Here is a 144,179-nt window from a genome sequence, read left to right on the forward strand (position 1 = left end):
AATTTATGAAACAAACCACAAGAGGTAGGATAGGTTTCTGGGAGTTTGGCTCATAGCGTCTCCGCAAAACCCATCAAGCACCTTGCAGGTAAGAGCACCAAGCCATACAGGTAAGAGTGACTTGATTCACCTGACACAATTCTTATGACAACTGATGAATGCTTGCTTAACGTGCACCATTTTTCTCATTACAGAAAGAAGATTCCATTGCCTTTCTGCCAGACAAATCACCAACTACTAGTAAGTCATCACCAGCGTTACTTTAAAGAAGGTGGGGGCTCCTGCACAGTTATTCTAATAATTTCATGTGTCTGTTAACTATAATTAAGTTTGAGTCACAGTAATTTAATTCATGGGAATGTTGTTTAAACTTTAACGTCGTCTTCATCCATCAACATTGCTCGCTCCGAATACTACGCTATTAAAAATAAAGAAATAATGTTTTCATTTCTTAATTGAAAATAAAACTTTAAAACTAACAAGTGAGTGAGCAGAAGGGTTTGAACTACTGCACTTGGCAGTCATGTTTCAGTGACTCAGATAGGTCGGGACTCGGCAGTAGTCTTCTTCTGTTCTTCGGGGTCGTAAAATCATTGGTCAGACACACTAGATAGTCGGTCAGGGGATTGGGGGTTCAACTTCTGTTCGGACTGAGCTATGTCGGAAGTCGAACTGCACCGATCATCAACAATGTCCAATTTCTCTTGTCCATACTTCTTTGTGTGTAGAATAGTCTCTGAAACACTAGCGGTATGGGATGTGCTCCTCTCAAATCAAAAAGGCAACTGCTACTTTTTACTTGGTGTAAACAATGACATTTTGTTGTTGGAAATTGTCAAAGCACTTACATTAAAAAGACTGGAATAGACAGCAAGGGCAAGCCAGAGGACTGCACTCAGTGCCTAGAGCTATTGCTGGATAAAAGTTTTGATTCACACCGTTTGCCGACTGGGGAAGCTTAGCTACCTACACAGACCGACTCATAATCATAAATAGTAGTAGCACAGACAGTGATGGTAGAGGCAGGATAAGAATGAAGAAAGTAGTCTACATTAGAAGAAGATCAAAGACTATTTTGTAAAGCATAGAATTATTAGGAAACAGTTTGTAATGAATAGGAGCTGTGAACGTTAGGGAAGTATAAGTATAAATATAACAATAGAACAACTTACTGGGGCCAGCAGAAGAGCCTGCAAGGGACTGATCCTGTCCACCTTCTTCACCCGGAGTCTCAGTCGCCGTCGCTGGCTTGCCTCTGGGAGCTTCTGGTGAACATGAAATAATGAAACACAACATGGATGATTGTTTTTTGGGAAATATTTGATTTCTTTAAACACAATCTAAAATTATGTCGGGGAAACAAATTAACAATTGCATCTGATCTGGTCAACTAGGAGGATAGTAGTACAGTATTGCAGGATTTGCAGACCATCTAATAGGAAAGTTATGTAATTCACTAACTACACCAACAACAAAAAGGTTCTAGTACGACTGCCATCACTCAGCAGCATGAGACGTCGTGTGACAGACACATTCCGACATCATGATTGCAGACCACTAACAAATGTCCTATAACAAGAAATAAATAATATACTCAACGTATCAATCCACCACTATCTCTTCAAAGTGGCAGCAGCAGGAGTACAAAGAAGGACTAGACTTGAGTGTACTGTCTCAACCATTACGCAGTAATGCTCTCAAATGAGTAAAAAGTTGCAAACAAGTAAGCATAGTAGCAACGCCAATAACCAGGCGAGCACCTGCAATGACAGAAGCTATTTAAAGATTAATTTACCTGGAATGTAATCGAATCAGCAGCATTCGTACTCTTCAGGAAAGAAATAGATTAGCAATATAACAGAGCAAAAGAAAAAAAAGTAGGTATTAAATAGGTACTGACCAAGGCCAGGGATCTCCAATCCCAGCAGGTCGAGCATATTATGCTCCCGGTCCAGGATGTCAGTCTACCGGTGCGTCGCTTGCTGGTAGGTGCGCTGGACCCAAGACTCCTTCCACATGCGCCGGCAGACCTTCTCCCACAGCTGGCGACTCTCCCGAAGGCTGTAACCGGAAGCAATCAGCGCACCTGCTGCCACGGCCTTAGGGAGGTGGACTTGCACAAACACCATAAAGGCGGCCACCTCCACCGCAGAGAAGATCTCCCTGGCCTGGACTAGCTCCACCCTTAAACGCCCGCAAGGGAGCCGGGTACGGGGTGCTGGGCCCTTCCCCTTGCCTTTGTCAGCTCCCTTTGCCATGGTCCTGGGCACAAGAAAAAGGAAAAAAGAATAGGTGTGAAAAAAAGTAAGAGAGAGAGCGAAAGAAATAAAGTAGGTAATAAAGTAACAAAAAGTTTTTAAAAAAACAAAATATAGATGTAGGAAATTGTAGAGATAGAAAAAAAGCAAAAAAAGTTCAGAAAAACATAGGATTACAAAGATGTAAGATGGATAGAAAGGTAGCATGCCCAAAAACCATAGCAATGAATAAAAAACAAGATGGCCGTGCCCATAGAGGACCGCATGGGTAAGTTTGCGCGATATTTTCCCCGAGAGCAGGCAAAAACACAGGTGAACTCGTAATAGCACGCCACACACAACGTGAGATTTCCAATTGCTCCAGGAACCGGAAATACGCAACGCGCACATGATGGCCGCGCCCATGTACGACCGCATGGGTAACTTTGCGATCGGTGCGCTGCAAGCGGCTTGCGAAGACGCAAAAACCCCCACAAACACGCAAAAAAACCAACAATCCGCTAATTTGCACAAAGTCGCGGATTGCGAGTTCGATTTAGCACAAATTCGCGCCCCACGAATCTCTCGAAATTGCACAAAAACGAATTTTGCAAAACTGAAAACATATGCAGGTGCAAAAGTTCAAGCTAATTTGTAACCATTCCCTGTAGTGCTTCCTGAGGGGCCCCTCCAAAGTTCAGTTGCCTACTTTCTGACCCTGCTCTGAACCTCAAAGCAGGGTCAGAGAATAGTTACAAGTATGGCAAAATGATCCTGTAAAAACAAATAAACTGCAACAGGAAGCATTTACAGCTAAGGAAGCAGGTGCCAGACTTGAAGCTCAAATTCAGTGACACATTAACCAGCCCCAAATTAATTCATCTCAAATGAGGCCGGGCAGGTGTGCTTTCCCCCCATAATCTACAGTGGTGAACCAGAGGGTGGCAGTGATGAACCAGAGGATGGCAGTGATGAACCAGAGGATGGCAGTGATGAACCAGAGAGTGGCAGGGATGATCCAGAGGGTGGCAGGGATGATCCAGAGGGTGGCAGGGATGATCCAGAGGTTGGCAGGGATGATCCAGAGGTTGGCAGGGATCAACCAGAGGGTGGCAGGGATTAACCAGAGGGTGGCACTGGTGAACCAGAGGGTGGCACTGGTGAACCAGAGGGTGGCACTGGTGAACCAGAGGGTGGCAGTGCGGAATCAGAGGGTGGCAGTGGCGAACCAGAGGGTGGCACTGGTGAGCCAGAGGTTGGCAGTAATGAACCAGAGGGTGGCAGTGGCGAACCAGAGGGTGGCAGTGGCAAACCAGAGGGTGGCAGTGGCAAACCAGAGGGTGGCAGTGGCAAACCAGAGGGTGGCAGTGATGAACCAGAGGGTGGCAGTGATGGTCCAGAGGGTGGCAGTGGCAAACCAGAGGATGGCAGTGATGATCCAGAGGTTGGCAGTGGCAAACCAGAGGGTGGCAGTAATGATCCAGAGGGTGGCAGTGATGATCCAGAGGGTGGCAGTGATGATCAAGAGGGTGGCAGTGGCGAACCAGAGGGTGGAATTAATGAACCAGAGGATGGCAGTGATCAACCAGAGGGTGGCAGCCTTGACCCAGAGGGTGGCAGTGATGATCCAGAGGGTGGCAGTGATGATCCAGAGGGTGGCAGTGGCGAACCAGAGGGTAGCAGTAATGAACCAGAGGGTGGCAGTAATGAACCAGAGGGTGGCAATGATGATCCAGAGGGTGGCAATGATGATCCAGAGGGTGGGACTGGTAAAACCGAGGGTGGCAGTGGCAAACCAGAGGGTGGCAGCCTTGAACCAGAGGGTGGCAACCTTGAACCAGAGGGTGGCAGTGATGAACCAGAGGGTGGCACTGGTGAACTAGAGGGTGGCACTGGGGAACTAGAGGGTGGCACTGGCGAACTAGAAGGTGGCAGTGATGAACCAGAGGGTGGCAGTGATGAACCAGAGGGTGGCACTGGTGAACCAGAGGTGGTAGTGATGATCCAGAGGGTGGCAGTGATGATCCAGAGGGTGGCAGTCATGATCCGGCGAACCAGAGGGTGGCAGTGGCGAACCAGAGGGTGGCAGTGGCGAACCAGAGGGTGGCAGCGGCGAACCAGAGGGTGGCAGCGGCAAACCAGAGGGTGGCAGCGGCAAACCAGAGGGTGGCAGCGGCAAACCAGAGGGTGGCAGTGGCAAACCAGAGGGTGGCAGTGGCAAACCAGAGGGTGCTTTGATGAACCAGAGGGTGGCAGTGATGAACCAGAGGGTGGCAGTGGCAAACCAGAGGGTGGCAGTGGCAAACCAGAGGGTGGCAGTGGCAAACCAGAGGGTGGCAGTGGCAAACCAGAGGGTGGCAGTGGCAAACCAGAGGGTGCTTTGATGAACCAGAGGGTGGCAGTGATGAACCAGAGGGTGGCAGTGATGAACCAGAGGGTGGCAGTGGCGAACCAGAGGGTGGCAGTAATGAACCAGAGGGTGGCAGTAATGAACCAGAGAGTGGCAGTAATGAACCAGAGGGTGGCAGTAATGAACCAGCGGGTGGCAGTAATGAACCAGCGGGTGGCAGTAATGAACCAGAGAGTGGCAGTGATTAACCAGAGAGTGGCAGTGATTAACCAGAGGGTGGCACTGGTGAACCAGAGGGTGGCACTGGTGAACCAGAGGGTGGCACTGGTGAACCAGAGGGTGGCAGTGCGGAATCAGAGGGTGGCAGTGGCGAACCAGAGGGTGGCACTGGTGAGCCAGAGGTTGGCAGTAATGAACCAGAGGGTGGCAGTGGCGAACCAGAGGGTGGCAGTGGCAAACCAGAGGGTGGCAGTGGCAAACCAGAGGGTGGCAGTGGCAAACCAGAGGGTGGCAGTGATGAACCAGAGGGTGGCAGTGATGGTCCAGAGGGTGGCAGTGGCAAACCAGAGGATGGCAGTGATGATCCAGAGGTTGGCAGTGGCAAACCAGAGGGTGGCAGTAATGATCCAGAGGGTGGCAGTGATGATCCAGAGGGTGGCAGTGATGATCAAGAGGGTGGCAGTGGCGAACCAGAGGGTGGAATTAATGAACCAGAGGATGGCAGTGATCAACCAGAGGGTGGCAGCCTTGACCCAGAGGGTGGCAGTGATGATCCAGAGGGTGGCAGTGATGATCCAGAGGGTGGCAGTGGCGAACCAGAGGGTAGCAGTAATGAACCAGAGGGTGGCAGTAATGAACCAGAGGGTGGCAATGATGATCCAGAGGGTGGCAATGATGATCCAGAGGGTGGGACTGGTAAAACCGAGGGTGGCAGTGGCAAACCAGAGGGTGGCAGCCTTGAACCAGAGGGTGGCAACCTTGAACCAGAGGGTGGCAGTGATGAACCAGAGGGTGGCACTGGTGAACTAGAGGGTGGCACTGGGGAACTAGAGGGTGGCACTGGCGAACTAGAAGGTGGCAGTGATGAACCAGAGGGTGGCAGTGATGAACCAGAGGGTGGCACTGGTGAACCAGAGGTGGTAGTGATGATCCAGAGGGTGGCAGTGATGATCCAGAGGGTGGCAGTCATGATCCGGCGAACCAGAGGGTGGCAGTGGCGAACCAGAGGGTGGCAGTGGCGAACCAGAGGGTGGCAGCGGCGAACCAGAGGGTGGCAGCGGCAAACCAGAGGGTGGCAGCGGCAAACCAGAGGGTGGCAGCGGCAAACCAGAGGGTGGCAGTGGCAAACCAGAGGGTGGCAGTGGCAAACCAGAGGGTGCTTTGATGAACCAGAGGGTGGCAGTGATGAACCAGAGGGTGGCAGTGGCAAACCAGAGGGTGGCAGTGGCAAACCAGAGGGTGGCAGTGGCAAACCAGAGGGTGGCAGTGGCAAACCAGAGGGTGGCAGTGGCAAACCAGAGGGTGCTTTGATGAACCAGAGGGTGGCAGTGATGAACCAGAGGGTGGCAGTGATGAACCAGAGGGTGGCAGTGGCGAACCAGAGGGTGGCAGTAATGAACCAGAGGGTGGCAGTAATGAACCAGAGAGTGGCAGTAATGAACCAGAGGGTGGCAGTAATGAACCAGCGGGTGGCAGTAATGAACCAGCGGGTGGCAGTAATGAACCAGAGAGTGGCAGTGATTAACCAGAGAGTGGCAGTGATTAACCAGAGGGTGGCAGTGGTGAACTAGAGGGTGGCACTGGCCAACTAGAGGGTGGCAGCCTTGAACCAGAGGGTGGTAGCCTTGAACCAGAGGGTGGCAGTGATGAACCAGAGGGTGGCAGTGATGAACCAGAGGGTGGCAGTGGTGAACTAGAGGGTGGCACTGGTGAACTAGAGGGTGGCACTGGCGAACTAGAGGGTGGCACTGGCGAACTAGAGGGTGGCACTGGCGAACTAGAGGGTGGCAGTGATGAACCAGAGGGTGGCAGTGATGAACCAGAGGGTGGCACTGGTGAACCAGAGGTGGTAGTGATGATCCAGAGGGTGGCAGTGATGATCCAGAGGGTGGCAGTCATGATCCGGCTTACCAGAGGTTGGCAGTGGCGAACCAGAGGGTGGCAGTAGCGAACCAGAGGGTAGCAGCGGCGAACCAGAGGGTGGCAGCAGCGAACCAGAGGGTGGCATTGGCGAACCAGAGGGTGGCAGTGGCGAACCAGAGGGTGGCAGTGGCGAACCAGAGGGTGCTTTGTTGAACCAGAGGGTGGCAGTGATGAACCAGAGGGTGGCAGTGGCGAACCAGAGGGTGGCAGTGGCGAACCAGAGGGTGGCAGTGGCGAACCAGAGGGTGGCAGTAATGAACCAGAGGGTGGCAGTGATGATCCAGAGGGTGGCAGTGATGATCAAGAGGGTGGCAGTGATGATCAAGAGGGTGGCAGTGGCGAACCAGAGGGTGGCAGTAATGAACTAGAGGGTGGCATGGATGAACCAGAGGATGGCGGTGTTCAACCAGAGGATGGCAGTGATCAACCAGAGGGTGGCAGCCTTTAACCAGAGGGTGGCAGCCTTTAACCAGAGGGTGGCAGTGATGATCCAGAGGGTAGCAGTGATGATCCAGAGGGTGGCAGTCATGATCCGGCGAACCAGAGGGTGGCAGTGGTGAACCAGAGGGTGGCAGTGGCGAACCAGAGGGTGGCAGCGGCGAACCAGAGGGTGGCAGCGGCAAACCAGAGGGTGGCAGCGGCGAACCAGAGGGTGGCAGTGACGAACCAGAGGGTGGCAGCGGCGAACCAGAGGGTGGCAGCGACGAACCAGAGGGTGGCAGCGGCGAACCAGAGGGTGGCAGCGGCGAACCAGAGGGTGGCAGCGGCGAACCAGAGGGTGGCAGTGGCGAACCAGAGGGTGGCAGTGGCGAACCAGAGGGTGGCAGTGACGAACCAGAGGGTGGCAGCGGCGAACCAGAGGGTGGCAGTGACGAACCAGAGGGTGGCAGCGGCGAACCAGAGGGTGGCAGCGGCGAACCAGAGGGTGGCAGTGGCGAACCAGAGGGTGGCAGTGACGAACCAAAGGGTGGCAGTGACGAACCAGAGGGTGCTTTGATGAACCAGAGGTTGGCAGTGATGAACCAGAGGGTGGCAGTGATGAACCAGAGGGTGGCAGTGGCGAACCAGAGGGTGGCAGTAATGAACCAGTGGCTGGCAGTAATGAACCAGCGGCTGGCAGTAATGAAACAGAGAGTGGCAGTGATCAACCAGAGGGTGGCAGTGGTGAACTAGAGGGTGGCACTGGTGAACTAGAGGGTGGCACTGGCGAACTAGAGGGTGGCAGTGATGAACCAGAGGGTGGCAGCCTTGAACCAGAGGGTGGCAACCTTGAACCAGAGGGTGGCAGTGATGAACCAGAGGGTGGCACTGGTGAACTAGAGGGTGGCACTGGGGAACTAGAGGGTGGCACTGGCGAACTAGAGGGTGGCAGTGATAAACCAGAGGGTGGCAGTGATGAACCAGAGGGTGGCACTGGTGAACCAGAGGTGGTAGTGATGATCCAGAGGGTGGCAGTGATGATCCAGAGGGTGGCAGTCATGATCCGGCGAACCAGAGGGTGGCAGTGGCGAACCAGAGGGTGGCAGTGGCGAACCAGAGGGTGGCAGCGGCGAACCAGAGGGTGGCAGTGGCGAACCAGAGGGTGGCAGTGGCAAACCAGAGGGTGGCAGTGGCAAACCAGAGGGTGCTTTGATGAACCAGAGGGTGGCAGTGATGAACCAGAGGGTGGCAGTGATGAACCAGAGGGTGGCAGTGGCGAACCAGAGGGTGGCAGTGGCGAACCAGAGGGTGGCAGTAATGAACCAGAGGGTGGCAGTAATGAACCAGAGGGTGGCAGTAATGAACCAGCGGGTGGCAGTAATGAACCAGAGAGTGGCAGTGATTAACCAGAGGGTGGCAGTGGTGAACTAGAGGGTGGCACTGGCGAACTAGAGGGTGGCAGCCTTGAACCAGAGGGTGGTAGCCTTGAACCAGAGGGTGGCAGTGATGAACCAGAGGGTGGCAGTGGTGAACTAGAGGTTGGCACTGGTGAACTAGAGGGTGGCACTGGTGAACTAGAGGGTGGCAGTGATGAACCAGAGGGTGGCAGTGATGAACCAGAGGGTGGCAGTGATGAACCAGAGGGTGGCACTGGTGAACCAGAGGTGGTAGTGATGATCCAGAGGGTGGCAGTGATGAATTTCGCCTGAAGCAGTCCTGAATTCCTCCAGAAGCGTTCGTTCCCCACGCAGCTCCCCGCCCGCAGTGGTATCGTTGCACCTCACAATTGAACCTGCCTTTCCTCGCATTGCTATCTTTATCTCATTGCTGCCAAATTAATATTTAAATAATTTAGCCTCGCAGCGCGCAGTCAGTGGTATCGCATTGTGCCTGTAATTTAAATCAGTTCACTGTATTATCAAGCGCGCAGTCAGTGGAATCGCATTGTGCCTTTAATTTAAACCATTTCACTGTATTATTATTGCATAGCGTGGTTTTCGAGGTATTGCCCCCAATCCAGTTTCGTTTCTGGCCTGCTGCCATCTTGTAGTTTGTTGTTGTGCCTCCCTGCCCGGACCTCCACCCCGCCCTCCGCCTCCCAGCTGACCCTCCCCCCTCCACCATCCATTAATGACAGATGCATTTGAGCACAGCGTTCACACGCAGCGGTCGCGCCCCATGCGCGCAGAAGGTGCGCCAAAGGTAAGCCCGTCTACGCCCGTCCGCGCCTGGACCGCGCCCAGCGCCAGACCCCCTGCCCCCCGCAAACAACACCCCTCCCGCTTAACGTATGCCGCCGCCACCCTCCTAGCCCTTAACCCCAGACGCACACTACAATGCTACGAGGCTGCCCCAGGACGTACCCACCGCCCCTTTGCCTGTATCAGGACCCACACCAAATCCACCAACTCCAAAGACTACTCTGACCACAACCACCTGAAGTGCATCCTGTTGAACACCCGCTCGGTCCACAGACACGCCACGGAACTCTGGGACCTACTCGACACTGCTTCACCGGACATCGCCTTCCTTACAGAAACCTGGATGAACGCCTCTTCTGCACCCGACATCACCATAGCCACCCCGGACAACTACAAGATCATCCGAAAAGACCACACCAACCAAACAGGAGGAGGCATAGCCATCGTCCATTAGAACACCATCAGAATCACGACCAGCCTCGACGATAACCTTGTAACCGCCGAACACCTCCACTTTCAGATCCACACCGACACCAGGTCCACACTTAGAGGCACCCTCATCTACAGACCTCCAGGAACCCGTAAACAATTCAGCGAAGACATCACTGAATTCATCAGCCCACATGCCCTCGCCTCCGAGAACTACATTCTACTGGGAGACCTCAACTTCCACCTGGAAAAGAATAACGACAGCAACACCACCGCCCTCCTGGACAACCTTGCCAATCTCGGACTCAAACAACTTGTTGACACCCCCACCCACTTAGCCGGACACACGCTCGACCCTATCTTCACCTCCAGCAAATACATCTCCTTCGATCACACCACAGCTCTCCATTGGATGGACCACAGCTGCGTCCACTTCAGTTACAAAAAGACCACGACCCACGTCCCACCACAACCCATTCCATGAAGAAACTGGACCAAAATCACCTCCGACCAACTCTTCACATCGCTTAACCAAAACCCTCCTGCCACATCATCGGACCCAAACCAAGACGCCACCAAACTCACACAATGGATCACCCACAGCGCTGACGAATTAGCACCCCTGAAAAACCACCAGATCAAACAAGGTAGCAAAAAGGCCCCCTGGTTCAACGAGGACCTTAATAAATCCAAGAAACTATGCCGTACTCTCGAGAAAACATGGAGAAAAAAAAACAACCACTGACAACCTGACCACCTTCAAGACAGCCACCCGCAAACACCACCAACTGATCAGATCCACCAAGAAATCAGAATTCAAGGATCGACTTGACAACAACGCCCAAAACAGCAAAGAACTATTCAACATCGTTAAAGAATTTACCAACCCCACCGCAGCCTCAAACGACATTACTCCCTCCCAAGACCTCTGCGACTCGTTATCCTCTTTCTTCTACAACAAAATCGCCGACATACATAACAGCTTTGAGAACATTTCCAATGAACAATCCACTCCACCCACCTCCGAACCTAAACCACACTCTAACATCCTTAATGCCTGGAACACAATCACCACTGAAGACACCATCCGCCTAATGAACTCCATCCATTCAGGTTCGCCAACCGACCCCTGCCCCCACCATATCTTCAACAAAGCAGACTCCATCATCGCACCCCATCTCCGTGACGTCATCAACTGCTCCTTCAACTCCGCTACCTTCCCGGAAAGCTGGAAACACGCCGAACTCAGCGCCCTCCTGAAGAAACCCACAGCAGACCCCTCTGAACTTAAGAACTACCGCCCCATCTCCCTCCTCCCATTCCCTGCCAAAGCCATTGAGAAAGCCGTCAACAGACAGCTCGCCGCCTTCCTTGAATCCAACAACTCCCTCGACTCCTCACAGTCCGGCTTTCAAGCCAAACAACGCACCGAAACCGCCCTTATTGCAGCGACAGACGACATCCGAACACTACTGGACAGTGGAGAAACAGTTGCCCTCGTCCTACTCGACCTCTCCGCCGCCTTCGACAGTCTGTCATAACAAGTCAAGTCAAGTCAGAGAATTTATATAGCGCACTACATACCCAGAGGGTCTCAAGGCGCTTAGAAAGGGGAGGAGGACTATTTGTCAAATATCCACGTTTTAAGTTGCTTTCTGAATGCTAGGTGGTTCTGGGTAAGGCGAAGGTAAGCGGGGAGTGAGTTCCATGATTTAGCAGCCAGGTATGAGAAGGATCTGCCTCCCATGGTGGTCTTGTTGATGCGAGGTACAGTGGCGAGGGCTTGGCTGGAAGAACGTAGTTGGCGGGAGGGGGTGTAGAAGGATAGTCGTGAGTTGAGGCATTCTGGACCGATGTTGTAGAGTGATTTGTGTGTGTGGGTTAGCAGTCGGAAAGAGATCCTCTTATTGACGGGTAGCCAGTGGAGGTCTTTAAGGTGACCAGAGATGTGTTCGTTGCGTGGGATGTCTAATATGATCCTGGCTGAGGCGTTTTGGATTTGTTGGAGTTTCTTCTGGAGTTTAGCGGTAGTGCCTGCGTAGAGGGTGTTTCCGTAGTCCAGGCGGCTCGTGACCAGAGCATGGGTGACAGTTTTCCTTGTTTCGGTGGGGATCCAGCGAAATGTTTTTCTGAGCATGCGAAGAATGTTGAAGCAGGAAGAGGATACGGCGCTGACTTGTTTGTTCATTGAGAGTGAAGAATCAAGGATGACGCCTAGGTTCCGTGCGTGGTCTGTCGGGATGGGTGCTTTTCCGAGGGCTTCCGGCCACCAGGAGTCGTCCCATGCAGAGGGGGATGTACCTAAGATGAGGACTTCTGTTTTGTCTGAGTTCAGTTTCAGACGGCTTTGTTTCATCCATTCGGCAACTTCTTTCATTCCTTCGTGTAGGTTAGTTTTGGCGGTGCTGGGGTCATTGGTGAGGGAGAGGATTAGTTGAGTGTCCTCCGCGTAAGAGATGATGTTGAGGTTGTGTTGGCGTGCGATGGCCGCGAGGGGGCTCATGTATACGTTGAAGAGGGTGGGGCTGAGTGAGGATCCTTGTGGTACGCCACAAATGACTTCAGTGGCCTCGGACTTGAATGGTGGGAGGCGGACTCTCTGAGTTCTTCCGGTGAGGAATGAGGTGATCCAATCAAGTGCTTTTCCTTGGATTCCGATGTTATTGAGGCGTTGTAAAAGGGTGCTGTGGCAGACTGTGTCGAAAGCTGCAGAGAGGTCGAGGAGGATGAGGGCGACTGTGTCTCCATTGTCCAATAGAGTTCGAATGTCGTCTGTTGCTGCGATGAGGGCGGTCTCAGTGCTGTGTTTTGCTCGGAAGCCAGATTGTGAGGAGTCGAGGGATTTGTTGGCTTCGAGGAAGGCGGCGAGTTGGTTGTTGACAGCTTTCTCGATGACTTTGGCCGGGAATGGAAGGAGTGAGATGGGGCGGTAATTCTTGAGTTCGGTGGGGTCCGCTGTGGGTTTTTTCAGGAGGGCGGTGAGTTCAGCGTGTTTCCAGTCTTCCGGGAAGGTGGCGGAGTTGAAGGAGCAGTTGATGACGTCTCGGAGGTGCGGTGCTATGACGGAGTCTGCTTTGTTGAAGATGTGGTGAGGACATGGGTCTGTGGGGGATCCTGAGTGGATGGAATTCATCAGGCGGATTGTGTCCTCAATGGAGATTGGGTTCCACTCGTTAAGGATGTTCCCGGGGGGAGAATGTTCAGCAAATGGTAGGGTGGGTTGGTTTCCGGGTTGGTTGTCGAAGCTGTTGTGGATGTCTGCAATCTTGTTGTGGAAGAATGAGGCTAGGGAGTCGCAGAGGGCTTGAGAGGGGGTGATGTCGTTGGAGTTGGCTGAGGGATTGGAAAATTCCTTGACGATGTTGAAAAGTTCCTTGCTGTTGTGGGCGTTGTTGTCAAGTCGATCCTTGAATGCTGTTTTCTTGGCCTTTCGGATTAGTTGGTGGTGAGTGCGGGTGGCGTTTTTGAAGGCGTCCTTGGTGCTGGTGGTTGGGTCTTTTTTCCAGGCCTTTTCAAGGGAGCGGCAGAGTTTCTTGGACTTCTTAAGATCATCGTTGAACCATGAGGCCTTTTTGCTGCCAGGTTTGCTTTGACGTTTTTTCAGTGGTGCTAAGGTGTCGGCGGTGTTGGATAACCATAGGGTCAGGTTGGTGGCGGCTTCGTTTACGTTAGAGGAGTGGGCTGGGGTGTTAAGAAGGAGCGATGCGGAGATCTGGTCCGTGGTGATTTTGTTCCAGTTTCTTTGCAGAGTTGGTTGGAGGTGGTTGGTGGGTTTTGGCTTGTTGTAGGTGAAGTGAACGCAGCTGTGGTCAGTCCAGAGGAGATCCGTAGTGTGGCTGAAGGAGATATGATTGCTGGAGGTGAAGATGGGGTCGAGTGTGTGACCTGCGATGTGGGTGGGGGAAGTGACCAGTTGTTTAAGTCCGAGGTTGGCGAGGTTGTCCAAGAGGGTGGTGGTGTTGCGGTCGTTGATCTTTTCAAGGTGAAAGTTGAGGTCTCCCAGAAGGATGTAGTCTTTGGAGGGGAGCGCGTGAGGAGTGATGAAGTCCGTGATGTCTTCACTGAATTTTGCGCGGGGTCCTGGTGGTCTGTAGAGGAGGGTGCCTCTGAGTGTGGTCTTGGGGTCAATGTGGATCTGGAAGTGAAGGTGTTCGGAGTTGGCGAGGTTGGCGTCAGAGCTGGTTGAGATGCGGATTGATTTCTTATGGACGATAGCGATTCCTCCTCCTGTGTGGCTGGTACGGTCTTTGCGAGTGATCTTATAGTCTTCAGGGATGCCAATGGTGATGTCCGGTGCGGAGGAAGCATTCATCCATGTTTCCGTTAGGAAGGCGACGTCTGGAGAGGTGGTGTCTAGAAGATTCCAAAGGTCAATGGCGTGTCTGTGGACCGATCGAGTGTTGAGAAGGATGCACTGTAGGTGGTTGGGGTCGGGAAGCTGTGTTGTGGTCGTAGCGGAGATGTTGTTGGTGCCGATGAATTTGCAGGAGTAGCAAGAGAAAGGTCCATGGGTGTGTCCAGGGGCGGCTTGGACGCAATTGGGGGCGCGACCGGGGTTAAGGGCTAGGAGGGTGGTGGCATCGTAGGTAATGCGGGAGGGCTGGGCAGCGCGAGGGGCAGGGGGTCTGGCGCTGGGCGCGGTCCAGGCGGGGACGGGCGTAGACGGGCTTACCTTTGGCGCACCTTCGGCGCGAATGGGGCGCGGTGGCTGCGCGTAAACGCTGCGTGCGGGAGTAACTGTCATATATGGATGGTGGAGGGGGAGGGGCGAGGGCGTCTCAGCTGGGAGGCGTGGCGGGCTCAAGGGACGGAGCACAACAACAACAACAAGCTCAAAATGGAGGGGAGGGCAGAGCAGGGCGCCGGGGGATCTCACAAACAATGCGCAGGTCGGGTTAAAATAAGCAAGAAATGAAAACGGAATGCACACGCTCTTAAATCGCCAAACTTGGTCACAGTGCAGCTTTGAGATAAGCAAGTAATGAAAACTAAATGCACACGCTCTTAAATCGCCAAACTTGGACACAGTGCAGCTTAGAAATAAGCAAGTAATGAAAACTAAATGCACACGCTCTTAAATCGCCAAACTTAGTCACAGTGCAGCTTAGAAATAACGATACCACGTTTTAGAGGGAGCGCAGGCAGGGGAGCGATCACTCAAGGCAGAAGCGAGGAGTGAACACCCTCATACAACGCCTCAACAACATCGGCATACAAGGAAAGGCCTTGAACTGGATCATTTCGTTCCTTGCCGGGAGAACACAGAGAGTCCGACTCCCCCCTTTCAAATCAGAGGCCACCGAAGTCATCTGCGGAGTACCACAAGGATCATCACTCAGTCCCACCCTCTTCAACGTTTACATGAGCCCCCTCGCATCCATCGCGCGACAACACAACCTTAAAATCATCTCTTACGCTGACGACACCCAGCTGATCCTTTCCCTTACCAAAGACCCTAACACCGCCAAAACCAATCTTCATGAAGGCATGAAAGAAGTAGCCGAATGGATGAAAAACAGCTGCCTAAAACTGAACTCAGACAAAACGGAAGTCCTCATCCTAGGATCCTCCCCCTCTGCCTGGGACGACTCATGGTGGCCATCAGCCCTGGGCACGGCACCCATACCCACAGACCACGCACGTAACCTAGGCTTCATCCTAGACTCCTCCCTCTCGATGACCAGACAAGTAAACGCCGTCTCATCCTCTTGCTTCAACGTACTTCGTATGCTCAAAAAAATCTTGCGCTGGGTCCCCACCGAAACAAGAAAGACTGTCACCCACGCACTGGTCAAAAGCCCACTGGACTATGGAAACACCCTCTATGCCGGAACCACAGCCAAATTACAGAAAAAACTCCAACGCATCCAAAATGCATCAGCCAGACTCATCTTGGACATCCCGCGCCAAGCTCACATCACCGGCCACCTGAAAGACCTCCACTGGCTTCCCGTCAACAAGAGAACAACGTTTCGTCTCCTCACCCACGCACACAAGGCCCTCTACAAACTAGGACCCGAATGCCTCAACACACGACTGTCCTTCTACACACCCACCCGCCAACTAAGATCCTCCAATCAAGTCCTCGCCGCAGTTCCGCGCATCCATAGATCCACCATGGGAGGTAGATCTTTCTCCTACTTGGCGGCCAAAACCTGGAACTCTCTCCCCACTCACCTTCGCCTTACCCAGAACCACATCTCCTTCAGGAAATAACTTAAAACCTGGCTATTCGATAAATAATGCAGCCCCTCCCCCAAGCGCCTTGAGACCCTCTGGGTGAGTAGTGCGCTATACAAATCCCTGAACTTGAATTTGAACTATGATCCAGAGGGTGGCAGTGATGATCCAGAGGTTGGCAGTGGCGAACCAGAGGGTGGCAGTGGCGAACCAGAGGGTGGCAGTAATGAACCAGAGGGTGGCAGTAATGAACCAGAGGGTGGCAGTAATGAACCAGAGGGTGGCAGTGGTGAACCAGAGGGTGGCAGTAATGATCCAGAGGGTGGCAGTAATGAACCAGAGGCTGGCAGTAATGAACCAGAGGGTGGCAGTGGCGAACCCGAGGGTGGCAGTGGCGAACCAGAGGGTGGCAGTGGCGAACCAGAGGGTGGCAGTAATGAACCAGAGGGTGGAAGTAATGAACCAGAGGGTGGAAGTAATGAACCAGAGGGTGGCAGTAATGAACCAGAGGGTGGCAGTGGTGATCCAGAGGGTGGCACTGGTGATCCAGAGGGTGGCAGTGATGATCCAGAGGGTGGCAGTGGCGAACCAGAGGGTGGCAGTGGCGAACCAGAGGGTGGCAGTGATGCACCAGAGGGTGGCAGTGATGATCCAGAGGGTGGCAGTGGCGATCCAGAGGGTGGCAGTGGTTGCCCAGAGGGTGGCAGTGGCGAACCAGAGGGTGGAAGTAATGAACCAGAGGGTGTCAGTGATCAACCAGAGGGTGGCAGTGCTCAACCAGAGGGTGGCAGTGATCAACCAGAGGGTGGCACTGGTGAACCAGAGGGTGGCACTGGTGAACCAGAGGGTGTCACTGGTGAACCAGAGGGTGTCACTGGTGAACCAGAGGGTGGCAGTGTGGAACCAGAGGGTGGCAGTGTGGAACCAGAGGGTGGCAGGGATGAACCAGAGGATGGCAGTGATCAACCAAAGGGCGGCAGCCTTGAACCAGAGGGTGGCAGTGATCAATAAGAGGGTGGCTGTGATGAACCAGAGGGTGGCACTGGTGAACCAGAGGGTGTCACTGGTGAACCAGAGGGTGGCACTGGTGAACCAGAGGGTGGCAGTGATGAACCAGAGGGTGGCAGTGATGAACCAGAGGGTGGCAGTGTTGAATCAGAGGGTGGCAGTGATGATCCAGAGGGTGGCAGTGATGATCCAGAGGGTGGCAGTGGCGAACCAGAGGGTGCTGTGATGATCCAGAGGGTGGCAGTGATGATCCAGAGGGTGGCAGTGGCGAACCAGAGGGTGGCAGTGATGATCCAGAGGGTGGCAGTGGTGAACCAGAGGGTGGCAGTGGTGAACCAGAGGGTGGCAGTGGTGAACCAGAGGGTGGCAGTGATCAGAGGGTGGCAGTGGTGAACCAGAGGGTGGTAGTGGTGAACCAGAGGGTGACAGTGGTGAACCAAAGGGTGACAGTGGTGAACCAGAGGGTGACAGTGGTGAACCAGAGAGTGGCAGTGGTGAACCAGAGAGTGACAGTGGTGAACCAGAGAGTGACAGTGGTGAACCAGAGTATTGCCTTGGTGAACCAGAGGGTGGCAGTGATGAACCGGAGGGTGGCCGCGATGAACCACAGGGTCGCAAACAGGCTGGACACGTAGAAACAACATGGTCGTGACCGTTGCGACCTCACAAGTAAGTTTGCGTTCCCGAACTTGTAAAAAAACCCTCGCCAACTGGCAAAAAACCTTGCGAACGCGCAAAAAAACCCAAATTCGCGTATTTTGCGTATTGCGAGTTTGCTTTCCCACGAATTTGCGGACCGCGTATTCGCAAATTTTACCCATACTTATCCATGTGACATTTGGGGATAAAGCCCACGTGGTCGGGGTGAATCAGACATTGCATGTATGGTTGCAGTCGTGCCGCCATGATCCCACTAAGGACCTTCATGTCAATATTCAGCAGGGATATGGGCCTATATGACTCCGGAAGCTGAGCGTCCCTATCCGCCTTAAGGAGCATAACCTCTGTCGCAGGGATTCTGCTCCTACACAGAACTGCACAGAGACCCACGACCTTAGTGAATTGTGGTGTACAAGAGCGATCCCCCTCAGTGGGTCTGGCGCTCATGGGAGAACCACGCCTCCGAGTAGCCAGGTGATGCATCACTCCGCCCTTTAGCAATAACATGCATCGGTCTGTAACTGACGGCGTTCCCCTACCTCTGCTAATGACGTGTCGATGATTTCTGGCGTCTGCTATGCCTTTGTTTCAACGGGCCGGATGAGCAGCGCTTTCTCCCGCTTGATGTTTGCCGCTTGTTGCAAATGGAATCCTGGCAGCTGGAACGTTTTAAGCAATAGTGCATGAAGGCTCCAACGGGGGCTGGTGTTGGAGGTAAGGCACTGCGGAGTGTCACGAAGCTTTGCTGAGTCTAGCAAAGTTTTTTTTTCAAAGCATAGCTAAGCACAGCAACGCTGATTGCAGTGCTTTGTTTTCAGCAAGTTATTGCATTTCAGAGCCCAGATTCCACGGAAATAGAAGTGAGGAGGTGAGATTGAGGCTGTCAGCAATACAATGTGGATGGTGGGTTGGCATTGACCAGTGCCGATCATTGTGAGCAGTAGGCATTGGAAATTCGAGTGGCGCTTGCAGGCCTGAGGAGTAAATCTGCCCACGGCGTAATAGGCGAAAGTGGTTGAACATCAACACCCTCATTGTTAGTAGTTTATTCCTAAGCTTCCAGAGATTGGGAAACTTTTAAATACTCGTCTTGCTAAGGTTAAACCTACTAGCAAAAGAAGCAAGAGAGGCTAAGAAAGCGAGATTGGAAAGCACCTCTCCCCCATATACCCTGGATTCCACAGTTAAAAGTTCGGAGGGGGAGATAGAGGAGGGGAGTCCAGCTGCAGCCACCCAACAGCCCATACTACAAGGGGAGAAACCTAGTGAGGATCCACTTACCGCAACTACAGCGGTCACCATGAGCCCCCAAAGAAATACGCAAGAAGGTGAATTGGACTTGCAGAGCAAAGTGAGGGCAAAGAAGGGGGTTAAGCAATTCTCACTATTTCTGAAAAAACCTAACCGCAGTTCTCCTCTCCTAGTTGTTATAGTTCCAAACTGACTGCCCAGAATATAAAGATTAATGAGGTCGGGACTAAGGCATTGAGACCAGAAAGTCCAAGAAGTGTTCGAGTGCCTCAAGTGTCCCGAGGGTCATTAATTAATGCAAATTGTACGGTTATTTCTGTTGTCAACACAGCTTCTCCTGACATGCAGGCCTCCGGTAACCTCGATAACTGCGACAAAGAAACCGCGATTCAGAGCGGAACACCTTTGGTCAATCTGTCTAACTCAGGTGAAGAGCAAGGTGGCATTCAACAGCCTGACTCTGAGGAATCCTAGGTCAGTTTCGACAATTTTGGCACAGTCACTGCCACATCAGCAGGGGGGGGGGGGGTGGAATCAATATCCTCACCCTCGGTCACAGTCTCCCCGATGGCTTCGCCTATTCCCCCAGACTGATTTGGGCCTTGAGGCTAATGTTAATCCACTTGTAGACCCAACCAGTGAATTCCAAATGAGCATTAAGGATATGTTGAATCTGATCCTAAATGAGGTCCGGGACTTAAAAAAGGCTCAGAAAGCGAACTAGCCTTCCTTAATCTGCGGTTGGAAAAGGTAGAGAATACTATGGGGAGTCTTCCTATTAGGCTCCAGGAGGCAGAGGAAAGATTCTCTGCTTTAGAGGATTAGCTGTCTTCTGTCATGAAGGAGGTCAAAGTTGCGGCTAAGGGTAAACAGGCATTGGAAATTAAAGTGGACGAGTTGGAGAACCACTCTCGAAGATTAAATCTCTGCCTGGTGGGTGTGCCTGAGGGAGTGGAAGGGTCTCAAGTTCCGAGCTGGGTCAATACCTTCATTATGCCGGATTTTCAAGGGGATTTTACGATCACAAGAGCTCATTGTGTCCCGGCCCATCCATTTCCCAATTCGACACTGCCACGCACAAACCTCATTAAATTTGCAGACTTTCGTATAAAGGAGGCAATCTTAATGAAAGCCATTCAACAAAGGCAATTTGTAGTTAATGAGACTACCAAATGTCGATCTGCAGCTCGCCGTAGGAAAGAATTCACATGCTTTTTAATCTTAATTTGTTGTTGAGTCTGAAATATTACAAGTTGTCTTTTAAATCTCTTCTTTTGGTTTCAGGCAAAACACTCAACTTGTGATCATTTCCTTGAAGCCGACATTGCACGCAGCAGAAAAGACTGTCAGATTAGTGATATTTAGGTTTTCAAGCTATCATATGATAAATTAATGCCCCTTACTCCACCTACTCCACCAGGGTGGTAGGATTACATGTGACTATACAAGTGAACACGATGCAAACTAACAGTTACAGGTAAGTAACATTTTGTGTTTACAGCACAAACGCACCGCAGATTAACAAGTTTTGCATAGACTGTGAAAAATCCCTCACCTTATATAAAACAGGGGGTAGGTGGCCAAGGAGAAGTAGTAAAACAAAAGTCTCACCAGCGGCCTGTCTTCCAGTTTGTACATCACAAAGTAATGCAATATGTATATCGCAGTTTTGATAGCTCCCTCTGAAATGTCTGTTCAAGGAATGATTGTGGCCTTTCTTGAAGAGTACAAATGGCTTGCCCGTAGCACACTTGCATTTCCTTAACAGTCGCACTTAGGAGTCTCCTGGTGGACCGTGCTGAGAAGATCTGCAAATTCATTATCACGTGCTAGTGTCTGCTTTCGTTGAGTGTCAACTTTATTGTCAAATTGCCAGCATCTATGGAATACACACGCCTTTTTCTTTCATATGTAGTTCAAGATTGCCACGTTATCTCCGCATATTAAAATCACTTGTGTGGGAAAAAATGTGAAAAGCTTTGAGTACCAATAAAGTCAGTTTCAGCAAATTGATGTAGCTAAGCTTCTTTCAGGGTCCGCTTATGCTGTTTTACCCTCGATTTTGTGCCCCTTTTCCTTCTGTTACCTTTGTTGTCCCTCAGCACTGCGTCCCCTGCAGCCCCGACCCCCTGACTGCCCACTGCCCATTCGCTGCCCCCGCCTTTCAGCTGCTCCTCCCTCCCACCTCCCCATATATCCAAGCCACTGCGCAGTCATGCGGCTGGCGCGCCTAAGGCAAGCCAGTCTGCGCCCGGCCGCGGCAAGCGCCAGAACCCCTGGACCAAGCAACCGCCACGACGACCGCCGCCACTACGACGCCAGCACTCTGCATGCTCACTCCCCAATCACATTCACCCCACACCATGTTTGCACAGAAGAATCCAAAGTTCACAAAAGAGGAGATGGAGATCCTTTTAGATGAAGTTATCAGAGTCGAGCCACAGCTGTTTTGTGCATTGTTCAGACGGACCAGCATAGCTGAGAAAACATGCCAGTGGGAGGGGATCGTCAATAAGGTGAATGCTGTTGCACCCATCAGACGCACCAGGAGGGATTGCCAGGCCAGGTGGTACGATCAGCGGAGGATGGTGAAGAGGAAGATGGACGAGGACTACCTCCAGAGCCAAGTCACTGGAGGTGGTGGTCCCCGCAGACCAGTACAGTTCCATCCCTGGGAGGAGAAGTTATGGCCCAGCTACCAACGGTGGGAGTACATGGCATTGTGAGTCGTAGAGCCTGGTGAGTATACAAACAACTCATGTAACATGGGGGTAATGGCATCTACACTCCAAGTACAAAAAATGCCCGTAACAAGCGCCAACTGCCCATAACCACAGGCAAAAACAACACTAATGCCACTAACATGTGTATGCCCCATTGACAAACCAAGCCATGCTATGTCCCATGCTACAGGAAGCACAGACCCAAGAATAGACTTCCAGTATTCTGGTAGGGTGGGTGTCACGAAATGCATTGTGGAACCCCAAATCAGACTCAATTGCATGTGCGTCCGCAGGGGGTATAAGGGGGGCTCCTTGTCCCCCTGGATCACCAGTGTTTTTGGTGTTGGCCTAATTAGGGCCAGCCCCAGTCCAAGGCAGAGGGCCAGACCTGCTTCAAGGCTGCCCTGAAATGTACACACGGCCCCTTCACCTGCCGGAACTGCAGCTACACCAGCCTCAGAGCCAAGGAACCACCCGCCAAGAAAGACCCCAACCACCTCCGATGCATACTACTGAACACACGCTCCGTATGCAAGCATGCCGTCGAGCTCTGGTACCTGCTCGACATAACATCCCCGGGCGTCGCCTTCCTGACAGAGACCTGGTTTAACAACTCCTCCGCACCTGACATGCCATAGCCATCCCAGACGGCTATAAGATAACCCGCAGAGACCGCACCAACGGAGTCGGAGGAGGAATCGCCATTGTACACAAGAACAGCATCAGGTGAAGGACTGGGCTATTCTAAGGCCCAGCGGTGCCAGGGAACAACACCTGAAACCTTCGTGGGTTACCTGTTCCGGCGTACAAATTACAGAGACACGGGATACTTCCTTCGGCGTCAAAGATCGAGATTTATTTACTGCAGGGAACACAGAAGTCACAAGAAGTACAACGTGTGTAGGTTCTAGGAGACTGCTTCAAATTGCAACAGTGGATCGCTCCTTTTATACATATTTCCGTCATAGCACAACATGGCGAACAAAAGGTTACAACTCAGTTCCCACAGTAAACTTCAAAAAGGGTCGCTTTCATGTATTCAAGAGCCCGGAACATAATTACAGTAGCATCACCGGTTCCCAACTGTAAAAGTACATTATCCCACCATTTAGTACATTCCATTCCGGCTGTAAACAAATTTAAGGAAGAGTCCGAAACAGGTGCAAGGGAAGACAAAGATAGAAAACAGATTGAAAAGGGTGTAGGGGTGATATCGGAAACATGATTGCAGGATCAAAGGAGTCGTGCCTAATGAATGCACGGCTGAAACAATAAACCGGCACGGCAAGATGAGCCTCGAGCGGGGCCATCTGCCTTTGCAGTATCATCCCCCTCGTCATAAAGACACCCTCAAAGGAACACGTGTCTTCTGCAAGAGTTTGGGAATCCCAGGGTCACGAAGCGGACAGTGTCCGTTTGCTGGCTACTTGAGGGCAAGAGACAAAATGGATGCCGTATCTAAAATGTAACCCGTGGGTTCAGATGGAGAAACCCACGAATAAGACGAATGATGTAACGTAGAATAGCGAAAACGCGTACACCCACTAAACTCGCCATTTGCGGTTCATAGATACCAAACTCGTCCATATTCGAACGAAAAGAAAACATTACTTATAATTGTCACAGAACCTCACAGGGTCTCGACTAGCACCGAGGACGCGCTCAGCACTGCCAACACATGCATTTCCAGATCCACACAGACCCTGACTCCACCCTCAGAGACACCCTCGTCTACCGACCCCCCGGACCCCGCCCCCAGTTCATACTTGATCAGCAAGCACACCCTGACCTTCACTGACTACATCCTCCTCGGAGACCTGAACTTTCACCTTGAGAACAACAACTCCACAACCCTGATCGATAAACTCGCCAACCTCGGACTGAAGCAACTTGTCACAACGCCCACCCACTCCACCGGCCACACGCTCGACCGTCTTCTCCGCAAGCCCGTACGTCTCCATCAGACACACCACCGCACTCCTCTGGACCGACCACCGCTGCATCTATTTCGCCTTACAGAAACCCACCACACCACCGCACCCAACAGATCCCACGCCGCTGCTGGAGCAAAATCACCAAAGTCCAATTACACGCAAACCTCGCTCTCAGCCCACCTACCGAACCCTCCAACACCGGCGAAGATGCCCACAGCCTCAGACGCTGGATCGAAGACTGCACCAACACCCTCGCCCAGCTGAAAAAAAACCCACAGAGACACCAGCAAGAGGGCCAGCTGGTTCACCCCAGAACTCCTAGCCTCCAAGCAAGCCTGCCGGAAACTAGAGAAGAAATGGTACAGTGAACAAACTCTGGACAGCCATGCAGCACACACGGACGCCATCCGCAACCACCACCACCTCATCAGGGCGGCCAAGAGGACCTCTTTCAAAGACCGCCTCGACAACAACGCACACAATACCAAGGAGCTCTTCAACATCGTGAAGAAACTCTCCAACACCAACGACATGCCACCGTCGCAAGCCCTGTGCGACTCCCTCGCCACCTTCTTCCACAAGATAGCAGACATCCATGACAGCTTCAACACCCAGACAGCCCCAACAGAGAGCAACAAAACAGACCCTCCGTACACCACCCACCACGACCCCTTGCTAGCCTGGGCCAGCGTGAGCATAGATCACACCATCAAGACCATGCGCTCAATCCACTCCGGCTCTCAGTCAGACTCATTCCCGCACCACGTCTTGAACAGAGCAAGCAGCTCCATCGCACCCCACTTGCACAACGTCATCAATCTCTCCCTCGAGACCGCGACCTTCCCAGAGATCTGGAAACACGCCGAGATCAACGCCCTACTCAAAAAACCTAAGGCAGACCCAAGAGACCTCAAGAACTTCAGGCCCATCTCTCCGCTTCCCTTCCCGGCCAAGGCCATCAAGAAAACCGTCAACAGACAGCTAACCCGATACCTCAAAGAAAACAGAATCCTGGACCCTTCCCAGTCAGGGTTCTGCAGCAACCACAACATCGAGACTGCCCTTATCGCCGCCACCGACGACATCAGGACCCTGCTGGACAACGGCGAGACCGCAGCACTCATCCTCCTAGACCGCTCTGCCGCCTACGACATCCTCTGCCACTGCACACTACATGCACGCCTCCACGCCGCAGGGATTCGAGACAAGGCTCTGGATTGGATCACCTCCTTCCTCTTCGGCAGAACCCAAAGCGTCTGCCTCCCCACATTCCGTTCCAAAGCCTCCGCGATCACCTGCGGCGTACCCCAGGGATCCTCCCTCAGCCCGACGCTGTTCAACATTTACATGGCCCCGCTCGCAGATGTAGCCCGACAGCACGACCTCAACGTAATCTCCTACGCCGACGACACTCAGCTGATCCTCTCCCTCACCAAGGACCCATCACCGCGAAAGCCAACCTCCACGAAGGAATGAAGGCCGTCTCCGACTGGATGAAGATCAGCCGTCTGAAGCTGAACTCTGACAAGACGGTGGTCCTCATCCTCGCCTCCAACCCTTCAACCTGGGACGACTCCTGGTGGCCGACGGCACTGGGAGCAGCCCCGACACCTACCGACCACGCACGCAACCTGGGAATCATACTCGACTCACCGCTCTCAATGACCAAGAAGGTCAACGCCGTCTCCTCCTCCTGCTTCAATTCCCTCCACATGCTTCGCAAGATCTACAGATGGATCCCGACAGATACAAGAAAGACGGTCACCTAGGCCCTCGTCAGCAGCAGACTCGACTACGGAAACGCCCTCTACGCGGGAGCCCCGACCAAGCTCATCAAATGGCTACAACGCATCCAAAACGCCTCGGCACGACTGATCCTCGACGTAGCACACCACGGCCACATCACCCCCCACCTGAGAAACCTGCACTGGCTCTCCGTCAACAAGAAGATATCCTTCAAGCTTCTAGCCCACGCACACAAGGCACTCTACAAGACTGGCCCAGCCTACCTCAACAGATGGCTCTCCTTCTACAACCCCAACCGCCAGCTACGCTCCGCCGACCTCTCACTTGCCACCGTCCCACGCATCCGTAGAACAACCACCAGTGGAAGATCCTTCTCCCACTTTGCCGCCAGGACATGGAACACCCTTCCACTGAGCCTACGACAGACCCAAGACCTGCTGACCTCCAGGAAGATACTCAAGACCTGGCTGTTCTATCAGTACCCCCCCACCCCCACACCACCCCAGCAGCTTGGGACCCTCACGGGTATGTAGTGCGCTTTACAAATGATGGATTGATTGATTGTACGAAGTACCCCTAATAAGTGCACCCAGTCCTGCCTGGAATGCATGGTCAGTCACCTGCTGGTATTATGGAGAGGACTAAAGGTTCTTCTAGTGATGGGTTATGCTTTCTACATAAGTGAAGTTTCTGCTGAACCCTGGTATCATCAGCACTAAACCCACCCAGGCCTTGGTCCTTTGAGACCAGGGTCTCACCAAACACTCTTGGAGCAGTTATATGTGCCACCTTACACTGCGAACCATGATTATCATGAAGTAATCATGCTCAATAATCAATTACCACAATAATCACTGGGAGAGATTGTGATAGCTGATAAAGGGGCACGATCTTCAGAAATACATTTTCTTTTGGGTTAGGCTATGGCAGTTATAACAAGCATTTTCAATGCAATCAGTTTTGCATTTGAGAAACTTAGAGTCTTAGTGTTGAAAATGATATGTTTTTTACTTCTGTTTTTTGTATGCAGTGGAGCGATTATATTTGCATAGTGCTATTGCCACTTGTATGACCTTGCGGTGCTGGAGAACCAGAAAATGGGAAATAGGTTATGAGAGAGTTGAGAGGAGACTAATAATATGCTGGCTGGAAAAACAAGCATTTGCAATGCAATAGGTCTCGCAATTGTAAGAGTTAAAGCTACTGGGGTTATAAATTATAATATTGGTTTATATTTTTTGGTTTGCAGAGTATTTAACAAAAAAAAAAACCTGCACTGATGTGAGAATAATGTTACTTATCCAGTAAGCATCTGTTCTTGGCATGTAGAGCATTTGGTGAATACTCTGGGAGCAGTGGTGATTTCGAATGAAGCACTTCGAACTGGTAGTGTTCTCTCGCTACCACAAACCTGAGATATTTGCAATGAGCAGGATGTATCAGAAGATGGAAGTATGCGTCTATTAGGTCTAGAGTAGACATAAGTCACCTTGCTGTAGGAGAGTGGGAGTACTTGTTGAAGTGTCACCATGTGAAAGTGATCCGAGTGAATATATTGAATTAAGTCTCCGAGGTTCAGTATAGACCTGAGAGAGACATCCTGCTGGATCCTTGATACTGTAAAGTACGGGCTCTACAGCTCTCTTTTGCAGAAGAGAGTGAACCTCCTGCTTGAGGAGGTGTAGATGCTCTGGTGAAATTTTTTCGTGAACGTGGAGAAATGTTTGGGGGGTTTGTTGGTAAGCTCCATGCAATAACCAGACTGGACAATTCGTAGGACCCATCTGTCTGAAGTTATTTTATGCCAGACGGGGAGGAATTGAAAGAGATATCCCCCAACAGGTGTCAAATGATCAAGGGGAAGAGGAGGCAAGTCACTGTTTGTTGAGGGGGAGTTGCGGGGTGTGGAACCTTTACCATTTCCCTTGCCATTATTGCCTCTAAATCCGCCACAAGAGTAACTTCTCAAAAAGGGGGACTGACTGTTGCCTCTATATAATGTTGAGGTGTTGTCGGTCGATATGCTTTTGGAGCCCGCCCCTGCAACAGGAGCGCTGAAAATCACCATAATTGGATAGAGACTGTAGGGCTCCCATATATTTTACAACGTATGTGTCCTTCATCTTCTCAAAGAGATACTCTTTATAAAAAGGTAGCTTTAAGATAGGAGCCTGGACTTTGGATTTAAACCCTAAAATTCTAATCCAGGCATGTCTTCTTAGCAAGACACTGGTGTTGATTGCACAAGCGGCAGTGTCAGCCGCATCTAATAGAAGTGTTTGAAATTAGTTCCCTTCCTGAATTAGGTTGTGCGCCTGGGTATTGGAAATTATCTACCTGGCTTAAAAGATTTCCGGAGCTCTCTTCATATGGAGATGGCCAACCAAGGATTAAATAAATTAGATCTTGTGGTACCTTTTTTTCCCATTGTGGAGTGACGGATCACATTTTTTAAGGAAAAAGTCCTTTGTCTAATGTCTTTAACATTGAGAAATGCTGGTTTGTTTTCTCTATCCAAACACATATCTAATATTAAAGTCTTCATTCTCTTACTCGGTCTACTTTATGCCAATATGATGAAATACCAAGCATTGCAGAGCAGCATGATAAGCTAAAAACCTGGCTTTTATGTAATTGTCCATCCTTGGTATGCAGGAAACCTTATCTCTAGCGCCAGGACACTCCTTCGAGTATGGATGCGCTCTACAAATGCCTTTTCATTTCAATTCACATAAGATCTTCAAGAGATAAGCCTAAAAAGGCTACAATCCAGCCCTTTCCATGGGTTGTTAGGTGGGGGTGGCTGGGTGGGAGAGAGAAAGGAAAGCTGTAGGTAGTTGTTATTTTCCTCGCCTTCACAGGTAGTTTGCTCTTGCTCTATTTTCTTTGCCTCAGAATCGGTCTGCACTCAGTCCCCAGGCAACTGTGGGGTTAAGTCTGTATCGGGGTTGTATCTCTGGTGACAGGGTAGAAATCGTCCAATCTTCATGGTTATCAGATAATTTCCAGAGATGAATATCTGGTTTAATAGGAAATATGTTACATAAAAGGTAAAAATCCAGATACGGGAGTTATAGATTTCAAGGATTTGAGGCACAAAAACAATCACCCTAACAACACAGATACCCTTACACCATGGCCAAGGGAGTCCTTGTTGGTGCATGGCAGCTCATTGTGCGCAAACACAGAGGAAAAGGATAGGAATGAGCCATATCACATAGATACAGCGCATTCTTGCCCATTTCTTTTGACGCAGGGCAGTGCAGCAAGACTCCTTGCTGTGCTGCCCTGCGCCAAAACCTCATAAATGAGGCTCTCAATATGGTTTGGAATCATGCCAGATTTTCAGAATATTCAAAAATCTAATATATACACAATACATCTTAAAGAGAAATCGCATATAGTATGTTTAATTTTTAAACCTGGCTTCGGTCCATGCCTGGTGGCTCAACAGTGGACAAAACTTTAGAAGATCACCCTTGAATTCACAGACAAATCCACACATTTGGAGCATGAAATCACACTACAAGTGTCCACTGAACCCTAGCTTTCTACGCAGACTTTAAACTCTGGATGCAACAATACACAGATGTTAGAAACTATAGAGCACTACAACTGTCTTTATTTTCCTCTACAACTGTCTTTATTTTCCTCTTTTTGACAGAAATTTCTGTGAAGTCTCTTCTGCCTTTTTTGTCCTCCATTCACAAATTTCTGAGAAGCAGCATGTCCTGCATTTCCAAGCATCTTCTATGTCAACACCTTTCAGCTCCCTCTGTCCTTTCCAGTAAGAAATGTAGTATTGAAGTTGCTCTCGTACACTTTCTTCCCTGAAGTCCACAATCTCCACTCCAAGTGGACTGCTGTTCTCCTGGTGGCAGTATTCAATTTTTAAACTGTCAATAGCAGGGAGGTCAGAAAATGTCAAGTTGAGGCATGTTAGCTCCAAGAGATCGCCAAAGGTACTCACAGAAAAGCCAGCTTTCTGAGCATGAGTCTGAACCTGTGGTCCCAGTGACTGGTTTGATCGCAAACAAAGGTGATTAAGAAGGTTTTCTGAATTTATCTTCCCTCTCACCATGGCATCAAACATCAGCTTATACATAGAAACCTAAGTGGGAAGAAGATAGAAATTAGTTACTAACCAAGTCTGAAATGCCCTTTTCTTAGAAACATTACGAACTGAGAGGACAAACATTTATTTCTATGTAGAACTGCTATTTCCAGGCACAAATTCATACTTCACAGGAGATTTGCAACTCCGCTGAAGGGACAATTTTTTAGACTTCGTGATAAGTTAAATGTGCACAGGAAAGGTGCCAATTACAAGGAATTCAAGCTTTTTACAAACATGCAAAGCCCTTTTATAGCCCTCCTACCTGCTCTGGCATTTTCCATATGCAGTCAATCAACAGCATCTTTTGTAGTGCATAATCAGGGGCACCACATTTCATAAACATTTTCATGAAACTTTGAACAATAGTTTTATTTTCAATCTAGAACAAACATGTAGTGAGGAATCCATTATTACTGTAATTCAAAATAGGATATCCCTGAAATTAAAGACGCATAGTTGACCTAGACGGTAGCTGGGCTAGGCCTATCCAATGCCTCACATATTTACTTGCATCTATGGAATCATGTAATTTGAGTGCTCTGTAATTGCTATCGAACCCTCTCTTTTTTTATGGTATTTGCGACTGCTGAACAAAATATGTCCGATATGAACTGCCCTAATTTTTTAGTTTTTTTAATACATCTGGTTATATAATTATCCATAGTGTTATAAGCACGAAGGGTTATACATGCAACATTTTCATACCTTTGGAGGAAGAATAACGGCACTGTTCTCTGAGCACCGCCAACAGCGGCTCTACCGCCAATGCAAACAACAACAGGAATAGGGGGCACCCCTGCCGATTGACACAATTTACCAGAAGGGGCTCAGATATAAACCAGCCTGTCAGCCTAGTGTACAGTAGCCAGGTCAAACGAAGGTAACAGCCTGTGATACCAAATTTAGGAAGGATCACAAAGAGTTAATCCCACTCCAGGGAACTAAATGCTTTTTTTCAGGTCGAGGACCAGACAGCCCGATTGTGGCCAATGCCGGGGAGAGTAGGCAAAGAACGTGAAGAAATGACGGAGATTCAGTGAGGTGTTGCGTGCTGGTACAAATCCATTCTGGTCAGATCCCACCAACGACGGGACTAGAGGGCCAGCCGGTCCGCTAGCACTTTAGCCATTATTTTAAAATCGGTGTTTAGCAAGGCCAGTGGGTGATATGACCCAGGATCAGACAGGTCTTTGCCCCATTTGGGCAGGGGGACAAGCAGCGCCTCCTGCATAGAAGGGGGCAGTGTTTCAAGCACTGTGTTAAATACCAGCTACAAGTGTGGTGTCACTATGTGGGCATAGGTTTTATAGTAATCAGATGGAAGACCATCCCTGCCTGGCAACTTGCCTGTGGCTAGGGCCTTTATCACTGCACCAATCTCTATAGAGTGATAGGCTCTTCCAAATCTATCAGCTGAGCCTGGTCTAAGACCGGTTGTGTGATTTAGGAGATAAAGGCATTTTGTTGTGAATCACTAAATGCACTTCTCAATGTATATAGGGCCCTGTAGTAGAGGGCCAGTTCAGCATGTATAGCATCTTGCATATTAAGTATCAGACCAGCTTCGTCACGGAAGACTTGTATAGGGTGCAACATCTGCTCCTGTTGAATGAGCCATGCTAATAGGCTCGGTCCGATTTTGTGTCGTAATTTATGCACGCAAGTCGTTCCAGCAACTCTGCCAGCTCGCCTTGCCTTGCCTCTAGGTCCACCGCCACAACTGGTAACTATGCAAACGCCAGCCCAACACCACCTCCACTCCAGTTAGCAAAGTGCCAGTGTTGCAGGGATTTCTGTTCCTATACAGAACTGTGCACAGAGACTTAGGACCTCAGCGAATTAGGGTGTACCAAAACTCACGTTAGTACCCAAAATCCCCTACCAGGCTAGCATCAGTGACTCAATGGTTCCTTGTCCTATAGCAAATACACCAATGATTAGTTAACCCAGAACATGCGACTTAGGATACCTCAGGTAAGGTGTAAACAGGAACACTCTTTCGTTATACTATCATACCAGTGCAAAACAGGGAGTAATTAGAGACACAAGCTAGTTTGAAATATTTATTTCTAACGCCGTGATCTCAGGCGCAGTACCTTAGCTAATTCAAACAGACATATTATGAGAAACAAGATTGCCAGCATAATTCGTATTCCATAGAATACAAAGGGAGAAAGCATGTTATAATGCTAAATGGAAACAGGTTTTACATATACCTAGATTTCACCCTCCCTTGCTAATAGGTTATTTTGTAACTAATAGAAGGTCTCATAGGCTTAGACAGGTGGCCCCATACCACTGGTACTCAGCAGAAGTGGATCACATTGAGTTCTGCATGAGCTCTCAGCATACGAATGTTCTCCAAGTGTCCGTGTTCATGCATACGCAGTGCATTATTAAACGTTGCAATATCAGAGGTGGCCACAGCTGCATATGTGTAATGGCTAGAACGTGCACTGATCAGTTAGAACAACAACCACTGTGTCTAAGATAACCTTGACGGTCTCGGCTCACACTGTACAGACTAAACTATCGAAGCAGCTTAGAAATGCAGCAAAATCAGTTATACTCGTGTGAAGCAAAATACTTAGTGTTCTCTAAACACCAGCGCAAATGCGGGTCATGTGCAAAGCAGAGTAGGAAAGTCAAATGGCGCTTAAACTTCTAATAAGCTCATGCCAACTTAACACTGTGTAAATGTACAGAGCATCCTCACGACAACAGACAGCTGCACATGCACTGTATTAGTGAGTCACTTGCATGGGCCTTGCCTGTCTCCCGCTCCCAGCAGCTCTACGCGGAGCAGGCCCAGGTCCGACCCCGGACTGATTGCCGCTGGTCCATTTACCTAGCTCCTTTGGTCCCAGGTAGTCAGCAGGGCATTCTAGAGCACTTTAGGCTTGCAGCATACTCCAGGTTGGCATTATCGAGCAACTGCAGACTAGGATATCTGCTGGATAATGGGTCAGGGAGTGGGAGCCTCAAGCATAAGCGTCCCCCATCTTAGCCCGTTGCCAACACCCCCCCTTTGAACTTCCCTCATGCACTAAGAATGAATGAAATAAGTTACTCATCAGCATTAGTGATGACAAAATAAATATCAGTTGGGGGCTTGGTCTCGCTGAGCAGCAAGATGGCTGCTCTGTGAGGGGGCTCTGTCGGCCCAGACAGGAATACAGTACAATCCTTGTGTATTGAGGGTTCCCGCTTGTGCGACTACACCAGTGCAATACGCGGTAGTACGCTGGCCCATGTTCGTAATACTCCAGAGCCGGCTACCCCCATCCACCTGGCTGTGAGCACACAGGACTGAGTGCCAGTCTTGATGCCTTTTTCCCATGCTGGGGGTGTCGGAACTATGGCCCGTCGACGGAACTCAGAGCTGGGACGGGCTCACCATATGATGGGTCTGCGACTTATGCTGCCGGTTATGCCTCATTAATGGAAGTGACCGGCATATTACCCTTTCGTTGGGCGAAGCAGACCAAGTGATGAAACAAGAAGTGTGTGCTCGGTCTTCTATTATTTGAGGCAGCACGGTGTGTCGCATTTGATCAGCATGAACCCCAGCCTAGGCTTTGGACATAGCTCTTCCTCAACCTGGGTTACTCTATCAGTCTGCAAGAGTTAAAGATGGGTACGCCTGCCCAGGACAGAGGCCTTCTCATGCCCCTCCTGCGAGGCCTGATCTGGGAGGTGTGGCGGGGCCTGGGCTCAACAAGATAGCAGTCTCGGAACATCTGTGATGCATTCCGTGGCAAGTAGATAGACTGCTCACCCACCGGTGCCCTATCAGTTGTGAAAACTACATCTACTTACCAAGATACCATTGGACTTCTTACTTGCAACTGGCCACAAAAATGGGCAAACAATGTAAACCAGACTAAGCTTTCCTTTGAGAAAAGATGCCCTACTCGTAAGATTGAAAATACCTCGTATCAAGATGCAGACACAGCACAGATGGAGGAGACAGGCATGAAGGATACAGATCTCCAGGAGATATTCATGGATGTGAAGATGAGCTTAAAAATAATAGACTCCAAGCTAGACCTGCTCACTTCTTGCCTTGTTCATGTCAAAGAGCGGGTAGATCCACACAATACGAGACTCGACCACCTTGAAACCCTGGTCTTGGCTGTGGATGATCTTCAATCGGAATCGAAGGAACACCTCCTGCGAATGGATAGAGTACAAGAGCTAATCAAGGCCAAAAATGAAGATTTTGAGGCCTGCTCAAGGTGCAATAATCTCCGCATAGTGGGCATACCTGAAACCGTAGCTATTTTTAAAACGGAGGACTAGGTTGAGACTCTGCTGCAAGACAGTTTCGGAGAGGATCTATTACCCGTCCTTATTGTGGAGAGAGCTCATTGATCCTTGAGCACCAATCCTCCAGTGGGGATCTCTGCCCGACCAATCGTAGGCCACCTGTTGAACTATCGAGATACAACCCTTAGGCTGGCCCGCGAGAGAGGACTGATCCAACATCAAGGTAATAACATCTAATTTTATCCTGACTTCACTTTGGCTGCGATGGCGGCCCGCTGGGATTTTCCACTAGCCAAAAAGGTATTGCAACAGGCGGACATGCAATATGCCCTCTCATACCCTGCTAAGCTCAGGATCTCCCACTCGAGTGAAGTACATTATTTCACAGACGATAAACCTCCTTGAAATTCGCAAAACAGATAGCGAAGACCAACTGATTCCTGGCGGCCTCGCTGCACTCCTCAGCGGAGGCGCAGCTTATTGACTACTGATATCTCCCACAAACACTTTATATAGGTGTCTCAATGTTGGGATAAGGGTATAGGATGTGTCCAGATGACAGTACATAATCATTATCAGTGTTCTTGTAATGATGTTAAAGATGGTGATGTCACCAATTGCTTCGTTACCCACATTACCATGCTCCCATATTGCATGGGACCCCATAGGCTCAACTGCTTGGCCACTCAGCCATTATTGGTAGGTTGTTTGCCCAGTGACTTCACAGCCCGAGGGATCATTTCCCATTTGTTGAGTTCATGGGGTAGATTTTCACAACCTATACGGAGTGCTGGGGTGGCTGGAGGGAGGGAGGGTGGCAGTATGTTATTTGGAGTTTGGGGAAGGCGTTGTGGGGGGATATCTATGGTTTCCGAAAGATAGTTGGATAAAATCAAGCACTGTTCCTTTGTTGTACGATGGTCTACTGTACATGGTACATAGGATACAGATGGTCTCAACATGGGGCATTTTACCATAAACACATCCAGTTATTCCCTAGCTATTACAAGATAGGATGACCAGCATGTCCTGTCTTACATGGAACGTGCGTGGGCTGAACGACGGCCGGAAGACTCAATTGGTACAGGCCTATCTAACTGGACACAAAATCGGCATCTTACATGAAACCCATCTGGCTAAGACCCCCGCTTGTGGCCTACACATGTTGGTGGGGAGCAACATATTCAACGTACTCCTAGGTCACTATCCTGTTAAAAAAGGGCCTGCCAGGGCAGACAATTATTTCAGTGACAAAGACAGACAATACATTACACTAGCATCCCTTAACACTGGCTGCAATAAATGGTTCCAACACTGAAGTCCCAGAGATCTTCACAAAGGTGTTTCACCTAATTTCTGAAATTGGTACCCGGAAAATGCAGTTTGGGGGTAGACTTTAATGTGTCACTGGAGTACTCGTGGGACAGGTCTAGTATCTCTCAGCATCCCCCACCCCCAGGCGGCCAACACCTTGAATACACTGTTCTCGGACAAACACTTGATAGATATCTGGCAACTCACACACCGTGATACGCACAAAGGTCTTGTCTCTCCTCACACCTTAATGCATGGTCCAGAATCAACTTCTGGCTGACCTCAAAGGATGTACAACAATGGGCCATATCAATCCTTCACCTGCCACATACTCTCTGTGATCATTCCCCGGTGAGGCTCGTCCTGCAGATTCTCCAAACTCTGCCCCACGCATTCACCTGGCATCTTTCATTGGGTGCCCTTACGCAATGCAGCTTTCAAAGAAGAGATCCAGATGGCTATTATGGAATATTTTGAGCTAAACTAGAGCTACCGGAAGCCTTCAAGGTAGTCATAAGGGTCGTCTGCATTGCCAAGTGAAATGATACCCTTAAGGCTATCTGTGCGCCACTCACCAGACTGGAAGCCGTTCTTCCATCATTTTGGGGTGTGTGGCTTGGACGGCAGCAGCAATGGCTGCCTGAACGCGTGGCTCGGCACACAGAAGAGCGTTCAAAGCCGTATTCAGGAGATAAACCGCAGATTTTGAAGTCAGAAAGACCAGGCTTCACCTCTCCTCGTCATGTAGCTCATTCTGGCGCTACGACTCTTGTTTTAATTGCCCAGGAAAAGCTAATTCCGGCATCGCTTCCAGAGACCCACGGACCCGAGTCGCGCAGCCTCAAGATGGCGGAGTGCCGTTAAGCGATGCTATCCTAATCCTGGCACCGTTGGCCCTCCGGCTGTCTGAATAACGGCGCTTCACCGTACTACCTCAGCGCTACAAAAGGTGGGTGATTTGCGTTGCGGCCAATACGAGAGGAGTAACACCGATCTCAGACTCCGTATTGCCCGACTTATTAACGCGTACTGGCAGTGAGGTATTACAGCACCTTCTCAGTAAATTGCATTGGTACCTGCGCTCTTAAAAAGGGATGTATGCAGCGTAGCGCAAGGAGCTCTGCTTTTAGCCCCCGCCTGACTCCTAATCTCTGCAGATAATTGTGAAAGGGCAGGTATGGGTTTGGATGCCTCATGCTTCTGCCACAAAATGGCAGCGACTGCAGACTCCTATACCCACAACCTGAATTAACCTCTAGGGAAGCAGCCGCTTCACACAAAGCACCAAGTTGGCTCCTTGTTTGGCTCCTGGTCTCCCGATGGTACATAGAAGTGTGGTTGCGAAGATAGACAACAGTAGGCGAACTCGCAGCTCTTCAGACCACAGGACCCACCTCTGATATGACGACGCCATCATACCCACTCTGGCCTTTCGCCTCACTATCAATGCCTTAGGAGGAACGCCACAGGAAGATTCCATCCGACGCCTGCAGATAAACAGCCCGCACGCACTCACTCACTCACTCACTCACTCTGATCTCTACGCGCGACGCCTGCTCCAATACCCCAGCGTGGTTTGCACCCATTAATTCACGACAGCGCAGCATGGTGAAACAAACCCCATTGCCTTGAAAGCCTACCTGAGCAACCTAAGCTAACCATCCGTGCATGAGACCTATCTGTGGACTGCTGTTGCTACTCTGATTCTCACTGCACCCACACCGGTGATTGGGGAGTCGGGATCCCTACCAGGGAGTCTGCCAGTCTCGACACCCTGTCCGCAATACTTGTTTACAACCCGCAATAAGCGCTGTTCTTCTAAGTGCTAGCCAGTACTTCATAATCCCAAGGCAAATCTGCGCACCAGGTCAAGACCCTAGCAGACTTCCCACCCGCATGTGCCACTTCTCACAATAGCGCTGGAGCAATCCTTTGCACTGTGTTCCTGCGTCCTCATCACTACTATTGGCACAAACATCCGGAACAGAGCGGTATTTAACAGATCCTGAGCTTACAGCAAGAGAGAGCAGGAGAATAAGAGAGGGCAAGTGGGAGCAATTGTGAGGGTACCGAGTTCTTCACATCAGAGCATTCCCGCATCCCGCCTCAACCCTGCCTGACAATGACGGATAGGGAAAGCAGAACCAATAACACAAAAGTACGTCCAGAACTGTCACCTTCAGAATCTCCAATCAAAGCCAGGTCAGACCTAACAAGTACGATGACCATGATCTTAAAAAAGCTAGCAGAAGTCCATGACTTAGCTAAATCGCCAAAAAGCAACACAGATACTATGCAATGAAACTGGAACTTACAGCAATCCGTGACGTGAATGACAGGACCTCCCAATCCTCCAAAATCATAAAACATCTCCAGAACACCACATATGATCTCAAAAGACAAAACGCCGAATTGGAGGATCTTAACAGGAGGAAACATACATATTTTTGGCGTTCCGGAGAATTCAGAGAAGGCTGCGGCATCATGTGTAGCCTTCCTTGAGGCCTGGATACTGATGATCACGGGGATTACATTCCAACACCGCCTGGAACTCGACAGAGCACATAGAATACCAACGTTCAATGTCCAGGGGAGAAAAGGCCCTCAACCCTTGATCTGCAAACCACTCCGGTACCATGCTGAGGTCATTTTGCAGTTCGCCAGGAAAAACCATCACGTCACCTGGGAAGGTCAACACATAATATTCACCCAGGAGACCGTTGAAACGAGGAAAGGTTTCCTTCATTTGAGAGATCAACTGAAGGCGAAAGACATCCAATTTTCCTTTGCAGGTCCGTCGAAGTTTAAAATCGAAAATGGCAGACCACATCTCTTCTCTAGCAACTCAAGACCTTGCACGCCATGTAGAAGATTCTGCCTCACAGAGCATGGACCTGACCAGGGGATCTTCCAACAAGCTGAAAACGGAGATCCAGGACTCTTCTATCCCTTGAACTGCCTGGTCAAAATGCTCCACTGGTATTGCAATTTGTTTCAGTATCTTAGCTTCCTTCTGTCCAGATGGCTTTCTATACTAGTTCCTGTTAACAAAAAGTTGCCTATTGTCAAGCTGGCTTCATGCCACTTTATGTCCCTGCCTGGGGCAGTTTGCTAGAACTCTCTGGGTTCTGTGGTTGGGTTATGTGGTAATGTTTAGAATTATAAGATGCAGTCATGATGCTGTGGAATTGCATCACGCTGAATGTTCTAATGTAAACCAGTATTTGATGGGTTTGCTGAAGGTTGCTGCATTAAACTTATACTCCATTAAAGATACTTCAAGAATTTATAAGAAGTTTCCTCTGTGGATTACTACATATAGTTATGTACTCCCATGACAATTTTCATTGTTTGCCAAGTTCGAATCTGTCCAAACCCGTATAAAGGGGTACACTGGCTCATGTGCTTATAGTCACCTATGATTCTTGATAGTTACCACGCATAAGCTGTGGTGTAGTTCTTGATCCATTATTCTCCTGAAGATTCAATGTTCCATTTAATTTTTCTGTGCTGCCTTTAGACAGGTCTTCGAATTTTTCGGGAGGGGAGGAGGTGGGTGGGGAGGGAGGGAAGGGATGGGGGAGTAGGGGAGCAGGAGGAAAGGGGAGGGGGTATACGAGGGTTGGGGTAAATGTAATTTTGGCTGTTTCACTTTTGTTTATTTGCCGTTTTTTATATTAGGTTGACAGTACCTCCTCTGTAGTATCACAAGTCATGCACTGCGTGCAGGATCCAATTCAGACATCACACGTGTCTGTATGAAAGAAATTCCACAAATAACTAGTCCCATATCTTGCTGCGGTTACCATGCAATATGTTGCACTCAAAGTCACCGTCTTCCCAATTATATTTGCCAATATGTCGTTCACTCTCCTAGCGATCACCACCCTCTAGATAGCTCAGACTAAATCCCTGTTAGAAAATCTCAACATAGGGCCTCAATGATCCAGTGAAACACAGAAAGGTCTTTGATTACTTAGCAAAATCAAAAGGGGACGTTATCCTACTTCAAGAGACCAAGCTTTCAGAGGAAGATATAGGTTTCATAAATCTTAACTGGGTCTCACAGACTCTATGCTCCTCGGCCGTTCACAAGAAAAGAAGGGTGATTACCCTAATCTCAAAGAAATCAAACATCTCCATTATCTCACACACTCATGACGCCGATGGTAGGCTATTAATTATCCACATGATGAGAGACGAGGACCCCATCCACGTGGTTAATATATACGGACCTAACTCTGACGACCCAGACTTTTGGGAATCTGTCTCAACCTCTATTGAGAGCATACCACAAGATTAACTCTTGATTATAGGTGGCGACTTCAATCTCCTATTAGACCCCTATTAGACCGTCAATCCAAATGCATATATCAACCATCCCGCTCTCACGAGTCGCTCATACGCATGTGTTCCAAATTTAATCTAAGAGACTCCTGGTGCCTCCCTGATGGGAGGGACTATACATTTTATTCGGCTCCACATAATTCTTACTCCAGAATTGATTATATTCTACCTCTAACCCTTTCACTCAAACTAGTTTCTGACCATTCATGCGTCAGTACTACACTCGCAGGCTCTCACTCTATACTACCCCCAAAGTGCTGGCGCTTCAATGAGGAAATACTTTCAAATCCTGAGAACCGGCAAATAGAGAACGCTATTCGGGATTATATCACATCAAATGATTCCCCAGATTCAAACATCTCCGTGTTTGGGATGCTCTAAAGGCTACAATTAGGGCGTCATTATAGGCATTAGAGCGCGGACTAACAAAAAACTTGAACATGGAACTGGACACTTGAAAAAGATATCAAGGCTCTGGAAATCGCCCACTCCGCTAACTTAGAAAGCAAATCTTCTCTGGACCAACTTATTAAAAAGAAATAAAAATATAACACATTTGTGAGTAGACGCGTCGGAGTATGGATCAATAGGTTTAAAGTGCTTAAATAATGTGAGGGGAATAGAGCAGGAAAGCTGCTTGCGTCTTACCTCAAACATAGACCGAAACAATTCACCATAACTTCGATTAAAGACTCCGCTAATAATATCCACACCAAACAAGACAGGCCTTCTATGAGGACCGCTACAAAAACAAGCTGACATGCTCTAAAATAATAATAATAATAATAATAATAATAAAGACATTTATAGAGCCCATGGTTAAAGTACGCCATCTCGGCGTGTCCCCGCGCTAAAAAGAGAGCGGAGAAAAAACTCATTAGGGGGGGGGGGACAGTGCGGGGCAAAGGGAAATAAGTAAGTTATAAGGAGAACAGATAATTTTTAAGTTTCCGTCGGAAAATAGTTTCTGAAGGCTCCAGGCGGAGAGAGATGGGAAGTTTATTCCATGCTGTGGCAGCCGCCACTCTGAAGGACCGACCTCCCATTTTTTCTCTCCTGTAGCGGTGGGTCACAAGCGTGCCCATACCGCTAGATCTCAGTGATCTACGTGGTTCGTACCTGGTAACCAGACCGGTCAGATAGCCGGGGGCTTTATGCCAGATGATCTGATGACATATTAGGAGTGCTTTGTACTTTATTCTTTTTTTTCACTGGGAGCCAGTGGAGGGCATCCAGGGTGGCTTTAGAGTTGGCTCTTCGTGGGCGTCTAAGCACTAGGCGGGCTGCAGCATTTTGCAATATCTGGAGTCGTCCTATGCTTTTGCTAGAAGCTCCCAGGAAAAGGACATTACCATAATCGAGGCGTGACGTAATTAGTGCCTGGGTCATAGTGCGCCGGGCCTCCAAAGGAAGGAGATCTAGGGTTTTGTTGAGAGTCTTAAGGACTCCAAAGCACTTGCCTACTAGACGGTTGATGTGTGTCTCATAGGAGAGTGTGGGATCCATCCATATCCCTAAGTTTTTGGCTTCAGTACATGGTGTAGGCATATCGCCTAAACAGTTTGGCCACCAGTCACATGTCCAGAGTCGTAGATCACCACCAACCACCAAGTCTTCCGTCTTGGATCCGTTCAATTTAAGGCAGTGCGTATCTATGCAAGTGGCCAGTGCTTGCATACAGGCTCAGCAGCCGGTGTTTGGGTGAGGTTGAGTAAGAGCTGTGTATCGTCGGCGTAGGATACAAGCTCTACGCCGAACGATTGAACTAGCTCAGTCAGGGGTGCCATATAGAAGTTAAAAAGGGTAGGAATTAGAGCAGAGCCCTGTGGCACTCCCTGTTCCAGTCCCCACTCTTCAGACTGAAATGAGCCCCGTTGAACCTGAAAGCTTCTGCCTGTCAGAAACGATTTAAGCCAACCGAGTGCTCTATCAGTCACACCTCCTCTGTTCAGACAACCACCCTAAACTCTCAGAAGATGACATTTTTGCACTAGGGTCCCTCTTCACAGACAAAGAACTTTTGTCCCATCTTATTAAAATGATTTAACTCGATTGCTATAAAAGGAAGTGTCTCCGAGTCAATGGGTGAAGCCACAATAATTGTTATCCTCTTTAAAAAAACTATCGCCCTATCTCACTTATAAACCTAGATTGCAAAATCAATGCAAAAATCTTAGCCAACAGACTGAATGCTATCCTCCTAAAACTGATCAGCAACTCTAAAGTTGGCTTTCTTAAATACCACATGTCCAATGATAACACAAGACTACTGTGCCATGTCCTAGAGAAAGCTAAACTAACATCCACCCCCTCTGTTGCCATCACCCTGGATGCAGAAAAAGCGTTCAACAGGGTGTCTTGGTCCTTCTTAAAGCAATGTATGCAAGCTTTCAATCTGGGTAAATCCTACACTGACATGGTAATGGCCCTATACTCTTCTCCATCTGCCCAGATCGCCATAAATGGCACCCTGTAGGACCCATTTCGATTAGAACAGGGTGCCAGGCAGTGCTGCCCTCTCTCGCCAGCACTGTTTCTCCTGGCCCTCGAACCCCTCATAACGGATATAAAGCGAAAAAGGCATTACGGGAGTGGGCTTCGGGGATACGCGGGTGCAACTGGCAGCATATGCGGATGACATCCTGGTGGTTACAGAGAACCCAGACACTTCCATCAAGGCTATAATGACCACCATAGAGAGATACTCTACCTACTCTGGGTACAAACTGAACCGGGACAAATCAGAGGTTAAGCCCCTAAACATCTTTGGCACCAGGGACATGCTAGGTAATTCCGGTCTCTCATGGCAGACTGGATTTATTAAGTACCTAGGTATTGAATTTGGCAGCACCCTTCTTGAGACCCTTCAATGCAATGAGTCCATCACGTTGGAAAAAATTAAATCTCAATAAGACGGCTGGTCTCCTCGCTTCTTAACTTGGTGGGGAAGGGTCGAAACCATCAAAATGATGATCTCCTCTCTAGTAAATTATCTCATTACAATGCTACCTCTCACCTTGTCCTAGGATTTTCACCACAAATTAGACAATTTACTTTCTAAATTCCTATGGAAAGGGTAAAAGGCAAAGATTAGTTTAAAAAAAACTCTGCCTAGATAAATCTTTAGGAGGGGTCAACTTAGCGGACTTCAAACTGTACCAGACGGCCTTCCTTGCCAAGCAAGGTTCTTATTAGCTATCATCCCCTGCTGACTACACCACTGTGTTGCTAGCCGTAGAGAAAGCTCTTTTTAGAAACCTCGTCCCAGCGACCGCCCTAACTGCTAATCCTTGCATGGCCACTTGCCCAAAATCCATCTTCCAGAATACGAAAATCGCCCTGATGAAAATTGAAAAAGACAAGTTTACGGCGCTCTAATTGGGAATCGTTATGGTATAATCACGCATTACTTTACAAAGGGAAGCCACTACACATTGAACTGTGGATTAAAAAATGGTATCTTCTTCCCACACCAACTGCTTGGTGACTCTTCAAGGAACTCCAATCCAAATGTGACCTAGACCCGTTGGAGTTTTACACGGCTGTGTAATTTCTTGCGACCGATTAGCAACCCATCAAATAGTGTTTTACATTCCGAAAGGTTTATAACTAGGGTAACAATTTCCTAAAATGTCATCACACCTTTTTTCGATCCCTTAATCCGCTGGGAAAGTTAGTTTGTTTAATTAAAAAATGGAGAACAGACCACCCCGCCCCTACAAACCAGGCTTAACTGCCCCTTGATAATTATTCCCGGGTCTGGCTTTAGCGGGGCATTACGGACCGCCGGAGCGTGTGAAATTCACTTTGAGTTTTCAGGCTGCATGTTTTTTTTTGCTGCTTGTTTTGTTTGGGGGGCTACTTTGAGTTTCCAATGAAGGGAGGTGAAGCGCCCCTGGACAGGGGTGAACAGCAGCTCGGCCTGGGAGGGTGCTGTGTGTGTGTTGTTTTCACCCTCTTTCCTCCCTTTGTTTGGGCCTGCGTCTGCCCAGCCGCCTCAGAGCAGCTGTTTCAGCACTTGGCGTAGGACCCCCATGGGCTGGTGCCCGCTCCAGAGCCTTTGAAGGGCTTGCCAGGCTTGTGATGGGGTGCTGCGGTCGAGAGAGGGGGAGACGTGGGGGGTTTGATTGTGAAGCTCAAGCCGCAACAAGCAGCACCAGAGAAATTAAAGGTTCTCCCTAGTGAAAGTATTCCACAGTCTTGCAGGACACTGCGATCATTTCTTTTCTAACTTTAACACTGAGAGCAGTGTCCTTTATGCAGGCGCTGCGCTGAGTGTTAAAGGGAAAAAAACAAGCAACGCGGCACCTGTGCTCCACATCCCGGCCGGGGATGAGACATGGGGGGGATAGGAGCGCGAGGGCTGCTCGCGCATGCGCTGTTCCTGGTTCTGCGTCTCGTGCGCAGTGGCTGCGATGCAAACTTTAGAGGGCTCCTGTGATCAAGACAGAGTATGCCGATGAAGACACGAGACCAGCGCAAAGTCACCACAATTGCTGGTAAGTGGGGTATATCTACATTTAAAAAGACTTACATGTTGAATGTTGTGTTGTTTACGTGTCGACTAAAAGCCTGGTGTAAGTGCAGTGTCAACACGAAAGTGAAACTGCATGCTTTTGGCTCGGGACAGGAGATGTGTGCGTGGCTGGACGTGCGCCACCACAGACCACAATATGCTCGTGCCCCGGTCTGTCTCCCTTGAGAGGCATATCAACAACAATAGGTCTCGAGAACGAGACCTAAAAATGCTATTGGTAGTGATGGTGCTATAGGAGATATTTGTTTAAGAGACATTTGTTAGCGCCTGTAAGGTTTGTGTGAGGGGCGCTAGGCCCTCATTATGCAGGTGAGAAATAACACGCAGACACACGCAGACACAGTGACTGGGGATGGGTAATGGGCCGCGAGCACGTGCGCTCAGCCCCTTTAATTGGCCAGGGTCATCTGACCTATGACGCCTGGTGGTGGGTGGGTGTTAGGTGTGCTGGTACAATGAAACTGAGACACTAGACCGTGTCTTACGTTACTACATCCCTCCCAACCTTAGTTAAGAAAATTACCCTAACTAAAGTCCATCCTGTGGGAAAGAATATGGTTCACCCAAAACTCCCATAACTCAGTCACAACGACTCCCACGTGGTCTTCTCCACTACTGATCACGCCATTTGCTGGCAATGGTGTCTCTTCTTGCCTTGGCAGACTTGCAGCTTGTTAGTGAGCTGTACAGTCTCTCTCGTTCTGTTTCACATCCTGTGAATGTGTAGAAGTAGGACTAGCAGGTCCCAAGTGTGTTGCTTTCCGCTGGACCGTCCTGGTCGAGGTGTTTGGTTCAAGCTGGTGTCTGTTTCTGACGGGATCTTCAGCTGCAGGTTATCCCTCTCACGGTGTCCTCTCTCACTGGACGACCCGGAGGCCCTTTTCTGCCGGGTTCCCACTGGACCGGAGGACATGCCGCCTTGCCGCTCCAACGTGTTGAAGGACGTCGCTATGGGTCCTCTCTCTGTAGCCGAAGCTCCACCTGAAAGGGTGTTGTTGGCACTGGTTCCGTCGTGTGCGACCTTCGGTCTTTCAGGATCTTCAACAGTCCGTCTCTCGTTGTGGGATCCTCTGCCACCGGTGTCCTTGAGGCCTCAGCCCCTGGATTTCCGCGTCCCTGTGTCCGTTCCATCCCAGAGGTGGTTTTTGCCAACAGACCGGCCTGCTCGCTTCCGTCCTTCCTGGGTGACTGTCGGGTTTGCAATTGGATGCTTGCTTCCAGTGGTGTTACATGTGTCCCGGTCGTGCGTGTGGACTGTCGTGCACCTCTCACATTCTCATCGGTGTTTCCCCTTCTGGTGTGTTGTAGTGTCTTGGTCCACACTCCTCTTTGCTCTGCTCCTTTCTCTTGCCTTCCTGTCGTCGTGCTGCTCAGACCTCTTCTCCTTTCTTCTCTTTGGTGGTGGCAGACGTGCCACTCAGACCGCTTCTCCTTTCTTTCTTTCTGTGGTGTCGTGCCACTCCTTCTCCATCGTCCTTTTCGCAACGCGGTCTGGTCACCTTGCTGTCTTCATCTTCCGGACTAGACTTCTCCAGGCAGCATGCACTCCGCCTGTTTCCCCCTGGTCTTGTCCTGGTTCTCGGACACTGTCTCCTTCTTGTCTGTGACTTGCGATCTTCTCCCTTGACTCTGGATTTTGAATTGTGGTTGTCGAAGTTCGCTTGTCCATGTTCGTGAACTGTGTCTTGGTGGTCCACTCTGCCGATACTGGCAGGCTATCTTCGGTTCTCCTGCTGGATACTTGCTATGTCACTGTTTGTTGACCCATGCTTCGGTCACCTTCTTTCCGCGACCCGCGGTGGGTCGGCTTTTGGTGCGGCCATCTGGCTGTCCGACTTCTTGGATGCGTCACGTCGTGTGACCATCCAGGTTCTTCGTGCGACCATCTGGTTGGTCGGCTTTACCTTCTACGTGAATCCTCACGCTTTGCCGTCTTCCGTGTGCTTGCTCTTTCTGGTGCGCTCACCGTTCTGGTGCTTTAGCGTTGGCGCGCTTTTGTCCGCACTCTTCCTGTGCTTCATTAGGTGCGGAGGGTTACGTTACCACTCCTTCTTGCTTCTTCGTGTTCAGGTCGCTTCCCGTTACTTCACGGGGTGTGCTTGCTTTATTTCTGAGACCCTGGAGCAGTGTCAGCGGTTGTCGCGCTTCCTCCGTGTCGCACTCGCCTGGTGGGGAGTCTTGGAACCACTGTATCTTCGGGTGGTGGTGCTGTAGTTTCCTCCCGGCAGTTGCAACGACAAACTGTGGCCATCAAGTGCTGCTCCGCCTTTGGTAGGTCTCTGTGTGGCTCAGTGTGTCCGGTGGTTTGTGCTACTGCTCTGTCGTCCTTCTCCTGGTGCATGGAGTTCCTTCACTCCTTGCACTTTCCTGCGCAGCGCAGTGCTGTGCTGTCCTGGTATGTGTGTGGAGTCCTTGCGCTCCTGGCGCACTCCTGCACTTTGTAACTTCCTCTGCAGCAGTTCCGTGGCTTGGCACCACTCTACGAGGTCAGCGTTACTGTACCATCCTACTTGCGCCTTTGTCAATCCTCATTTTCACTCTGCCACGTAGGCTCTACCTTTCTACGTGCTGCCGCTCCTTGTCCCTCAGCTATATGCAGCTGCCATCCAGCCCTATGTAGCGGCTATGGTTCGTTGGCTTGCCCATGCTTTTTTGTTTCCTCACCCTCTGCAGTGCAGGACAACGGTCACTAGATGGCAGGGTGTCCTTTGGGTCGAGAGGCTCTGGCATCGTCCCTCATATTGTAGGCCTCGTGCACCATCCCTCGGACTCTCAGCCTCGCTCTACTTTATTATCCAGGCTGCCTGTTCCAGGAATGCACACTCAGGCACGGCGCTTGTCCAGACATCATGACCGGTGTGTCTCTGCTCCCATCACTGCCTCATGCTGCACCCGCTGCACTGGGGCGGTGAGAAACCAGCGCGGCTCCCGGGGACTGCTGCCTTCATCTTGGGGAGTGTCTCTTTCCTCCCCGCCGCAGCCTTCGCACTCCACACGCAGCACGGCGGGGAGGGGTGTCGGCCTTGCCGTCTGTAGTGTTCGCAGCTGCTCCTGCCGCTTTCCTTAAAGCGCTGTCCCTGGGGTCACTGCCCTTTCTTGCTGCCCCACCTTACACACGCTGCGGGGCGCTATGTACCGATTCGGCTCGTCGCTTGCCAGACGCTTCCTTCACCCTCCTCCGCCCCACCACTGCAGCCTCACGCTTCACATGCTGCGCGGCGGTGAGGCTGCTGGCGCTGTTCTCAGGACAGAGGTGTCTCCATTACCGCGGGTGGGCTCCGCTCAGCTTCTCTTCGACGTTCTTTCACCCTTGCCGCGGCAGCCTCGCAACACACATGCTGTGAGACGGGGACAGGAGACGCTGCAGGCAGGCCACGGGTGGGCTACGCTGGCCTTGCTTTATGTTTATTGTCAGCCTTCTCGCGCCCGGCCGGGCGCCGAGACTATGAGGGTGGGCTCCGCTTGTGTAGACAGTCATAAGGGGGTCGCTTCTTGCTTGCGCGGCCCCCCCAGGCATTTCCAGCGCCCTGGCTCACCTGCGGGCCACTCGGGCTTCACTGTACTGGCAGCCGGCACGGGTGGGGTCCGGTCGGTCGGCTCTACACCGGTGGGGCATTGTGTGGAGTCACTGTGTTGCGGCCGACGCGGGTGGGCTCCGGTCGGTCCGCTCCTCTTCACCCCAGGTAGGGGGCTCAGGCTGGGCATGGGAGGTGCGGGGTAGGCTCCCGGTCACCTCCTTCTTTGTTGTGTCGGCCCGGGGCTTAGCAGACGCCCGCGGGCCTCCGCTGATTGTCACTTGCTGCAGGGGGGGGGGGTGCTCATGGCACGGGCAGCATTCTCTCCTCCTTTTCCCCCCAAATGTTCAGGCTGGTGCACGCATGGGCACCAGCTCCGCCTCGTCGCCAATGTAAGGTTTGTGTGAGGGGCGCTAAGCCCTCATTATGCAGGTGAGAAATAACACGCAGACACAGTGACTGGGGATGGGTAATGGGCCCTGAGCACGTGCGCTCAGCCCCTTTTGTTGGCCAGGGTCATCTGACCTATGACGTCTGGTGGTGGGTGGGTGTTAGGTGTGCTGGTACAATAAAACTGAGACACTACACCATATCTTACGTTACTACAGCGCATATGTCCGATAAGACAGCAATCAGTCAGATTATGACAGCATGGCCTACTTGATTGGGCTATTCTGCTTGAGATTGCAAGTCTATGTGTAGTTTAGGATCAAACTGGTGCACTATTCATCTTTTCATGTTGTTTTAAAATAATGGAATATAGCTGCTACACCATAAAGATCGAATGGAAAGGCAGGTCACGCAGATTTATTTTTTTGGCTCTTCAGTACCTATTTTCCTTAGGTGCTCCTATTCGAGAGAGGGACTAGGAGGGTACTAATTATCACCTTATCTGCATAGTTTGACTGTATCCCATAATTTTTAATTCCTTTATCCTAAAGACCTGATTACTGTATATGATACCAAAGGGGGGTCGCAACATGTCGGCAATTATAGGATTTTGTTGAGGCGTTCGCTAATAAAGTACATTTGAGTATACCTCTATGTACATTTTAATCTTCTTTCTTACCAAAAAAAACAGCACCCTAGTCATTATCCTAAAAATAAATCTATAAGAACTAGCAGGGCAATAGCATAGAAATTCTCGAGTGAGCCCGCTGGGATGGCATTGTTCCTACCCCAGTGTGAGAGGTTGTCCAATGATGAAGCATGCCTTGATAAGTTGAAGACTCTTTAGATGACCCTCTGTCCAGTTGAGACTATACTACAAATGGAACTGTTGCAACTTCAGTATATTCAAGTAGTTTATTGAGTGTATTAACACTCCGTGCCTTGTTATTTCCCACTGCTGACAACAAGGCAAGAAATGGGTAGCGCCTGTACCTTGGTGTATGTTTAACAGGAAGATACCTCTACTTTTAAAACGGTGTCTGCGGAGCTTGTTACTCACTGAAATCTGAAGGCCAAGGAGGGCATACACTCAAAATAGAGTTTTTAATATCGATTTACATTAATATCGATTAAAAAATATAGATTGGACATAATATCGAATGGACAGAATATAGACAACAAAAATATAGACTGGACAGAATATAGACTACAAAAATATCGAATTTGAGCTAAGCTAATATCAATTTTTAAAGTGTTTTTATGTTAGTATATGTTTGAAAAGTGTATATTTATTTTATTATTTATATTAATGAATTTTTTTATGTATTTAATTTTTGCGTAATATAATTCTGTAGCGGGTTGTGGGTTTATAGGGGAATAGGGTGGGAAGTAATTGAATTATAATTAAATAAATATGTTCATTTAATTTATTGTTAATTGGTAAATAATTTGTATTAGTAAGTAACTATTTTTAATATTATTTTTTTAATTGATTAATTAATATATTATATAAAAGTGTTAATTATTTTAATTAATTTGCAATTGGTATTAATATTTATTTTATTTATATATGAAGTATTTACTTTCCCTACTGTTACACTCACTGGAGTGGGAATAGTAGTTTTTACCCTCTTGCTATCCAACGCTTTCCCTACTGTTGCCCTCACTGGAGTGAGAATAGTAATTTTTAACCCTACGCTATCCAACACTTTCCCTACTGTTGCACTCTCTGGATTGGGAATAGTAATTTTTACCCTCTCGCTATCCAACGCTTTCCCTACTGTTGCACTCATCGGAGTGGGAATAGTTATTTTTACCCTCTCGCTATCCAACGCTTTCCCTACTGTTGCACTCATCGGAGTGGGAATAGTTATTTTTACTCCTACGCTATCCAACGCTTTCCCTACTGTTGCACTCACTGGAGTGGGAATAGTAATTTTTACCCCTACGCTATCCAACGCTTTCCCTACTGTTGCACTTTCTGGAGTGGGAACAGTAATTTTTACCCTCCCGCTATCCAACGCTTTCCCTACTGTTGCACTCAAAGGAGTGGGAATAGTAATTTTTACCCCTACGCTATCCAAAGCTTTCTCTACTGTTGCACTCACTGGAGTGTGAATAGTAATTTTTACCCTACCGCTATCCAACGCTTTCCTTACTGTTGCTTTCTCTGGAGTGGGAATAGTAATTTTTACCTCTACGCTATCCAACGCTTTCCCTACTGTTGCACTCTTTGGAGTGGGAATAGTAATTTTTACCTTCCCGGTATTCAATGCTTTCCCTACTGTTGCACTCACTGGAGTGGGAATAGTAAATGTTATGCCTACGCTATCCAACTCTTTCCCTACTGTTGCAATCACTGGAATGGGAATAGTAATTTTTACCCCTACGCTATCCAACGCTTTCCTTACTGTTGCACTCACTGGAGTGGGAATAGTAATTTTTACCCCAAGCTATCAAACGCTTTCCCTACTGTTGCACTCTCTGGAGTGGGAATAGTAATTTGTACCCTCCCGCTATCCAACGCTTTCCCTACTGCTGCACTCACTGGAGTGGGAATAGTCATTTTTACTACTACGCTAGCCAATGTTTTTTCTACTGCTGCACTCACTGGAGTGGTAATAGTAAATGTAACCCTTTCGCTATCCTATGGTAAATATATTGTATACTTTATAACAATACTATATATATATATATATATATATATATATATATTTTTTTTTTTTATGTTTATTTATATTATTTAATAATTTTAATGTTATTTAAGTATTTTAAGTATGTTTAAGTTAGTTATATTTATTACTTCATTAATTTTAAATTACTTTTAACTATTTAAAAAATTCGATATTTTGACTATCTATATTTTTTACAACAATATTTTTGATTCAATATTTTTGTACTTACCTGTTTGGAGATAGGAAGTCGATATTTTAGCATTCTATATTTTTTACTCGATATTTTTGTAGTTCTATATTTTTGCCATAGATATTGTTTCAGTGATCCGTCAAGGAGATAAACTTCCATGACTCAAGTGTTCTCTGATAGCATTGAATACCAAAACGATTTAATCCAGAGAAGACCTGATTGTTTTCCCTCCTTGCTTGTTCAGATACTGGATGGAGTGGTGTACTCTGTTCGAAAGAGAAAATAGTTTCTTTTGATTCTGGAGAGGTAGACTTTTAGGCTAAGATGAACTGCTCTAAATACTAACATGTTGATCATATTATTGTTCTTTCAAGACTATTTCCCTGGAGGGGTCAGCTTATCTAAGTGGGATCCCCAGCTTGCCAGTGCACAGTCTGTCATGATGGTTTGTTCCATGTGTAGGTTACCAGAAGACGACTCTGCATATATCTTCTATAGACATATTATACCTGGGACTATCAAGGCGACAGGCTATCAGAATGCGTTCTTCTCAATGAGAACGACATCTGGCACCACCGATCCGCTGAGCATCCCTGAAGACACAGCATATGTAACCTAGTAAATGGTATTCAGAAAATATAGACTATCATAAAATACAGGAGAAAGCTGCTTGTCTGAACACTGGGTGAGGCAATGACACAAGAGTTAAACAGACAACGATTGGTCCATTGAAGGAGGCACTTAAGAGTTTTTGTCTCTAGCGCTGGTCCAAAATCTTGAGCTATGAAACAGAGTGAATAGAAGATGTAGGTATTGTTCACTTTTTTCTTTTCTGAAAATACCATATGCTTTCTGAGATATACCTTTGAATGATTACACCAGATAGAACATTTTACACTACATAAGAGTTAAAGTAAGAAAAAAGTGAAGATAAGATGACGTACAATCTACCTACCTGGAAATAGTGATTTTTTTTCTGAGATTCTCCAGGCAATGAGGGATTTCCCCGAGTCTTTAACTCATTAAGTTCAAGTTCTCCTTTAGCTGTGTAATGTATTTCATCAATAACTCCCACTAAAAAAATACCTTCCATTTCTCCAAAAACTGGAAACTCACGAACTCTTCCACCTATTGTGCAAAACAGGAAATAGGACAGCCAAATCTTAACACATACGTTTCTCAACACACACATCATAAAACTCATGTTTACATTTGTGTATCACTTACACACCACATTACGATAAATAAGTGCCTCTGTGATGACACTTAAGGCCAAAAAGTAGACTGGAGCTACTTGTCTGGAGGATAACTGGTCTAGCAGTTGAAGATGGAATGTTCCTACTGTTTCCTACAGGCTGATTTGCTAAAGGTTAGTCTCTGTCTAGAGTGGCATAATGAGTCCACTGGAGTCAACTTTGTCAAAAAAGATGGGACATGCACAACCATTAGCCAATTGAAGGCTACGATTTTTAAGGTGACACATAAAAAAGCCAATCCAAAGCTTGGGAGGAGTCAGGCTCCACAAAACAGATACAACAGATCGACTAACAGCGCAAGCGCTGTATAGGCTCGACCTACAAAGATGTGGGTCCTTTGAGCGCAATGCTCTGGTCTATTGGAGAGCAGCTATTATGTATACTTACTGTGACTGATGTCAGCAAATATGCTGGTTCTATTAGAAACCTTGGAAAAAGGGAACGGTAGAACGAGCAGGCTTGATACAATAGAGAATGCCAAAACACAAAGACTACAGCTATCCGAGCTTGCCAAAGACTGTCAAGGCATACAGGAATGGAGATAAATGCTTAATACAGGTTTGGAACAATGGAATGGGTATGTGTGAAACATTAAGATCACAGGAAATACAGGAAACTTATTAACTACAGGAAACTTTTTAACTACAGGAAACTTTTCAACTAGATTTCAGATACAGAATAGAACATTAATTCTTCTGCCTACATGAGGTTGATGCTACAGAATAAATGTAGGCACTTATAGTGACATATTCTACTGATGTACTATGGGTGAGGTGGAATTAGAAATACATTTCCACAAAACGGGGATGGCTTCAAGACCAGACAAGCAATTTGTAGACATATTTACATGAAATATCCTTTGGCAGGGTTCAGTTACCTAAAGAGCAGTGAATTGTACTGCTTCTGGAGATGGATACCTCAGTTTCAGACAGTGTTGTTTAGTCCAGGTTTTAGTCCACTTTCTTGCTGGATTCTCTGGGCTGGCTGAAGGTTGCAAAGGTGACTGCTTCTGACTCAATGTTGTTACAGCAAAATACATAAATATAAAATGCAAAAGTATATCCCTTTTAGAGTTTAAAATTATTAAAGTGGTCTTTGAAACTATAAAAACCAATCCTCAGGATATAATGAAAGTGATGGAAGCACGTCCCCCACAAAGTACAGGAAAGGCTGAACAATAACACACTTGTATCTGTTTTATGTTGCGCACTGTGGGACGGTAACTGACATTATTTGGTTTCCTGTGAAGTACACGAGTGAACTGCCATGAAACCCACTCTTTTTAGTCTTACATCAATGGGGTAGATGTATTACAGAAGTGGAAGGCAAACATTCCCAATATAGGAAATTATTTCTGGTTATTTTATTCATTAACAAGTGTTCTTGATCTGAAGAACATTCAGTACCCAAACTGAAGACTGCTTTAGAGAAACACTGTTCCAGAAAGAAACTGAATACAGATGCAGTCTACTGAACAATTATGATGCATGGCCTCATGAAATATATTCCACAAAAATTTGAATTAATGGGAGTTAAGACTAACGGCCTGAATACGAGTTGGGAGGACAGGTTAATCCATCACAAACACAACAGATATCCTGGCTGCCTTATAACCAGTTCTATTATGTTCCGTTAGATATAATGGAACTCGTTATAAGGATCTTAATACTTAGGTACAGATTTGTCCAGAGTCAAAACTACTACACGGAATTCTCCAGTCACTTCAGGAACTGCCTCCAAGTGAAAATAATGCAGGAGCATAATTACAAGTTTACCAGACTAAGACCACAGTAAGTACATTATACGAGTCTGGCTAATGGGTTCCAATTAATATGTTAGTTATGATCCAAAGCACAAATAGTTTTAGAAAGACTGTATTGATATTCTCTAAGTGCACTGCAGCAGTCTTTATGCTGGGAGGTTAAGAACTTAGGAGTAGCAATGAATCTTGTTCCACTTTGTTTAACAGTAGGATAAATCCATCTAAGGCCATCTACAGGAGAATCCGTAGGGAAGCCTGGATGCTAAAGGAGGTCAAGAAACACAAAATAGCCTTGCTAGAATAAACTAAACCTTTCTTGGTCTAGATCACAATAGATGGCTGATGGGGCTTAGTCGACATACTTTGGATGTATCCTTGAATCCTTATTTACAATGTTTGTTTTGATGTGCTTAGGTAGCACTACCCTGTTTAGATATATGGAACACTGGCTTTATCCCCTTCCATTCTCTTGGTCACCATCTCTCTTACCCCCACCCATTGTGCACAGTTCCATTTCTCGAAGTATCATTTAAAATGTAATACAGTGACTCAAATGCGTTGTTGAGTTATCTGACCTGATTCACAAAGCAATTTTCAACCTCATGGTGAAAGATGGCTCAATTTACATATGTCAGGTATCCACAAACCTTGCAGGAAAAAATGCATTAATGACTCATAATTGTACTCCATAAGTACCATTGCTCAATAGTAAACTCCTTGCAAGGGATGGGCAGTGGGTAGTTCAAAGTGAGGTTTTACTTGAGAGTTTCAAACCCCTTGCCACCTGGAATTGGTGACAGATTTGCTTCAGCAAAGGGTTGGAGTAACTCCACCTCTAGGGTGGAAAGCAAAAAGGTCACACCCAACTTTGTGGGTAAGATGTTTCTCCAGAAGAAACAAAATTTCCAAACGTGCAGACAAAAAAAGTTAGCAAATATGTAATATCTGTACCTAGTGCTGAATTTTATGGCGATTACAATTCTATATGGGCGAAAAATAGAATTGTCAAAGATCTGTTTTAGCTTTCCAGGCATACTACTGCCATTGTGAATTATTTCAAAACATATTTAAACTGCTTCTATTCCAAGATTTAGTTCTGCAGGTGAAGATTTACTACTTTTTTTTTTTAGGAGACTGATCTGTTTACGTGATATTTACTTTTGTTACAACATGAAAATTCTTTAAAAAAACAAATGGTTTAAAAAAATGTCTATTGTTCATTAAAATCACACTTTGCATTGTTCACAATGACTGTCAAAATAGGATTTGAGCAGACTGATTAGATGCACTTTAAAGATAATATCTTGTAAAAGGTCAGTAAAAGCATACAACTGCATACCCATTTTAGTAAAAAATAAACCCGAGTTCATAGAAAGAAGATATATCTAACCAACATCTGCGAAAGAGTCACATGGGAGTTAGCTATGGGTTCGAACATTCTAATCAATAATTGGCTGAGAAAAGCACAAGCACTTGAGAAGTATGGTTGTTCGAATAAAGAAGAAAGGCCAGTTTACCTGTGTCCAGTAAGTGAGTCTTTGTGTAGCAGGCAAAAAAAAGCTTGGACTACTTTTAATTTGGTGAACCATAAAATTGATGTTCTTCAATTATGTACCAACAAAACAAGATTGAAAGTTCGCTTTCCTGACAGTGTTTGCAATATACCCAAAAAGAATGGGAGCTCATTGACCAGCGACATTGGCATAAAGGTTATATAAAAGTTGAGGATGTTAAAATCCAAAATAGTTCTAAGAAGACTGATGAATTCAATTGCTCTCTAATAATTGGAAATACTTTCATGTGTATGGGAAAATTCATAAGATATAATATTGGTATATGTAGGTTTTTATGAAGTTTAATGAGACTTTTTTATGGTCTTGCTACAGACATCATTAGTTATCTGGGAGAGACATTGTACACAATACTACATGGAGTTGGCTCTGGGTTGCTCCCTTTCAAATTCCTGGCTTACTTTCTTGCCAATTCAGTCCCTGCTTCTGATTTGATAGCTTTCCTTCCTACTCTGGTCTTGTTTTTACAGAATGTCATTCAGTTGGTAGCTTCCTCCACCAATGTGCACTGCTGCAGTTTGATGTCACAGTGGAAGCGCCTCTATCCCACCACTCCTTGTGTTATGCAGCATGGTGGCCATCTTGAAACTATATCAAATATTGCATCAAGAAGTAGCAGCATTTAGGTGTTAATGTGCTGTGTCACAGAAGTGTTTGGGTGGGAAAGAACCAGAAGAGATTCTAAAGGTATTGCTGGAGGTAAAATATCCTTAACAGTAATATCTGTCGTTAGATTTTGTCCTGTTGAAACATCATTCTGGACTGAATGATCCTGCTCTATGTAGCCTTGCTACATATATGTATAATCCTGTAGGCAAAATAAAAAGATTACAATCTTCTATATGATATTTAGCGGGTCAACCGTTAGCTATACTATGCTGATAATGCTGTGAAGGGCTGATCGTCTGATATGCATACGAGAACTGATGGTAAACATTTTACTGTGCCTTCCGCAGACATGACTCTTAAAAACAATTTAGGAATAAAAATGTTCTCGAGAAGGCACATTATCTTGGCAGAGAAATACAACACATGAAAAAATAAAAGTTACGGTAGCACACCAAATGCTAAGAATACTCTTATCGGTCTTGTTTACTGTACCTGCTTGCAAAACCGGAATCATGGACAGGAGATTCAGAAATTTTACTGCCCAAGAATCCTCTCGCGTGATGATGTTCACAGACACAATATCATGGACTTCCAGCTCTATAAAATATGAAATGAGTGAATAGAGACGTACCCCAAATCAAATGTTAAAATATATGTAAATATCAAATGTTTATGCACTATTATTATGCAGCGTTACTTTTTTGTATTTCAACAAGAATCTATATACCAGTAAACTGAAGCACAGGAGAGAAGAGTTTGTTCGCTTTATTCATGGGGGTGGGAGGGGCGGAGTGGAATTACACCTCCAGTCTAATGATTCCAAAATAAATAGTTTGTTAAAAACTTCACTCATGTCCAATAGTTATTTAACTATTCACAGGTGGAAGCATACTGGTGAAAATGTAAAAATACTTTACTTGAAAATATTATTTTGCCTCAGGAGCTATTATTAAAGTACATTCGTTTTTAATATTATAGGATTTCCACAAAGTAACAACACTGAGTTCCTCATATAAGACTGCTTCTGTTATTTGTGAAAAGCAGCAAGATAATGTTCTATTGTACCAAATGCAGGATTACTTCATATGTGAGGCTTTTGTAGAGAAACAGCAAAGGTTTGGAAATCTGGCACTAATGGAATGCTCGATTGCCCAAAAAGATGAATGATTTGCTTTCAATATCATACAATATATTCACATTAAGGATTCCATCTGGTGCACAATGCAGCTCAAAAGCTAAGCTGGCATCAACATCAACATTCTGGAATGCCAATTGTTGGTGATGGTTAGCAGTAAAGAGCTGGATAAATAGAACAGTTTGTCTCTATCCTTGACGTCCCCCTTAAGATTTTGTGGTTAATAGAGACCTATACAATCATTACCTGACACTAGGCTACTCAAAAATCAACAAAGTACTTGACAATCAATTATGTGTCAGAATATCCCATGGAAATGCTGCCTAATTTGTACGTAGAGTTTAGCACTATTATCAAGGGAGCTGGATCCCTTGCAAATCTTTGTGGGAAGAAAACCAATCATGATTACTCAAATCTAATTCAGGGAGACGTTATACCGAAAATACAGAATGCACAAATATTTCTAGCAAGACTAGAATTCTAGAAGAGCTTCAGGCTTAAATACAGAACTTTTGGGCCCGATTCACAGAACTAACTTAAGACAAAATCCTAAACTTACTACCATTTTGGTATTCACAGAAGGCACTTACTCATTTTGGTATTCACAGAAGGCACTTACTCATTTTGGTATTCAAAGAAGTTAGGAGTCCTAACTTTAGGACTCCTAAATGCCATCTGTGAATACCGAAAGTATTAAAGTTAGGATTTTTCTCAGTTTAGGAGTAGTAAAGTTAGGAGTCCTAACTTTACTACTCCTAAACTGAAAAAAATTGTAACTTTAAGACTGTCCGTATTCACAGAAGGCATTTAGGAGTCCTATTACTCCTAAACTGAGAAAAATCCTGAATTTAAAACTTTCGGTATTCACAGAAGGCCTTTAGGAGTCCTAAAGTTAGGGCTCCTAACTTCTGTGAATACCGAAATGAGTAAGTGCCTTCTGTGAATACCAAAATGTTTAGGATTTTGCCTTAAGTTAGTTCTGTGAATCGGGCCCATACATTTCCTGCTCGCATTGTGGATCTATTTTGCAGGAGAAGCGGTTTCAGGGTTAAAGACATACAGGAAAAGCATCATTTCAACATTTCGGAAATATTTCTTTTGTAGAGTGGTATAACTGGGCTTTAGATTAATTCAGCAATATAAATCTCAAACTCTCTTAAAGGATCCTTGAATCTTGAATGGGTGCAAACAAAAATCCCTGGCCAACACTTTCTATCACCTATCTACAAGTGCAGCACCAGCATATTTGCACTTTAAAAAAATATGGTAATGGGTTCCTCGCCACTAATTTTTGTTTACTCATTGATCTGGTTAGATTGTGTTCACAAGCAATGAATATGATTTACATAAAAAATGTTATAACCATAAAAAGTAACAAAATATTTTTTATTGCTAACTAAACCAGGGTCTTTTTTTAGGATGTCCATTATTTTATACATAATTTCTATTTGGATTATATAAAATGTAACTTATGTGGCTATACTAATATTTACTCCATGCTCCTAGACCTCCACTTCGCACCATCAAAAAATCCGCAAAGCACACCATATAGCTGCAATTTTAATTTAACAAATCAAAAGCTCTATGTGGGGGCGGAGGTGGGGAGGAAATCAAATCATAAGAATGAGCATGGGGAGAGGTAAAAAAAGATCTGGTAATTTCCCAAAAGACCACTTTTCCTTAAATAATTTTCTTTATGCTCACTGCTCCCTAAATAATTAGTATTCAGGTCAACAAAATTTCAAAAAGGAAATCTGCTGTAAGTGAAAACATGATTAATGAGTAGTAGAGAAATATCACATTATTACCTCTGGCTAGATGTATGCTAGAACCTGCAGTGATTAACGGCACTGCATCCAACTGTTGGACATCAGGTAGCTCAAATCCATAAACCATCTTCTGCTCACACCAGCTCTGTGAGCAAAGGTCAGTTACACATAAGTATTTCAGATTATATTTTTCCATGGGGGTTTGGTCTTCAGGCTTTCTCTTCCTTTGTAAATTCCCATCAAGAGCATCTCCAGTATCCCCATTCTTCTTAAGTTCATCGTTCTGAACACTGGAGGTGCTTGAGATTTAAGTAACCACAGAAAGAAAAAGATATTATCTCACACAATTTTCCACAACATCCCCCAACGTATGATATAATTGATATTGACATGGTTTTTAGTCATGGGTCACATGGCATATGTTACACACTCTGAATGATAACGTAGTCATGGGTGCCCCACGCTGTCTCACGCAGTAGTTATGCATTTGTATACGTTTACTTCAGGATGCCTCTACCAACAATGTATTCGTTATGGTATGAGCTGTACAATTTGTACCTAAAAATTACAATTGGATTTTGATGGTATGTTGTTACCCAGCCTGCCAGATTCAGCACCCTGTCCAACTAGAGAGTTCATATTCTCACAAAAGTTGGAAGCTCAGATTGACTGGATATAAGAGGTGATATTGTGATTGCTTCAGCTATCTCCTGGCAGCCTGTTTAATAAATAGAAGCTTAGAAAAAGCTAACAAGCATTTACAATGCAATGGTCTTGGCATTCTTAAAGTTAGAGCTATTGGCATTGCTCATGACATTACTTTTATTTATGTTTTTGTTTTTAAAACATAAATAAATGGCATTGTCATTTACAATGCCAATAGCAGGGCAGGAGAGCAAGCATAACCAACGAGGGGGCAGGAGAGCATGCACAACCAACGAGGTGGCGGGGGCAGGAGAGCAAGCACAACCAACGAGGGGGCGGGGCAGGAGAGCAAGCACAACCAACCAGGGGACGGGGGCAGGAGAGCAAGCACCACCAACCAGGGGCAGGAGAGCACGCACAACCAACGAGGGGGCAGGCGCAGGAGAGCACCCACAACCAACGAGGGGGCAGGGGCGCAAGCACAGCGAGGGGGCAGGGGCGCAAGCACAGCGAGGGGGCAGGGGAGCAAGCACAGCGAGGGGGCAGGGGAGCAAGCACAGCGAGGGGGCAGGGGAGCAAGCACAACCAACGAGGGGGCAGGAGAGCAAGCACAACCAACGAGGGGGCTGGGGCAGGAGAGCAAGCACAACCAACGAGGGGGCTGGGGCAGGAGAGCAAGCACAACCAACGAGGGGCAGGAGAGCAAGCACAACCAACGAAGGGGCAGGAGAGCAAGCGCAACCAACGAGGGTGCAGGGGCAGGAGCGCAAGCACAACCAATGAGGGTGCAGGGGTAAGAGAGCAAGCACAACCAACGAGGGGGCAGAGGCAGGAGATCAAGCACAACCAACGAGGGTGCAGGGGCAGGAGAGCAAGCACAACCAACGAGGGGCAGGAGAGCAAGCACAACCAACGAAGGGGCAGGAGAGCAAGCACAACCAACGAGGGGGCTGAAGGGAGACAGGCTGCCCTCCTTTAAAGAGATGCCCAGTGGGTATGTGTTGAGAAATGTTGCCCTCGTCTGAACAGATGCCCAAGGGATCTGTGGATCTAAGTCAAAAACTAATAAATATAGGCAGGTACAACATTTTCAAAAAGACTGACATAAATACTTAATAGACAAGTCCACATTGCACCAAATGCTGGCGTGCATACAATTTGATAACTTTGATACACACGCAATAAAAACGTATAAATATTATCCGTGTGACTAGAGGTGTTTTATTTTGAACGAGCATGTATGTTCAAAAGCATCAAATATAATATCTAAAAAGAAAGCAAATAGCAAAACGACAGTGCGTATCCTTACAACATACCACACACCAACGGAAACAAAAAACACCCACACAATATGAGCGTATGTAAATTGTCCGTCTTACTGACTATGTATAATTGTATAATAGTATAATTCGACTATGCCAGATAAAACAATGTATTACACTCAAGAAAGATTCAGTAAATAACCAACATCGTAACTCAGGCCATCTTCCACACACGACAGAGAGGAAGAAAGCAGCACCCGTTAAACGTGTGCATGCCTTCAGCAATACATTCATTTGCCCGTATGGTCACACATAAACAACATAGTGCCTCACATAAAAGCACAGATATGCTCAGTCACAATTAAAATTACAAATGTCACACTACATGCATGCTGGGATACTTACATCAAATGTTTCTCAAAAAGCCCCCATGTTGTGCTGGGTCTCTCGACTCGCCAGCAATTCAAGTCGAATTTCGTGCGAAAAAAGGTGCATGTCATATGGTGTTTTATAGGCCAATGATCTAACTCGTTTAAACCTGAAGGACGCACAACTTTTTTTCTTTTTAAAACACCACAATGCTTTATTAGCACACAAACGTATTCAATGTAAACACCCGATGTGCACAGATAAAAAAAGATAACCAGCGTCGCGTGTAAAAACCACATGATAAGACAATTCCAATACCACAACCAATTATTTCCATAGTGATTTTCTAAAACCAGTGCCCAAACACGTCTACAGAGTGCAGAGTCTAATAAATTCACGCACATCGCTATTAAGTTTAAGTCAAAAAACGTAATGTTATAAAAGATAAACACACTATATTTCAAAATTAAGTATTAAATTGCTGGACACGAACAAAAGATTCAGGACGAAAAAACGTATTTTAAAAACATCTCTTCAGATAGCATACTCGAACGCCCAAAGACTCGCATAGTAGGAGCAATGAGCACTATGCCTCACGCCACCACCAGGCTACCAACCACCGAGTCGGGGGCCCGAAAAGCACAAGGGAACAGACGCACAACGAGAGGGGCACGGGGGGGGCGGAAAGCAAGCACAACGAGGGGACAGACACCAAAAAAACTTACCAGCTCAGGGGGGGAGCCACATCAGATTCAATAGCCCAATAAAAAAAATATTGAAAGCAACACTTGCAGAACACAAGTGTAAATATGGTGGTCTGCCTTTTCCGTTGTATGGTTAACATGACGCTTTGAATCACGATCTTGCTACGCCTCCCCGCTCATTCCCAAAAGGACCTTACGGACCTATTCGGTGGAACCAGAGTTAAGAGGGCTGGTTCCTGCCAGTGCTCAGCACCGGCAGTTCTAAAAAGCAGGTCCTGAGACGGGTCCCTATCATGCTCTCCATTTTCACCCTCCGGGTGAAATAAAAAAAATCTTAACCCTTCACTGCTTTTGGTGTAATTTTTGAGACTGAACCATATTCTATACAACAACGCCATAGTTGTTGCTTATTTATCTTATGCAACTAATAACCATTGGCAAAGGCAATAGTTCTAGCTTGTTGTATGTATATTATAACTTGCTGCATTATATATCTGGATGTAATGACAGAAGCTGTTGGGCACCACACTATGCTAAGCATATATTTTTGGCTTACATGGTTATTAAACCACGCCTCTCCTCTCAGTTTTTTCATCCCACTTAAAGCCCTTTGTGCAACAATTAATTTGTGCACGCGACTACGTAAAAACCCCGCAAAAACGTGTAAGGCTCACGTGCAAAGGGGCTTCCCAATAAACCACGAGGACCCCCGCCCCTCACCGGAGCGAGCCTGGTTATGCAGCCGGTACCTCCATGTAAACAGTTCGCGCCCTCGTCCATCTGACATGCGGCAGGGCCCCCGCCCCAGCTCACTCACTCGTGCGGTGGTTTAGTTTTCAAAGAAAGGCCGTGACCAGTGGGCTGTGCAGCGCTGACCCAAGTGCGCTGGCTTGAAGTGTGCTTCTCAGAGGAGCCATTCTCTGTAGCGCCTTGGGCGCATGTCAAATATTTCTCAAAGCAAGGAACACGGAGGTGGCAGCGGCAAGAAATACCTTCCCAGCCACGAAGGGTTTAAGGCCAGACGCTTGTGGGCCCTGCAGCTTTCCGTACCCCCCCCCAGCGGCGTTCAAAGTTGGGTGAAAATAACCGCCCGAAAACTCTTTTCAGCATTGTCAAGTTAGGACGGGGCAACATCTCAAATCAACAAAAATGCAGTAAAAAAATAAAAATGTGTAAACGATATAGGTTTAATTGCTAGAAAAAAGAAGGCAGTTAAAAAAAACTAGATGTAATATTTACTTGGCAGACGGTCCAGGCGGCACTGCCCGTGGGGCAGCAAAACTAATCATTCTACGGCAAGAATGTGCGCTTTCTGGATCACTGTCATTAACTGCAGTCTGGGGAACGGAAGAACACGCCCATGTTTATTCACACGATTGAGGAGGGCCATCTGACATGATATTGGTGGGTCTTCAGTCTTGAACTGAAATATTAGTCACCTTAAATAATGACCATTTGTAAAGCACAATGAATGACCTGTAAGCTCTCTTTGAGGTTAGTTCTGGAAATACATACACACACGGCTCTCACGAGTCAATCAAACGTGCAGTTCATCTAATCAGGTTTCTGGTTTGTATTTGTAGCTGGCATCCAGTTATAAAACTACCACTATAAGTTCCAAAATGCAATGCAAAAACGTAAACTGAGCGAATCAAGCATCGAACTAGTGAGAACTCTACAAATACTACTCCAAGGGCTGGCTTCCAACATAATAAGGTCGCCATTTGAATGCTCCTTGAATGGTGGAGTCTGGAGTAAAAACACAGCTAAGTTTTCAGCATCTTAGCTGGCCTTTGCAACATCTCATGAGCAGGGGTTGGCTGCCTTCACTGGGTTTTGAGGGACCAGCAGTGCAAAGATTTTAGGTATTTATTGAAGAGTTATGTAAAGTTTGATTTTATTATGGGTTCTCTGGCTAGGATACGGCAAGGTTTCATTTTGTGGATGGCGAAAAGAGCTTACAGTAGTCCTCGCATCAACAGGCAGCCAGTTAAGCGCTGCAAGGGCGGGTAAAAGTGTGTCCTACTTAATAAGACAAACTAACATCATATTGTCCTCGTAAATTACTTCGACCGGGGAAGGGGGAGAAGCCGGCGGAAGGCGGGCACACACAGAGCCCAACAGCAGCGGCAGCCCAAGCCTCCGATGACTGGGTCGGCTGAAACGGGGGCGGGCACGGGAAGGGGCTGAAGCACCACCATCTTTCTCCGAGGAGAGGCAGAAATGCCTCTGAGAAAGCAGCGTCATTTTCTGATTCGGGGGCGTGGTTTTCTTGCTCTCCTCTTCCCATTGGCTGGAAGGTAAAATTCCAGCCAATGGGAAGAGGACAAAAAGAAAACAAGAAAGAAGCAAAAAAAGACGACCCCGAATTGGAAAAAGACGGGGCTTGAACGGAGTGACGCCCCTCTCCTCCAATGGCTGGCCTCCGTTTAGGAAGCCAGCCAATGTAGAAGAGGGGCGGGTTCAAGCCCCCATACTAAGAAACATTAAATCTCGGAGCGAGACTGCGCAACCACAGCCTACGGTCTGAGACTTAAAAACGAAGACAAGATTGAAAAATCCATCCAGCCCATCCACCGATCTTGTGTGGATCACCATCAATGGCATGTGCTTTTGCAAATCATTTTCTTCATCACAAAAATCAGACCATTGTCGCCCATTATATATAGCCCTCATCTAGCCTACCAAAGGTAAATGTGTTCAACAGTCCTAACTTACCCACCTTTTGTACTACATATACAAGTGAGTCGTATCTCTCTTGACAACGCCCTCAGAAAAAACCCAGACAGTTGCTTATCAAATGTTTTTTTCATCTGAATGATCCCTTCAGTGGCTATTTAGATTATTGTAATTAGATCCAATTCATGTTCGGTTCTCTCTCCTTTCAGTTGTTAACCCCCGAGACAAAAATAGATCTAGATCAGCATCTTAGTTCTCTGAACAAGTTCATAATCCTAAAAGTTCTCCTGAAAAGCGGAGAGCCTGATGCTGAAATATGATACTACTGAGAGAGCTAAAGACAAAATTTACACAGACACCAACAAAATATCTGTTTTATAGACATTCTGTCATTTGATAATAAGCAGGACCTCTTCAAAATGGTGGTCAAATCCATGGAAAGTTTCACTCTGATGCCATTACCCATTTACCACACTTTTAAACTTTGAGCTTCTGGTTCGTGGATTTCTGGTGTGCATGAGTGAATTTCACACATTGTGAGTTTCAAGTAAAACTTGAGTCGAAACCACCAGCTTTTTAAAATGAGGCCCACTGCTGCACAGAATAGGTAACACATTCTATCCTGGTAACATGCAAGTATACGCATGTACCTATGTGTGCAGATTGAAGCGAGTAGGACTACTGTCTAGCTTAGCTAGTGGCCGGATCAGGCTGCCTGTCACAGATTGTAGTACGTCTTTGCAGCCTGTGCAGGCCTTATAATTCGATTGGAAATATATTTTTAAAATCCTATTTCTATTTGGCTAGACAGAGTTTTTAGTGCTTTACTCTAAGTCTTTGGTGGTGCACTGTATTCACAGTGTAGGGTAAAATGCACCAAATAATAATTTTGGACTGTACTGCATAGAGAAATGAGCAATGTCATGTTTAAAAGGCCAGGGCTCGTATGAAATTGGCTATACCAACAGTCCATCACTAAATTAGTTTTTTCCAACATTTCCCTGAGCCATAACCTTAAACAAATTCTGGTTTTCACCTACCCCGTTGGCAGATGATAATTACTCCGCTGACCAGAAACAACAGGCCCATTTACATGGGATTAGTCTTCTCTTCACATAGCAAGAAGGTGAGGGAAAGTCTACACAGTCTGATAAAGTGGAACTTCAGATCCACCCTTCCCATGGGCACTGTAGGGAATAATGCAGAACTTTGACACCAGTAAATTGTAAATTGTAAATTGATACTTGTATAGCGCACTACTCACTAGGAAGGGTCTCAAGGCGCTTGTACGAATACCGCTGTGGAACCCATCCTGGCTTTCCCTGTGAGGCGTCCACTCCTGGGCGCCCCCAAGGTGTAGGCCAGGCATCCATAGCGTTGTGGGGGCCGTTGTGGGGGCCGTTGTGGAGATTAAGCAAGCTATTGCCCAGAGTTGCAGAGTGAGACTCCATGATTGGAATAGGCACCGAGGCGAGAATTATCAGGTCCGTGGAATTTTGAGCCCAAGACCCGCCGAGGCGGGGAATTGAACCCTGGTCCTGGGCTAGACCTCTGCATCAGGGTCTGCCGCTGTAATCATTGAGCCACACTTCTCCACCAGTCACACCACACCAAGAGCTCCCTCTGAAGTCTTGGAGTGGAGGAATCTGTTTTTCTGTGTCAGTTAGGGGTAGAAATAAGGTCATTTACCGGCCACAGATTTATGTTGACATCTTTAAAATGATGCAACATGATGTGCATGGAGAATGAAAGGAGAAGTTGCAATATTGGACTGGGCAGAGATCCCCACCATCTAGACCGCTCTACCCCCTCTTTTAAACCCATGTACAAGGGGGAACTTTTGAGCAAGGACTACACAAGAAAAGGGAAGGACCCATGAAGAAGGCGAGCTGCTGTCTGGAGTGGAATGTCACTCAGGACTTGTACTGTCTAGGACTCTGTTGGACCGTTCCCCAAGGGTTAGCGGTACTTGCATCACCACTCTTTGGGGGATATCAGAGGAGAGCCTTGCTGGAAACACTGAAAGTGAGGGCTCCCTTGGACGTCATGTGGCCCAGCTCTAGCTGGAATACCCTGGTATAGGGCGTACCAGACCACTAAAAGAAATAGAGGTGTCCTACAAGTGGGTAGAAGGTGGTATGTTCTGAGGATTGTAGTAGGCTGGTGTAGCCTGCTTGGTTGGTCACAACGTGGTGTGGTTAATCAACCCTGGGTCAGGCTACAAAGAACTCAAGGAGCAGAATGTTTGGAGTACAAGTGCCTGAGGAATATCATTCAATTTAAAGCCCAGCCAGGAAATTACTAACATCCTAGAGGCAAGGGGGCGCTAAGTAAGCAACTATGGTGGCTTGAGTACACCACCCAGAGCAAGTAGCAACAAACCGTATGAAAACAGAGAAAAAAAATGTGTTTAACCTACTATGTTGACGTCTACCCAGCTGGTTTTTGAAGCCTCCAGGGTCAGGGCAAGAAAATCGAAACCATGCTCAATAGATTATTAATTATCTCCTGGGTGGACCAGAGCCGCAGGAGACCAACCTGAGGGATACATGTGGCGCTCCCCTCTGACCTTCTTTATTTACCCTTCGGGATGGCCATTGCCTAGCAGACCAGCCAACACTGAATATGAACCACTCCAACATTTTAATTTGTGACCCAATAGCCACAGTAATAAATAATTACCGATCCCGGTGAGCTCCAGGGCCTGACCAAGGCGGCCCAGGAGGTGTGGGTTCTCCAGGCCAGAAGCCGTCAAAGCACTTGTGCCCCTCAATCTCCCCATACTGTCCAGGTGGGTAGGAGAGTAGGACAGCTAGTTTCCTCTGCCGACAATGGCCAGAGTAACACAGGAGATTGTGGAGAAGTGTGGCTCAGGGGTTAGAGGTGGCAGACCCGGAAGCTGAGATCGGTCCTGGACCAGGGTTCAATACCCCGCCTCGGCGGGTCTTGGGCAAAAAATTCCACGGACTCGATAATTCTCGCCCCGGTGCCTTCTCGACTCACGGGTTCACACTCTGCTACTCTGGGCAATAGCTTGCTTAATCTCCACAACGGCCCCTCACGGCGGGATGCCTGACTTTCACCTTGTGGATACCCTGCTATCTCACAGGGGAATACCAGGACGGGTTCCCTAAGCAAGTGCCGGGAAACCCACTGCGGGTAGCTGTGCGCTATATAAGCTCAACTACATTTACATTTACATTTCCAGCAATAGTGATGGCCGGGCAGTGAGCCGGCCAGGACTGCGTGGGCGGATGACTCGAAGCATGGGGCAGCATCTGCAAAAAGAAACACCAGCAGTGCTTAAAAGGTAAAAATAAATGAGGAAAATGAAAAACTGCGTTGGTGTGATGGGAAAAATAATGATTGGTTGGAGTGCTACCCCGAGCTTTTCCCAATGATTAGAAACATTGTAAACATTCTTTTCATCACAGTGTGTTTAAGTATTAATGATCACATGTGGTGTATCAGTGCCCCAGGAGATCCACCTGAGGGATCACATGTACGGCTCCCCCTCTGGCCCCCTATATTTCTTTTTTTACCCCTGGGGGTGGCCAGCACCCATCAGACCAGCCAACGCTGAATGTGTTGCACTCAAATACTGAAATTTGCAACCCAACTGCCACAGCTGCAAATAGCTACCGAAACCAGGTAGCTACTAGGCCTGACAAAGTTGGCCCAGGAGGCACGGGCTTCCCAGGCCAGCAGTCGCCAAACGATTGTACCCCTACTACTCCATGTATTGTCTAGGTGGGCAGGAGTGTGGCACCACCATACTCATGCCCTTGCTACTATTAATGTGCCAGAGAAATACAGGAGAGAGCCAGCTCCCCAGCTGGCACAAAGCAACAGTACCAGCTGGGCAAGGAGCTGGCCAGGAGTAAATAACAACAGCCAATAAATAGGATTTTTGCCTACTCAGCTGCAGCAGAGTTTGTGCCCTCCCACTCCAGACGTCTCTGGGGATATGGGAGTATTGGTCTCTGAGACTAGCACAACTGGACTACTCAGATTCTATTGTCAAATAAATACCCAACCAACGTTGGCGATGCCATGTAGTGTAGTTCCTATTACACTATACACTATCTGTGCATTCGGACAGCATACGCTGTAGGATTGGTGTCAGACTGATTCTGAATATCCCCACCGAGTACGTTGGCCAATTGTATCAGCTAGCTCACAGTGCCAAGGAGATAATAGTTCTTGGCAACCATTTGAACATGACCACTCCGATCCCTCAGGACTGTTGAAACAATATACTACTTTTTGCTCAGTCACTCATGTTTACTTAGTCTGTCTTAGACAGATACACAGAATAAACAGGCTGGGAGTTTTCAATAAGTGTTGGAAATGGTCCTTTTTGCAGGGTTATCCCCTAACTTTTTTCTTCTTCCTCCCTTGTTTTTCCTGACCTGTTGTTGTTGGCAATAGGACTCTGGGCACTTTACCACTGCTGATCAGTGCTTAAGTGCATATGCTCTCTGTGTAAATTGTTATTGTAATTGGTTATCCACGATTGGCATATTTGTATTACCAAGAAGTCCCTAGTAAAGTGCACTGAGTGTGCCAGGGCTGGTGATTAAAATGCTACTAGTGGGCCTACAGCACTGATTGTGCCACCCACATGAGTAGCCCAAAAATGGCGTCTCAGGCCTGCCACCACAGTGCCTGTGTGCAGTTTGTGAACTGCCATGTCAACCTGGCCAGTGTGCCCACTGACCAGGCCTAACCCTTCCCTTTCTGTACACATTGGACACCCCTATGGAAGGCCCAAGATACCCCCTTGGGCAGGGTGCAGTATATGTGAACGGTAGAGCAAGTACTAGTGCGGGTGACATGCTCTGGTAGTGAATTACAGCCATTTTCGTTTTTCACTTTTGTAAGGCTATCTTGCCTATAGGCTATCATGGGGAATGCTGGCTACAGTGGCTACCAGCATATCTTCCCATAGGAGCAATATAGGACATAAAAGTCTGGTATCCTTGAACTCAAAATGTAATAACACATCTTTTAGGAAAGGTGGTTTTTAACCCCTGTGTTTGAGAACAGCACTTTTAGAAAGTGGCTGTTCTTTTGTCTAACCTTTCTGTGCACCCTGGCCTGAGAGTGACAGGGGCTGCGGAGCCACCAGGAGGCTGGATGAGTCAGCCCTAGGCTGAATGACTGCATCTGCATCTTGAGTGGTGGGAGGAGATAGCACCTGGGCATGAATAGTGCTGTGCCTGCCTTCCACAATGCTGGCTCCACCTCCTGCTGTGCGGCTGACGACCCTGCCCCTCTCTCTGAAAGGAAAGGAGAAGCCAGGAAAACAAAGTGCTCAAGGAACACCCAGAACTGGTTCAGACCAGGCTCAGACCCCTCCTGCACAAAGGGAACAAAGACTTTTAGGGGTATAAGTATAGCACCCCAGACTACAGAAAATTAGATCATCCTGGAATCAAGAAGGAACCTCTGCCAAGGAGAAAGCTGGAAAACTGAAGAAGGAAGACTGTCCTGCTGTTGCTTTGCTGGGCTGACCTGCAGTTGCTTTGCTGCCAAGGAGAGGGGAATTACTTAGCTTTGTGCTGTGTCCCCTTGCTTGAAGGAATCTCCAAGGACCTGAAGAAGAGCTGGCTCCCTGTTAAGAAGTCCCAGGAACAAAAGGACTTCACCCCCAGCTTCCCTGAACTCTACTGAGAGATTGCTGTCCTTCCTAGAAAGCTTGGGCCAGTTGTGGTGCCTCTGGAAGTTGTACCTGTGTTGGGAAGCTGGAAACCAAGATTTAAAGACTTTCTGCAAGTTTTCATGCATCGCTCGTTTGCGGAGCGCATCCCTGTCAGTGCGAGGAAATTCACGCCGACGGAAAGGCCGAGATCGTCGCAGTGCTGTTACCGCTGCCAGAGTCGTCGCATCCTTCGCTTGCGAGACGCACCAGACCGGTGCGGGAAGATTACCATTGCTGCGAGTATTGTCGCAGAGCCTGTCGTCACTGGGAGAGATCGTCGCACCGCTTGCTTGCGGACCGCAACACGTCGCTGCGAGAGTCGTCGCAGAGCCATCGCATCGAGGGGCCGCGAGAGGATGAAGATCGACGCTGAGACGCGCATCGTCGCCGCACCGGAGATAGTCACTTCGTTCCATTTGCTAGCCGCTTCCACCATAACCTGTTCACCGAAATCAACGCAAGGTATCGCATCCCTCCCCATACAGACCGGAGTCACCGTACCACGCCCGCTGCGTCCAGCGGGATTGTCGCATCGCCTCCCCAGGGTCTCAGGAGTGACGCATCGCTTGCTTTTCAACACTACAGCTTTTACTTGGAACTTTTGTCGCATCTAAAAGGTACTGTTGGCTAAAACGTGGCGCAACTGTGGATTATTTTAACGCAACCTTAAGAACTCTTTTGAAACCATATTCTTGAACTGTGTAGTTTAGATTAAATACTTTTATTTTTCTGAACTGTTGTGGAGTCAGTTTGTGGTGTTTTCACTGTATTACTGTGAGTGTTAGTACAAATACTTTACACAGTGCCTTCGATAAGCCGGACTGCTCGTGCCAAGCTACGAAGGTGGTGAGCAGGGGTTATCTGAAGAGTGTTTCCTCCTTACCCCGACTAGAAGCAAGGGTCCCTATTTGGACAGTGGTACCTACCTCTGCCACCTAGAGACCCCCAGTTCTAACAATAAGTATTTATTGAAAAGCTTTCATTGTGGTGTAAAATAGAGGAGCTGCAACAACTGTTAGAACGTACAAGATATAAATGATTAGCAGTACTATGAAAGTAAACGGATGGTATAGCTCTACCATCTTGCAGTAATCATGAATACAAACAAGTATATAAAATACATGATAATAAAAACATGTGTACTTCTATGATGCCTCCCTAACTAGATGTACCCAAGTGTACCTAGCATGTGTGTAGTCAAGAATCCCTCTAGGAAAAAGTCAACCCTATTACCTGAAATGAGAGCCTGTGGGACCCCGTCCCGATCTCGGGTTGGACATCCCCAAAAGGAATGTTTAGACCACTAAGAGCTGGAGTGTCTGCATGAAGTAACCTCAGCGTCTCTGGTCGGGGAACATCCATTACCACGCGGTTTTTACACCGCACTACCATTACAACGCGGGCTTTACAACGCGGGCTTTAAAACGCAAGTCGTTACCACGAGTTGCGCTGGAGAGCGCTCTAGTCTAAGGAACAGTAAATTTACTATTCCAACACCTTCCCTACTGTATGTAGGCTGGTGTTGGAATAGTAAATCTTACAATTCCTAAGTCCAGCACCCTACAGCGCAAGTCATGGTAACGACTTACGTTGTAAAGCCCGCGTTGTAAGGGCACGCGGGGTAAAAGCCCGCGTTGTGTTGACATACAACCTCTCTTGTCAGTGTGTCGGTCAGGAAGTCCAAGTCTCCGCTGCTGTCTTAGCAAAATTAGATGTATTTATACCCATAGGACTCTCCAGGGGTCATACCTCGCTGTATTACTGTGTCGGCCTAAGGATGACGTCAGGCATGAACTTTATACATATATATTATACAGGAAATGGTAGTCCTGCTGTGCTTCCTTGAATCCTCATGCATAATGTATGAGATTTCGAACTAGGGAAAACACTCGTTCCGAATGGTGTCATAGCTAGGTAAAAGGTCTGTCCCTGTAAACCGTTAGAAGTGTAATGAAGGGAAGAATATAGCTGAAGGGTAATGAAGTTCCGTGGGCCTATATTATGGGACTTTCATGGAAAAGAACATCCCAGTATGCTCTGTCTAGCTGATGACCTTCTAAAAAGGACTCTGGCAGAAATAACACTTGAAGGCTGATCTGATTGGTATGAAAATTTTTAATGAATTTTGGATAAAATAAATGCTAACTGTGGAGCAATTTAAAGTGATTTGAACACTGCACTGGATGGTTACAAGCAAGTCAATTAATTGTAAAATGAGGTACTTGCCAGTTAATCATACATACCTATCGGTAATGCCCTTTAGTCTTCTTTGTCTCTGAAGGAAAGATGCAGGTGCAGCTTTGGAAAGATTAAGAAATTGGAAAAAACATTATTAAAACATCATGGTGTATTATGTTAAAATGTTTATAGGTCGCTAGTAGGTAGTTATAGTTAGGACCTAGTTTCCATAGGAAATCCACAACATTCTGTTTGGAATAACTTTGGCATTGTTGGGCGAATCTTCGCGAATTTCTCCAACAAAATGGCTTGCTCTGCTCCTTCCTTGAAAGTTTGGGGGTGATTCGTCAAGTGGGGGCCAAAAAAAAAAAAAGTGGTTGTCCCAAAACGTGTTTTCCCCATGCAATTTTCCATAAGACCTTTAGCCAGGGCTACAGCCCGAACGGCTCAACGGAATTACACCAAATTTGACAAAAAGGTAGAGTTCGGTTCGCAGATTACCTTTTTTGTTAAATGGATAATCCGTTCAGTAGTTCCTGAGAAAATCAAATGTAAAATCATAGTGATATCTAGAGACGAAGTACCGTACTCTGTACTGTACTCTGTACCTTCCCGAGCACGAGCTGCATGGTCATTGGCTGTCAACTGTCTGTCAACACTCCAAACCAGGAAGTGTTGGCAGCTATCTTGTGCCTCGGTAGAACCGAGGCACAAGAAAGCAGTGAAACAAACGTGCAAAACACGCAAAGGGGGCAGGGTAGAAACACCCTGAGCCCCTAGGCCTGCTCAGGGGTCCCACAAGGACCCCCAAGGCCCAAAATTATTATTTTTATTTTTTTAAATCGCGGGGTACGAAGTACCATACTCTGTACCTTCCCGAGCACATACTGGAGGTTCCTGGTGGGCTTTTTGGCCCCCAGGAACCTCCAGTATGCAAGGGGAATTAGTTCCCCCTCTGCAAACGCGCCAGGGGGCTGCGTTGAAGAGAGGTGTATAAAGGGGCGTGGCCTCATTACACCGCTCTGCAATGCAGCCCCCTAGCGCATACTGGAGGTTCCTGGTGGGCTAGTTGGGCCCCAGGGACCCCAGTATGCAAGGGGAATTAGTTCCCCCTCTGCAAACGCGCCAGGGGGCTGCGATGCAGAGAGGTGTACAAAGGGGCGTTCCTCATTACACCTCTCTGCAATGCAGTCCCCTGGCGCAAACTGGAGGTTCCTGGTGGGCTAGTTGGCCCCCAGGGAACCCCAGTATTCAAGGGGAATTAGTTCCCCCTCTGCAAACGTGCCAGGGAGCTGCGTTGCAGAGAGGTGTAAAAAGGGGCGTGGCAGCCCCCTGGCGCATAGTGGAGGTTCCTGGTGGGCTAGTTGGCCGCCAGGGACCTCCAGTATGAAAGGGGAATTAGTTCCCCCTCTGCAAATGCGCCAGGGGGCTGCGTTGCAGAGAGGTGTAACGAGGCCACGCATCTTTTTACACCTCTCTGCAACGCAGCCCCTGGCGCACACTGGAGGTTCCTGGTGGGCTAGTTAGCCCCCAGGGACCCCCAGTATGCAAGGGGACTTAATCCCCCAACTTAGAACACGATACAGGGCGCGTTTGCACAGTGGTGAAGGTAGGGGGCGGGGCTTGAGGTGCTATGAGTGCAAAAATGCCCTGTGGCGCGTTTTAAGTTGGGGAATTAATTCCTCTTCAATCCAGAGGTCCCCTAGGGGGCAACTAGTCCAACAGGTATCTCCAGTAAGTGCCACGGAGCTGTGTTGCAGAGTGTTGTAAAAAGGGGGCGTGCCCTCTGAACACCTCTCTGCAACACAGCTGCCTGGCGCATACTGGAGGTACCTGGTGGGCTAGTTGGCTCACAGGGGACCTCAGGATTGAAGAGGAATTAATTCCCCAATCTAAAACTCGCCAAAGGGCGTGTTTGCACACATGTTACCTCAGGCCCCGCCCCCTTCCTTCACTATTGAGCAAAATATTCCTGTAAAATCAGCCTAACTACGAATTCCGTTTTACTCGCCTGTTATCAGGAGAGACCTCAGTGCTGCATCTTTCAGCCCACTACTGATCCTGAAAAGTAATTCTAATCGTAGTTACAGTAACTTGAATTTCCCTCCATAGGCTAACATTGACTGGTTTCACTTGGAAATTTTTAAAACTTGAGATGTCATCAGTGATGTCATGAGTGATGTCACTGACCATGTCATGAGTGATGTAATATGTGACGTCATCAGCAGTGCATTGCGGGCGAGCAAGTTATAGTTAGCTGAACTAACTACAACGGGGAATTTCAAAGGTTTTGTATGAGTGAAATATCCAGCTAACTATAACATGTGTGAAACCTATGTTTTTTTCAGTGAATTTCTAAGGTTTTTTTAAATGCTAATTCACAACGATAACGTGGATGAAACCTATGGTTTTTTCAGTGAATTTCAACGGTTTTTTAAATGCTAATTCCTAACTACAACGAGTGTGAAACCTATGGTTTTTTCAGTGTATTTCAAGGGTTTTCTAAATGATCATTTTTAAAAGGTATTCATTATTATATTTCTGTCTTTCTATAGTAATTTCCTACTTTTTTATTATAATTATTTATAGATATTTTATTTATTAAGTTATATTTCATATTCTTAATGTAAAATAATAACAAAACAAGTCTAAAATGTTATTAATTTTTTTCTCCAAATTTATGAAAATTAAATTCTATATATTTCCTTTTTGTATAATCGTACTGTACGCGTACGGTGATCGCACATACCTTGTACAAGTATGTTATATCTAAGGTTTTTACCTAACATCTTCCCTGTTTCTCTGCCTCTGCTGTTCAGCCAGTGTGAGTGGAATGTTAGTGTGAGTGTGATGTCATTGGAGTGTTTGGTATTCTGTGAGTGGACTGTCAGTTGGATCCTGGGCTGAGCAGCAGAGAGGATGCTCCTGGTGGGGCTTTGATTACTTATATACTGGAAAACCTATCTAACCATCTAAGAAGAATAAACTTATCATCTGTAACCTATCTTTTCTACTTATTTCACTCTCTCATTTTTAACTCATATTTACTACGTTTTCTCTGCGTTTTAACACTATTACAATTTTACAATATGTTTATGCACTTCTTATTTTACTGTAGTACTGCCATTTTACTCTGAAGCATTTGTTAATTTCTTTTGCTTGGCATGTAGGTTTTCGACATTTTCTTCTCTGTATTTTGATGTGATGCATTTCTTTCTTTTCTTTGGTTCTGTTCATGATTTTCAACTTACAGTGCCTTTATTATATTGTGGGCAGGTTTTGTTTGTGGTCTAACTTGAGATGTGACTGGATTATTTTGATGTGTAGTTCAGTTCACGCAGATCGCAGTTTTCCTGAAGCAATTTTCTTTTACCTCTGATGTTTTCATGATTATACTTACAGTGCATTTTTCATTTAGTGCGCAGGTTTTTCATACATGGTCTAACTTGAGGCGAGACTGATATGGCTGAGATACCCGCCACCCCCTCTCAACACAATCCCCAAGGATGGGAAACCGGAAACAGTTCTGAAGTTTTTTGGAAGACGGGAGGGAGTGACCCTCCCGGCCGTATTTATTAAAATATGAAACAAAATTAAAACATTAAATAAACAGTTTCATATTAATGTACAATTTCATTACCACATTGCGATGTTTGGCTAACCTTAACATATTCTCTAATACAAAGGTTCTCCTAGCCGAACTAACATCCTACAAAACATTTACTTGAAATTTTGAAATTGTACATCCTAACGTTTAAGGGCCAACGGCAAGGTCGTAACCGGTGTCAAGATCCCTAACCCAGAAATACCCCTCCCACTTGTGAGGGGCGACAGCACAGAGGCGTACCTCAAGTGCAATTACCAATTTCCCTTGACTTGACGGGGGCCCCAATAAAACTCGACGCCACTTAGAGGTCGTATGAGGACTCGTGTGAGGTATCTAGAAGGTAGCGTAGACCCTCCCCCAAACCCCACACAACTTACCACATCTGCCGTCGCAGACGTCCTGGCCCCGGGAAATTACCCAGGAGGGGGCTGTAACCCCTCCTACCCAGGAAGGGGCCTTAACCGCCTTTCCTTTTCTTACGGCGACCCATCCTTAGAAGGGACCGCCTCCCCGTTGAGGGGCCAATGGCCACCTCCCCCGAGCGCTCCCATCCGTGTTGGGTGACGCCCACTCATAGGGATCTTCCAATTAGTGCTCACCGATCATGACCTTACCGCCACAGGCCGGATAGTTGACCGGCTATCCGGACCCCCCACAAAACTCCTACCTAAGGTCATGTTACAACGTCTTTAGCCATGCTAGGAAGTCTCCTATGAGTAACTCATTCCCCACCCGAGACAAATGCACACCATCCCCCAAATACATACTGTCATCAGCAATACACCCATGCGAAATAGAATGCAATGTCTTCGAACGGAACAACCTATTCACTTTGTTATTAAGCTTTCTAACAGAATGATTCAAGGCGGGAACAGAAATAGCCCCTCGCCACACTTGTCGTGGGATCATATGAGACCACGCAATCGTGCACCCTGGAACTCTCCTTGCTAACCAACTTACGGTGGAAAGCATCGCCTCAAGGAGAAGTCGTCTACCAGTGGTGACCAAATCATTGCCCCCAAGATGTACTATGACTACAGACGGCGGTGACCTCATCCGCCCTAACAATCCCTCGAAAAATGACTGAAACTGGTCAATACAGAGACCGCCTCTTCCGTAGAAGGACACCCTGTACCCGTATTCCCCAGCTACGTGAATCATGTCACCTGCTTTGAATACGTCCGCGGCACGCCTCACGTATGAGTGGCCCACGACCCACACCTCCTTTTTCACAGCCGGTGATGTCTGACCGCTGGCCCGGTGTTGGGTCGACTGCATAGTCCGCCCCACCTCGCAGGCTTGCGAAACTGAAAACCAAACAAAAACAAGAAGCGTGAGTACAACGTTATGGCTTCACAACATGTGCAACCGCACATACCTTTTATAACAATTGGAGGACCAACGCCCCACCCGTTTAACTTGTTCCACATTCAGACCCCTGGCTGTAGCTTCTGTAGCAGCCCCTATCCGGAAGGAATGGGTCCCAAACTCGCCCGGGTTCAAGCCCGCAGCGGAAATCGACATCGCAAGCACCCGCTGAAACTGAAACCTTGTCAGTGGGGTGGCGTCAGCGTGTCTCAACAAAGTCCCCCCCCATGATGCCACCCTTTGTGCTAGGTAGTCTTCTAAACACCTTACCGGACACATGGAGGACCCGGGAATCCTGCGTATGATTATGCAGTCACCCATCCCACTTTGATCGGTCTTGGACCTGACAAATGAGACAGTCATTGTCTCCCCTCTGATCTGAACGTGCTCTTGGCACAAACCCCCTGTCACATCCTGCTTGTTCTTTGCCGCTAGTTCGCTTACACGCATTGCCCCATGAAATGCCAGCGTAAAAGCGGCTCGGAATAATACTGCCTCAAACTGAGACGAACATGTAGCAGGGAGTGCGGATAACAACTGGGCTAACCTATCCAAACCTATCGGGCGCCTATCATCTACTCTGCGACCCTCAAGGCGTTGCCACCCGCGTAGCGCTTTTTGTACAACGAAAGACGCTGTCGGGTCTTGGATCCCATGAGCCCTAGCGACAAAGGAAATGGCTGCCCGATGCCTCTGGGCCGTGGCAACCGATTTCCCTGCCAGATGTAAAGACATCAGAAAGTTTACCACCCATTCCTCCTGGCCCCAAAGCTCCTCCCTAGCAGTCCCCAAAAAGGCTAAATAGGATCGGAACGCCCCTTCATATGCCTTCCTTGTCCTGGGTGCTAAACTCTCTCCCACGAGGTTACGTAGTTCGGGGCACCGAGAGACCAAAGAGCTTCGGGAAAGGGTGCCGGCTCCGGGTCCGCTGTGGGAAGAAAACCCCAGAAAGCCTGCATACGAAAACGAGACAGTGCATCAGCTGCCTGGTTCATTACCCCTGGGACATGTCTTGCTCTGAATAACACATTCAATTGCATACACAATAAGACAATTTCCTTGAGCAGTCTCAAAATCCATTTGCATCGTGCTGCCTGGCTATTGATACACTCGACCACGGTCATATTGTCAGACCAGAATACCACAGAGTGATCTTTGAACCCTTCGGGCCAAGTTCTCAGGGCCACTAGAATAGGAAAAAGTTCCAGGAAAGCAATGTTACTTGTCAATCCACTGTCATGCCACCATGTCGGCCACTTCTGTGCAGACCATCTTGTGCCGAAAATAGCACCAAAACCTATGCTCCCTGCCGAATCCGTCCACAGTCCCAGCTCCCCAGAGGACACGGCTGGTTTGTTCCAGACCACTCGACCATTGAAGTCCGCCAGAAATGCCAACCAAATGCGCATGTCCTGGCGGACCTCGGCCGAGAGCCTTGTGCGATGGTGGCCCTCCTTCAGGCCAACCATGGCTTGAGCAATCGAACGAGAAAAGGGGCGGGCCATCGGCATAACCCTCAGAGCAAAATTCAACTGGCCAACCAGCTGCTGTAACTGAAGCAACTTGACCTTCGATCCATTTATACACATTTGCAGGGATGTCCTGAACCTGAACACCTTTTCAGCTGGTAAGCGAAAACAACCCACTTCGGAGTCTAACTCGATCCCCAAAAACTCGAGGCAAGTAGAAGGCCCCACAGTCTTACCTGGTGCCAAGGGCACACCAAACTGATTCATTAAATCACAAAATTGAGCCAAAGCCTGCCCACATTCCGGATCCCCAGCTGATCCCAGGAACAAAAAATCATCAAGGTAATGAATCACATGTTGGAAACCCGTCTTCCTTGTGAAGACCCATTGTAGAAAAGTACTGAATTTCTCGAAATAGGCACAAGATATAGAGCACCCCATCGGCATACACCTATCCATGTAATAATGACCCTGGAACATGAAACCTAGGAGCCGCTGGTCGGCTGGGTGTACCGGGAGCAACCGGAACGCTGACTCGATATCCGATTTTGCCATCAGCGCCCCGGGCCCCAGGCGATTCAAGATGGCTACGGCCTCATCGAAGGATGCATACCGCACCGAACACACTTCCGGGTCTATCGCTTCGTTCACGGAAAGACCACGTGGGGCTGATAAATTATGTATCAGCCGAAACTCACCTGGGTCCTTCTTCGGGACCACACCCAGAGGGGAACAAACAAAATTAAGAGCTGGGGGCACACTAAACGGACCAGCGACTCGACCCCGAGTAACCTCCTTCCGGATTTTTTCTTGTACCACGGTCGTATGTTGCAAGACCGATAGCTGATTTTTACACGTCCCTACCCCTTGAAAGTCCCCCACTGGGATGCGGAAACCATAAGAAAACCCGTTCCGCAACACCCCAGCAGAAGTACGATCCGGGTATTCACTGAGCCAGGGAATCATTGCCAAGGTATCAATCGGGGTAGGTAAAGGCGCCCCTCGGCCTATGTTAGACCTGTTTAGCGCCTCCCCTGCCTCCGTCATCACCCGTTTTGGCTCTGCATCTGGACTCAGGATGGGATGATTGCCCACACCCACTACATTCGTGTCTAAATTTGCACGATCCCTGGGGCCTAGTACATTTCCCCCTGTTGAAATTCCAACAAACCCCCTTTTTACCTGTACTGCCGGCAGGCCTCGAGTGATTGTCGGTACCCGCACCTGATCGAAAAGGCGCCCCCGCATACTGGCGGGACGATTCGCCAACATTACTCCCTACTAATGGTACTTTTAGCATACCAGTCTCCTTCATTTTGGACCATGACACAGAATCATAACAATCCCAAGTTAAGTTTTTATCATGTTCTTTAGCCTTTCTAAACAAATTGCCATAGCAAAACCAATGATTACCCTCATGTGATACTGAGTACCCCATGAATCGTGACTAATAAATCGGCAATTCGTGTAGCAAATCCGGCCTTCGTTCCCCCAAGATCGATGTAAAGACCCCCCACGCTTTGCCCCAATTGCCAATGTTTTCATTAACTTTAAAGGCGGCCATTTTTGCGCGCCAAACACTCGGGTGCATGAGATCTTTCTGGGCTTTAACATGCTCCATCTCGTAATGATCAGTGAGCAACGAGAAGATGTTGATATATTCCCCTGCCCATATCTTCTCTTTCATAGCCAAAGGAACATGCTGACCCACCCTCTCCCTACGGGAAGGTGCTGACTCATCCCTCACAATCGGCAATGGCCGCTTACCTGAACCGGACGGTGTATCTGCGACTGAACCTGTCCCCTGTGGCTTCTCTACTGCCGCAGCCGGCGTGGACGCCTTCGCTGCTTCTCTTGTTTCACGCAGTTGCTTCAACAGCCCCTGCGCGTCGACAGCCGTGGCGCCCTCATTATCCTTACCCAACCACGCTGCTAATTGTGCTGCCAGCTCGGGCGGCATATCGCCCCCGGATACGGGGGTGACCACAACGGGAATCGGATTCCCCTCCTCCGGCACGGGGGTGGGTGCCTCTAGCGGGGTACTGGGACCCGGGATGTCTTCCCCAGCTTTTCCTCTCCTGGGCCTCTTGCTTTTCACTCCCGGGGCTGCTCCCGCCAAAGGACGTTTCGGTCCCCCTTCCTCTTTTTCGTCCATTCGCCTCTTTAACTCGGTCATCTCTTTCATGAGAACGCGCAGCATCTGGTCAGTAGTCATGCGCTTTCCCGCCTTCTTCGGCATTCTCCAACAGAGTATCTGGAAAACAAACAAGAACAATTAAAACGCTCAAAATTAGCTCTTCGTTCCGTCTCGAGCTCACGTGCAGCGAGGAGGTGCAGCTTCAGAGCACAGGAACAAGAGGATGCCTTCCGGTCTTGCTTCTCCTTTTATCCGTCTTCGGGGCGGGCGTAAACCCGCCCCTGCCTGCCCCAAGGGCGTGGCCAGCCGCGTCAGTGTCTGGGCCAACCCACTCTAGGGCGGGAAAAAGCACGCCCCGGCTACGCCGCTTCGGGCATACCAGCCGAGACTCGCCTCCCGCCCAAGATGGCTTCCCGGGGGGATCGTGGTACTCAACCATACGTTCGGGGGGACCGAGTGGTCGCCCCTTTCCAATTTCTTTGCGGTGTAGTTCAGGTTACCCAGATCGTATTTTCCTGCAGTTTGATGAGTGGTCTAACTTGAGGCGTGACTGAACTTCTTTGATGTGTAGTTCAGTTTACCCAGATCGCATTTTTCCTGGAGCATTTTTTGATCCTCTGATTCTTTACATGAGTACTTGATATTTACTGTTTATTGTCTTATTGCACGCAGGTTTACTTATGTGGTCTAATTTAGGTGTTACTGAGTTTTTTTTGCTGTCTAGTTCAGTTTCCCAGATCGCACTTTCCCTGCAATTCTTTACTTGTGGTCTAATTTTAGGTGTGACTGTACTTTTATCTTCGGTGTGGGACAGTTTACGCAGACCTTTCTTTTACGTGTCTTCCTTTTGGTTGATGTGTTAGGTGTATGCCACCTATTTTTGTTCTTTACTTTCATTTCTTCCTTGTTTCTTTCTTCCTGTTGCTGTGTTCAGTGGTTCCATACTTCTCGCTAGCCTGGCCAGTTGGTGTAGTTGTGGTGGTCACACTCGTGCGTTACTTCTTGTTCATCTTCGTGGTATTATTACTTCTTGCTTATGTAATTATTCTCAGTTTGCTTTTCTGTTTTGACTTTTTCCTTCCTCTTGAAACTTCTTACTTCAGTTTTCTCTGCTAAGGAAGGAGATGTGTGTGTGTCTTATTTGTCATACTGTTCTCACTTTGCATTTTATAACATGTTTTTCCTTCGTTGCTTATTATTACGTCACATTTCACCTTGCTTATTTCTAGTATGTTTTTTCATACTTATGTGTGTTTTCAATCTTTCTACTGCAACATTTTATTGATTATACTGTGATGTTATTGCAATGTTGCTATTTACATTTGCTTTCTCTTTGTTCATTTTGTAAAGAGGGAAGGTGTGTTATATCTAAGGTTTTTACCTTACATCTTCCCTGTTTCTCTGCCTCTGCTGTTCAGCCAGTGTGAGTGGAATGTTAGTGTGAGTGTGATGTCATTGGATTGTTTGGTATTCGGTGAGTGGACTGTCAGTTGGATCCTGGGCTGAGCAGCAGAGAGGATGCTCCTGGTGGGGCTTTGATTACTTATATACTGGAAAGCCTATCTAACCATCTAAGAAGAATAAACTTATCATCTGTAACCTATCTAAGTCTTCTGGAATTCCTTACCAGGATGTAACAAAGTAATCATCCACTGTGCGTACCAATGCATACGTTACGAATACCTTTTGACGTTATGCGTCGCATCGACGCTCCCGTGTGACGTCATGTACGACGCCCAGTCAGCGTACGGCGCGAAAGTTTCTAATTGTTTAAAAACATATATTTATGTATTTAATGTACATACTAAGGAAAGACTGTATCTGGGATAATCATGAAAATGTACGAAATCCCAAAATGTAGGCCAGGTGTAGTATCTGCTACTCTTGATTCATGGCTGTGTGGACTTGCATTCTCATCATTGTAGACTAGAGGAAACTACCTGCTTTCGTAGCCTTTTCAAACATGTTGTGTTGTTGGCGAACGGCATACTGTCCCTTTTAATATAGTTACATTTCTGTTAATATTGGCCATGTGGTGGTAGGGTCTTCTAATCTGGAGCTTGACAGGTGATGCAATTCTTCTGCACTGTCAATCAGTGTGTACTAGGGAGAGCCAATGCTGCGAGGCATGCAGTAGTGGAGTATGGCTTTAAAGCCCCGCCCACTCTGCCCATATTTTAATTGGCTTGTTGTCTTTGCGTGCAGCCTGTTAATAGAAGTGTTTTATATGTCTGCGGAGCTTAGCTGAACACTGCTCATGATTCACATCCAACCACACATCCAACCACACACACACCCACCCACAACCACACACACCCAATCACACTTACACAACCACACACACCCAACCACACACACACACAACGACAGTGCACACGTTCACCAGGCACAGACACCATCAGTCCTCAGTGTACGCTTTCACTGGGCACAAACACCACCAGACGTCAGTGCACGCTTCCACCAGGCACACACACAACACCAGCCGTAAGTGCACACATCAATTGTTAACGCATCCATAATTTGTAGCAATTGCAGTATGGCGCACTTTACTTTTAAACATATTCATCTAAAGCGCAGCATGCCACCATTGCTACAAAAATAAATAAATACAAATTTGGGCTAAGATTTATAGACTTTAGTTGCAATTGGTGTTGCAATATTTAGCAATGCCAGTAGCTCAAACTTAATGCAAGACCTATTGCACTGCAAATGCTTGTTTTTAGATACCTGGTTACAAGACGACATGTAACTTCTGAGAGAGCGCAAATCAAGTAAAATGTAGAGGTGCACCATATTTACAAGCACGTTGCACCAGTCTAGTTAAAAGAACACATAAGTGTGTCGAATTTATAGAGTGCATACATATAAGAGTGTTTAATTAATACAGAGTGCATATATATCAGTGTGAAAAGCTAATGTAGGAGTGTTTAGAGATGTTAGAATGACATTAAATTCCATGTTATGTGGCTGTTGCAGAGGAGAATGTAATGCTGTTAAATGTAGAAATGTGTAGGCCTCATGGCAGTTCACTGAGAAAGAATACGTGCCTTTACAATTTCACATGATATGGATTACTGTTGTAATAATTCAAAGTATTATTGATCATAGAATTGAAAATATATGTTTTATAGAAGTGTTACCTATAGCCAGTTGTGTGTAATAAGTTAGAATACTGTTTAGGCCGAGAAATAAATGTTCATAGTGTGCACAGGCCCGTTTCATGTAATTCTAGTAGGCCTGAAGAGATGAGGTTGTTTCTTTTGATCTGCATGCGCTAGTTAGAATTAGGTCGTGTTAAGCATAAATCGTGGACCATGCTCGAAGGTTTACGACTTAGGAGATAAGCTGGAGGCCGGAATTTGGGGCCCACTTCACTGGTGTCTGTTTGCAGGTGCGAGGGGTTTCTAATCAAGAGAGTGATGAATGGAGCTCTGTTCTGGGAGACAGGCACAGGCCTGGAGGAGGGTTCAGGAATTTCCTGGGGGGTACCGTCTTGCCGGAGAAGAGCCTGAGAAGCAAGGTCAACGCTAACAATGAGCCCAGAGGAGTATCAGCATGGAAAAAACCCAGAACCGACACCACGTGAGGGGTGTACGTGAGGGGCGTCTCTGAGGGGCGTTTTCTACTGTAATTGTGATTTTGTATTAGGGACAGCACCCCTGGGTGGAGGCAGAGCAGATGGCCTGAGGAACCTAAGAGAGCGGATGGGTAGGCAGATAGAGCATAACTGCGATGCACAGATTCACAACAAAGACTAAGGGAAAGTGAGTGATCTTCTTTGGAAGTCACCACGGCTGACACCTTTTTAGGTTAAGATCTTGCTAAGTAGGGATGTCACTTAGTCTAGTGTAGGGACAGTCTAATTTGGATTTTCCTTCCCTTCTGTAAATGTCGCACAAGTTACAACTTGTGTCTATTCTTGCAACTTTGATGGTCTTTGAATTAGTTTTGGTGATACTCTTCTGTCGCCTAAGAGCATTTAGAAAATTCATGTTTGTACTAATGTCAGTGTATCTTTTGAACCTTATATTGAGATGTTTATATCTCCAGTTATCTTTGGCTTTATAATAAAACTTTTAAAACTTATTCGTAGTAAGTGGTTCTTCAGAGTTGTGCAAGTCTTAAACTGATTAACCTAGTAGTGGATTGCTTTTTACTCTATGACAGGTAACAAAGGTTCAGTCGACCTGAGTTGGGATCTAGATCTATAGTGATCTGATAAGAGATCAAAAATCCCGCCGTAACACTTCTTTACAAAATAAAGGAGGCTCTCCCGTTTTTGTGGGGAAAAACAATATAATTCTGTTTTTAAATGAGTGAAGGAAATGCATGTTTGTTTAACAACAATCAGGGCGCCCAAAGCAACGTGCAATAATTAAGGCCAATAGACTGTCTCTAAGTTAACACTGGCAATAACCTCTGAGAAAGGGCTTGTCTAGAACAAGCAAGTAGGACATTGCATAAAAGTGCCCTATATGGAAAAATGCCCTATAGGGAAAGAAGAATTGGCAAAGACATTAGCTGTCCCCTATGTTAGATCGATCAGCTTTATCAATGCTTGTATTACTATTGTTTTGGAGTATTCCTGGAATACGGATTTTCTGATTATGCGCGTAGGCGCTTTTCTATTACTTATGCATGTTTTGAGACGAGGGGTCGGTAAATCAACAGAGAGCCAGTGGCAGAAAATAAGCCCCCACTGACCCCGTAATTTGCAAGGGGGTCAAGGGGTTCAAATTTCGTTATGCCACTGCAGGGAGCAGGATGGGGTGGTGTTTTAAAACCATGGTGGCAAGCAGGTCAGGGGCTAGTCGGTTAACACAACAAATGCATGGCTAAGGTAGAGCTGTTAACCCTAGAACTGGGTTCAACTCTCGGCGTTGGCTCGATGTGCCATGATCCTGGGCAAATCACTTAATCCCCCAGTGTAATTGAAAAAAAGGGGGAAAAGTGTAAGTGTCAGTATAATGTACATGGTGCTCATGTAAATCACTCCAGCGCATTCGGGTACACGAGTGAGGGCGCAGGACATGGCTGAAGCAGAGGGCTGGGTAAAACAGAGCAGGAAGTACGACGTGATGGGTCAAAAGCAGCGGGGTGGTGTTTGCAAACAACAAGCTTTCGCCATTGCGCAGATTATAAAACCACTGTCCCAGCTGCGCACGTCAGGAGGGACCAAGGAATGCAGATTAAAAATGGAGCGGCTGGAATGAAAACCTGTGCGCGTCCCTTGTGAGGGTTACCGGATGACTAGCGGCGGTGAAAGTGAAACCTAACACCCTGACCCGATAATTAAAAACAAAAGTGAAACTTAACGCGCTGACACGATAGGAAAATAAGCCCCCACTGACCCCGTCATAAGTTTTTTCAAAGGGTGCAAGGGAAAAATGAAAAGGTAACATCCTACATAGCCACTTTGAGGGTACTCTCTGCCACTTGTGAGTTTGGTGTTCTTGCGGATTCCCTTATTAGGGTATTAATTGGTCCGTACCACAAAGTTCAAGAAAGGGTATTAACTCTCAGCCCTGAACTAGATGAAGCAATAGCTATAGCAAATAGAGTATTGAGCACACAGCTTTTTGTGTTAAGGAAATGAAAAACAGCAAAGAAATGGCATTGGACGAGAAACACATACATGAAATCAAAGATGAGGATAAAGTGTTAAAAGTAGAACAGAAAACCAATGTGGTCAAAAAAAAGAAAGTTTCAGATGTTATAGATGTGGTAATGCCAATCACCTCGCATATTCTCCCAGGTGTCCTGCCAGAGGTGTTCAATGCAGAAAATGTAACAGAATAGGTCATTTTTCAAAGATATATAATACAAAAGTGGAGGGTAAAAAGATACATGTTGTATATGATCAAGCCACGGAAGCTGAAGATAACAGATTTATTTTTCAGGTACATAACAAAGAGGAGGTAATCAACTACCCGGTATTTGAAATCCAATTAAATGGTAAAAATGTCAAAGCCTTTGCCGATTCTTGTTCCCCATTCACTCTCATAGAAGAAGAATCTTTCACCAAATTGGTTAAGGAAGGGGAATATGCCATAGAGAACCCGGACGTACACCCAGGGGGGTACAACAAATATCCTATTCCTCTAGTAGGAATGGTGAAAATGTGTATCACATTCAAGGACATAGACACTTACGGCAAAGTCTACATTACCAAAAAAGGGAGTAATCTCTTGGGGTGGAAACATCAGAAGGATTTAGGAATTAGGCTAGACCCCAACAATGCAGAACAAGTGTTACTAGTTGACAGATCCCTAACAGGTAAAGAGATATGCAATGAGTTTCCGGAAGTATTCTCAGAAGAGTTAGGAGTGTTAAAGGGCTATATGCATAAAATCAAACTAAAAAAGGATGCGATTCCAGTTTCACACAAGACAAGATCCATACCTCTGGTAAAGCGAGAACCTTTAAAAAGAGAACTAGAGAAGTTAGAAAGGTTAGGCATAATACACGCTGTAGAAACTCCTGAATGGTTGGCCCCAATTGTTATCACTTCAAAAAAGGGAAGTAACGATATAAGGTGGTGTGTGGACCACAGGAGCCTCAACGCCAACATCTGGCTAGAAAGGTACCCACTTCCAAAAATGAATGAAAGGAACCAATAAATCCGAGATGATATTCCGGTGTATGGATCAAATGAAGAAGAACACAATCACAACCTAAGAGAAGTCTGCTCTAACCTCAAGGAAGCAGGGTTTACTATTAAAAGAGATAAATGTAAGATTGGTGTAGCATCAGCTGAGTTTCTTGGACATACTTTATCCAGCGAAGGCATGAAACCTAAAGTAGATCTTATGGAGGCAGTGCTAGATGCTCCAGTTCCTAACGACAAAGAAGAAATAAAGTCCTTCCTAGGACTGGCTGAATATATGTCTAAATTCATAAAAAAACGCCAACGTGTTCAACCCATCAGAGAACTGCAAAAAAAGGAAGCAAAATTTGAATGGGGACCCAATCAAAATAGAGCATTCAAGGAACTCAAAGAAGCCATGGCCGAAGCGCCCTGCATTGGAAATTGCGATAGCACCAAAGACACAATGTTGACCACGGATGCTAGTAATAGGTGTATTGGTGCCACCCTATCCCAGATACATGAAGGAAAAGAGAAAATCATAGCTCTCGCTTCAAGGACACTTAAGAATGCAGAAACAAACTACTTCACCATTGAAAAGGAGGCGTTATCCTGTTTTTGGGCCACAAATCATTTTAAATGTGTTTTATGGGGCATACCATTTGTACTGAGGACAGATCACAAACCCCTGGTATCCCTATTCTCCTCCAAGGATATAGAGAAAGCTACACCTCGCATTGGGAAATGGATTGTGTCCCTACAAAATTTCAACTTCAAATTTGAGTATGTGCCAGGCAGCAAGAATTGTATTGCGGTCTGTCTTTCACGCTTACCCCTGAACAAACATGTTGAGGAGCCATATAATGAACTGGAAGTGCTGCAAGTAGGTGTTCCTGCCATCTTAGAAGAAGAATGGTGCTCTCTAATGTCCTATGATAACACCCTCGGAAAAGTGAAAGACTAGATCAGTAAAGGATGGCCCAAGAAATGTAGTGAGCTTCCAGTGGAATTACAACCGTTCTGGAATGTCAGAGATTAATTATCTCTGGAAGGAAACAATGTGACAAAAGCAGGTAAAGTAATCCCTCCAGAAGAACTCAGGAATCGAATATGTGAAATGGCTCATGAAGGGCATATAGGCAGAAGCCTTACCAAAAGCAAGCTCTGATCAGGATATTGGTTTCCTGGTAAGGACAACTGTATAGAAGTATTAGTCAAGAACTGCCATGCTTTTAGCCTCAACGACAAAACAAAGTATACTCTGAAAGCACCATTGGAACTGGTTCAAGTACCCATCAAGGCCTGGGAAAAAATAGTCATGGATATTATTGGTCCACTTCAAATTTCTGGCCTACAAGAAAAATTCCTTATAGTTTTGATAGACTACTTTTCCAAGTGGATCAATATCAAGTTAATCAATAAAGTGGACACCAAAACGATAATATGCTTCTTGTCGGATGTCTTCACTAACAAAGGTATCCCCCATACTCTCATCACCGACAATGGGGTACAGTTGGTTTCCGAGGAAATTAAAGAATTTCTCTAAAGTTTGGCCATAAAGCACATGTGCACCCCACTTTACTGTCCTCGTGCTAATGGGTTGGTGGAACGCTGCAACAGGATGATTAAAGAGTCTTTACAATTAGCTATGGTTGCAGTCAAACCCATAGTCCGGGCAATTAAAGACACCATCTGGTCATATCATACCACACCTAACAGTGTGACAGGCCTGTCTTCTAGAGGACGTAAACCAGGTTCCAAACTTACACCTAATTGGCTATTCGAAAACAATTCTATTTTAAGGAATGACATCATAATCAAAAGGAAAATTGGAGTCACCAGAATAAGTACAAACAGGCTTATGATCGCAGATGGGCAGTCAAAACTCACAACTGGAAAGTAGGCCAAATCGTTCTAATCAAAAGACCATACAATGGTATGAACCGATTCAACAAATTCAGTGGCCCACTTAGAATTAAGGAAGTCATAAAGAATGTGGTAATAATGTCAGATGGCAGGATGTGGAGCATGGACAGATTAGCTCCATATACAGAACAAAACTGTGGCAACAGAGCAGAACATAAGTCCAATGATCAAATCAGCTCCTCTCTGCCCAAACGTAATGACAGAATTTTAAGACCACCTAAGCGGCAAAAAGACTATGTCATGGAATGAAGATTATAGCATATTCTGGGATGTTCTTATGCTCTGGTAATTACCTCTGTGGGCATATAGTCTACGTCGTGGAATCTAGGTCATAGTATATTTTGGAATGTTCCAATTCACTGTGTATTACCTGAAATATGCTCCAAGTGATGTCTTTATATGTTTGTTCTAGATTCCAGTTCCTTACCTTCTCTGGTACCCCCACCCCCCTTACTACCTTGCTGTTCACCCTAAAGGGAAGAGGTGTGTTATTATAATCCTTTCTTTCCCCACTTCATTCATGGTTACTTCCACCCCCCTCCCATGTTGGGTTAGCCCAAGCCTGTAGGGGAGTGCACCTTAGAATGCTCAGATGATGAGGCTGAGGAGCCCAAGGATGGTACTCCAAAGGAATGCTATCAATATATCCTATTGAACGTTGATCGACTTAAGAGTCATTCTTAACAATTAGTCATAAATCTCCCAATGCTGGGTAATTCATCATTCAAATATCAGTTTAAATATAATATGAAAAATAGGGGTTTTGAAAAAAAAACACATTTTCATCAAGAATACTCACTTTTCAAAATTAGTGCACATATATTAGTTCAATCAAGCACATGTTACTAGATTAGTTGGCTGGGCACAGGACCGCTACTCACAGGTAGCTGTGTAGAGCCACTGGTTGCAGAAGCCTCATCTAAAGAGAAGCATTCGAGAATGTTCGCTACAGTCTCAAACGCTTTATTACATGGACTGCGCAAACGCAGCAGGAGCCTGCATGCAGTGGCCATGTTAGACAGGACTAGCATGCTGCTGCCTCGTTAGGTAACCCTATTCCTATACCAGCAATGCGGGTTCATGCCAGGCACGCCCCTTACCGCCCCCGGGTTGCCTCGTCTGTGACTGACGCTCACCTGAAGGTGCTGGTGGGTCGGGCTCCGTGTCTGGCAGGTCCACGAGCAGCAGCTCCGAGTCGCTGAAGTCGGAGAAGCCTCCTTCGCTCTCCTCAGTCTCGGCCAGCTCCTTCGTGTCAGCCATTGCACTAGCCCGCTGTCAGGACGAACACGGCAAGGCTGGGTTCATGGCGGTACCTCCCGGGCACGGGGAAGAGAATAACTGCCGGGGGAATGGATGAATGGGAACTCGGTATTTTGTTTCCTGTATTTACTTTCTCCTCGAAGCCACGCCCTCCCACCTAAGCCACACCCACACAGCCCCCTGGTAAGAGCTAAAGACCGCACGCCCCTTGCGTGTGACAAGCCTTTCCACTGAAAAACTAGAGCGCTGACCTCTGCCATAAGCGTGTGCGAAGAACTGCATGCTGTTGGAGGGGAAAGGAGCCAGTCAGTGTTTTTATTTTGCTAATGCAAACTTTATTTCTGAGAGAGAACGGGTCGTCTCTGAAGTTCTGAACTTTGCATACGTGTAAGAGCTTTTTATTATCTTTATCCTGCCATTGTTAATCTTAGATATTTGAAATGTTTCCATTGTATGAAAAGCTTGTTATTAATTTGTTATTACGTAATTTAATGCTCCTGCTCTCCCACTTAAGATGTTGCAGGTTCACTCATCATCAGTTTTTAAGCCAACAGCAATTTGGCTTCTAGGACTCCCATTTCTAAATTATGGGTATGGCCTCTTCCAGCATGAACAGGGAGGCTGGACAACATTTTAGAATCCTGGGCTGAATGTGTCACTCGTGATATATAGCCAATTGGCAGATATGAAGACTGATATTTTATTCAGATTTTACCTGTATGTTTTAGTTTCAATAACATCTCATATTAACAGACCATGGATTTAAGAATAATAAATGGTGAATTACAAAGTCAACCATTACCTTTGAACTGCTCCGATTATTTTCCGAATTCTGAGTGTGCTAGCAAATTGAATGAAAAGTGCTACACAGTATGGCCTGGATATTCGCAAACATTTCTCCATGGTCACATACTATGGTCTGTGGTGTGCCTGAGGCCCGCATTAATGGCAGAGTGGCACAACAGAGTGGGGCTTTGTGGGGGTTTAAGGTGGACGTAGGAGAAGCGAAACATGTACATGGTGTGGTCAGTGAGATATGGAGTTGTTTTGAGGGTTTATATTCATGCTGCTCTCAAAATTAAGCCCATTCTCTATAATAGAGTCATGGATTTGACAATGCTATACTATTCTCTATCTGAATTGCTATACCATTACCGCACCTTGGGTTAAACCTTCCTGGTTGCTATCTCCCCCATGGACAAGGCAAGTATAACAAGCATTTGCAATGCAATAGGTCTTGCATTTGTGAAACTTAGAGCTATTTGCGTTGTAAATGACAATTTCTTTTACTTATGTTAATAGAGTGGATGTATGTGGTGTGGAATGGAATTATGTGGGTTGGATTGAAATTGTTAGTTGTGGAATTGTGTGGCGGTTGGCTGGTATAATGTGATGTGGAGTAGATTTGAGTAGTGGCATGGTGTGCAGTGAAATTATGTGGTATTCAGTGTACTGAAATTATGTAGAGTGGGACTGTGTGCTATGGAATGTAATTACATGGTTTGGTATTTTGTGTTGTGGTATGTAGTGGAGTTTAAAATATGTGGAGTGCTGTTGAATTTTGTGGCATGCTGTGGAATTTTGTGGCACAATGTGGAATTTTGTGGCGGCATGATGTGGAATTTTGTGGCGTGGATGCATGCAGTGTGTTGTGTAAGTAAATTGAGTTGAATTATGTGGTTTGTTGTCAAATTATGTGGTGTGGAGCTGAATTGTTTAGCGTGGAACTGGGTGACATTGAGTGCAATTATGCTGATGGGAATTATGTGGTGTGGAGTGTATTTATGTGGAATGTTGCTATGCGGCGTAGAGTGGTTTTATGTAGGGTGTATTTATGTGGTATTTATTAGAGTGTAATTGTGTGGTTTTGGCTACCTGTCATTCATCATATTCTAGTGTCCTCTCATTAACTATTATATGCTTTGGACGACTTATTTGCACATTCTGCTGCTATCTGTTCAAGTTATCACCAATACAAACATGTGAAACAAATCACAGGGTGTAGTAAAAACAACTGTAAAGTGATACATAGAAATGGAAGGATCTCTCAGTATCAGTCAGTCAGTCAGTCAGTCAGTCAAATTATCTTTATTCGGCTTATTAAAAACCATACAAAGAAGTAAACGGTAAAATACATTTCATACAGAATTAATATAATGTACATGATACAGATGTCTAACAACAATTATAAAATTTGTAAAAATCAGTTTAAGAAGAAAAATATGCTTGACATTTATAATTAATCCTGACAGACCGCTTTTGCCCTTGAGGCTGCTACCAAAAATTTAGCAACGCAGTAAGTAATGTAAGGGTTAGGTAGTAATTGTAAATAGAGTAAAGCCGGCCTCACCTATGTGAAGCCGGCCTCCTTGAGGATTGGCAACAGGAATTTTTTCCTAGACTCTATATATAAATCACAAAACATGACGAAGTGCATTGTGTCCTGCACTGAGAACTGGTCACAGCTGCAGGGCGGAGCTGATTCTGGTTTCTGCCAATTATTAAAAGTACCTAAATAATAATGCAACAAATCAAATCTAAATTTTGTTAAAAGAAACCTATGAAAAGGAAGTGTAACATAGCCAAGATAAGGTTCAAGTGAAGGTGAAGTGAGCAGCAAGCAATGATCCCTCACTGCCGGCTTTACTAGTTCACTCTCTTCACGGCACATCTCCATCCTTCCTATAAAGGACTTTTTGACCGAATCAAGGTCTTGAATCCTAATGGACTCCGGAGACGAAAAAAGCTCCGGGCGACCTATGTCGGAAAAAACTTTTGCTAGGTAGGCCAGCCATGGAATTTTGTTAGTTCTATCAAGGGACAGGACATCGGTCAGGATCTTGTAGTTTAGTGGGAGTTCTTCATTCAACCATATTTTTAACCATAGAATCAGAGGGGCCATGCGCAATTTATCCGAGAGGAACTGAAGACCAACTTCTTTGTGTATGGAGTACGTTGGGGTGGACTGGGGTACAGAGAGCAGGGCTCTGATGAAACCATTCTCTGCTCTCTGGATCGGCTCCACGTTAGTGTAACCCCACAATGCGGAGCCATATAGTGCAATGGCCACGGATTTACTATTATAGATTTTTAAAATAGCTTCCATAGGCCTGGCTCCTAACCTAGTAGCAAAACTCAGTATTGCTGAAGATGATCGAGTAACGGCCAATCTCTTAGCTCTGACCTGTGGACCCCAGGTCCCATTCTGGTCGAACAAAATGCCTAAATAGGGAAATGTGGATACCCTGGTGACCAGGTCCCCCCTGCAGGTGAATGTTTTGGTTCTCTTCCTGCGGCACCCTAAGCCCACCACCATGGTATGTGACTTTGCAACGTTTATTTTAAGGTCTAGTTGGTCCATAAACGTGCCAAAAGCATTCAATAGGCGCTGGAGGCCAACTCCCGTACGGGCGATCAGCACGGCGTCATCCGCGTATAGGAGTGCCGGGATCTTTGTTGCTCCTACACGCGGGACGTCGGCTACCTGCCCCCCCAGGTGTGCCCCCAAGCCATTGATATAGATGGTAAACAATAGGGGGGCCAAAATGCAGCCCTGCCGCACACCCCTTAAGGATCTAAAGAGAGCGGTACACCTGCCCTCATTAGTCACGCGTACACTCGAGAAGAGTTCTTGTGGTGCAGGGAGGAAATAAAGGTGACCAATGCTTCATCTATGCCGATCTCCAACAGGATAGACCACAACTTGGTCCTATTGACCAAGTCAAAGGCCGAGGAGAGGTCCATGAATGCAAGGTACAAAGACCCCTCCTTGGCTATAGTATATTTGGAGATGAGCAGATGCAAGTTAATGCACTGTTCGATGGTACCCTTTTTTCCCCTAAATCCATATTGGATTTCGGACAATCCACCACACCCCTCAACGTTCTCCCTTAACCTAGATAGGAGGACTCTGCCTAGAATTTTTACCGATGAAGCTAGGAGGGATATGGGCCTATAACAGCCTGGGTTGTCCCGTTGGCCTTTTTTAAAGATGGGAACAATGGTGGAAATGTTCCATGATGCAGGTACAAGATTGGCTTTCACTGCATTAAACACATTTGTCAAGACTTCAGCCCACAATTTTGGGGAATACATGAAGAAGTCGGCCGGCACACCGTCAGGGCCAGGTGCTTTGTGCTTTGTGGTGGACATAATGGCTTTCTCCACCTCATCTTGATTAAAAGTAATGGGGCAGGTGGCTGGTCTTATCGGCGGGCGTCTGTAGATACGTCAGCAGTATCCCCATAGACATTTTTAAAGTGGGATAACCATTTTTCATCAGGAATAACGCAATCCATAATATCATTATCATCGTCTGAGAAAAAAGGCTGTTTAACAATCTCCCAGAACTTTTTACTATTCTTCAGGACTGCTGCTGAAAGGAGATCTTCCCAAGCTTCTTGTTTAATGGTGTCCTTTCGTTTTTTTATTGCTAATTTATAGATTTTCCTGAGTCTAGTGATCTCATCATTTGCCCTGGGGGTGCTTTTTAAAGCTACCAGTAATGATCTATGTGCTTTTGAGCATGCTGAGTCAAACCAGCGCTTGTTACCTGGGATTACGTTTTTAGTCTTTACCAGGAGGTCCTGTGACACCTGCACACATATGGCCTCAAAGGCCTCTACGATTTCTTGGCCCTGTGCGCAAGGATTTTTGCAGACCTCAACCTGCCCCTTAATCTTAGCAAAATTTTCGGCATAAAATTTTTCTGGAACCACCTTTGCCCATTTCAGGCGTCTTCCTTGTCCGGTCGTCCTTAATGGATGGGTGGTCACTGCCAGTGGGGATGGTCCAGTATTGCCTCCCCAAGCCACTTCTAACTCTACAGGGTTGTGGTCACTGAAATGTGATTGTATGGTGCGATAGGCATTAACCCGTGTAAGAGTGCTTAGGGATACAAATATATAGTCAATGATGGTGCCATGTGGGATACCGGTGAAGGTTGATAATCTAGTTCCACCATCTGGTTCATAGAGGTCATAATTAGCAAGAAAATCCTCCAATTCCTCTCCCTCAATAGAATGTTCAAAGTGGGGTTCCTCAGGCCCATCGTCCCCATCAGGGCTACTTCTCCTGCAATTTAAATTGCACGGATGAATGTTAAAATCGCCTAATAAAATATAATCTGTATCAAGCATTTTGTTCTGACTGACCGTGTTTAAAATCCTATCCAGATCCGTAAAATTACGGCCTCTGTGCTCACTATTCCCTGAGTTATAGAAATTAATGAAAATAGTCCTACTACTGTTTTTGGTCACTCTTTCGACCAACAAGATATTGGGTGAATCAGTATCAATCTCCCTGCAGCTACCCTTTAAATCTAGTGAAAACAAAAATAAAAGGCCTCCCTTGGCCCTCCCCATACGACTATGGACAGCGGCTTTAGTAAAACTGGTAAACCCATCCCACCACAGATTATCAGAAGTGTCCCACGTTTCTTGGAGGGCAATTATATGATGGCCTAGGACGAAGCTTGACCAGGATTTATCCTCGCGTTTGCCATTTAGCCCCGCAATATTCCAACTCAATAGCCTACAGGAGTCCCTAGAAGTCTCAGGTACTAGGCATGGAGCTGGTGCCAGGTCCAATTGTTGGGCTGAGACATCTGTACCCTGATTTGTTACCTCTATATGTCAATCACAGTCGTTTAGGCCTGACAAAACCCCATATCTGTTTCCCATACCCAAGCCCCAGTCGAAGGGAGTGGGCACCTGACCCCATCCGTTTACTGCTGGGTTCCACATAGGCTGGGGGGTATTAGGTCGCATTGGAAAGTGTTCGTTCCCTTGCCTAGGCATAAACCCAAAGCCTTGGCCTCTGTTATCGTAGCCTGGGGTATGTAGGCCCCACCTGTTTATATTGGGCCAAAGTGGCCCTGGTGTTCTGGCCAATGGCCCATGCGAAAAGTTATGTTGCCCTAACCCACGGCTGCTTTGGGGGTGGAAGTGGTTGTTATTAGATCTGGCCCTAGTTTCCCCACCCCAGTGAGCAATTCTATCATTTCTTCTAGGCCTGGAAATATTGGAAAAAGTCGCCATCTGGGTCTCGGTATAGAAGAATTTCAGGGTAAGGGGAATTATGGATCCAGTTCTGCGTTGCGGTGGGAGGATATTAGCAAGAATGTTAGGGAGTACTTCTGCGCTAGCAAAATTTAATATAACGCAGTCCCCATTAAATTTCTTGATCTTGTTTCCAATCCATGGTACTCTCCTTGCCGTAACAATTTCACCGGCTAGCTGATCGGCCCCCTGGTCTCTCATGCGCATATTATTGGTAAGCCAATATAAAACTTTGTCCTTGAGGCCTTGGGCGGATTCCCTTTGCTCCTGAGATAAAACAGGCACATTCGCCAAAACCAGGACTAATGGTGAGGCTTCCAAAATGAATTGTGGTGAATCATCCCCTAAGTGCAAAGGGGCAGGTCCCACAGGTTGCGACATGGGAGCCTCACTAGTTGCATCATTGGTTGGCACAGATGGTAACGATTGGCCATCCAAGATGGGCTGTTGTTGTATATCCGTAGTGCCTAGGACGACACCCTGCTCTTCCTCTATGGCAACTACAGGTTTACAGACTTCATTGGCCAAGTTCACCAAGTCGTTCGCCAGCTTACTTTGCATCCCTCCCATCTTTTTTATTTCAGAAGTTAATTTATCGATCTTCCCAATGAGAGGCTTGATGATGGTTTTGATTTTGATGTCAATCATATCTGCAATCCTATTAAATAGGTCATCATCAATAATTTGTCTAAGCTCAACCACGTCATCACACGCCACATTTATCCCTTTATGTCTAGGGGGTGAATTAACCTTCTTCTTTCCTGACTGTTTTCCTCCCCTTTTGGCTTGATTTTTCCTACAATTTCTTACAGGACGTGTAACAGGGGAAGAAGATGAGGGGATCTCCGCATCAGTGTTTTGCTGCTGCTCTAAGTCATACACGACATTTGTTGACTGATCAACTAGCAAATCAGAGTTTCCGCCTTCTACTTCCAGGTTGATTAGGTTAGCATCAGGTATGGGGGTAGAAGGGTCGGGCAATGGGATATCAGAGATTTGTGTACTTGGGTCAGGGCTCAATGGGGGCAAGATTGGTGATTGACTCAGGCCCAAAGATTCCCTTCTGTCATTATTAATTTTTTTAACCACTTGTACAAGAAAAGAGTCAAGGGTTTTAAGTGGTGCTGGGGTGACTGAGGAGGTTTTTTTAGACATTATTATCAGGTCAAAGGTCACGAAATACACAGGTAAATGCTGGGAAAGATAAAAAACCAGCTACAGGTCTAGCAGGACAATACAAAATTTAAATAGTGTCATACAGCATATACAATTATGTACTCAGAACCTGCGTCTATTACAAACAGTAAAAACCTATGGTTCCTATGTGTGGAAATCTTAGAGGTAGATTAAGATCAGTCCCAGGCGCGCTTAATATGCCACCTATACAACAAGATCGATCAGCAACATAAACATCTAGTACAAACCGTGTATTCTAGGTTTTGGTCCTATAATGTAACGTTTACCCCCCTATCAAACCTTATACCTGGGCGATTCAGCGAGTACTCATAGAAACCCCACTGACCCCCGTCTGGCAACAAGGAGAAGGATGGGGGGACGCTATAGATAACGGACCAGGCAACAGTGTACAGGGGCACAGAATGTCAGAGTCTTACAATTGTGTCTTTTCATAAATAACAGTACCTTGGCTATGCCGTGGCGTAGGATGTAGGATGTAAAATGTTAGGGAGTGGGCCCAGCCCGGCCTCCTCCGCCCCCGGACGGCCACAGACGGTCCCGCCCTTGTCCCGGGCTTCTCCCGGTCGCTCCCGCGCGCTCCCGCGCAGCGGTGCTCTGCTGCTAGATTTATGTGGCCAAGGGAGGTAGGAGAGGGAGGAGCCTGCAGGGAGAGCTGCCCAGGTGGCTTCAGTGTGGGCGGGCGGACAGGCGCTCCTGGGACTAGTAGTCCTGCGCCTCCGCCTGCTCGCAGCCCTGCAGGTTGTCAAACCAAAGTTCCCAGTCCACGTTGAAGGTGATTTTCAGGCCGGCGACGCGGGACCCGCGCAGCGGGTACCGCTAGGTGCAGGTTCGGGTCTCAGGCACGATGAGAGGGTGAGAGAAGTCAATTCCGCCGCCTCGAGCAGGGTGCTAGCAAGGAAACGCTGACTGAAGTGTCCCACTGGTAGCCCAGTGCTGTTGCCTTAAAAAACGGACCAATAAGGGAGGAGCCTGCAGGGAGAGCTGCCCAGGTGGCTTCAGTGTGGGCGGGCGGACAGGCGCTCCTGGGACTAGTAGTCCTGCGCCTCCGCCTGCTCGCAGCCCTGCAGGTTGTCAAACCAAAGTTCCCAGTCCACGTTGAAGGTGATTTTCAGGCCGGCGACGCGGGACCCGCGCAGCGGGTACCGCTAGGTGCAGGTTCGGGTCTCAGGCACGATGAGAGGGTGAGAGAAGTCAATTCCGCCGCCTCGAGCAGGGTGCTAGCAAGGAAACGCTGACTGTAGTGTAATTACATGGTTTGGTATTTTGTGTTGTGGTATGTAGTGGAGTTTAAAATATGTGGAGTGCTGTTGAATTTTGTGGCATGCTGTGGAATTTTGTGGCACAATGTGGAATTTTGTGGCGGCATGATGTGGAATTTTGTGGCGTGGATGCATGCAGTGTGTTGTGTAAGTAAATTGAGTTGAATTATGTGGTTTGTTGTCAAATTATGTGGTGTGGAGCTGAATTGTTTAGCGTGGAACTGGGTGACATTGAGTGCAATTATGCTGATGGGAATTATGTGGTGTGGAGTGTATTTATGTGGAATGTTGCTATGCGGCGTAGAGTGGTTTTATGTAGGGTGTATTTATGTGGTATTTATTAGAGTGTAATTGTGTGGTTTTGGCTACCTGTCATTCATCATATTCTAGTGTCCTCTCATTAACTATTATATGCTTTGGACGACTTATTTGCACATTCTGCTGCTATCTGTTCAAGTTATCACCAATACAAACATGTGAAACAAATCACAGGGTGTAGTAAAAACAACTGTAAAGTGATACATAGAAATGGAAGGATCTCTCAGTATCAACAACATGTGTGATAAACAAATTCCCACAGAGAAGACCTAAAAGTGATTTCCATACCAAAGAACTTCAGGTTATGCCTCAATGTGAGATTTGCTGATGAGTGTGAGATTTCATAGAGATGAATGGGCCTGTCTCAGCTCTCAGAGAAGGTGAGTTTATCATCATCACTACAAAAATAACTTTTGGCAAAGGCAATATATCTCGCCCCTGGACACTATTAGCTTTGCTAACCTTTTGAGCTCTGCAGTACAGCATCCCAGATACTGTGCAGCGCTGCTTTAAAAAAAAGAGAGAACAAAAAGGCATACGCTGTCTGCTGTGTAGTTTTGCAGGAGCAAGCACCAAGCATGCATGCCCCAACGGAATGAGAGGCACTTTTTTCAAAGTAGATTGTGTTTGCCGGTCTAAGTTGAACTGGTACACAAAAAGAAAAGAAAAAAGAAACACTGGAGGGGAGAGCAACAGGGATTGGGGGATGTGAGGAATCACAGAGGGCAGGTGGGTGGCCCCAGAGATGTGAATGACAGTGCAATGTTGGGTGCCAGAGGGACCTGGAAGATGGGTTATCGGCAGGCAAGAGGGTCACAACACTGGATCCGCAGAGACAAGGGTTGCGGTTGCATGGGTCTCGAGGACACAGATAGCTGGCTGCAGTGCCACGGCACTTGTTGAAAAAATGTGTTACTTACTGTTTTAAAAAACATTTTGTTGTGTTACAGGTACGCGGTAGTGTGGCCACGGGCGGTGTATGTGGCAACATTAGGTTTCAGGTAAAAGACAGGGTGTAAAATAGCGACCGCCCTGCACGTGTTTGATAAGAGTGCCTGGGGCTGGAAACATGAGGGCCCGCTGGCTAGCGTGAGTGGGCGGGGTCGCGCACGCAATGTTGGGCACCAGAAGGTTATTTTACTAGGTATTATGGCCTGTTGTGTCATTTCCGAGCAGCTCTGGTAAGATCTAGAGCAAAAAACACAGCTGATGGACAGAATTCACAGCAATGTCTTACATTCACCCCAGTACAAAGATCTGGGCCTAAATCTATCGTTTTTTTGCACTCCACACCACCCTAGGCCAGACAATAGCTATATGCAAATTAGCCTTGACCCTGTGCCTCATGGCTATCAGCCTTCTTCAGCCTGGATAGCTTGACTCCAGTGATGAGGAGAGCCTGGGACTCACGTCCGAGCATACCCAGCCCACTCGGAGTGAAAATTGCAAAAAACACAGTTGATGGACAGAATGCAGAACAATGTCTTACATTCACCCCAGTACAAAGATCTGGGCCTAAATCCATCGTTTTTTTGCACTCCACACCACCCTAGGTCAGACAATGGCTATATGCAAATCAGCCTTGATGGATTAAACCCAGATCTTTTGACTGGGTGTGAGTGTTTGATTCATTCAGATGCTCCGTCCATCACCACCCCCTTTTGTACCGCTTTTGGCCGCCATAAATGTGGCAGGGTATGCTCAGACGTGAGTCCCTTGCTCACTTTGCCACTGGATTCAAGCAAGCCGGGCTGAAGACGGCTGGGATGCCAGAAACCAGTCCCCGGAAGCTTGATTTCCGGTCCAGGGAAGACATGGTTTGACAGTTCGGGTTGGACTGTTCCCATGAGGCACAGGGTCAGACTGATTTGCATATAGCCATGTCAGAACTGGCGTGGCAGAGTGGGCTAAAGAACGGTGATGGATTAAACCCAGATCTTTTGACTGGGTGTGAGTGTTTGATTGATTCAGATGCTTCGTCCATCACCACCCCCTTTTGTACCGCGGGTAAGATCTAGAAGCAGGCAATGCCTCATGTTTTAGACAAGTATTCTATTTAGAACTGTTGTTGAGCGCATAGCTAGAAACCGGTCCTAGGATGCTTGATTCCGGTCCAGGAAAGACATGGCTTGGCAGTTCGGGCTGGACTGTTCCCATGAGGCACAGGGTCAGACTGATTTGCATATGGCCATGTATGAACTGGGGTGGGGGAGTGAGCTAAAGAACGGTGATGGATTAAACCCAGATCAGTTGACTTTCAAGATAGCCTGGCTGATGAGGTTTATGATCCCGAAACCAGTCCCAGGATGCTTGTTTCCTGTCCAGGGAAGACATAGCTTGGCAGTTCGGGCTGGACTGTTCCCATGAGGCACAGGGTCAAAGCTGATTTGCATATGGCCATGTCTGAACTGGGGTGGTGTGGAGTGCAAAAAAACGATGGATTTAGGCCCAGATCTCTGTACTGGGGTGAATGTATGACATTGTTCTACATTCTGTCCATCAACTGTTGTTTTTGCATTTGTCACCCCGAGTGGGATGGGTATGCTCAGACGTGAGTCCCATGCTCTCCAAACCACTGGAGTCAAACTATCCTGGCAGAAGACGGCTGATAGCCAGAAACCGGTCCTAGGATGCTTTATTCCGGTCCAGGAAAGACATGGCTTGGCAGTTCGGGCTGGACTGTTCCCATGAGGCACAGGGTCAAGGCTGATTTGCATATGCCATGTCTGAACTGGGGTGGTGTGGAGTGCAAAAAAACGATGGATTTAGGCCCAGATCTCTGTACTGTGGTGAATGTATGACATTGTTCTACATTCTTTCCATCAACTGCTGTTTTTGCACTTGAATATTTGTTAGCCTTCAACGGATGTGTTTGTTCGCTATAATTTCGCACAACCAGCGAGTGATTGCATTTATGGGAATCAAACGCGACGCTTGGTGGTAACTCAAGCAAAGACTTATAGCTTCAGGGTTTATTGTTCAGAGTGACGCTGCCATAACCACACAGGTTTTCCCCCCGGTTGGTGTTGTGTCGCGGGGAGCCCGGCCGTGGCTCTGATGCGCCGGGGCCAGGTACGTGGTAGAGGAAGGGAAATCCTTTGAAGAGAGTCATCTCCTCTGTTGATTTCCCTTCTCTTTTTAAAACTCAGGAGTAGCAACATTGTCATGGTATCAGCGGGCTTCAAGTGAAAGTTTTTCAATATTATATACAAGTCATAGTTGCTGCTTATTTATCATACCCTTAATTCGGTTAGCCACGACTGTGAGGCAGAAGGCTGTGTAAATATTGGCGCATGGCTGCATTTTAGTGTACTAAGGTGACTGTTCATGACCAAGGGTGACATTTTCACCAGTACAAGATGGGCACGCAAGAAGAAGCAAACACCACAATTCCGGATCTCGCAGGACACAGAGGGGCCGTGGGCTAAACTAAGTTTGAATGAGGGACCAGGTGTAACTTTTATTCTGTAAACGATAATCTATGTCTTGGGTTGCACGCCTTGGTGTTGTCTAAAACCAGTGCACCACAGGTTTTGTGGCAGTAGGCAAGCGTGGCATAAGGTGTGCATGAGCCCCACACTGAAAGAGGGGAAGTTGCCAGCACAAGGTTTCAGCAGGGATGAGAAAGGAGGTTGTTTGCTGGGTTTCTGCACCGCCATTCTGTTTTCAAAATGGCTGTTGCTTTCTGGTTTTGGAACATGGCATGCTTGCAGGTGACCTGTCTGGCTGTTGCAGAAGTACGGAGGGACCTGGGGGTCTTCGGGGTCTCTACAATTCCCTGATAAACTGCTTCTAGTGGTTTTGTGTGGCTATGGCTAGGTGTTACACACGTTTTCTTGCTTCATAGGGTGGTGCAGGATTTCAGTTCATTTGTGATAATGGTTAGTGGCAATGGTCTCATTTGCGGTTCAACTTGCTTTCGGATGAATAGAGAAATGTTATTCAATGTTCACCTTACAAGTGTGCAGGGTTTTAGAAAGTTGGGGAAACACAAGGGGCAATAACGTAGTAAGGAACACGAGACATTCCTAAAACCTGTAAAGGGCAGGTAGCTGGACGTACTCTTCGCCCCCAGTTCCCACGGTCTGGAATGCCCCCTGGTACAGATTAGCAGAAGTTTGGGTGAGTCATACCTCACCTAGGGGTGCCTGACTTAAGTTTGAGGGACAAGTGTAATGTGTCACATCTACTGAATGTCTAAAATTGTTATAGTATCTTGCAAACTTGCACAGGCTGTAGTGTCCGCAGAGTTTGGGACAGGTTAGCATCCCCATATTGCAATCAGCATTCCAACAGCTCAATAGTTGATAGAGCATGGGAAACACCTTCCCAAAGCTGGCACCAGAACACAAGGTTAGTCAGGGCTAACTAGTCTGTTGGGCGACTCCTGCAGGCGAAGACTCACTACGCTCTTTGCACAGTCACACCATTTTGGAATTGAAGCATTGCCTTCGGTATCCCTGGGAATATAGGAAGGCCAGACAAGCAACCAGGGGGTTACAGAGCAGGTGCACTCTGCTCTTAGCTTAGTATGTCAGGCTGTATCACCTCACCTAGGAAACAGGCACTTCTTTGGTGTGCTGGGTTGGACACAGACAGGACATCAAGTAATAAATGAGCTATGCTAACTGCCGGTGCAGATCATTTTTTCAGGGAGCAATTGAGCACTACAGTGGCTACCAGGCCATCACATCCTAGGTTGGGTGGACAACACTGTTAATTCCTAGGGTAGACTAGAAGGCTACGGGACTGGTGCTTAGGAAACCCTGACGGAGCAGGGGAGGTGCTGGACGTAGGCCCAGCACTTCACCTGTTCTCCCCCACCAGTGGTATTACAAGTATCCTGAATTTTCACCATGTGCACTACACATAGGAAGGCTTGGGATACAATTTCACCGGTCCGCCGAGCTATAGCGGGCGATTCCATTTAAGAGAAAACTACAGCAGAGACTGGTAGGGGGAGGTTCCCCAACACATCCTGGCCATCCACTTTGCTGTTCAGAACAACTGCGCATGTGGGAGTCCAATTACCTGTGCATAGTTCATTCAGACACACAGTATCATTGCCATTAAACAATCGCTGTAGTTACAAGTTGCAAGCGTGAGATTCCCCCAAGGTCAACTGGTCACATTATCAGCAATAAAGCTGCCTGGAAAGTCTGGGTGCAGCTACCACAGATCTAACTGAACAGGCAACAGCCTGGCAGGAAAGGCGACTTGTTGAATTGATTGCCCACTTAGAAGTATGAATATTGCACAGGAGGATGGCGGGTGATTCAAGGGACACGGGTGGTGTGGCGGCAACACTAGAAGGTCAGCTTATGCTGGGTAGGACGTTTCGCACCACCAACCAGAAGGGTGGCAAGTGATTAAACCCAGTAAATGGGTTTAATATATGTGTGTCTCTGGCCTTACAGCTGTGTGGAGCCTGTCTCATTTAGAGGTACGCCCAGGTGAAAATTGTGTACTTAAGGTTCACATGACCAATGCGGTTTGTGGTATCTCCTAGCGAATCCACTGAAGGCATACTGCAGCTAAACAGAGAACTGGGAATCTTCGTTTCTGACACTTTGGTAGGTCTGAAGCATCCAGGGTCGGGGATGGACAGTCGGTACTGTGCATCTGTGATCCGACGGCAGTTAAGTAAGTGGGGTGCGCTGTGTAAGTTGTCACTGCACGAAAGTGTGAGGTGTCTCCAATAGTGGGCACAAGACATATATTGTTTCAAACCAGATTTGACATCATTAAGGTGTTCACTAGGCCTGGGCGTAGTTTGCACTACACGTAGCTTCACGTAGTATACTTTGAACTTCACGTAGTACACATAGTCTGCGTAGCGTAGCTGATGGCACTGTGTACTTGTCTGCACTGTGAAAAAATTGCAAAATAATTGCAAATGGCATCTTGCACAGTGCCAGTTATGATAAAACAAGTATCTCTAGCTCTGTATGCTAAATTGCATATAGTACTTTCACAAAAGAGATACTGAAAAAATAGCAAGCAGTGAGAGAGGTGATGATTTTGGGATCCTCCCTAACCTAGGGGGATTACCAAACAGATGCCTTGAAAACTAAAAAGCACATCTTATTGAACGATTTGGTGGTGGTCCCATCCTCTTAGGACCACTCCAAGTACAGTTATTGGCAAAAAACATTCCCAACCACAGGCCCTGCAAAGCATTAGGGGATGAGATTAGCAGTGGGTATATAGTATCCAATATCAAAATAATTCTACAAAGAGCTGCAGTTCAACTGGTGGTTTCTAGGGTGACCCTCACAAGTCAAATGCAAATACTTGATAAAAGGGTTTCAATGGTTTTGCATTTGACTCGTGAGGGACATCTAGTAACGACTAGTGGAACTGCAGCTTGATGTAACAATAATGCCAATGCTTTGCATTTGACTCGTGAGGGACATCTAGTAACGACTATGTGACATGCAGCTCTGTAGCGACCTGGGACAGTCACAACAGCAGGGGTGGATACAGAGTTCACTTAAAAAAAGGTCCGATACCACCTATTATTCATTATACCCCCCACAGAACGTCAACAGTGATTTTGAGATACAAGACAGCGATACGGATCACTGGCCCTTTAATGCAGACTGGAGCCAGGAGTGGGAGGAGTCACGAAAAGAGGGAGAGACGTCATATACCCGGAACGACGAATCACAGGTGTGCTTGTTCACCCGGAGGGAGCGGAGCGGAGAGGAGAAAGAGCGTGGAGAAGAGAGGAGTTTGGTGGAGTTGCGAGACAGCGGAGACGAGGAGTGGAGAGGACGTAGCGAAGGGAGAGAAGCCAGGAGGCCACCGACACCGCGGATCGCCCAGCCATACACCCGCGGGAGGTGTATGGCTTACACAGGTACGCAACACAATCAAGGGCTGGGTCAGTCGTAAAGGAGGGATCTTCGAATAACCCCGGTATCCCCACCTCCCTGGTATAGTGTCCCTATCCCGAGCACTTATCCTTCACATCGGCACTTTGACTAGACGTGTGGCACAGGTGGTTATTCCCTCACTCCTTTCCCCTGAGAATAGTAAAGCGTTTGGACATCTGACTCATACCTTGTATTTCTCCTTCTGTTTGGGCAGAGAGACACGACGGAGCCAGACGAGACACCCCCTCGACGGACACCTGATAGAGGCCGTCGAACAGCATCCGCCGAGGCTTGTGTTAAAAGAACTGCAAGGAGCCGGTCACCACGAGGAATTGTAACAAGGGGAAAGAAAAGCTCTGATATATTGTTTGGTAAAATAAAACCTAAGAAGACAAAGATTCACGTATTGCCTATTAATCCCGAACTCGTAACAGTGGTGGAGAATGCGGGCATAGGCACCATCTCTGGAAAAAAGATGGAAACAGTAGTGGAACAACTCGTAAAAGGTCAAGAAAGACTCGAATGGGCATTAGAGCAACATCTTGTATCCGCCCAGGCCGATAGAGAAATAATAAAAAAAGTAATTGAGGACAAAAGCGAACAACCCTGGGTTGACCCCATGGTTAGGGGTGGATCAACGGAAAGAGGCATGTCACATGGAACAGCAGCTATATCTCTACAAAAATATAGAAGCCGAGAAGATCCTGATGCTTTTTTATTGAATTTTGAAAGAGCAGCTTGAGCTTGTGGCTGGCCAGTAGCTAAATGGCCTTTCTTCTTAGCACTGCTATTGGGAGGAGAAGCTCAGGCCGCTTATCAAGTGGCCAATCCAAATGGAAACACTGCTTACGTCGACATAAAAAGAATTATACTTGACCATTTAGGCTTAGATCCAGAAGCATATCATCTACGCTTTCGAAAAGAGAGGGGCGCAGTCGGAGAAAACCCTAAAACCTTGTTTGTAAGGTTACAAATGGCCGCCGATAAGTGGTTTACCCCTGCTACTAGCACTAAAGAAGAAATACTCGACCAAATATATCTAGAGCAATTCCTAGAGGCACTTCCCTACGCAACACAAAAGTGGCTTCGACAACACCATAGTCTAACTACTGCTCAAGCAGTTGAGATGGCCTCTTCATTTTCCAGAGCCCAACCGAAAAATTTTCCGTTTGATTTAGAGAAAGAGAAAAAAATGGTGATCCGGCAAGAAAGAAATTTTCCAAAAGGAAGAGAAAATACTCGACCTCGCACATGGAGAACTGAGAACCCAGGAACATCAGGACCGCAATGTTTTGATTGTGGACATTGGGAACACATTGCTAGATTATGTCTCAAAAAGAGACTGGAAGAGGAACCCATGGAAGTTGGGTATCTCCCTAAATCTGTGCTTTACTCGGCAGAGATGGGCGGATCATTCCAAGTAAGTGTGAAGGTTAATGGGCAATCTCTGATAGCATTGTTAGATTCCGGCTGCTGCCAGTCTGTTATACAAACCCAATACGTAGACACCAAGCAATACATTCCTAAGGGGACTGTTAATATCAAGTGTGTCCATGGGGATATCAAAATATACCCGATAGCCAACATCGCTATAGAACACACAGCAGGGACTCCACACATAGTGAGGGTGGGAGTGATGTCAACGCTACCTGAGGATTTAATCATTGGGACCGAAAATCCCGACTTCTTAAGGATGTTTAAAAACACTCTAGAGCCGGGTCATAAAGATAGACTTAAAGAACCACACTACATAAGGGAAGAAGGCAGGGATCCATATGAAAAACCCCGAAAGGTCGCGCTTAAGTTTGTAGAATTGTCTAAAAATGCAACTTCACCCACCAAGGGCTCGGCTAGGGCAGCCGGATATGATTTATGTAGCGCATACGACTATGACATACCGGCCAAAGCGAAGGCATTAATAAAAACTGACCTGCAAATCGCAGTACCAACTGGCTGCTATGGCAGGATAGCTCCCCGTTCCGGACTGGCCACGAAACACTTTATAGACGTAGGAGCAGGCGTCATTGACGAAGATTATAGGGGTAACGTAATGGTTCTCCTATTTAACTTTGGAACCGAAACTTTTCTAATACACAAAGGAGACCGAGTGGCACAATTGATATGCGAAAGCATAGCTTACCCTACTCTGCAAGAGTTAGACGAATTGGACATTACAGATCGGGGTTCCAAGGGGTTTGGGTCCACTGGGAAGCAAGAGGAAACAATACACGCAGTTCTTTCCCCCGACCCTTGGGTTCTAGATAAGAGTTTTACATTTTCTCAAATAAGTGACACCACTCTTTTAAATGCGTGGGAACAGGCCCACCAAAGAACAGCTGAGTCTAAGGCATTCCCAGCACTCGTGATTCAAGAGGGGTTGTTGTATAGGATAGGAAAGGAGGGAGACTCTCCTCAACTCCTGGTGCCCAGGTCTTTCAGAGAGCAGGTCCTTTTTTTGGGCATAGCCATCTAATTGCCGGACATAGCGGCGCAGAAAAAACTACTCAAAATATCCTCCAAACTTTTTTTTGGCCCGGGATCTATAAGGACACTGAAACATATTGTAGAACTTGCGACATATGTCAGAGATTAAACATGTGCAGACCCCCGGCAGTCCCTCTTCAGCCATTGCCAGTCATTGGGAAACCTTTTGAACGTGTCGGAATGGACCTTATTGGGCCATTGCCTAAAACTCAAAAAGGTTTCCAGCATATCTTGGTCGTGGTTGATTATGCCACGAGGTTCCCTGAGTCTTTTCCCTTATCTGTGGCTAATTCCAAACAGGTGGGTGACAAGATGGTCGAACTATTTAGTCGGGTGGGATTTCCGAAAGAAATTCTAACAGACCAGGGCACTCCATTAGTTTCTAAGTTAATGAAGGAGATATGCCACACGTTGCACATCCACCAGATCCGTACCTCTGTTTACCATCCTCAGACGGACGGACTGGTGGAACGTTACAATCGTACCCTGAAAGCCACCCTCTGTAAAATGATGGAGGTCAGCGGGGCTGACTGGGACAGGATGTTGCCGCTAGCGTTGTACGCTATAAGGGCTCAGAGACAGTCTAGCCTAGGTGTATCTCCCTTTGAGCTCCTCTATGGGCGACAGCCCCGCTCACTCCTAGAGATGACTAAGGATGCTTGGGTTAATGAGGCCTCGGAGGAAATGTCATCAACTCTTGACTATGCTCAGAGCCTGAAGTCTAGAATTGGTAAATTGAGAGACATAGCGGTGGCCCATCTTGAGAATAGCCAACATAGACAGAAGATTGCGTATGACCGCGGGAAGAAGTGGAGACAGCTCCAGGTCAATGACTGGGCTTTGATTCTCCTACCCTCCTCATCTCAGAAATTCAAAGTGCATGGACAGGTCCGTATAAAGTGGTTGGGGTGATTGGCCGCACTAGTTACAAATTGCAAGTCACTCGCAACAAACAACAGTCTTATCACATCAACCTTTTGAAAAAGTGGTTGGGTCCCCCACCTGCACAAGTAAACTTGACTGAAACCACCTCGCCTCTGGGGTCTACGTGTGAACAACTTGTCCATAATGAGGAACTGACTATAGGGCAACAAAAAGAACTAAAACAGACTCTAGAGCGTTACGCTGGTGTTTTTTCTAATCGACCTGGGCGGACTTCCCTAGCTGAACATTGTATTGTGACCCCCCCTGACAAAAAGGTTAGAATTAGACCATACCGAGTCCCGGAGGCTAGGAGAGCAGCTATTAAGGCTGAAATCGATGAGATGCTTCGCCTTGGGGTTATCCGACCTTCGAAGAGTGATTGGTCTAGCCCCATCGTCATGGTCCCTAAGCCTGATGGTAGCAGGAGGTTTTGTATGGACTTTCGTGCCCTTAATGAGATCTCACTCTTTGACGCCTATCCCATCCCTAGAGTGGATGAATTGATTGAGAAACTGGGCAATGCAAAATACATCACTACCCTGGATTTAACTAAGGGTTATTGGCAGGTTCCACTAAGACCCGAGGATGCCAGAAAAACGGCGTTTTCAACAGAGGAAGGACATTTTGAGTTTACTGTACTCCCCTTTGGGCTCCACGGGGCGCCTGCGACGTTCCAACGCTTAATGAACACTGTTCTAGCGGGATTGTCCGAGTTCACGTCAGCCTATCTGGACGACATTGTAATCTACAGTCCGGATTGGCATACTCACCTAGAGCACTTAAGCGAGGTACTGATGGCTCTCCAGAAAACAGGACTCACTGTTAACGCAAAGAAATGCAAAATGGCTTTTCAAAAGGTGAAATATTTTGGCTATGTGCTGGGCCATGGGTTGATTGAACCGCAAATTGAGAAGGTTCGCGCAATTGCCGACACTCCTTTTCCCTCGACTAGAAAAGAACTGAGGTCTTTCCTGGGACTCGTCGGTTATTACCGGCGATTTATACCACAATTCGCGAACATAGCCACACCTCTTACTGATGCGCTGAGAGACACAGGGAAATCATCCATGCCGGTACAGCCTTCAGTAAAAATGCTGGAAGCCTTTAGAATACTGAAGTCGATCATTACATCTACTCCGGTACTGTCCTCCCCGGACTTTTCTCGCCCATTTTCATTGCATACGGATGCATCTGATTACGGTATCGGGGCTGTGCTATCCCAAATAGGTAGCGACGGTCACGACCATCCGATACTATATGTCAGTAGGAAACTGTTTCCTCGGGAGCTAAAATATGCTACAATTGAGAAGGAATGCCTCGCAATAAAATGGGCTATTGATAAACTGGCTTACAATCTAGAAGGACGAAGGTTTGACCTCTTTACGGATCATGCCCCGCTACTATGGATGGCACGCAACAAAGCTAATAATGCTAGGGTCCTGCGCTGGTTCCTGTCACTACAACCTTTCGTATTTTCAATTCATCACAGAAAAGGCGTTGATAACGTGGGTGCTGACTTTCTATCCCGTCACCCACTCACCGATCGTGAGTGTCCGGGGGGGGAGGTGTGTAGCGACCTGGGACCAGTCACAACAGCAGGGGTGGATACAGAGTTTACTTAAAAAAAGGTCCGATACCACCTATCATTCATTATACCCCCCACAGAACGTCAACAGTGATTTTGAGATACAAGACAACGAGACGGATCACTGGCCCTTTAATGCAGACTGGAGCCAAGAGTGGGAGGAGTCACGAAAAGAGGGAGAGACGTCATATACCCGGAACGACGAATCACAGGTGTGCTTGTTCACCCGGAGGGAGCGGAGCGGAGAGGAGAAAGAGCATGGAGAAGAGAGGAGTTTGGCGGAGTTCGAGACAGCGGAGTTCGAGACAGCGGAGACGAGGAGCGGAGAGGACGTAGCGAAGGGAGAGAAGCCAGGAGGCCACCGACACCGTGGATCGCCCAGCCATACACCCGCGGGAGGTGTATGGCTTACACGGGTACGCGACACAATCAAGGGCTGGGTCAGTCGTAAAGGAGGGATCTTCGAATAACCCTGGTATCCCCACCTCCCTGGTATAGTGTCTCTATCCCGAGCACTTATCCTTCACATCGGCACTTTGACTAGACGTGTGGCACAGGTGGTTATTCCCTCACTCCTTTCCCCTGAGAATAGTAAAGCGTTTGGACATCTGACTCATACCTTGTATTTCTCCTTCTGTTTGGGCGGAGAGACACGACGGAGCCAGACGAGACACCCCCTCGACGGACATCTGAGAGAGGCCGTCGAACAGCATCGGCCGAGGCTTGTGTTAAAAGAACTGCAAGGAGCCGGTCACCACGAGGAATTGTAACAAGGGGAAAGAAAAGCTCTGATATATTGTTTGGTAAAATAAAACCTAAGAAGACAAAGATTCACGTATTGCCTATTAATCCCGAACCCGTAACAAGCTCTTTGTAGAATTATTTTGATATTGGATACTATAATATTCACTGCCCACTGCTAATCTTGTCCCATAATGCTTTGCAGTGTCTTTCTTTGGGATTGTTTTTTTTGCCAATAACTTTGCTAGGGATGGTCCTAAGAGGATTGGACTACAACTGAAGTTCAACAAAATGTGCTTTTTGTTTATGCTCTTTGTGTTCAAGGCATCTGCTTGGTCCTCCCCTAGGTTGGGGGGGGTGGGGGGGGGGGGCAAAATCATAAGCTCTCCCATTGCCTAATGTTTTCATTGTAAAAGTTTACTTTTGTGAATTGGTTATATGCTTTTAAGCATGTAAAATTGCTTTTTCAAAGCATCTGAGGATGTTGTTGTTTTAGTTGCTACACTACCTGAATAAGCACAGTTTTAGTACTGTACTACTTGCAATTTGCAAAGTGCGAATTAGCACAAACTTTGCATGCTCCAGCGTAGTGTAGTATTATGCCCAGGGTTAGTGTTCACCAGGATTTAGCAATTAAAGGTGTTCGTGCAACTGTCAATGGGGTGAACTAAGTGTACCCCAGACCCAGGGGTAGATGACATCTACCTGCAGTTTAGCTCAAATGCCCACCCAGCTAGCTATATTAGCCTCGCTGGGTGGTGATGCTGTCAGCCAACATAGTGTGCTGCCGTCCCAAGTGATGGGGAAACGAGGTGTCAAGCACAAAAGGCCTCTATGCAAATGAACATTTGGCAGTCCAGTGATCAACAAAAATCGAAATTTAACGGAGCATCTAATTTTACAACGCTGGGGTTGCCCAAGGGTGGGCAGTGTGAATGCCCCTGCCCCCCTATTCGTTAATATTCTAGTATAGGGGTAAAGTGGAACTTAGTAAATCCTTAATGTTAGGCACCATATTGCAAACATTGCGCACTGTATTAAATCAGACAGATTCTATTAGCGGGTATGCCTAGGGGGTTTCAACACAGAGGCAGCTGAGCTGGCAAAATTTCCATAAGGGACAAGGGAGGCATGGCAAGGGCAGGAGGGCACCCTTGCTCATTGTCAGATACTTCTAGTTATGAACATCCCTGTGCGTCATGATTTAGAAAGCAAAGGGACTGTGCAAATGTTAAGTATAATCCTTCACGACCTAATAGCCAAAGTAGGCCGGCAGGGGTGGGAGCGTTACCTAACAAGTGGGCTGTTGTCCCATAGATGGGGGACACAGGGGTTCAGGCACACACGGTGCTAGAAGGACGGCAGCCAGGTGGGATCAGAAAATAGATGGGGGAATGTGAGCCTTGGTGTCTGAATTTGTCCCGCCCAGAGTTGGCAATGGGCAGGTCATGTGAGGCAGTGGAACTTTCCCCCAGGAGGGGGAATAGTTCTTGCCACAGGTTCACAGGGCAGAAGGTTCTTTGGTTTCATCAGACACTAGCTGATCCAGGCTACATCAAGGGCTATTGTAATATAGATGAAGTTTATCTATCACCAGTAGGGAAGGATCTCTTCCCTTAGATTTGCAGGAGGCCTGGAATTGAGCAGTCGCAAGTGTGAAATGTGCTGTTCTGGTGAGATCAGCAACTAGATGGGTCAATGTGAGCTCCGGTGGTCTGAGATGATCCGCCGCAGAGGTGGCACAGAGCTAAGTCACAGGAGGCAGTTGAACATCCCTACAAGAGGGAACTGTTCATGCGTAAGTTCGCAGACCAGAGGGGTCTGGATTTCATCAAACACAAGCCAAGTCCCACAGCGCTGGCTTATCAAGCGGGCGGGGGCAGCCTAGATTGGCACAGCTGCCCGCCCTTGGATTGCCCGTAAGATCACCCATATATTGCATACTCTTGTATGGAATAAACCTGCAGCAATATTTTCCCATAACAAAAGTTGTCTTGTGTATTTATTCATTCTTGCATGCTCAGACCGGGGGTGGGAGAAGTTGCCGATAATGGCATTATGTGCAAGAAGGGTGGCGATGAAAGTAGGTGAAGCGTGTAGATGAAAGGGGGAGAATAGTCGGAAAATTGAGAGCCTAACAGGAAAAAGGTGGAGATGAGATCTGGCTTAGGGGCTACAGTCATTTATTCTCCCCGCGCTTAAAGTAAAGTCTGCAACAAGTCACTCCAGCTCTAGGATAACAATAAAATACAAATATTATCTAATTTTGAGAACATGCCAACCCCTCAGCTCCTAATCACGCGCTGCACTCCTGCTGACAATGATTATTAAGCGGCTGCTGAGGCGTCCTGCACAGAGTGTTTGTATGCAGCATATGCTCCTCTGGCCAGGCTGAATAAATGTGGTCTCTGGCTCTTTGTGCGCCATTCTTACAGTGCACATTGTAATTACTTTAAGGCAGCTGCAAGTACCATGCTTACTTGGGCTGGAGCTGCAGGGGTCCAGGATGAGGAAGAGCACTCCGGAAAAGCCAAAACCATCTCAAACCTTCTGGAAGAGAGGACTTGCTTCAGTGGGAGGGGACTTTAATTGCTCATACTCTGGAGTCAGGGCTTCATCAGGTAGGGAGCGGGGTAGTGCTGCTCCACTTTCCTGGCCGGTGTTTTTGCTCTGGAGCACATGAGGCTGGAGGAGGAGGAGAGAAGCTGATGCTAGCGAGTGAAAGTGGAAAGCTGCAGATAGTCTCTTGCCTCCTCCTCCTTCACGTACATTGGCAACAGAATGTGGGCGGTGTCTTGGCCTCAGCTCTTCTTGTTGTTAATAAAAAATGAAACGAGAATGTATGTGTGTTTAAAAAAAAAAAAAATGCCACCAGCGGAGAACGTTTGTTTTGGAGGCAAGACAAAGTGATAACCAGTGAGTTTCTCACAAAAAATAGAGTGCACATATTCTTCCTAACGTGTTTAAAGAACAAACCAGAGTGACTAAAAGAAAATAGCGGAGCACGAAGCAGAGCAACTGAAAGCAAATTATTTAAAAAAAAACACTAGACTCCGAACGTGACCCTGTGGCAACCAGCAGCTGCAAGCAGATGCCTTCTTCCGGTTCCGAGGGGGGCAGGGGCATTGTTGAAAAAGCAGCCGCTATAATAAAAGCGTGCCCCACTTACAAAATAAACAAGCACTAAAGACACAAGCAGGAAACAATAATAACAAGGAGCGGCGGGCGGGTGGCAGTGCGGGGAGGACGACGGTGGGGAGCACAACTCAGACGTGCATTGAGCACTGCCACAAGCATGAAGCAATGCAGTAAACACAAAAAAGAGTTCCCAAAATAACAGTTTACGCTGTCTAAGCGTAACAAACCTGTACTTGGTCTTGGTCTGTGCTGCAGGGGGCAAAAACAGAAGTAACATTGGCTGCCTAAACCAATTACGCAGCAGCAAAGAAGACCAACACTGTCATGTGCAGGACTACGGAGGGGTAGCTACCTCTTCTGGCGTATAACTGTAATTAGAACTGCAACTACCAGAAGGCTTAGCAGGAGGGAGGAGTCATAGTCTATATAGTGGCCTGCCTCCGGGGGAGCTGTGTACGTGATTTTGTTTGTTACTTTGGAGTTGGGACCTGTGGATTTTCGCCTAGGCTGTGTTCAGTTTGGGCGGAGCTCGTTCGAGTTGAAGGGCGTGCGGCGGCTGCTGTGTGCCTTGGAATTATTACATTTCCAGTGTTGACGGTAGGAAGGTTTCCCGGCGTGAGAGGCGGGGAAACGCTGCTGAATCCTGTGGCGGCTTGCCTACTGGTTTTTGTTCCCTCGGCGAGAGAACAAGAGCGGGGAGTTTTCGGCTCTCCTTTAGCGCGTTCAGCGGCTGCTGAACGCCGTTCCGACACCGTCTGGTGTTTGGGAGTCCTCGAGGAGAGAGACGCCTTGGACATCACTTGAATCCCCACCTATCTGTGAGTTGTGTGCATAACTGGAACTTGTGAGCGCTAGCGCATCATTGGATAAGAACGCAAAAGGCATTCGGAACTTGTTTAGTTGAAATCTGGGCCATTGCGTTTTAATGACTCTTGGAACTTTATCTGAAGACCTGGATTGTAGGACAGTGAACGCAAGATTGCGGACTTGCCTAATTTTTGCGTGAGAAACTGTTACAGACTATTCAAGTCGTTTTTTCTTAGAGCACTGCATCATTTTTAGGTCGAGCAGACCTACCCTCAATGCGTGAGCATTGAAGGTGTCTGCTTCAGACCTATTGTGGCCCGTTAGTGAGAATGCTGGGGAATGAGGACACCAATCTGTTACGAGCTCGCAGTTTTCCCCGCGGGAGCGCGCGTCTGACCCGCGCTTGCGCAGATCAACTCACAGCCCCTGCTCGCACACAGCCAGCCCCCACCCCTCTGCATGCACGCATACACAGGCGCGCGTGCGCGCACACACACACACACACAGGCGCGCGCATGCACACGCAGGCATACGACACACATACAGGCTCAATCACACACAGTCACGCATGCGCACACACAGTCACGCACGCGCGCACACACACACTCCCCCCCCTCCCCTCCCAGGCATACACACAGGCACGCACGCACTTCACTTCAGCCCTGGGCCCCACTCACCGACTGCGCTCTTCCGGCGGGCTCCTCACGGCGCGGCGCGGCTCGTCTCCTCTTCTCAATCGGGCTCGCGGACCTCGGGAGGCGGGACTTCCGGTCGGCCGCGACCTGATTCGCCGGCCGGCCAGGAGCTTCCGGGTCGCCGCGGGCAGCGCGGCGGCACTCCGTAATATGAACTTGTTAATATTTGTAATTGTTCTAAAAGGAGTTTATTATTGTTTTATTAATAAAATGTAACATTTTCACATATAATTGGGCTCAGTCGTTCAGTCTGTGCACGACTGAGGTTTGAATAAGAGTGTTTATTGCGCCAGGTATTTCAAGTGTCACAGGGAGACAACACTGATTTTTTTTGCAATTAACCCTGTCCCCTTCGTTTGTAAGGATACCCCTCACATTTTGTGAACAGTACCTGGGAGAAATAAAACATTTGCTGGTGAAACAGCAGGAACCGAGCAGCACCAGCTCACTTCTAATGGTCCTGCATGCAATTGGAAGGAAGTTTAGGCAGCGACCCCCTCCCCCCCCCCCCCCCAAAAAGGGTTCAATCAAGATCCTGCAGACAATGAACAAACAATAGAATAGAAGATTCCAAGAAGGGGGCACAAAGTACACAAGCTTACATACATTCTCTCAACAAAATAATTGACTTGGTGGGAAAGGAGTAATAGAGAACTAATAACAAGCATTAGCATAGCCAATAGGTCTCACCTTTAGGACCTTATAAGTGTTTACCCATGAAGCACATAATCCTGGTTGGTTCCATTTTAGCTTAATTTCTGAGTATGTGTAAGGTTTTATCAGGTCGAAATTGGAACGTGTGGAAGCTCGCCGCATTAGGAGCAGTGTCGGGTAGCTTGCAGTGGTGTAGGGGCAGCTAAGGGAAGATTGAAGAAGTGAGTCCCCGTAAGCAAAAATACAAAATCATTCCCAAAACGAAAATACAGATTCCTTGTAGAGTCCGAGGTACAGTCCCCCTTGTGTTCTTCTGATTAAGTGTTTTCCTCTCGTGTTTCCAAGTCAGAGGTGGGCACAAAATAGCTGCCTTCTCCCACCAGGGAGCTAGATTGACATCTCCTAGAGATTAGATCACTTGCAGGCAAGCCTATCCTCCCTGCTATTGGTCTCAGGCGGCACCTGAAAGAGAACAAAGGCAGCAGCCAGTGCCACATTTAACTTCACGTTGCGCCAGGCTGGAGCAGCAGAGAGCACCAGGGGCAGGCAGCCTCGAAGTGTTCGGAGAGCTGCCCCAGAAAAAACATGCGGAAAAAGGCATTTTTAGGGCTGTATGGATCCTCGGCTGGGGAATCCTGTAGTCCGCATAAGACCACCCCCCCCCCCACCACCACAGACTTATTTCGTTATGCGGACTTGGAGGAGAAAGGGGGGGCTGGAGTAAAGTAAATAATTTTTTTATTCTATGTGCCCAAACCTAAACTTAAAGCCTCAATCAACTTAAAATAAGTCTGGGGTCTTCGACCACAAAAATGTTTTTTTAAAGAAGGCTTACTGATTGCAAAAATCTGCAGAGCGAGGTTCATGGTTTTGCCCAGGGTCACGGGGGAAGCGGCAGTCAGCGCCGTGCTTGCTCAGGCGATAACATCAGTCTGGGTGATAAAGAAGCCATCTTTACCTAAATTGAAGGCGCACTCGGCCTTTGCAGCGTTCCTGACCTTGAATGCCTAGGATTGTTTGGTCATCCAGTGTACCCTCTATTGCTGGAGCAAACGTTTATTTTTCTTGCTAATCTTAAAATGTTATCTGCAGCCTCGGAGACCCTGGTGTCACCGGGGTTCTCTGGAGAACATTCCTTTCCAGAAAAATGCTCATCTGTCCGTGTCTTGTGATCTTTACAAAAATGTGGAAACGCCCTTGCCATAAATGTCACTTCGGTAACCACCTAACTTTTGCAAGACTACAGAACAAAACAAGCATTGGCAAAGCCAACAGGGTGTGCCTTTGAGACCTACCAATGCTTTTGTTAATGCTTTACAGAATGGGCATTGCAGACTTGCCATAAACTTGTAGTCATTCTGTATAGTGTGGCAAAAAATAATTTTTAAAAAGTGCTAATACACATTTTCAATTGTGCTTTAAAAAAAATATATTTAGCCATGCAATCCCCATCCTCTCTCGAATCCCAGCCCCCCCCCCCCCCCCCATGCTCCATCCTCACACCCACTACCCAAACATACAGTTCAGTGAGTTGGGGGGGAACAAGGCAAAGCAGATGGAACAATTGCCACAAGAAAGAGGGGGAAGATAAGAGCATAGACACAGCAGTTCATGGCTTGTCCCGCGGCTCTTGAGTATTTACAATGTGAGGACCCCTGGGCTGACGCATTGGTTCTATGCTACCCTCTAGTGCTCACAAAATACAAAACATGTTGCATTACAAATGCTATAGGTGTCACATTTGCAAACAGTAAAAGTATTGGCATTGTAAATGACAAAGCTAATTATTTGGCTATTTTCAAAACAAACACATAAATAAAAAAAATGTCATTTACAATACCAATAGCTCAAACTTTCCTAATGCGAGACCTATTGCATTGCAAATGGTTGTTTCATTTGGATTCACATAGGGTTATAGGGAAGTTTAATTTGGTGTTGACCCAGGAAGGCTGGAAGGTGTGTGTGTAAATCGCATGGGAAGAGAGATTGGGGGTGAAGAGGTTTAATTGATGCTGACCTTTTTCATTGCTTTCCAGAGTGGTGCACTTTACACGGAAGAAGGTTTCCACACTACCTACCGGGAGGGAAAAGAAAGTATAGCTAGTGCCCATGGTAGGTGGTGTTCTAGCGAGATATACTGAGAGTAGTTAGCAGTATAATGTACTAATGAATGTTTGTTCTTCTTGGTTTTTTTCTCTTTTTTCAGCCTCCTGTCCCGTTCCAGTCCCTTCCTGGTCTTTTTTCCCTCGCCTGATTTCCTTATTCTCTGTTAATTTTGGTTTCAGAGGATAGGGCAGTCTGGAGGTGGACCCCTATATAGCATCGCCCTGATCCTGAGGATACGCGGTCGTGACAGAATCACGTACCCACGTATTGATATCCTCCTGGTCAGGGGATTCTGTAGGGATGGCCACTCTAGACGATGTGTTGCATGCCTTGGGTGTGGTTCAACATGAACTTGAGGCTTCTAGAGCAGAGACGGCAGCATTGAAGGAGCGGTTAGATAGACAGACACGCAATCACTTTGATGCCACTCCGGGGGGTTCGCCGATACAGGTTACGGTGTCCCCACCTATACCGTTGGCTAGTCCAGAGAGGTATTCTGGGGATCCGGCCACAATACAGACCTTTTTGACCCAGGTGGCCTTACACTTTTCGTGCAGGCCTGCGTCTTTCCCTACTCACATTTCCCGGGTAGCCTTTGCCATTTCCTATCTCACGGGGGATGCTGCCAATTGGGCAGTACCGCTGGTGAGATCTGACGATGCCCTTTTATCTAATTGGGAAGAGTTCCGTGTGGAGTTTGAGAGGGTCTTTGATAGACGGGCCACTACCTTGAGTGCGGATAAGGAGTTGTTGGGGTTGCGCCAGGGAAAGAAGGAACTCGTCACATATATGACGGCCTTCAATAGATTGGTGGTGGAGACGTCGTGGCCTGAGGCGAAACGAATGGCCTTATATTATCAGGGCCTAAACGAGGATCTTAAAGACGTGATTGCACAGATAGACCCCCAACCTAAGACCTGCATCGATTTGATCAATCTCACTTTGAGGTTGGATCATCGTATGTCAGATAGAGGCGGAGAACGTTGGAGAGGGGATCGAAACGGGGCCGGACAACCTTCGGTGAGTCGGCCTTGTATCAAGGAAGCGGGATCAGAGCCTATGGAGTTAGGGGCGATTCGTCCACCACTGACAAAATCTGAGCGAGAGAGCAGAAGGGCTTTGGGTCTCTGCATGTATTGCGGAAAAAAGGGTCATTATGTCAGAGATTGCACTATGAGACCTAAAAAGACTAGTTTTTTCCCTCCAGTTAAACAGTTAGCGGTGACTAAGGCAGCTGTCAGTGATGAGGGGTGTACCGAGATGGAGGGTTTACCGGGGGTGAGGAAGCCATCGCTTGAGTGGAAGATACCGTCTTTGGAGGTGCCCACATGTAAGAAGTCTGAGACCCATATCCTGTTGTCCATGTTCTTGAACACTAGCCATGAGAGTCATCCGGTAGTGTCTATGATTGATTCTGGGGCAACGGGTAATTTTATTGATCAAGGGCCGGTGGACAGGCTGGGGTTGGTGAAGGTGCCCATTGAAATTCCTGAAATGGTATTGGCCATAGATGGCACGCAGTTGAGATCTGGCCCGGTTACAGCCCACACTGAGAATATTGAACTGGTTATGCCCAGGGGGATGGGTAGTCACAGAGAAAGGATTGTGTTGAACATAATTGAGGCTCCTCAGTATGAGGTTATACTGGGGATGCCCTGGTTGTGGCAACACAATCCTTCTATCGATTGGAGAGCAAGAACCGTTGGTTTTGTGTCCGAGGAATGTGAGGCTGGTTGCTTGTTAGCATCGGCTTCACATGTGTCCTCTTTGGCCGCAGGGTACTCCATAGCTACGGCAGTGGAGAAGGATGTGGAATTGCCTGCCGCATACCATCGTTTCCAGGATGTCTTTAGCGAGGTGAAGGCGGAAACATTACCCCCGCATAGGGATTATGATTGCCAGATAGACTTAGTAGAGGGGGCAGTGGTACCATCATGTAGAGTGTATGCCCTTTCAGTGTCAGAAACCGAACATCTGAGGAAATACATCGAGCATTTTAGCAATCTGGGGTTCATTCGTCCCTCACGCTCCCCTGCTGCCTCGCCACTTTTTTTTATTGCAAAGGCCAATAAAGAGTTGAGGGCTTGCATCGATTATAGACAGCTGAACAAGGTGACAGTGCGAAACAGGTATCCGCTTCCTCTCATTTCCGTTCTTCTGGATCAGGTCAGGGAGGCAGGGATTTATACTCGCCTAGATCTCAGAGGGGCTTATCACCTGGTTAGGATTCGAGCTGGCGATGAGTGGAAAACGGCGTTTAAGACCTGTTTCGGTCTTTATGAGTACCTGGTAATGCCGTTCGGGCTGTGCAATGCCCCGGCGGCATTCCAGTTCTTCATAAATGACATCATGAAAGAGTACTTGCACAGGTTTGTCATTATTTATATTGACGACTTGTTGATATATTCAGAGACGCCAGCTCAACATGTGGGTCATGTGTTGTTGATCTTGCAGAAACTACAGGAACATCAATTGTTCTGCAAATTGAGCAAGTGTGAATTTGGTGTGGAGGAGGTGGAATTTCAGGGGGTGATTCTTAACCCTCGAGGATTCAGAATGGCTGACAGAAAGGTAAAGGCGGTGTTGGAGTGGCCGGTCCCTTTGAGTGTACGTGACATGCAGTGCTTCCTGGGGTTTTCAAATTACTATAGGAGATTTGTGTCTCATTTTTCACAGCTGGTTTCTCCTATTACCCACTTGCTACGAAAGGGAGTACCTTTTTTGTGGACACAAGAAGCCACTGAGGCATTCGAACAGTTAAAGGTTGCGTTCAGTTCTGCTCCCGTTTTAAAGCACCCCCAGTTGGATGTACCGTTTATAGTTGAGGCGGATGCCTCCGACGTGGCAGTTGGGGCCGTACTGTCTCAGCGGGATCAAGCAACGGGGTTGTTGCATCCTGTTGCTTTTCTCTCAAAAAAACGGAATCCTGCTGAAGCGAATTATACCATTGCTGAAAAGGAACTGTTGGCAGTGAAGAAGGCGTTTCAGGAGTGGAGGCACTACCTGTGGGGGGGGACAGCATCCAGTGACTGTGTATTCTGATCACCGTAATCTGGTATACTTGAAGACAGCCAGACACCAGTCACAACGGCAAATGCGGTGGATGCTGTTTTTCGCTGAATACGAGTTCACCATTACTTTCCGGCCGGGGGTGGAGAATAGAAAAGCTGATTCTCTGTCCCCGTGTTTGAATACTGATTTTGACAGGCAATTGGCTCTCAAACCTATACTATCACCAGAGGTGGTGGTGTGTGCAATCCAGGAATTTCTGGAAGTGGTGGCTAAGCAGCGTACGCCGCAACAATGGGAGGAGTGGGCGGCAGTGACAGTTCATCGGTCCCTTAAACATGGATTGCCCATGGTGCAGAACAGGCTGTTCCTTCCAACCCATGCGCTCCGCTTAATGGCATTCAACTGGTGCCATAATGCTTTGATGGCTGGTCATCAGGGGCATCAAAAGACAGTGCATGAAGTGCAAAGACATTTTTGGTGGGATGGTCTGGTACGGGATGTAAGACTGTGGGTGAACCAGTGTGAAACCTGTGTGAGAGCCAAGAACACTCCATCGAAGCCCGCAGGGCTTCTTATGCCATTGCCGACTCCATCGAGGCCGTGGCAGGTCATCAGTTTGGATTTTGTGGTGGGATTGCCCATGGATAAAGGGAATGACGCCATACTGGTTGTGGTGGATAGCTTTACCAAAATGGGACATTTCATCCCTTGCAGGAATCTTCCATCCGCTTCTCAAACAGCCCAGTTGTTATTAACCCAAGTGGTTCGGCTTCATGGGGTTCCGCAAGTCATCATCTCGGACAGGGGCCCGCAGTTTGTGGCCAGGTTCTGGCGTACTTGGTGTAAAGCATTGAGAATCTCTGCGGCCCTGTCGACCAGTTTCCATCCTCAATCTGATGGTCAGACAGAGAGACTGAATCAAACTCTGAAAAAATATCTTCGCTGCTATGCGGATGAGGCGGCGGATTCTTGGGTGTCTCTGCTGTGACTAGCGGAACTGTTCTATAACAATGCGTGGCACTGTTCTACAGGAGAAACTCCTTTCAGGGCGAATTCTGGGTTCAATGCTAACATCTTACCGGTGACCATCCCTTGTGACGTAGCCAATCATCCAACAGTGGCTAGTCAAGTGAAGGTGCTTTTGCGAATCCATCGGAAGGTGCAGGCCTCTTTGGAGACAGCAAAGGTGTCTTACAAGAAATGGGAAGACAAGCATCGGAGGGAAGGACCTGAGTACAAGGTTGGTGATAGAGTGTGGCTATCAACAAAAAACATCCGTTTCCGATTTCGGAGCGTTTTTCATCCACGCTACATAGGGCCCTACACTGTGGTGAGACGGGTGAATCCGGTGGCCTACAAACTAAAGCTTCCTGCTTCGTTACGGATTCATCCTGTCTTCCATTGCAGTCTGCTGAAACCGGCCCTTGCTGCTCGAGCGAAAGTTGTTCCTCCTGTACTGCGTGATGGGAACCTGGAATATGAAGTACGTAAGATCCTGGACTCTCGTTTCAGGCAGGGGAGGCTGTGGTTTCTAGTGTCCTGGAAGGGGTATGCATCGGAGGATGACTCATGGGAACCCAGCTCTGGGGTTCATGCGCCTATCGCTGTTCGCCACTTCTTTGCCAGTCATCCGGGGAAGCCTGGAGCAAGTAGGCGCTGGTAAGGAGGGATATACTGTCATGAGCAGGACTACGGAGGGGTGGCTACCTCTTCTGGCGTATAACTGTAATTAGAACTGCAACTACCAGAAGGCTTAGCAGGAGGGAGGAGTCATAGTCTATATAGTGGCCTGCCTCCGGGGGAGCTGTGTACGTGATTTTGTTTGTTACTTCGGAGTTGGGACCTGTGGATTTTCGCCTAGGCTGTGTTCAGTTTGGGCGGAGCTCGTTCGAGTTGAAGGGCGTGCGGCGGCTGCCGTGTGCCTTGGAGTTATTACATTTCCAGTGTTGCCGGTAGGAAGGTTTCCCGGCGTGAGAGGCGGGGAAACACTGCTGAATCCTGTGGCGGCTTGCCTACTGGTTTTTGTTCCCTCAGCCGAGAGAACAAGAGCGGGGAGTTTTCGGCTCTCCTTTAGCGCGTTCAGCGGCTGCTGAACGCCGTTCCGACACCGTCTGGTGTTTGGGAGTCCTCGAGGAGATAGACGCCTTGGACATCACTTGAATCCCCACCTATCTGTGAGTTGTGTGCATAACTGGAACTTGTGAGCGCTAGCGCATCATTGGATAAGAACGCAAAAGGCATTCGGAACGTGTTTAGTTGAAATCTGGGCTATTACGTTTTAATGACTCTTGGAACTTTATCTGAAGACCTGGATTGTAGGACAGTGAACGCAAGATTGCGGACTTGCCTAATTTTTGCGTGAGAAACTGTTACAGACTATTCAAGTCGTTTTTTCTTGGAGCACTGCATCATTTTTTCATTTGGATTCACATAGGGTTATAGGGAAGTTTAATTTGGTGTTGACCCAGGAAGGCTGGAAGGTGTGTGTGTAAATCGCATGGGAAGAGAGATTGGGGGTGAAGAGGTTTAATTGATGCTGACCTTTTTCATTGCTTTCCAGAGTGGTGCACTTTACACGGAAGAAGGTTTCCACACTACCTACCGGGAGGGAAAAGAAAGTATAGCTAGTGCCCATGGTAGGTGGTGTTCTAGCGAGATATACTGAGAGTAGTTAGCAGTATAATGTACTAATGAATGTTTGTTCTTCTTAGTTTTTTCTCTCTTTTCAGCCTCCTGTCCCGTTCCAGTCCCTTCCTGGTCTTTTTTCCCTCGCCTGATTTCCTTATTCTCTGTTAATTTTGGTTTCAGAGGATAGGGCAGTCTGGAGGTGGACCCCTATATAGCATCGCCCTGATCCTGAGGATACGCGGTCGTGACAAACACTGCCCTAAACAAATAGTTGATACCAAAGGGGATGATGGACGGAGCGCTTGGGGAAATCAAACATCACCCCCAGTCAACTGATCTGAATTTAATCCAACATCATTCTTTAGCTCACTCCAACACCCCAGTTCAGACATGGCTATATGCAAATCAGTCTGACCCTGTGCCTTATGGGAACAGTCCAGCCCAAACTGCCAAGCCATGTCTTCCCTGGACTGGAAACAAGCACCCTGGCACACTTCGTCCCTTTAAAAGACACTCCTAGTGCTAGAGAATTGGCTACACAGTTTGGTTTGAATATGGTAAGGTTACATGGGGTTCCCAAGATTCTGGTCTCGGACCGTGGTACACAATTTTTGTCCCATTTTTGGAAGGCTTTTACCACAGGATTGCACATTGAGACTAGATTCTCCACCAGTAGCCATCCTGAAACTGATGGACAGACAGAAAGGGCTATTCAAGAGTCAGAACAATACCTTCGGTTGTATTTATTAGATCAGGAGGGAGATTGGTCAGACCTTCTTTGGGCAGCAGAGTTTGCACATAATAATTCTCAAAACAGTTCAACAGGTCATTCCCCTTTTTATTTAAATTATGGTCGACATCCAAATCTAAGGATACATGCTAGTGAGGTCTCGGTTCCAGCAGCCCAAGAATTAGCTAAAGAAAAATTAGAGAAGTCAAAGAAACTTTACAAGAGCTATGCAGATAAAAAAAGAAGGAAAGGAGAGGATTATCCAATTGGTAGCAAGGTGTGGCTCAGTACAAAACATTTTAGACTAAAAGGGAATCGTAAGTTTCAGCCTTGATTCATAGGTCCATTCGTAGTAGAAAATAAAATAAACCCTGTGGCGTATAGGTTGCAGCTCCCCACACATTTGCGAGTCCGTCCAATTTTTCACGTGTCCCTATTGAAAGGTTCTTCTCCTCATCTTAGATTTCGACCCATTCCAAAACTAATCTAAACTATAGATGGTGAGGAATATGAGGTTAAAAGAATCTTGGATTCCAAATGGAGAAAGAAGACCCTATACTTATTGGTCGATTGGAAGGGTTATGGTCCAGAAGAGAGATCATGGGAGCCCTCTTCTAATGTCCATGCTCCCCGATTAGTAAATGCAAACAAAACAGGTGATGGACAGAATGTGGATCAATGTCACACATTCACCCCAGTCCAAAGATCTGGGCCCAAGTCCATCGTTTTTTTGCACTCCACACCACCCTGGGTTAGACAATGGCGATATGCAAATCAGCTCTGACCCTGTGCCCCATGGGAACAGTCCAGTCCGAACTACAAAGGCCATGTCCTTCCCAGAACGGAATCAAGCATCCGAGGACCGGACCGGTTTCGAGGTAACACCTCTCATCAGCCCGGCTAGCTTGACTCCAGTGGTGTGGAGTGCCTGGGACCCACGTCTGAGCATGCCCAGCGCACTTATGGCGGCAATTGCAAACAAAACAGGTGATGGACAGAATGTGGATCAATGTCACACATTCACCCCAGTCCAAAGATCTGGGCCCAAGTCCATTGTTTTTTTGCACTCCACACCACCCTGGGTTAGACAATGGCGATATGCAAATCAGCTCTGACCCTGTGCCCCATGGGAACAGTCCAGTCCGAACTACAAAGGCCATGTCCTTCCCAGAACGGAATCAAGCATCCGAGGACCGGACCGGTTTCGAGGTAACACCTCTCATCAGCCCGGCTAGCTTGACTCCAGTGGTGTGGAGTGCCTGGGACCCACGTCTGAGCATGCCCAGCGCACTTATGGCGGCAATTGCAAACAAAACAGGTGATGGACAGAATGTGGATCAATGTCACACATTCACCCCAGTCCAAAGATCTGGGCCCAAGTCCATCGTTTTTTTGCACTCCACACCACCCTGGGTTAGACAATGGCGATATGCAAATCAGCTCTGACCCTGTGCCCCATGGGAACAGTCCAGTCCGAACTACAAAGGCCATGTCCTTCCCAGAACGGAATCAAGCATCCGAGGACCGGACCGGTTTCGAGGTAACACCTCTCATCAGCCCGGCTAGCTTGACTCCAGTGGTGTGGAGTGCCTGGGACCCACGTCTGAGCATGCCCAGCGCACTTATGGCGGCAATTGCAAACAAAACAGGTGATGGACAGAATGTGGATCAATGTCACACATTCACCCCAGTCCAAAGATCTGGGCCCAAGTCCATCGTTTTTTTGCACTCCACACCACCCTGGGTTAGACAATGGCGATATGCAAATCAGCTCTGACCCTGTGCCCCATGGGAACAGTCCAGTCCGAACTACAAAGGCCATGTCCTTCCCAGAACGGAATCAAGCATCCGAGGACCGGACCGGTTTCGAGGTAACACCTCTCATCAGCCCGGCTAGCTTGACTCCAGTGGTGTGGAGTGCCTGGGACCCACGTCTGAGCATGCCCAGCGCACTTATGGCGGCAATTGCAAACAAAACAGGTGATGGACAGAATGTGGATCAATGTCACACATTCACCCCAGTCCAAAGATCTGGGCCCAAGTCCATCGTTTTTTTGCACTCCACACCACCCTGGGTTAGACAATGGCGATATGCAAATCAGCTCTGACCCTGTGCCCCATGGGAACAGTCCAGTCCGAACTACAAAGGCCATGTCCTTCCCAGAACGGAATCAAGCATCCGAGGGTGGTGTGGAGTGCAAAAAAACGATGGATTATGACCCAGATCTTTTGACTGGGTTGAATGTGTGACATTGATCCACATTCGGTCCATCACCTGTTGTTTTTGCAAATACCGCTCTAAGTGTACTGGGGATGCCCAGACGTGGGTCCCAGGCACTCCACACCACTGGAGTCAAGCTAGCCGGGCTGATGAGAGGTGTTACCTCGAAACCGGTCCGGTCCTCGGATGCTTGATTCCGTTCTGGGAAGGACATGGCTTTTGTAGTTCGGACTGGACTGTTCCCATGGGGCACAGGGTCAGAGCTGATTTGCATATCGCCATTGTCTAACTCGGGGTGGTGTGGAGTGCAAAAAAACGATGGATTATGACCCAGATCTTTTGACTGGGTTGAATGTGTGACATTGATCCACATTCGGTCCATCACCTGTTGTTTTTGCAAATACCCCGATTAGTAAAGGCTTTTCATGATCAAAACCCTCACAAAGCAAGACTTGGGGAAACCCCCTTGTGGAGGGGTACTGTTAGGAAGCTCAATTCTTTCCAAAGACATTTCGTTGGGGCTACTGTTTTTCCCTCATCCCCTTGGCATGAGAGCTGGCGCACCTTGGTCAGAAAATACATGTCCAAGGTGGCAGTGCAGCGTTAGGTCAGCACTGCAGTTTCCTGGTGATTGGTGCGTGACCCAAGAGCACAGCTGAGGCTCGCGCTGGCTCTGGGTCCCACGCACTTTACCAAGACCATAACGAAGGTCGGAAGACCTCATCGTGCGTCCGTGTAGTGTTAGTGTAGAAAGGAGGAAAAACTATGTGGAATTCCTTACCGTCAGTAGTGAGTTTCTTCCTCTACGCGTCGGTGTTTCAAGAGCAGCTCCTGTCAGAAGATTTACAAGGCCTCCTTGACCTCTGCATCGTCACTCCTTTCCCGAGCATATTTTGGTCACGCAAGTACCCTGTGGGATAAAGAAGTTAATTAGAAGACGTTTTGGGTTTAAGCTGAGTATTATTTTCTTTTGAAGTAAATTCAAAAAGTCGAAGTGTGCAAAATAATTACCTTGCAGCATTCCTGTAAAGACTTGTATCTGTTCTATCTGTAAAAGAAAAGAAAAGGTCATTAGCAATATTATCGACTCTGAGAAGGTTCTTGTTGGTGAAGAGTGATTTGGTTAAGACTTATACTTACCACTTAGTGTGAGTCTGTTCAAAGTTCTTTTCCTGTAGAAAAAATTCAAGAAGAAAAAACCAAGGTTAATAAATAACATTATTTCCCTGCATTAATTAAGAAGCAGTTAGAAAGAATAGAACTGTGACAAATCTTAATGATAATATATTTAAATTACAGGATATAGAAAATGCATAATGTGCAACTAGGAAAGACGTTTCATCTAATTAATAGAAGAGAGACAAAAACTGGTCTAGCATTTGGTAGGTAAAATCCTTCTGGGGAGATTGAAAGAGAGAAGTTATAAAGAGCAATATCTAGAGTTGTGTAGTTAATTCTGCTTGTGTCTTTTCAGTGTGAATAGAGCTCAAGAAGATTAGAGAGTAGCTGTGAAGACATCTGATAGAAGAGCAGCAGTCTCTTCTCTGTCCCATCCCTTTCCACCCGCTGGAATTCTTTCACGCAGCTAGGTTAACTTTTGGCGCGTGAGGGAAGGCTCGAGAGGGCATTGGAGAAAGTTTGTCATTCTGTTCCTGAGGAGTTTCCTGGATACTTCAAGTAAGACTCTGTGACACAGACACACACAGACACACACACACATGCTCTCTCTCTCACACACACACACACTCTCTCTCTCTCACACACACACACACACACACTCACAAAACCACACAAACAACTACACACACACACACAGACATTCCCTGGTATCTAGTTGTTTTCTTTACTCCCCATAGAGACAGATGAACCTTACCATATCGCTGATCATTTCTCAAGGGGGGCAGAAACGGCAAAAATGTGTGCCCCAAAAAGAGGGGAGCGACCCTTGACTATGGGGCTCCTTGACATGCCCATAAATACAAGCCTGGTGCCTAGTGGGATTTCTGCCCCCACCCAAGGAGATCAGGTGTAATAACCTAACCACCATCTACACCCCCCCCCCCGGGCAGGGGCAGAAATACTGTGCCCATTTTTTTGGGCGGGGGGGAATCGATATGCCCATTCTGGGCAGCCACAACTGCTAAACAATGTAAAAAATAGTCCCTGGTGTCTGGTGGGCTTTCTGCCCCTCCTCAGAAGACCGATCAGGTACTGTTGCTCCCATCTGCCTCCCAGGAGGAATGATTTCTTTTTGGCGGGACATCAGCATGCTGCTTCAGGAGAAAAATAGTCCCTAGGGCCTAGTTGGCTTTCTGCTCTCCATAGGGGAAGATCCGGGCTATTGCCGTGATATGCCCCCTGGAGGGGCAGAAAGATTGTAACTGTTTTTAATGGAGGGGTGGGGGCATTGGCATGCCCATTTTGGACAGACCCCACCCCTATACAAAAAAAATAGTTCCTGGTGCCTAGTCGGCTTTATGCCCCGCAAGGTCAGATTGAGGGCTATTGACCCCATATGCCCCCAGGAGGACCGACAGACTGTTCCCTTTTGTTTAGGGATAGGGGCATTGGCTTGCCCATTCTGGGCAGCTCCCACCCATCTTTTATGAAAAACAAATCCCTTGTGTCTAGTGGGCTCCCGGCCCCCCTTGGAGGGCAGGTTGGGGGTAGTAACACTTATCTGCCCATCAGAGGGGGAAAGACTGTCTCTTTTGTGTTTGGGTGGGTGGAGGCATTGGCATGCCTACTTTGGGCAGCCCCACCCATCTTTCATTAAAAAAAGTAATAATCCCTGATGCCTAGTGAGCTTTCTGACCCACTGGGGGGGGGGGGGCAGATCGGGGGTAATAACCCCCATCGGCCTCTAGGGGCAGAAACACTGTCCATTTTGTTTTTTGGGGGTGGGGACATGGGCATGCTAATTTCAGGCAGCCGTCACCTCTATGTTTACAAAAAAACATCCCTGGTGCCTAGTATGCTTAATGCCCCCAGGGGGCAGAAATACTGAACATGACCAAAGATATTTGGGGGGCCCAAAGGCCCTTGCCCAAGGGGCTGTTCCCCCCTCCCTGGTGTCTAGTGGTGAATCTCTGCTTGGGGTAGATGCCCTAAGCAGGCATATACTAGGGAAGGGTACCATTGAAAAGGGGGGATTTTCCCCTTTCCAACAATACCTCTCCTGTTTGTAGTGATGCTGAAGGGGCTGAGCAGGCAACACATGAGCACCGTGGAGCATGTTGGAACCATTCTGTCATTCAAACCGAAGGGGTTGAAGGGAAAGTCAATTAAAAGTAAACAAATTTGTGGGAAAGTAGCTGTTCTATAGGATGTATTGAACACCATGGTCCATGAAAGCGAAGGAATTCATGCTAAAGGGACCTGTGCAGCAGACATGGCTGTAAAGACGGCAGTGCAATCCTTTAAGGTCTCTGCTGTAACTCTACCTCAAACTAAGATCAATATAGAAATTTATGTTGCAATAGAGACAGCATTTTAAAAGGAGAAAAGCCCTCTGAGAGTTTCCCCTTCAAATATTCATACACTTTTACTAAAGTTAATGATCCTATGGTTTTTATTCCTAGGATAGCGGATAGACAAGCAGATTAGAGTTAGTTGTAGCTGCTCATGAAGGTATAGATTGTGTGCATGCTGTCATCCGCCCTACTTTACTAATCGTACAGAAACAATACTAGTGTCCATATTTAGCAAAACTAACAAAACAATACGTACAGCAGTGTAACATTTTAATGAATGAATCATTCAACTGCTGTAAGAGCAGCACCTACTTCCTATCTAATCTACGACAATCTGTTTGGTATAATTTTCATAAACCATATTGTTCCATTACAGAGTGCCTTGCAATGAGCATAAGTACCTATTAGTTGCAATTGATTCTGCTCTTCATTCCTTTGGGTTTGGCTACAATAAAGTGCCACTGCTTGAGTGCACTGGGAGCACTTTATACATTTCATTCAGACAGTGGTCCTGTGTTCGCCTCTTAAGATGCGTATGAGTGAAAAATCTGTTGTGGGAATATGACTGCTAGATTTACACTAGTTTCATCCCGAATCAAACGCTCTGTCAAGCCTTGAACACTACAGTGTTGGATACAGTATTGACCTGGCCATTATGGAGTTAAGAGTGCTTTAAATAATTTGCCTAGAGAAGTATTAAGCTGCTGTACCCCATACAAATTAATCTTTTGAGTAAATATGTATGTGCCTGATCTTAATTTCCCTGTAAAGATGTTAGAGTTAAAAATCAACTCCTCTGACTCTCCTTCACTGTTGGATTTATTGCAGAGTGTTCCAGAAATTAGAACCTATAGTTGAATTTGAGGAATCGTGCCACAGCTGCAGATCTAGCTACTAAAACTGTTTATGGGTGTCTCCCAAAGGTGGGCAAGCTAGTCCAGGAAAGGATTACTGACAAGCAAGTATTTGGGGCATCGTACCGATCACCCATTCCAGTCCTTGGAGTAGAAGGCATTCACACAGTAATCTTACTATCACTTTGTGGTGCAAAATAAAACAGGAAGGTGTTGATTGATCATAAAAAAGGCATTGTGTGGCCAAATCCTTTCAGCAGACCACCTTCAATACAAAGGTACCAAGTAATCTTACAATCACTTTGTGGTGCAAAGTAAAACGGGAAAGTATTGATTGATTAGAAAAAAGTCAATATGTGGCCTACTCCATTTTGCAGACCTCCAGCAACACCAACGTGCCTCTTGAGCAGATCAATATGTCCTGTCCTTACTTCAGAGGAACTACCCGAGTGAGAATACAGCCATGTTGAAATCAATAACCCATCCCGTTTGTTGATGAGACTGCTATGTATCTAGCTTTTATCACTTGCCAGCTACATCAAATGATGCTATATAAAAGCTAGCTTCAACAATTGAACCTGATCCTCGAGTATCAACAGTTGCAACTGTGATTTCCTTTGAACCATATCAATTGAAATGATGCCAGTGCAATAAAGTTTGCTATAGGAAAATTACTCTGATTCAAAATTTGGTTCAAGAGAAGTAATCCTCACCTTTAGTTAATCAGTGCTACACATGGTTTGTTGGTGGTACCATGACAAATCCCTTTTCCCACCATGGTCTTAAATCTGGATTGCTACTAGAATCCTTTCCGTTAAACCGTACCATCTCCTGTTGCTGAAGTACTGCAACCACATTCTTCTTCTTAAATGGCCAAAAAGTAGTATCAAGCTGTGAACATCACTGCATATCCTGTACAGGATGATGTTTGCAAAATAGTTTCTTATTAAATTATGAGTCTGACAGAAATGATAACAAATCCATATATTTTAAAAATAATCTTGGGTCAAATCATAATTTCAGGTTCATCTTCAAGTTCATGGTTCATTAATGCTATTAAACAAGTGATGACTGGCACAGTGGGAGCATTGCTGGATTCCTCTGATGAATAGTCCTAGAAATTTCCAGAAAAAGTTGTTCTTATTTTAATAGTGATGATGGGTCTGATCCATCTGCATTTTATTATATTCAGGAAACAGAAAAAATGAAAGAATTGTATTTAAATATCACAGATTAAATTATTTTGCACATTTTATTTATTCATTTGCAGAAGAAGGTTATGCATATAGAAAAGAAAATGTCAATGCAAAAAGTGTGTGGCAAATATGGGCACTGATATGCTGTCTATGGATGCATGATCCCCGGAGAAATGATGTGTCTGAATAGACGTTGCAGCAATCAACGTACATAAGCTTTAAAAATGTAAAGACTCCACTACTCGCAGAAAATAAATTTGCACACTTTGCTTCTTGGAAATGAAAGAAAAGCGTTCTGATGCTGCTTTAAAAGAAATATCACAGAATGGAATGTACACTTTGACATTCTTTGATTGAGATGTTAAATCCGTAGGGTCAATACTGTATATGTGTGTACAGATTTTGTCCTGCGTTGCTGGTCACTGCCAAGCAGACCTGATCCTAGGTATAACCTTTATTTTCCCATGACTGTAACTACATACATTGTTTAGAAGCTATGCCAGAGATGGCTATATCATGGTTATCTCGTTCCAGTCTAAGTGCTGTGAAATAACACCTGATAAAGTTCAATGAATAATACATGGATATAAGTAATTGCCTGATAGGACCACATCCTGTAAATAGTAAAAGAAGAGCAGGCATATGCTAAAAGAAAAGCTGCATAAAGAATTGAAGAAACTGACAATTAATTAATATAAAACACATGTAGTTATTGACAAATACTTTTAAACACTTTCCAAACATATATACACAATCTCAACCATTGTTTCTTCTGGCTTCAATGATTTTTATGTAGATTTGAATCTCCTAAAAAAAAATACGGTTCAAATGCAAACATTAATTCAAAAAAATTGGGCATTACAAACTCTGGGAATACATAATGTCCCAAATGGTCATGTTTCTCCTTTATATTCTATTATCAAGACATATAACAATCTCCAAAAAGAAGACATTGCACACTCACCTTATCAGTAGAACATAGAGAGAGCACTCTATTTTCTGCTCAGAAGAGACACATCTGAAGTGGCTCCTGCATGGAGTAATCTTGCCAACCAGTGCATTCCTTTTTTTATGATGATCTTTGGCCTGGTGTAAAAATATCCACAGTACTTTTCTACATGTCTCAAAGTACAGCTTCTAGACAATAGACAACCCTGCATTCATTTACACATCTGCATGCACTACTCCACTGGGATGCTCACTACTTTGTGAGTCTATCACTTTGTATGGCTCTTGTAACCCTTTGAACCCTGGCCTTGCTTATAAACTCGTGCAGCACCTGATTTATTGGGTCTATCTTTTCAAACACTTTTATGTTTGTATTTGATTTGGCCAATTGCATCTTGTTGTGCGTTGAATCAAACTTGTGTTTATGTTCAAAAGGTGATAAAAAATGTGGTGGTGTTACATTTTGCCCACTCCAGAAAAAACTGTTTAACAGTGTTACATGGCTAAAGGTAGATATGATCAATTCTTGATTTAATAAAATAAAAAACCATGATACAATTCTGACCGAGAAAGAGGTGCCTTTAACCTCTGAAGTGGAAACATTTACTCTGCAAACAGCCTGGTCTGCATTTAAGATTCAGCAACTTCTGTAGACTAAATTCCAGAATTATTTTGCTGATTTACTACACACCATATTGCATGCCTTTAGCACAGCCGTCATAGTCCATGTTTTTAATGGAATTTGATCTAGCCGAATGAAAAGTTTTAAGACTACTATTGATTAAGGGTTATCCTTCTTCAGTTCTTTGTTTTCAAATGTGTTTAATGGAATATCAAATATACTTATGATAGGTGGTTAGGAATTTTTTTATTTTTTTCACAGTGATGAAATAAATTCAGCATGAATGACAACATGAGTGAATATGTATTCTGCCTGACTGAACTCCAATTTCGTGAAAAAGTAGAATTCTACTATGGAGGAGACCTGTTGAATAGCAATAGCTGGACTTTAACATTTCATATATGTTAAGTTTCCTAAGTGAGACCTGCATTCTAACACATGAATGTGTAGCAGGGTTTCCGTTCTCCCACAGAACTGTGCACAGAGATCTAGAACCTGGGTGAGTTAGGGTGACCCAAAACCCACCTTAGTTTCAGAAATCCCCTTACCAAGCTAGCTACAGTGTCTCATCGGTAGTAATAACTTCCCAATGACTTAGACAATCCAGAACATGAACTTAGAGTACCTCAGGTATCGTGGAACACATGAACACTCTTTCGTTATATAATCATTACAAACTGAAACTGGGAGGCAAAGAACACACGTGCAAGTTTGAAATGTTTATTTTTCAATGCAAAGTTCTCAAACGCAGTATCTTGTATAATATCAACATACATATTATAAAAATCAGAGTTAGCAGCATAGTCACTAATCCATAGTAAGCAAAAGGTGATAGCATGTTATGATGCAAAAATCTATAGAATTCTGTATCACCTATATTTCGCGCACCCTATTTAGCATATTATATTATATCTAAGAAGGTCTCATTTGGGTTCTAGCAGGGCGGACCCATACCTCTAAATCTCAGTAGGAGTAGATCACATCAACAGCTACCAGCTCTCTGCATGCGAAGCATCAAGTGTGTTGATTCATTCCCTGTAACTCTATCTTAAACCCGAGTAGAGCCCAATGTTGGCCGCAACATTATTTGTGTTATGTCTAATGTGGTGCGAGGATCAGGCCTTCAGCAACCTTGTGTTAGGTTATTCTTAGAGGGTGCAGTTTTCAGTGTGCAGACATTTGTACCAAGTGTACCAAGCACGACTGATATCAGAGCAATAACATATTATTCTCAAATAAATCACATCTTTCGTCTAGGTTGAAAGCTACAATAACAATTAGGTGTCGTGTGCAAACTGAAGCCGAAGGAAAATATGGTGTTTAAACATTTAATAAACTCATGCTAACTTAACACAATATATAGAAACGCAGTAACCATATGACACCCCCCCAATGATCCGAGGACGGTCAAAAAAAGGAAATAATAAGCCAATACTATAAGAAAGGCAAAACATGAAAGCAGAGTTCAATAATATTGAGCCAAGCTAAATGTATGTAAATGTATATAAAAATCAATAATACAAAATATGTATGAATGCCTACAGTGGCCACACAAAAATATTTTTAAAAAAACTTGAACCAGAGGCCATTTATAAAATCATAGGCCCAGAATATATCAAAGTCCAATGTTCGTAATAGAAAAGGCACCATTCAGAATTACTAAAAAGTCACGTGCCATAATAGTGAAAGTCTCCAAAGCCACTTATGGGTGGATAGAATATGCAAAATAGGTAGCCACAGCTTCCAACATGAAGTCACTGTCATCATCCGAAAACAGTTCAGCCATCCAATTAAGCAATGGGAAAGAACATACGTGCTCCTCTAGCACCGAATCCTCTAGTAACATCAGAGGACAACTCAGTGGGTTCTCGAGAACGTTATGTGCCAGAAAGTCATGCGCCGCTGCGAATATGTCCAACTGACCCATTAGTCCATGCATCGCTGCCACGGCCATAACCCTTTCGCCAGAACAAACCAACTCGTGAGCAACTACGGGGCTCATCAGCTGATCAAAATCGACGTCAGGAGAAGTCGGTAAGCAGAGACACAAATCAATGGCCCAGTCGAAATCAAAGCTCAGGCAATGAAACACAGGCTGGACACATGTGAAATAGGAAAATCGAAACGATAATCCAAAAGCAGTGCTTAAAGTCGCAAGCGGCAAGGAGCCATAGTAATCAAGCATCCGGTTGCGAAACAGCATCAGTAGGGGCTGAGCGTTTTCTTGCGCAGGATGGGCATCCATGTTTAATAAAGCAAAATATCACCAGCACGCCTGCAGCCAAAGCCAGCAAAACAGGAAATCCGCCAAACAAGCTTGCGAATATAGAATGAAAAAACGCAGGGATAATACCAAATACTTTTGTCATATGGTTACTACGTTTCTATATATTGTGTTAAGTTAGCATGTGCTTATTAAATGTTTAAACGCCATATTTTCTTTCTGCTTCGGTTTGCACACAACACCTAATTGTTATTGTAGCTTTCAACCTAGACGAAAGATGTGATTTATTTGAGAATAATATGTTATTGCCCTGGTATCAGTCGTGCTTGGTACACTTGGTACAACTGTCTGCACACTGAGAACTGCACACTCTAAGAATAACCTAACACAAGGTTGCTGAAGGCCTGATCCTCGCACCACGTTAGTCATAACACAAATAATGTTGCTGCCAACATTGGGCTCTACGTGGTTTTAAGATAGAGTTACAGGGAATGAAACAACAGACTTGATGCTTCGCATGCTGAGAGCTGGTAGCGGTTGATGTGATCTCCTCCTACTGAGAATTAGAGGTATGGGTCCGCCCTGCTAAGAACCCAGATGAGACCTTCTTAGATATAATATAATATGCTAATTAGGGTGCGCGAAATATAGGTGATACAGAATTCTATAGATCTTTGCATCATAACATGCTATCACCTTTTGCTTATTATGGATTAGTGACTATGCTGCTAACTCTGATTTTTATAATATGTATGTTGATATTATATAAGATACTGCGTTTGAGAATGTTGCATTGAAAAATAAACATTTCAAACTTGCACGTGTGTTCTCTGCCTCCCAGTTTCGGTTTGTAATGATTATATAACGAAAGAGTGTTCATGTGTTCCACGATACCTGAGGTATTCTAAGTTCATGTTCTGTATTGTCTAAGTCATTGGGAAGTATTTACTACCGATGAGACACTGTAGCTAGCTTGGTAAGGGGATTTCTGAAACAAAGGTGAGTTCTGGGTCACCCTGACTCACCCAGGTTCTAGATCTCTGTGCACAGTTCTGTGGGAGAACGGAAACCCTGCAACATGGCGCCCATACGTTGGTTGGCCTTATATCATGACGCTCGAGTAGTATAACATTCAAACCTTAACTCCTTCATTCCCGTTTCCGGAAAACGGCAGTGTCGGAAAAACCTACCTATTTTTGAAATAGGTCTTTTTCAAGCTTGAATCTAACTGTAAACGGTTTCTTTGAATTACTACCCAGTTGTGCTACAAAGTACTCTTTGTATTTTCTCTTTCCTGTGCTGACATGGCACAAGCCGTGGACATCCCGCAGCATAGTCGCTTTGCGGTGCGTGACCATTTGCGGATGTATGATGTTCCTGTGGAGGGCTTGGCTGTCGTTCTGGTAGTGAGTGCGGAACATGCTTACCCGTACGAACTGTTTTATTCGTGGGTGACATTTCCGGCGGTGGACGCTAATTCTGGAGTGTTCCATTCATACACTGCTACAGCTGTACCGGCTGCGTATGCTCCGTACAGAGCACTGGAAGTTCCTATTGATGCATGGCAGCATGGAGTTTGGTTTGGTGGCGCCCTACCACACTCATTATCGGCTTCGAGGTTAGGTCCTTTGTCCATTCCGGGCACACCTTGGCCCGCTTTGGCTGGGTTCACTCCTCACCCTCAACGCGCCACTTGTAACGTGGCTGATCTGCGGCGGCTTCATGAAGTCGCGGTGGAAGTGATTAGAGCGCTTGTTCATTACACTAGCCGTAATGTTCAGGACGCGGCCCCACGGGGCGCACAGCTTCGTGCAGAACATGCTGGTCTGAAAATCAATCCGGTCATGGTAAATTCCGTGATGGGTAAAAAGCCCCAGGAAAAGGATGATTTTCCGTTCTGGCTCGCTGAGAAATTCGGAAAGCTGGAAGCTGTGTTTCCCAACACGAGTCCGGGGGATAAACACCGGATTCTTACACTAAGTTTACCGAAAGATTTGGCTCCTGAACTTGTTGACTGTGAGACCTGGGGCAAGACTTTTGCAGCGGTCTATTCGAGGTGCTATGGCTCCCCGTCTGTGACCAATCTGGGTGGGGTCCTTAAACGTGTTCAAGACGAACACGGACCGGAGTCGGCTGTTGAATTGGGTATGCGCCTGTGTGGCTCCTTTGATGTTGTTTGCGATCTGATCCTTGTGAATGTCAAGGGGGATGCAGTGAACTTTCAGGTGGCTAATGCATTGGCGTTGGTTCCCGAGGCCGAACGACCCCGACGGTTAGCAAGGATAATTGTAGCCGCTTACAAAATGGTTGGCCGCAATGCGAAGGGGGTTAAAGCTTTTCCTGATAAGGAGAAGAAACAGCCCCAGGGTCAGACATCGGAAACTAGTGGTCAACAATAGTCCAAGAAGCAAAATTGGCCTAAAAAGCAGAATCAGGGTAAGCAACAACAACAACAAACACAGGTTTCTGCTCCTGCGTCTCCGTTGCCTGCGCAGTCGGATCGTGTTTATGATTTGCGCGACCGCGCGATGATTAAATCGCCTGAGAGATTTCAGGCTTCTGACCAACGCTCTCCTCGTTCCTTTCAGGACTCATCGGCTCCGTCAACCGGTGGTGGAGGGGGCGGCAGGGGCCGGGGTGGCCAGCAAGGATGTGGTCAGCCCCGCCCGCGAAACGGTGGAGAGCAGCAGGAGGGTTCTACGCCCAAGAGACCACAGTTTGCCACGAAGAAAGTCGCCGCCCTGACAGCGCATCGTTATGCCCCAGATAGTGAGAACGCGGCTTCGGAATCTGACGTGGGCTCTGACCTTGCTGGACAGCGCAGCAGAGATTACCATAGTGAGAGAGGCCCTCCGTCCACTGTTGAAGGTGACAGCGACTGATACTTATGTTGTGATTGAAACAGCTGACACGCATGTTGCTCCCCCTGAACGACTTTTTGAAATTGTCCTGTTAATTGAAGGTGACATGCAGCGAACTGTAAAAGGGGTATTTTGGGAAAATCTCTCGTCTACGTATGACATTTTGCTTTCGGAGGCTGACTGGCCCCCACCTTTTGTTCTCGCAGCTCCGCGAGGGGAGGAGGTAGTCCTACCCAGCTTCGCGCACACTGTGCCGAGAGTGGAAGCGCTGCATTTTGCAGAAGAGTGGGCTCTGGCGCTTGCGCCGGCTGTGTACCGTAATCAATGTGGCTGGGATAAATTGTCACCGAGCCACGAGATTCCTTTACAGTCTCAGCCCCAGCCTCAACCTCAATATCCCATACGGCGTGAAGCCAAAGCTTCAGTCGCGGCTATCCTTGAACAATTGGAATATCAAGGTGTAATTGAAACGTGTGTGTCACCGATGAATAACCCCCTTTTTACTGTAAACAAGCCAGACGGCTCATATCGTTTGGTTTTGGATTATAGGCATTTGAACTCGCATTGCCGTAACTGCGCAGTACAGAATACTCATGGCTCTGCGTTAGTGAATAGTCTTGAGCGTAAACGGTTCAAAACCACGCTTGACATTTCCAACGGTTTTTATGCCCATAGATTAGACGGTCTAAGTTCCCAATGGACCAGTTTTACATGCGGCGGTGTGCAAAAAATGTTTCGGCGTCTCCCAATGGGCTATAAGAACAGTCCTGGAGTATTCTCCGCCCGCATTGTCTCTCTTCTGGAGAGCTTCGACCCAGTTGCTTGTTCGTATGTGGATGACATTTATCTCACAGACGACGATCTTTGGGAGCATCTGTGTCGAGTAAATAGCATAATTTGTAACTTTGCTGACATAGGTTACAAGTTTAACTTTGCAAAGTCGCACATTGCAGAGTACACAGTGTTGTTTCTAGGTTACGAGCTTAACAACGAAGGGAAGGGTTTAGCACCCCACTTCCTGGAGAAATGCGCACAGTTGCGTTCTCCGACAACACTGAAAAAATTACAATCTCTGCGGGGCTTTTTGAATTTCGGGAGGACTTACATTCCGGAATATGCCCAGCGTATCAAGCCTTTGTATGCTTTGATACAACCATCTTTTTCCAAATCATGCTGGCTGCCTGAGCATTCAGCCATTCTACAGTCTTTGCAGGCTGATTTGCTCGCTTCTGAATACTTACAGACTCGTGATAACCAAACCAACCTAGTGATAAGAATTATCCCTGGGGCGGTGGGTTTCACGTACCTGACTTTTAATGAGGGAGATACGGTACCTATTGCTTACAAGTCACACTTGTACACTTCGACTGAATTGCGTTTTTCCACTGTGGAGAAAGTTTTAACGGCTGTGCAGATGGCGATTCTTAAGGAACGTGCCCTGTCATAAGGGAAGCGCATGTTGGTTGTTACCCCGTGTCCTGCCTTAGAGGCAGTTACGAAGGCCAGTGTACCTAATTCCAAAGCTTTGCACCCTCGGTGGATTCAATGGGCTGCATCCTTGACGTCACAAGATGTCACGTTTATTTTTGACGCCACTTTACGGTCGCAGGAGTATTTACAGTATGAATTTGTTCATCCTGCTCCTTTAGCAATGCGGCCGTTGGAGGATTTCCATTGCATCATTTACACTGATGGTTCGGCGCAGGTTGCGCATGGCTCTAAACATGCCTACGTTTCCGCTTGCGCCATTGTGGTCGGTGCCATGGTGAACGATGAGTTCAAGTCCAGTGTCTTGCACACGCAGACGCTTGGAGACTGCACCGCACAATTAGCAGAGCTTCGTGCTCTGATGCTTGCATTGGAGTACGCAGATCCTAGTGTGACGACTTTGATCGTAAGTGACTCTTACTACTGTGTCCAGTCTTACAATGAAAACTTGTTCTTTTGGATTCAGAATGAATTTCGTGATTCCAAAGGTAGCACAATAAAACATAAAATGATCTGGGTCCGAGTGGCGGAACTTAAAGAGAAGCTGCCACTCGTGTTTGTGATTCATACTCTCGGTCATCAGCGCGTGGGGGTCCACGCTGTTGGCAATTCGCTTGCTGATGAAGCAGCGAAGTCAGCGGTATCAAAATACTTAGTTGCAGCAGTCACGAGGTCCAAAAGCAAAATAGATGATGACATCTTGGCAGCAGTTGCTGCAACAGAGAAGGGAATTAAATATCCTGCGGGGTTCCCTTCTAAATACACATACCACTTAAGTCCCGATAAGGTTCCTTATGTGAAAATCCCTGATGTTGGCGAACGTCTAGTTCCCAACTCGGATCGCAGGGCTGTTTTGATTGCAGCGGCTCATGAAGGTGTGGCGTCTGCGCATGCGGGCGTCTCAGCCACTGTAACTCAGCTACAACAAAGGTTCTGGTGGCGGGGGCTGTACAAACAGCCGCGCGAATATGTTCTTCAATGTGACATTTGCCAGCAGATTAAGCCTTCAACTGCTGCGCGTCCGCCTCAGACACAGTTGTACGTCTCGAATAAACCACTTGGATGCGTTTATTTGGATCACTGCGGTCCATTTTCTTCTGATACTGCATACAAGTACATCTTAGTAGCAGTAGATTCATGCACACGCTTTGTGTGGGTATGGCCGCATCGGAGCGCTGATTCACGTACTGTCATTAAGGATTTGCGAGTCTTTGTGGGAATTTTTGCCTGTGGTACCTTCCATTCGGATCAGGGTCCGGCTTTTGCCTCTAAGGCATATAAGGATGCCATGGTTTCGATGGGGGTCCAAGTCAAGTTTTCGAGTCCCTACAGACCCGAGGGTAACAGTGTAGTTGAACGAATGAACCACGACTTAAAGCAATCTTTGACAGCTCGAGTTATAGGCACTGGCAGAAACTGGTTAGCCCACCTTATAGGCGTGCAGCGTGCGCTTAATAATCTCCCTAGAAGGTCTCTGGGTGGGCGGACCCCAATACGAAATGCTTTTTGGTATCAAGATGTATGTACCTGACCTCGATGGGCTGGACTACAAGGCCCAGGCCACGGCCTTTGACGTAGATGAACATTGCAATGTTTTACAGAATCTACAAAAGACCAGAGACAGTCTTGCAAAGGAACATTTGCCCTCCACATCGGATGATGCGCTGCAGATCCCGGTAGTTGGCTGGCTGCCCCAAGTTGGAGAACTGGTTCGAGAGAAGATCGATAACAAGAAAGAGTTTGGTCCCTCATATCGAGCACCGGTTCGAGTTCTTGGAGTGAAGGGCACAAGAACAGTCATTTTACCACCACTTCCTGGTCGTAAGGAAAACAGATTTATTTCTATTGACAATGTCAAGACACACAGGGTGGCCGATTCTTCATAGCATGACACCGGCTGTATCCTGTCCTTCCATGGTGAGGCACTCTGTACTAGCAATAACATCTGGCGCAGAACAGGAGGTGTCCCTCGAGATGCCTGCCATATCCAGTCCTTTATTAAATACTATTCCTGTTACTAACATTGATGAGCTGAACTACACTTATCCTGCTGATTTATCGATGCCTGATTTGCAGACCCGTTTGGCCAACCAGTCCAGATTCTCTTTTGACTCTGATTCGGAACCTTCAAAGAAACCCTCAAACATTGCAAGATATGCCACGTTGTTTAAAAAACATTTTTTTAATTCCCCCTTGGACATACATTTGGTTGATCCTGTTTTCATTTTATCTTTTTATGTCAATTGGTTTTGTGTTTTATTTTTTCCGTCTGATTGATGGTCACTACGTTAAAGAAAGAACAGGAATTCGATACCTTAATGGAACATTGGCCCCTCTTTCCTCTTCACATTCAGCGCACAGACTGAAACGAAACTTAAATATAGTTAACATTACTGCTTGGCCTGTCCTTGATGGGATTGTGTGGGATGCGGTTAGGTTTCAGATA

At 46.8% G+C, this 144,179-nt stretch overlaps 1 protein-coding gene across 1 annotated transcript; it reads right to left on the reverse strand.

Moving 5' to 3' along the window:
- Positions 1 to 28,675: 28,675 nt before the first annotated feature.
- EXO5 (exonuclease 5) lies at positions 28,676 to 90,863 on the reverse strand. Its single transcript, XM_086954534.1, has 6 exons — positions 90,508 to 90,863; positions 72,344 to 72,398; positions 58,777 to 59,036; positions 56,326 to 56,430; positions 51,591 to 51,763; positions 28,676 to 29,392 (listed from the first exon to the last, which is right to left on the reverse strand). Exons 1-6 carry the CDS (start codon positions 90,629 to 90,631, stop codon positions 28,925 to 28,927), a joined length of 1,185 nt encoding a protein of 394 aa, XP_086810660.1. The 5' UTR covers positions 90,632 to 90,863; the 3' UTR covers positions 28,676 to 28,924.
- Between the last annotated feature and the right edge of the window lie 53,316 nt (positions 90,864 to 144,179).

Source organism: Lissotriton vulgaris, chromosome 2_1 (genome assembly GCF_964263255.1).
Source record: "Lissotriton vulgaris chromosome 2_1, aLisVul1.2, whole genome shotgun sequence".
NCBI classification, from domain to species: Eukaryota; Metazoa; Chordata; class Amphibia; order Caudata; family Salamandridae; genus Lissotriton; species Lissotriton vulgaris.

Excerpts from the sequence above, each read along its gene's own strand:
- EXO5 (XM_086954534.1), bottom strand. The coding sequence starts at position 90,631 with ATGGCTGACACGAAGGAGCTGGCCGAGACTGAGGAGAGCGAAGGAGGC. Across the intron at positions 59,037-72,343 it reads CTAAAGGGCATTACCGATAG|CACCTCCAGTGTTCAGAACG; the intron begins GTATGTATGATT and ends TTAAATCTCAAG. Across the intron at positions 56,431-58,776 it reads TAGCATACATCTAGCCAGAG|AGCTGGAAGTCCATGATATT; the intron begins GTAATAATGTGA and ends CATATTTTATAG.